The sequence below is a fragment of the Oncorhynchus clarkii genome, chromosome 29 (assembly GCF_045791955.1).
Source record: "Oncorhynchus clarkii lewisi isolate Uvic-CL-2024 chromosome 29, UVic_Ocla_1.0, whole genome shotgun sequence".
Lineage (NCBI taxonomy): Eukaryota > Metazoa > Chordata > Actinopteri > Salmoniformes > Salmonidae > Oncorhynchus > Oncorhynchus clarkii.
The window spans coordinates 38,398,286-38,514,745 of NC_092175.1; the positions used below are offsets into that span (position 1 = coordinate 38,398,286).

Here is a 116,460-nt window from a genome sequence, read left to right on the forward strand (position 1 = left end):
CACAGTAGGTATGGTGTTCTTTGGATGCAACTCAGCATTCTTTGTCCTCCAAACACAACGAGTTGAGTTTTTACCAAAAAGTTATATTTTGGTTTCATCTGACCATATGACATTCTCCCAATCTTCTGCTGGATCATCCAAATGCTCTCTAGCAAACTTCAGATGGGCCTGGACATGTACTGGCTTAAGCAGGGGGACACGTCTGGCACTGCAGGATTTGAGTCCCTGGCGGCGTAGTGTGTTACTGATGGTAGGCTTTGTTACTTTGGTCCCAGCTCTCTGCAGGTCATTCACTAGGTCCCCTCGTGTGGTTCTGCGATTTTTGCTCACCATTCTTGTGATCATTTTGACCCCACGGGGTGAGATCTTGCGTGGAGCCCCAGATCGAGGGCGATTAGCAGTGATCTTGCATGTCTTCCATTTCCTAATGATTGCTCCCACAGTTGATTTCTTAAAACCAAGCTGCTTACCTATTGCAGATTCAGTCTTCCCAGCCTGGTGCAGGTCTACAATTTTGTTTCTGGTGTCCTTTGACAGCTCTTTGGTCTTGGCCATAGTGGAGTTTGGAGTGTGACTGTTTGAGGTTGTGGACAGGTGTCTTTTATACTGATAACAAGTTCAAACAGGTGCCATTAATACAGGTAACGAGTGGAGGACAGATTCATAAAAAATCCTACAATGTGATTTTCTGGATTTTGTCTCTCATTTTGTCTGTCATAGTTGAAGTGTACCTATGATGAACATTACAGGCATCTCCCATCTTTTTAAGTGGGAGAACTTGCACAATTGGTGGCTGACTAAATACTTTTTTGCCCCACTGTACTTTTAACAGAACTGGGATTTACTTCAATGTGCGCTCACCCTATTGCTTCCACCTATCAAGTTGTTTCAGAGTGCTTAGTGAGGAGGGGTTAGGGATTCTTCTGGACAGGACCTAAATATACTGGCCTAATAACCACATGCGCTAGAGATATTCCTTATTGGGACAGTGGTTAGAGCGATCATTGGTGCTGGTGGCCTGGGTTTGAGACCCAGGCCAGCCATATTCATTATTTGGCAGCAGTTAAAACACACTTTTCTCAGTTAATTAAATGCAGTTTCCCATTTTACATTTGCAAACTTTACAGTCCAATATCAAACAACCACGAAGAGGTAGGCTCTCTCTCCCTCAGTTGTCTATGTACATCAACAACTAGCCAATGTTAGCCAGACTGAGGTGAGCTCAACTCTAATGAGCAAACAGTAGATAAACACTTTTTCTGCTTTTAGTTGGCCATCAACATACCACTGATGAATGATGAACGATGGGGAATGTCCCAACCCACATTGTCCCAACTGTCCCAACCCACATTTTGACAACTGAATGGGAACTTGCCTGCCTGCTAATTTGATCAATGCCAAATCCGTTTGATTGATAACTAGAGATATGCTAACTGTTGACAACATAGCTAGCATAGCTAGCTAGCAAAGTGATTCACATTTCTTGCTAGTTTACCAAATGACACCTGCATCTGTAGCTGTAGCCACCGAAAAACGAAATGGGGGGGAAAGTCATGCACCCACTTGTCCAAGGACATGACATCCTCCCTAGCTAACATTAGGCCTTGTGTGTTTAGCTTGCTAAATAAATAGCTACATAAATAGATAAGCTAGCCTATTAGCCACATTACTCAGTCATGGAATTTTGAGTCAAATGTAACCTAATTTTAAAACTTCATATAAAGTTGGCTTGGTAGCATAAACTGAGAATTTTATATTTTTACTGATATTATGATTGTCTGTTGGATTCCAATCGGCAACATAGATACAATGCTGTCCATTCAACTTTAAATTGTTGAAATAAGTAAGTTCCCATGAAATGTGTCTGGAACATTGATATATTATATTAACCATTAACCATGTAACCAGCAACCATGTCCTGTATATGTTCAGTAAACATGGTAACCATGTTCACACACACAACAGTCAGGTATTATCAGTACTGTAATGGCTTACAGATTGCAGTGACACTGATGACGCTATGACACTTACAATGGCTTGTTTTTATTGTTACTAAGCTTCAATAAAATAAATATAGCTATTTCATTAACAGCAATGCACAGTGACATAGTGGTCTTCTCTCATATAAACATTACCCATATTTTATATTTCTTTGTTTCTGTAACTTTAAATGTATTTTGTAAAATAATCCTTTAAATGAGACCAAACTCTTTGGTCCTGTGTGGCTCAGACAGACCTCCCAGGATGCATCCCAAATGGTACCCTATTCCCTACATAGTGCACTACCTTCGGGTCCTGGCCTAAAGTAGTGCACTATAAAGGGAATAGGGTGCCATTTGGGACAGAGGCCCAGTCTCCTCTTGTCTTCCAGCTTCTCCACTGCATCTCCGTAGGCCTCAATAACCAGGTCCTGATTCAATGAATGCAACCAATCATTATTAATGGTTCTTATGGGCGATGATGATGACACAGTGGGAATAGACATGAACTACTACGCTGGTGGGGATTGTGACCTACTAAAGCTGTGTAGCATATTATAGCTATAATTTCTTGACTTCATTATTATATCACTTTATGCAGAGGGCCTGTGGATTCATTGATAAAGAGTCAGGTTACAATCAAGCTCCTTTCTATAGATGAATCCTTCCAAACTAGCAGCAGCACCAACTTTAGTTGCACAACAAAATGTTATCTCCATCACTTCACTTCTCTGTCATTCACACATCTCTCACGTGAAACTCTTCTCACTCACAGATGAGTATGGGAAGGGTACTTTCAGAATAAAACCCAGACATAAATTCTATATGACAATGACATAATGAAAGTCTTGATAGACCTTACATACAGCAGTTCTGATGACTAAACTATCGCTGAATACCATGGCTACACTAGTACTATTGACAATCTCTTCATGGTGTGCTTGGGGCTATGGTCCTAGCCTAGTAGGCATAAGAAAGAACAAGATCCAGATCAATCTTTGCCGTGAAATAAGGAAAAGTTAAATGTATTCCGAGAGGGCTTCATCCTTGTCCAATTTGCATCTTCGTCTAATCTTTATCTGTGTTTAGATAATTGGGTGTTTGTTCAATTGTCTGTTTGTTGTTGGTGTGTATTGTTGTTGTGGTGTGTATCGGTTGGTTGTGGTGTGTTTCAGGTGGTTGTGGTGCGTATCAGCGTTGTGGTGTGTATCAGCGTTGTGGTTTGTTTCAGGTGGTTGTGGTGCGTATCAGCGTTGTGGTGTGTATCAGCGTTGTGGTGTGTTTCAGGTGGTTGTGGTGCGTATCAGCGTTGTGGTGTGAGTCGGGTGGTTGTATCTATACACAGACAGAAAGTTTGATATTCGGTCAGTAGTAAGGAGCTGCCTGGAAGAGAGTCAACACTATTCATATTGTTCATCACAATATAAGGTCAAGTGGCACAGCGCTCTAAGGCACTGCATCTCACTGCAAGAGGCGTCACTACAGTCCCTGGTTCGATTCCAGGCTGTATCACATCCGGACGTGATTGGAAGTCCCATAGGGTGGCGCACAATTGCCCCAGCGTTGTCCGGGTTTGTCCGATGTAGGCCGTCATAGTAAAAAAATTATCTGTTCTTAACTGACTTTTCAAGTTAAATAAATATATATAAATAGGGGTTATATAATCAAATCAAGTTTATTTGTGATTTTCACAGGACATACGTTATGTACACTATAACGTACATTGAAATTCTAACTTGCATGTATATCTCTCGACATTGCAACAACAATAAAAAAAAGTACGTTGAATATTCAGTGTAATAAAATAAAACCATTTAGATATTTTCAGGTGTAATGTAACGTGCTGACAGAAGAAGCTGGAAATATTTAAACCTTGGATTGTGGTTATTCAACAGAAATTCAATCTGATCTTTCTTGAAGACAAAGCAACTCTTAAAGGCAAAGTAAATGCTGCTGATGTGAGCTGAATTGGAAATTATCTTTAAAACCTTTAAACACACTGATTTGAAGTCACAAAATAATACTTTTCTCAACCTCATTTCATCACTGCAGTTCTTTTTCTATACATTATCTGAACCAATCTCTTTCTAATCTCCTTGGTCTTCAGACAGTAGACTGTAGGATTGATCAGAGAAGGTAACAGCGTGGCTATAATCAGTAAAGCATTACGCTCCGTCAGATTCAGCCTCACCCCTATCCTCGTCAACAACACAGAAACTAACTTGGGAGCGTAGTAACAGAACACCACAATGATGTGACAAATACAGGTATTAAACACCTGCACTCTGCTCTCGTTGTTTGGCAGTCTCAGTACTGTGTAGATCAGATTCACGTATGACAGCAGAATGAATGTGAGCTGTGCCCCAACCAACCACAGACCCAGGATGGTGGGAAGCATCCAATAGGGTTCAGGGTTGACACAGGCAGCTCTGACCATAGCAGGATAGTCACAGAACATATATCTAATGATGGGCTGGCAGTATGGAAGGCTGTCTGCCTGAGCTGCTACTACCCCCATGACCCCTAACCCTATCAGCCAGGTAGCTGTGATCAACAGGAAGAGCCTTGGGTTAGTCAGTATGCTGTGGTACCTAAGAGGAGTGCTGATAGCGATGGTTCGGTCCAAAGCCATCAGGGACAAGGCCAGACACTCTTCGATGTCACCCAGGTGGTAGATGTACATGCTTGATATGCAGGAGTAGTAAGAGATGGTTTTGACCTCGCCCAGCAGGACAGAGATCATGGTGGTGCTGGTGCTGGAGGTGAACATGATGTCCACCACGGCCAGGTTACAGATGAGGAGGTACATGGGCGTGTGCAGCCGTCTGTCCGTCAAAATGATGCAGATGTTGGTGCTGCTTCCCAGAAGCACAAGGAAATAGGTGATGAAGATGAGGAAGCCCAGGAGCTTCTGGTGAGAGAGGTGGTCGAAGCCTGTGATGGTAAACTCCTCCACATTCTTCCCAGTGAAATTCACTGAAGACATCCTACACAAGCATCAGCCTACACAGACATAAAGATGATATATAAACACAACAACTCTATAGTTAAACTAAGACACTAACAAGTGGTGACAAGTCGTACGATCAAATCCCTCTATTGAAACTAGCTGAGTAGACAGAACTCTACAACCCCTAGGCTGTGTACTGCGACACTGTGAAGCTGTCGGCACTTATACATTAGGTGACCAACCCACGTGGTGAAAAGGAGGGGGGGTTGTTTCCCCAATTATAGGTCAGGACCCACTGGGAGGAGCCAATTGGTTTTGAATCATGGCCTAAGTTTTGGTCTTAGATATCATTATTTGGAAACCTATATAGTTTGCCATAAGAATACTTGAACAAAACCATCACACTTTATAGTCAATGCCAGATCAAAAAGTCATCAACCAATAATACCACTGTCATGTTCTGATCTTAGTTCATTTGTGATGTCTTTGTTTTAGTATGGTCAGGGTGTGAGTTGGGTGGGTTGTCTACGTCCCCTTTTCTATGATTTGGGATTTCTGAGTTTGGCCTGGTATGGTTCTCAATCAGAGGGAGCTGTCAATCGTTGTCCCTGATTGAGAACCATACTTAGGTAGCCTGGTTTCACTTTTGAGTTGTGGGTGATTGTTTCCTGTGTCTGTGTTAGGCCTGGTATGGTTCTCAATCAGAGACAGCTGTCATTCGTTGTCCCTGATTGAGAACCATACTTAGGTAGCCTGGTTTCACTTTTGAGTTGTGGGTGATTGTTTCCTGTGTCTGTTTCGATTTTCGTTTGTTCATTCAAATTGTTATTTTGTATTTTTGTAGTGTTCAGTTTAATATATTAAAATGGACACTTAGCACGCTGCGCATTGGTCCTCCAATCCTTCCTACTACTCCTCTTCGTCAGAAGAGGATTACAATTGTGACAACCACAGATTGCAACACTACTGGCTTTCATCTCTCCCCTCTAATCAGGGAATGACTGTTGAATACCCATCAGTGAATTACCACTAAGAAAAAAGGCCAACAGTACTGTGGATCTAGACTCCTAGATCTGAATACCCCTCAGGATATAACATCTCCTTTAGTGAGTGGTATCGTATCTCTGGGGAGTAAACACCTGCAGACAACATGTGGATCTAGACTCCTAGATCTGAATACATCTCAGGATATAACATCTCCTTTAGTGAGTGGTATCGTATCTCTGGGGAGTAAACACCTACAGACAACATGTGGATCTAGACTCCTAGATCTGAATACATCTCCTTAAGTGAGTGGTATCGTATCTCTAAACACCTTCAGACCACAGGTTTAATCATTAGACGCTGTGCTATGCTATGCTATGCTACACTTTCTCTGGGGATCAACACCTACAGTCCCCAGGTCCAGAGGTCTAATCATTAGACTAATGGTTTCCCTGTCTTATTAAGGTTAATAAACATCATCAAGGAGCAGTATTACCACTTCCTCATTGAATTGATAGTCCCACTGATCCATCCAACTGGCTCCATGTGGACAAAGATACAGTAGATGATATGCAATGTATACGCTATCTCTAGATATACCCAGGCAATTCACACAAGGAGTGTGGGAGAAATTGGTTATGTGGGAGAAATTATATACACGATTTTGGTAAACACAAGATAAAGATACACTTATGGGTTCATTTCCTGTTCTGGTAAAATGCATTGTCTATTGTATATGGCAGGAAGCAGATAAAGGAAAAAAAATGCAGACACAGACGCCTAGACCAGCTGGACATGCAGTGATCGGGGGGATGGACAGGAGAGGGGGTCAGCCAGGGGACCGGCTGATGGATTGCAGATATCAATCACATCACAGGGGAGACACAAGTCTGTTTGATCTTAGACAACCATATGAAGAGAAGGCGACCAGGGCAGCTGAACACACTAAAAACTAGAGAAAAGGGACACATGGAGTTAATTACAGGGTATAAAACACAGGCCACAGGAAGAGGGACGTATATTATCTTTAGGTCAAAGCAAGGGTCTTGTCATCATTATAAGCTGACGGACAGCAGATGTGGGCGTTATTGGGCTGAACAAGCAGGATGCACAGATTGGGATGTAACTTAATTTGCATATGGGAGGGACTTATGTAGTCAAATCAAATCAAATCAAATCAAATTTTATTTGTCACATACACATGGTTAGCAGATGTTAATGCGAGTGTAGCGAAATGCTTGTGCTTCTAGTTCCGACAATGCAGTAATAACAAGTAATCTAACTAACTATGTAGTGTGTGTATAACTCAGGGCGAGTGCTCTGAAAAAGGGTGTGGGTCCCGCGGGGCACTCCGGCTTGTTATACTGTTGTATTAAAGCCTGATTGATTTCACAAAGTTCTGGTATGCGTTATATTTGAACCGATTTGCCACTACAGGAGGTACAACTTCGATGGCCCCACCTGCTTCGTACTGCAAGAAAAAACTATGACTATCAGATTGTAATGTATTTCAAGGTAGTGGTAAAAGTGAAAACATACAGTTGAAGTCAGAAAGTTTAAATACACCTTAGCTAAATACATTTACCTCAGTTTTTCACAATTACTGACATTTAATCCTAGTAAAGATTTCCTGTCGTAGGTCAGTTAGGATCACATCTTTTATATTCTTCTGAAATGTCAGAAGAATATTAGAGAGAATGATTTATTTTAGCTTTTATTTCTTTCATCACATTCCCAGTGGCTCAGAAGTTTACATACGCTCAATTAGTAATTGGTAGCATTGCCTTTAAATTGTTTAACTTGGGTCAAACGATTTGGGTAGCCTTCCACAAGCTTCCCAAAATAAGTTGGGTGAATTTTGGCCCATTCCACCTGACAGAAGTGGTGTAACTGAGTCAGGTTTGTAGGTCTCCTTGCTCGCACACGCTTTTCCAGTTCTGCCCACAAATTTTCCATTTGGAAGACCCATTTGCGACCAAGCTTTAACTTCTTGACCGATGTCTTGAGATGTTGCTTCAATATATCCACACAATTTTCCTACCTCATATTGCCATCTATTTTGTGACATTGACCAGACCCATCCTGCAGAACAGCACCCGCACAACATGATGCTGACTCCCCTGTTCTTCACAGTTGGTGTTCTTCGGCTTGCAAGCCTCCCACTTTTTCCTAGAAACATAACGATGGTCATTATGGCCAAACAGTTGTATTTTTGTTTCATCAGACCAGAGGACATTTCTACAAAAAGTATGATCTTTGTACCCATGTGCAGTTGCAAACAGTAGTCTGTCTTAATTATGGAGGTTTTGGATCAGTGGCGTCTTCCTTGCTGAGTGACCTTTCAGGTTATGTTGATATAGGACTCAATTTACTGTGGATATAGATACTTTTGCAACTCTTTCCTCCAGCATCTTCACAAGGTCCTTTGATGTTGTTCTGCGATTGATTTGCAATTTTCGCAGCAAAGTACGTTCATCTCTAGGAGACAGAACGCATCTCATTCCGGAGCGGTATGATGGCTACGTGTTCCCATGGTGTTTATACTTGCGTACTATTGTTTGTACAGATAATCATGGTACCTTCAGGCGTTTGGAAATTGCTCCCAAGGATGAACGACACTTGTGGAGGTCTACAATTGTTTTTCTGAGGTCTTGGCTGATTTCTTTAGATTTTTTCATGATGTCAAGCAAAGAGGCACTGAGTTTGAAGGTAGGCCTTGAAATACATCCACAGGTACACCTCCAATTAACTCAAATTATATAAATTAGCCTGTAAGAAGCTTCTAAAGCCATTACATCATTTTCTGGAATTTTCCAAGCTGTTTAAAGGCACAGTCAACTTAGTGTATGTTAACTTGTGACCAACTGGAATTGTGATACAGTGAATTATCAGTGAAATAGTCTGTATGTAAACAATTGTTGGAAAAAATACTTGTGTCATGCATAAAGTTGATGTCCTAACCGACTTGCCAAAACTATAGTTTGTTTAACAAGAAAATTGTGGAGTGGTTGAAAATTAGTTTTAATGAAGAAAACCTAAGTGTATGTGAACTTCCGACTTCAACTGTACATTTTGGCCTAACATTGTGGCCTAAAGACATAGGCCCCCACTTCATCTGAAGCATGGTGTAGCTAACAACAGTTCCATCATCACCTGCATGGCTACCTGTAAACAGGTGAGGTGATGACTCAGGGTCCCAGGTCTACCAACACTCTAATTAGGTCTCTGATGACCACCTGTTTGTTGAGCCTGAGTCTGAGGAGAGTGACAGGGACACTAGACCTGGTGGGATTACTGCTTTGCTGTCATACAGCTTGTTACTGTACACTTATTAGGAGAGAGAGAGCCAGAGAGAGCGAGAGAGAGAGAGAGAGAGCGAGTGAGAGAGAGAGAGACTAACTCATGTGTAAGCAACAGGCCAAAGCAATGGGTTTAGGCAAGCTAAGTAAATATTACTGCTAAATGTAAATTTGCTGAATCTTGCCAAAAGACTGTTTATCCATCTCTCTACATTGTCCCTAAAACACCCAACAGTTAGTGGGTTGGTAATATGTTCAACACTGTGACATCAACCTTCTCATAGGATCTGATGTCACTCTGTACAGAGTTAACAAATAGGCAGTCATCAGAGAGACAATTATAATGTTGATACACCTGAGAAGAGTGTTTACAGGTAGACAACTTAGGCTGGGGAGAGTTAGGACGTTTAGGGTCAAAGTGCTACAGAACAAGGTAAATTCAAGTCAGCACTTTTGTTACTACCTTGCATGCTGTCTACTGCAAATCACTTGAAAATAAACTACTGAAAATGTAGAACTAGACAAGGTTATCCCTTCTCCCCCCTTTTATTCACTATTGTGAAAAGCCACTGGTCATCTCAGTCCAGGTCAATGATAAGATAAGGGGACTGAAACGGAAGGACATCCAGGCCAATGACAACATAAGGGAAGTGAAACAGAAGGACATTCAGGTCATTGAGAACATATCAGGAGCTGTTCCAGAAGGCTCAGGCAGTGGTCAGACAACATTCCCATTTCAGAGTAATGAGTGACTGATCCCATCCAGTCAGTGCCATGCTGGCACATGTCCATTGGCGGATTTAGGCACAGGCGACATGGGCATCCTGCCGGGGGGCAGCATGTGATGCCTGCTAAAATAAATTAAATAATGAGATATTTATATATATACAAATATTATCCCGAATGGTGACATATGCGCGATCGGTTTTCTATCGCTCATTTGCACGTCACGTCAATGATATCATGTCACCGTGTGGGACTGTGGGTCAATTAAACTTGTCGGAGTGGGCGTCCTCATTCTAGTTTGTGAGCTAAGCCGGCTACTGCCTGGGAAGGTCTCCCACTCAGAAGTATGAGATATGGAGTGGGCGGGGTTAGGTTGACCTCAGGTCACTGGAAGCCCGAGGTAGGGGAATCTATCAAATAGAGCACCTCAAACTTTGCTCAGTACTAATGCAATTAGTTGTGTAATTTAGTTTGTGTGTTTCTTGTTTGAAGTGCGATAGTGTAATACTCTTCTTTATAAGTGTGTTATCTATTTGTGTATTTGTGTGATACAGGATTTTTGCAATTTAGTTATATTTGTGTGTTTTTTGTTAGCAATAGGGTAATAGTGTAATAATTCGATACTCTTTAACATTTGTATTTATATAATACAATTAGTTTCTATTTGTCTTTGTTACTTCTTTTGTATATATATGAGTCTTATTTTTGTATATATATTTATATTTACATACTTTTAAATGTTATGATTATTTATTTGTGTTGTTCCAAATGTCAACAGATGGAGGACTGAAGAGATGCTTTTGAAATGGAGTCCTCTGCTGTCTGAACTAGGAGGGACGTTTCCCTCAGTATTAAGTTGATACAAGACATATCTGTTACTTTTGATCATCTTTGGTTGTGGATGGGTGTGTGTTGTTTCCTATCCTATCACTTCCTATTTGGGGCGGCAGGTAGCCTGGTGGTTAGAGAGTTGGTCTAGTAACCGAGAGGTTGCAAGATTGAATCCCTGAGCTGACAAGGTAAAAATCTATTGTTCTGCCCCTGAACAAGCTGTGTTCATTTTATAGACTCCAATAATTCCTCTGTCTTCCTCTGTCTTTAGTGAGTATATGAATATTACATATAATCTCATTGGCCAATTGCTTTTAGGAACACCACCCTGCACTAAAACACCATCCCGTTCGCTAAAATTGTTGGCTCCTAAACAAGTGAGTCGTGGCCGTGGCTTGCTATATAAAGCAGGCAGACAGGCATTGAGACATTCAGTTTCCATTCGATTGAACGTTAGAATGGGCGGAACGAGTAACCTAAGCATCTTTGAGCGTGGTATGATCTTCTGTGCCAGGCGTGCAGGTTCCAGTACCTCCGAAACCAGGGGCGAAACTTTTGCTTTAGAGGTGGGGGGACATAACCTGGTGGGGGCTCTGGGGCTTCCTCCCTCAGTATTCTTTGGCATCTAAAGCTAATTTCCTGCATTTCTACACAATCTAATACGACCCTTTTTTTGGGGACACTTTTATTGTAAATAAGAATAGAATATGTTTCTCAACACGTCTACATGAATGGATGCTTCCATGATTATGTAAAGTACTGAATTAACCGTGAATTATGATGACTGAAAAGGTTATAGGCTCACTGATTGTAAGGGTGAGAGGTTAGCATATCTTGTGGGTGTGATGTTGTGTAGAGACAGACTGGAGAGTCTTGAAGAAATAGACAAAGAACATGCTACTGAGACAGACCTGGTTGGAGATGTACTGCTTCTCAAACAGAAAGGTCTCTATGAGATTAGGGATGAGACACACAGGTCTGTCAGGTTGAAGACTACGACGTCCCTAAATTGAAGATAGCAGAGTTTATAACAACGTCGGTGAGAAAACTGTTGAAAGTGAACAGATTCATAGGACCAGCGCTTTAACTAAAATAACATATCCAGGCTGCTTGTTAAGAAATTATACCACATTTATGCAAAGAGTTATGTGATATTAGAATACTTGTCTTACTGGAGCTAACAACATACTTGGCCGTGTGGAGGTTCCTGGCCAGGTAGATAACAGCCATGATGGAGTTAGCCATGACCGTCACGGCAAAGACCAGACACCAAAGCACATGATAGTATTTGATGGAAACTGTTGATGTAGAAATATCACTGGCGTTTTGAGTAGCACTGTAAGAGATTAGGACTGACTGCTCGTAAGCCATGTTCCAGGAATCTAGGGGGGCCCTGGTTATAGGATGTCAATGGTGAGGTCATCATGCAGGGGTTGGCTGACATACAGGTATCTATCTATATGGTAGCTTCTCTAGCCAACAGGGATGGACACTCACCTGGGCCAAACACTCCCCTGGGTGTCAACAGGTCACACAGGTCAACCCTTATACTGTAAGAGATATTATAGTAGAATGCATCCCCCTAATAACTACCCAAGGCTTCCCATCCGAGCCTGGTTTCTCTCTAGGGTGTTTTTCCTTCTGGGGTGTTTTTCCTTCTAGGGTGTTTTTCCTTCTGGGGTGTTTTTCCTTCTGGGATGTTTTTCCTTCTAGGGTGTTCTAGGGTGTTCATCTTTTTCATCCTCTAGGGTGTTCATCTTTCTAGGGTGTTTTTCCTTCTAGGGTGTTTTTCCTTCTAGGGTGTTTTTCCTTCTAGGGTGTTAATCCTTCTAGGGTGTTAATCCTTCTAGGGTGTTTTTCCTTCTGGGGTGTTTTTCCTTCTAGGGTGTTAATCCTTATAGGGTGTTTTTCCTTCTAGGGTGTTCATCCTTCTATGGTGTTTTTCCTTATAGGGTGTTAATCCTTCTAGGGTGTTTTTACTGGTTCTAATGTATTGCTTCTAATTCTGCTTGCTGAGCACTTTGTAAAACTGAGATGTAGAAAGGGTTTTATAAATAGATTTGATTTGTATTAGGGTTCTATCCAGATTTTTTATTGTGTAATTTTCTATATGGCTTTAAAGGAATATTGCCAAAATAATATAAATATTTAATTTAGAAGAAAAACAATTTTACATTTAATTGAAACAATTATTCACTATGGCAGATACAGTATATCTTACACAGCATATCAATCAAAAACAAGTCAAATAGAGATATAAATAAATAGTAACACTTCATGTTGATTGGATCGGCACCACAGCTCTCTGTGCTCTTCTTTTACGAAGCAGCTTCTTGGCCGATTCCTTAAACTCCTCTGTCTTTAGAACATATACGAAGGGGTTGAGCATGGGCGGCAGCACCAAAGTCAGGGAGAGGTTGAATATCCGAGCGTTGGTTGGTATGATTGGGTGAAGGAGGTAGGTTATATTAATAGGCAGGTAGAATATGGCTACGAGTATCAGGTGTGAGGTACACGTCTTCAAGCCTCTGACTCTGAGAGAAGGAGAGAGAGAGGGAGAGAGAATGACAGATGGAGAGAGGGAGAGAGAGAGAAGGAGAGGAGAAGTGTCAGTACAGTGAGTCATAACCTATCCAGTTCAATGGCATTCTCAATCTTTACCAGCCTTTCTCACCATAACAAGTCCATCACTCTAACATACACACACTGTACAGTCTATACAAAAGAATGTGGACACCCATTCAAATGAGTGGATTCAGCTATTTCAGCCTCACCCGTTGCTGACAGGTGTATAAAATGGAGCACACAGCCATGCAATCTCCATTAACATGCAGTGGCAGCAGTAGAATGGCCTTACTGAGGAGATCAGTGACTTCCAACATAGTACTGCCATAGGATGCCACTTCCCCAACAAGTCAGTTCATTACATGTCTGACCTGCTTAAGCCACCCAGCTGAACTGTAAGTGCTGTTAATGTGAAGTGGAAACGTCTAGGTGTCACGATCGTCGTATGAGTGAGACCAAGGCCCAGCGTAGTAATGAATGAATGAATGAATGAATGAAACACTTAACAAAACCAACAAACGACATGTGAAGCTATACAACTTAGTGCAGACAGGCAACTAAACATAGTCAAGATCCCACAACACAAATTAGGAAAATGGCTACCTAAATATGATCCCCAATCAGAGACAACGATTAACAGCTGTCTTTGATTGGGAACCATATCAGGCCAACATAGACATACAAAAACCCCTAGACATACAAAAACCCTAGACATACAAAAACTAGAGTACCCACCCTAGTCACACCCTGACCTAACCAACATATATAGAAAAACAGAGATATCTAAGGTCAGGACGTGACACTAGGAGCAACAATGACTCAGCCGCGAAGTGGTAGGCCACACAATGTCACAGAATGGGACCGACGAATGCTGAAGCATGTAGAGCGTAAAAATTGTCTGTCCTCAGTTGCACACGCTACCTAGTTTCAAACTGCCTCTGGAAGCAACGTCAGTGCAATAACTGTCTGTCAGGAGCTTCATGAAATGGATTTCAACACAATGGAGTATCCGCACACAAGCCAAAGATCACCATGCGCAATGCCACGCGTCAGCTAGAGTGGTGTAAAGCTTTCCGCCATTGGACTCATTGGAACAATGGAAACCGGCAGTCCGACGGATTAATCTGGGTTTAGCAGATGCCAGGAGAACGCTACCTGCCCCAATGCATAGTGCCAACTGTAAAGTTTGGTGAAGGAGGAATAGTGGCCTGGAGCTGTTTTTTAATGGTTCGGGCTAGGCCCCTTAGATCCAGTAAAGGGACATCTTAACTCTACAGCATTCAATGACTAACCGCCCCACATCAGTCCCCGACCTCACTAATGCTCTTGTGGCTGAATGGAAGCAAGTCCCTGCAGCAATGTTCCAACATCTAGCGGAAAGCCTTCACATAAGAGTGGATGGAGAGTGTTATAACAGCAACGGGGGGACCAACTCCAAATTAATGGCCATGATTTTGGAATGAGATGTCTGACGAGCAGTATGTGTGTCCACATACTTTTGGTCATAAGGTGTAGGTCTGAGGCAGCACAACAAGAGCTATATATTTATATTTATAATCAAAATATATATTTATATTTATAATCAAAATATATTTATATTTATAATCAAAATATATATTTATATTTATATTTATAATCAAAATATATCTTTATATTTAGAATCAAAATATATAATTATATTTATATTTATAATCAAAATATATATTTATATTTATTATCAAAATATATATTTATATTTATTATCAAAATATATATTTATATTTATAATCAAAACATATTTATAATCAAAATATATATTTATATTTATATTTATAATCAAAATATATATTTATATTTATATTTATAATCAAAATATATCTTTATATTTATAATCAAAATATATAATTATATTTATATTTATAATCAAAATATATATTTATGTTTATTATCAAAATATATATTTATATTTATTATCAAAATATATATTTATATTTATATTTATAATCAAAATATATATTTATATTTATATTTATAATCAAAATATATATTTATATTTATATTTATAATCAAAATATATATTTATATTTATAATCAAAATATATATTTATATTTATATTTATAATCAAAATATATATTTATATTTATAATCAAAATGTATATTTATATTTATCTAGTGGAAAGCCTTACGAGAATAGTGGAGGCTGTTATAGCAGCAAATGGGGGACCAACTCCATATTAATGCCCATGATTTTGGAATGAGATGTCTGATGAGCAGGTGTCCACATGCTTTTGGTCCTGTAGTGTATATCTGAGACAGCACAACAATCAGTATCAGAGCTATATGTTTAGGTATATAAACTAAATCTCTGGCTAAATCTCTGACTCTGATCAGTATGACTTCTCACCTGTCCTGGGGCAGTGTGATGGTGACCAGGGCGTGTGTGATACAGATGTATGATGATATGATGAAGACCATGGGGAAATAGAGCATTAAACAGGGGTTGAGATAAGATATTACTATGTTAGGGACCACATCAGAACAGGGGGCCGCCAGACGGAACAGGGGACCGTGGTCACAGAAGTAGCTGTTGATCACCAGAGACCTACAATACAATACATCTTCATTGTCCACATGTTACTGTGATCAACTGATCATTTATTTTTACAGCACCCGGCCCGGGATTCAAACCGGTAACCTTTTGGCAACAGGTTCACCTCCTCAGCCACCTACCGGCAGAAGGAGAGTCGGGTGATGAGGCACACAGCCAGCAACACCAGGAACACAGCAAACGCCCAGGCAGCACCCGTCAGCTGGAACATGGACCTGTGAGTCACCATCATATGGTACCTGTGTGGACAGTGGAAAGAAGCTGTTATCAGGGATTTTAGATGCAGTGTATTCATATATCAGGTTGAATTGTCAGTGAAAGCAGAAACATTATTATCACACAAGGGGCAATTATGAAGGCCTTTTGAATTGTATTTTTTGAATTATTTGTTTTGATGTATTATCTGAGACCTGAGTGGGCAGCAGATGGCCACCAGTCTGTCGTAAGAGAGGATGGTGAGGTTGAAGGACTGCATGTTGAGGAAGAGGAAGATGAAGAAGAGGCTAATGAGGCACTGGTTGTAGGAGATGAGCTGTCTGCTGAACAGGAACGTATCCAGTAGCTTGGGGACCATGGCAGTGCTCCCACACACGTCTGTGAAGGCCAGGTTGAACACAGCAATGTACTTGGGGCTGTAAGGGTAAGATCCTGACTTGATTATCTCCATGGGGAAAGGTTGTTTATGTAACAAACACAGGACAGACAATTACAGAGAAGGTAAATACAATCAATCAGTGAAGAAGTAGACAAAAAGTGGAGATCCTAAACATCTTTATCCTGTCATCTGTAATGTGTAAGTTATCAACTATAGACCATCCAGCTGAACCTAATGATGGTTTTCATTCAGAATCAACTATAGACCATCCAGCTGAACCTAATGGTGGTTTTCATTCAGAATCAACTATAGACCATCCAGCTGAACCTAATGGTGGTTTTCATTCAGAATCACTATAGACCATCCAGCTGACTTAATGGAGGTTTTCGTTTAGATGCCTTATTGAGAGGCAGGCCGGTAACCAGGGATACAGTTGAAATCCTGAGCTGATGGGGGGAATCTAAAAGGAGTGAACTAGCAGCCAGAGCCCCTGTGCTGCTTCAGCTTGTGTTGTGTGTGTTGTGGTTCATCTGGTTGGGTTCTGGAACTGCAAAAATACAGTCCAATAAAGGTAGAATTATGCTGTATTATTACCACTGAGATAAAAGAGGACTGATTACCTGTGGAGACTGTTGTCCATGTAGATAACCATCATGACGAAGGTGTTGCCCACCTAGACCCAATACACACACACACACACACGCACACAGGAGAAAACATGAACCACAATGTAAATAGAGGTAAATTCATTTTTCACTTTTCATTTTTCACCTGTTGACTATGGGTGACCCCCAGCTGAATTGTTACTGCACCATATCAGGTTTTCTTAAGTAAATCAAAATGTGTGCTTTCAATTGGAAAGTGAAATAGTTAATTTGTTAATTTCAAAGTTAATTTGTCACATTCCTTGAATACAACATGTGTAGACCTTACAATGAAATGTTTACTTACAGGCTCAACTAGCTGGCCCTGGCCGTACGTAACACCCTGGACCAGAGCTAGTTAGTAACAGACTGTAACAGAGCTATTTAGTAACAGCCTGGACCAGAGCTAGTTTTTAACAGCGTAGACCCGAGCTATTTTGTAACAGCGTAGACCTGAGCTATGGACTAACCAGAGAGATGATGTATACGAAGCAGAGGAAGATGTAATAGTACTTCATGTGGGGGATGTCGATGAAACCACTGATGAAGAAGTAAGGGGGTCGGATAATGGGGTCAATGTTCTCTGTCTGGTTAGGGTCAGAGGTCAGGTAACTCATCCTGACTGGTGGTGTTATCAGTGATTCCTCCTGGCTCGTAATAATCTGTGGAAATATAAAATAAATACATTACTGTTTTTTAATTTGCCTGTTGAGACATTGCAATGGGTGAAACATCATCAATAGAAAGGCAAATATCCAAGTTCATTTGTCTATTTTTTTTTGTTATCATATTTAAAACCAAAAAAAGAAGAATACAATTATTTTATCTGACAACAAAGTACAAAATAGAATCCATTTGACTTTTACCTCAGATACAGTTAAACAATTCTAATGAATAATCCAGGGAATAGCACTGGAAAGGTGATATTGGTTTCACGTTCCCTCCATTAGAATAACTCTTACCTGTTGAACCCTCATACTGTATAGTCTAACATGGTACAACTACATACTGCAGAAACTAAGTCTTACCTCGTCTTACCACAGACTGGATCCAACTGTCTCTCTTCAGTAGTCTGGTGATGTGTGTTGGACTGAAGACCAATTTGTGGTGCTGGCTCTGAGTCCACCTCCACTGTTATACCTGCAGCCCCATGGTGAATCTGTAGTAGGATGTCCCCTGTGGACCACCGTACTTGTGTATGACATGCCTAGACTGAGTGAAGTAGATGTGTCAAAGATGAATACCCTTGCTGTTGTTGTTGTTGCTGTTGTGTGGTTGTCATAGGACACATCTCAATACCTTTCTGGAACTACCAACCACACAGGCTGAGAAGAGAGAGGAGGGAGCTGATAGAAAGATGAGGAAAGAGAGGGGAATGAGGAGAGAGAAATAGGAGAAAGTAGAGAGAAAGAGAGGAGAAATGAGAGTGAAAGAGAAGAGAGTTGACCAAATAGGTACCATAATTGTAGAAATTTGAATAATTTAGCAGACACTCTCATCCAGTTGAGCTAATGAATTGACTTTATGACAGTGGTGTACTTAACTTTACGGTGCTCCTGTCACGTTCTGACCTTAGTTATTTTGTTATGTCTTTGTTTTAGTATGGTCAGGGTGTGAGTTGGGTGGGTTGTCTATGTTCTTTTTTCTATGATTTGGGATTTCTGTGTTTGGCCTGGTATGGTTCTCAATCAGAGGGAGCTGTCAATCGTTGTTCCTGATTGAGAACCATACTTAGGTAGCCTGGTTTTCAACTTTGAGTTGTGGGTGATTATTTTCTGTTATGTGTATGTCACCTCTCAGAACTGTTTCGTTTCTCCTTTGTTATTTTGTTTAGTGTTCTCGGTTTAATAAATATATGATGAACACTTATCACGCTGCGCTTTGGTCCTCACCTCATTCCAACGACGATCGTTACAGCTCCCTAAGTCGTTTTTGAGGATATTTGTACTTTACTTTATTATTTATATTTTTAACTACTTTTATTTCTACTTCACTGCATTCCAAACTTCTTCTGGATTGGTTTGTCCCCTGCGGAACGGTTGAGCTAACGTAGGCTAATGCGATTAGCATGATTAAGTAAAAACAGAATTTCCCAGGACAAAGACATATCTGATATTGGCAGAAAACTTAAATTCTTGAAAGCTGGGATTTACTTCAATGTGCGTTCACCCTATTGCATCCACCTATCAAGTTGTTTCAGAGTGCCTAGTGAGGAGGGGTTAGGGATTCTTCTGGACAGGACCTAAATATATTGGCCTAATAACCACATGCCCTAGAGATATGCCTTATTGGAACAGTGGTTTGAATGATCATTGGTGCTGGTGGCCTGGGTTCGCGACGCTCTAGGGGAGTCACCCTACTGTCACATATGTAAAAGGTCGGACCCTTTTTTTTTTAAAATGTTTGCCTAAAATTACATACCCCAATCTAACTGCCTATAGCTCAGGACCTGAAGCAAGGATATGCATATTCTTTATACCATTTGAAAGGAAAATCATGGAAGTTTGTGGAAATGTGAAATTAATGTAGGAAAATGTAAAGCATTAGATCTGGTAAAAGATAATACAAACAAAAAAACATGCATTTCCTATATATTCTTTGATCCATCATCTTTGTAAGGCAAGAGAAAGGCCATGAAGTCACAAAGGAGTTTAGGCACAATTTAGATTTTGGCCAACAGATAGAAGTAGTGTGTGTGCAACGTTTTTGACTGTAGATCCCAGTTCCTACATTTTAATATAAATGTATAAAACATAACTATGCTAGATTTTATCTATGGGACACTCAGGATGACAAATCAGAGCAAGATTACTGAATGTAAGTACATTATTTTCTTTCAGAGGTGAATGTATCAAACCAGTTGCCGTGATAAACGTTTTTGTTGCTGTGCACTCTCCTCAAACAATAGCATGGTCTTTTTTGGTATTTTTTGCACTGTAATAGCTACTGTAAATTGGACAGTGCAGATTAACAAGAATTAATGCTTTATGCCCATATCAGACATGTCTATGTCCTGGAAAGTGGGCTGTTACTTACAACGTCATTCTAGTCACATTAGAGCATGTTCAAAACAACCGTCCTGGCATAGGGACACCGATCCCATAGAGGTTAACATTATAATATGGCAACAGTTACACCACACTTATCTGTGCTAATTAAAATGTGTTTCTCTTTGTACATTTGGGAACTTTACCGTGTTTGAGAGATGAGTGATATTGCTGCACCCAAATCAATTAGCGCATGACTTAAGCAGTCCTCCAGGACCGTTTCCAGGTATGGTCGTTTCGCTTCGTGTTTAGTAGACATATTCCCCACAAAGTGGAGTGGTCATTCGCAACGACGTGATGTGTCAATTCTGTTCAAGGTGAAAGCAGATCGACTTTTCAGATTTTGAGTGGACTTGGCTTTAACGAAGCCTTTCACCTTTTTCTTCGCAACCTTTGTATCAGAGTCTATAAAAGCCCTGGGCTTTTTATTATCTGTTCGATAATATATCAACCGGATCAGTTGGCTTCTTAGTGGAGCGAGAGAAACAATGGCCTCATTTGTCTATTATGCACACATCACTCTGAGAGCCACCAGGTGACCACTGATGCAATGTTGTCGCTCACGCTCATTTTTCAAAATAAAAGCCTGAAACTATGTCCTGTGACACTAGACACATTAGGGAAGCCATAGAAAAAGGAATCTGGTTGATATCCCTTTCACTGCTCAATAGGGACGCATAGGAATGCAGAGGTTTCTAAATAAGAGTCACTTCCTGATTGGATTTTTCTCAGGCTTTCGCCTGCAATATCAGTTCTGTTATACTCACAGACAATATTTTAGTGTTTTCTATCCTAAGCTGTCAATTATTTGCAATTCTATGCATATTCTATTATCTGGTCCTGAAAAATAGCCTGTTTACTTTGGGAACGTTATTTTTCCAAAAATGAAAATAGTGCCCCCTAGTTTCAAGAGGTTAAATTGAATGAGACGATAATCCATACAATCTTCATTGATTGGATATCATAAGTGTAAACAGTAGATCAAATGTTGGGAACATTCAACACTGTGGTGCACTTCTCCCTAAGACCGAAGCCACGTGGGATTCCCGCTGGGGCTGAGCTTCAGTCAGTACTGGATTACTGAATGGTTTTGCAAAAACTAAATTTTACTGATTGATCAATTTATTGATAAATCAGACTTGTATAGGCTATTTGGGAATTAAACTTGAATTAACCTGAGAAGTTGCTTCATCTAGGTTAGTTTGGAAAAAGTTTACAATGTCTAATTTAGAAAACTCATCAATTTGGATATTATTTAAAATATCTATTTCAGAATGTAAATTGACAGATTTACACTTATTAGTTCAATTGGATAAGACATTGATATCCGTCTGGATATCATAAGTAATGACTTGAGTGTGACCTGAATAATTCTTCATGAACGGATATTCTGGGCACACGTCATCGGTTAATAATTTCACACGCTGAAATCAAACGGAACTATCTGGAGCGGGACATCCGTTCCGCAAGGCGGAGGAATTTCAACGTAGCACAAGAAAACAAAATGGCTATTTTCCTTTGTTAGCTTTAGCATGCAAGCTAAACCCTCCTTTGTGCCTGAAAATGAATGAAAATCCTTTTACTTTATTAAAACACCGTCTCAAGTACTGCTGTGTCTGCCTCATCTTCTGGGTTCTGCCGACTATTCGTGGCTCAGTTTGCTAAGGGACTGTTTCTCACACCGGAGACCCTTGTCCGTACCCGGGTGCTGACAATAACTTGGTATATTATGTAATCTGTTTTTCAATTTTATACAGGCTGAATCAAACTGAAAGCGTAATTCTATTTTAGATTCCTCACAGGGGGCACCAATTATGTTGGGTCTTTGGCTATGCCGGATTAAGTGATATGACATGCTATTCTAAAAAATTATTTCTCCATAATTAATATCACCTGATTGAGGTAATCATGTAAATGTAATTAACTAGATAGTCGGGCACCACAAAATAATATTTATAGAGCTGTTATCTTCCGAATAAACTCTTAAAGACCTAGTTTAATATTTTACATCAATAGCAGTCAATATTAATCGTCATCTTAATTCAGTCTCATCTGAAAGTTGTAAATTCTTGGTTATCTGCACGAACCCTGGCTAACAATTTGAATCATCAATACAAAATTGGGTTTAATTATTTATTTACTAAATGCCTAACTAATCACACAGAATTACAAATACACATAATTAAATCATAACTTGATTACAAATTACGTCATAAAGGAAAACGTCCCTAGCGGGCAGACCAGATATGACAGCTTATTACCAAAAGTGAAAGAGCGGGAAGACTGAGGAACAAAGGGAAGAAGCTGTGCTATCGTAAATACAGTATATTATGCATTCTAAATTACCGCCCATTTGGAAAAGGAAAATGAAATAAATATTTACTCTGAGCTGCGCTTCGGTAGGTTGGTGGTAGATGGAAGGCCATGTTGCTCAACTGAGTCCTTTGAAGAATATCTCTGGTTGTCAATTGGATACGTTGTAGTAACGTTGTTGTGCGATAGACGGGATACTCTGTCTGCTCCTTCCTAACCTGCGTTTGCAGCTGCTGTTGCTAACGCAACGGCTAGGAGGTATCACTTCTGTAGTGAATAAGAGTTCAAAGTTCATACCATTCGCAACCAAAGCTCACGCTGATGTTGACTTCATTCTGTAGTTATTATCTGAACCATTCTGACATAGGACCGTCATCCTCGGAACAGGAGGTTACATTGTCGTCAAGGCTTTATATAGGAAGGGAGAGGAGGGCGTGTTTGAAAAGTTGTATAGTCCATGTCCCTTCACAGGGGCGGGCCACTGATTGAGCAGAGATCTCATGAAAACCCAAATCTCACATTTTAGAAGCTAAAATCACATTTCATCCCATCACAAATAATTTCATATTCAATAATTTAAATTGAACAACAATTCCATTTGAATCCGATAACTCTGATGTGTAGACTTTCCACTGTAGAGTTTGTCATCTTATCATTGATGACAATGCCTCAGATGACAACCGAACTGACATCATATTCATTAAGTACCACCGCATATGTTCAGTTGGTCGGATTACCAGAATATACTTAATTTCCCCTCACCTTCTGATGTTCCCAGAATCTATGTTAACCAAGGGTTTTGCAAATGTAACATCAGTAGGGTAGAGAGAGGAAAAAGGGGGAAAGAGGTATTTATGACTGTCATAAACCTATCCCCCAGGCCAAAGTCATGACAACGATGACACAATGGGAATAAACATGAACTACTACGCTGGTGGGGATAGACCTACTAAAACTGTGTAGCATATTATAGCTATAATTTCTTGACTTCATTATTATATCACTTTATGCAGAGGGCCTGTGGATTCATTGATAAAGAGTCAGGTTACAATCAAGCTCCTTTCTATAGATGAATCCTTCCCAACTAGCAGCAGCACCAACTTTAGTTGCACAACAACATGTTATCTCCATCAGTTCCCTTTCTGTCATTCACACATCTCTCACGTGAAACTCTTCTCACTCGCAGATGAGTATGGGAAGGGTACTTTCAGAATAAAACCGAGACATAAATTCTATATGGTGATGCCATAATAAAAGTCTTGATAGACCTTACATACAGCAGTTCTGATGACTAAACTGAATACCATGGCTACACTAGTACTATTGACAATCTCTTCATGGTGTGCTTGGGGCTATGATCCTGGCCTAGTAGGCATAAGAAAGAACAAGATCCAGATCAATCTTTGCCGTGAAATAAGGAAAAGTCAAATGTACTCCGAGAGGGCTTCATCGTTGTCCAATTTTCATCCTCGTCCAATCTTAATCAGTGTTTAGACAATTAGGTGTTTGTTCAATTGGGTGTTTGTTGTGGTGTGTATCGGGGTGGTTGTGGTGTGTATCGGTGTTGTGGTGTGTATCGGTGTTATGTTGTTTATCGTTGTTGTGGTGTGTATCGTTGTTGTGGTGTGTATCATTGTTGAGGTGCGTATTGTTGTTGTGTTTTGTATCTGTATCGTGGTGTGTATCAGGTGGCTGTATTTATACATAAAAATATCAGACAGAAAAACAAATGTGTGTTTGTTATTGGGTCCTGAGTTTGCAGTCTAGGAGAAAGGCAACGCTTTATCCCCCTATGTTTATCACAATATATAGGGGTTATTGCCTAGTTAAATAAAGCGTTCTAAGGCACTGCATCTCACTGCAAGAGGCATCACTACAGTCCCTGGTTTGATTCCAGGCTGTATCACATCCGGACATGATTGGAAGTCCCATAGGGTGGCGCACAATTGGCCCAGCGTTGTCCGGGTTTGTGCGTTGTAGGCCGGCAAAGTAAATAAGAATTTGTTCTTAACTGACTTGCTTAGTTAATTGGGACTTCCAATCATGTCCTTTATTTAACTAGGCAATAACCCCTATATATTGTGATAAACATAGGGGGATAAAGCGTTGCCTTTCTCCTAGACTGCAAACTCAGGACCCAATAACAAACACACATTTGTTTTTCTGTCTGATATTTTTATGTATAAATACAGCCACCTGATACACACCACGATACATATACAGTGCCTTGCGAAAGTATTCGGCCCCCTTGAACTTTGCGACCTTTTGCCACATTTCAGGCTTCAAACATAAAGATATAAAACTGTATTTTTTTGTGAAGAATCAACAACAAGTGGGACACAATCATGAACTGGAACGACATTTATTGGATATTTCAAACTTTTTTAACAAATCAAAAACTGAAAAATTGGGCGTGCAAAATTATTCAGCCCCTTTACTTTCAGTGCAGCAAACTCTCTCCAGAAGTTCAGTGAGGATCTCTGAATGATCCAATGTTGACCTAAATGACTAATGATGATAAATACAATCCACCTGTGTGTAATCAAGTCTCCGTATAAATGCACCTGCACTGTGATAGTCTCAGAGGTCCGTTAAAAGCGCAGAGAGCATCATGAAGAACAAGGAACACACCAGGCAGGTCCGAGATACTGTTGTGAAGAAGTTTAAAGCCGGATTTGGATACAAAAAGATTTCCCAAGCTTTAAACATCCCAAGGAGCACTGTGCAAGCGATAATATTGAAATGGAAGGAGTATCAGACCACTGCAAATCTACCAAGACCTGGCCGTCCCTCTAAACTTTCAGCTCATACAAGGATAAGACTGATCAGAGATGCAGCCAAGAGGCCCATGATCACTCTGGATGAACTGCAGAGATCTACAGCTGAGGTGGGAGACTCTGTCCATAGGACAACAATCAGTCGTATATTGCACAAATCTGGCCTTTATGGAAGAGTGGCAAGAAGAAAGCCATTTCTTAAAGATATCCATAAAAAGTGTTGTTTAAAGTTTGCCACAAGCCACCTGGGAGACACACCAAACATGTGGAAGAAGGTGCTCTGGTCAGATGAAACAAAAATTGAACTTTTTGGCAACAATGCAAAACGTTATGTTTGGCGTAAAAGCAACACAGCTCATCACCCTGATCACACCATCCCCACTGTCAAACATGGTGGTGGCAGCATCATGGTTTGGGCCTGCTTTTCTTCAGCAGGGACAGGGAAGATGGTTAAAATTGATGGGAAGATGGATGGAGCCAAATACAGGACCATTCTGGAAGAAAACCTGATGGAGTCTGCAAAAGACCTGAGACTGGGACGGAGATTTGTCTTCCAACAAGACAATGATCCAAAACATAAAGCAAAATCTAGAATGGAATGGTTCAAAAATAAACATATCCAGGTGTTAGAATGGCCAAGTCAAAGTCCAGACCTGAATCCAATCGAGAATCTGTGGAAAGAACTGAAAACTGCTGTTCACAAATGCTCTCCATCCAACCTCACTGAGCTCGAGCTGTTTTGCAAGGAGGAATGGGAAAACATTTCACTCTCTCGATGTGCAAAACTGATAGAGACATACCCCAAGCGACTTACAGCTGTAATCGCAGCAAAAGGTGGCGCTACAAAGTATTAACTTAAGGGGGCTGAATAATTTTGCACGCCCAATTTTTCAGTTTTTGATTTGTTAAAAAAGTTTGAAATATTCAATAAATGTCGTTCCACTTCATGATTGTGTCCCACTTGTTGTTGATTCTTCACAAAAAAATACAGTTTTATATCTTTATGTTTGAAGCCTGAAATGTGGCAAAAGGTCGCAAAGTTCAAGGGGGCCGAATACTTTCGCAAGGCACTGTATATATATATAGTGGTCATATAATCAAATCTAGTTTATTTTTCATTTGCAAAGGTACACCGCACAAATTAAATCTAACTTGCAGGTATAACTCTCAACATTGCAACAACAATAGTAACCATTTAGATACAATAGATACAGGACAATATACAGGTGTAATAATGTAAAGTGCTAACAGAAGAAGCTGAAACTATTGGACTGTGGTTATTCAACAGAAATCCAAAATTATCTTTCTTGAAGACAAAGCAACTCTTAAAGGCAACGTAAACGCTGCTGATGTGAGCTGAATTGGAAATTATCTTTAAAATCTTTAACCACACATCAGTTCAGTTTCTGAATGAATCCAAGTCACAAAAATTAAACTTTTCTCAACCTCATTTCATCACTGCAGTTCTTTTTCTATACATTATCTGAACCAATCTCTTTCTAATCTCTTTGGTCTTCAGACAGTAGACTGTAGGATTGATCAGAGAAGGTAACAGCGTGGCCATAATCAGTAAAGCATTACGCTCCGTCAGATTCAGCATCACCCCTATCCTCGTCAACAACACAGAAACTAACTTGGGGGCAAAGTAACAGGACACCACAATGATGTGACAAATACAGGTATTAAACACCTGCACTCTGCTCTCGTTGTTAGGCAGTCTCAGTACTGTGTAGATCAGATTCACGTATGACAGCAGAATGAATATGAACTGTGCACCAATCAACCACAGACCCAGGATGGTGGGAAACATCCAATAGGGTTCAGGGTTGACACAGGCGGCTCTGACCATAGCAGGATAGTCACAGAACACATATCTAATAATGGGCTGGCAGTATGGAAGGCTGTCTGCCTGAGCTGTTAATACCCCCATGACCCCTAACCCTAACAGCCAGGTAGCTGTGATCAATAGAAAGAGCCGTGGGTTAGTCAGTATGCTGTGGTACCTAAGAGGGGCTCTGATAGCGATGGTTCGGTCCAAAGCCATCAGGGACAGCGCCAGACACTCTGTGATGTCACCCAGGTGGTAGATGTACATGCGTGATATGCAGGAGTAGTAGGAGATGGTTTTGACCTCGCCCAGCAGGACAGAGATCATGGTGGTGCTGGTGCTGGAGGTGAACATGATGTCCACCACGGCCAGGTTACAGATGAGGAGGTACATGGGCGTGTGCAGCCGTCTGTCCGTCAAAATGATGCAGATGTTGGTGCTGCTTCCCAGAAGCACAAGGAAATAGGTGATGAAGATGAGGAAGCCCAGGAGCTTCTGGTGAGAGAGGTGGTCGAAGCCTGTGATGGTAAACTCCTCCACATTTTTCCCCGTGAAATTCACTAGAAGTTCACTAAAAAACATCTTCAAGCATCAACCCTTGTGAGTTATAAAAATTAAATCACTATATTCCTATAGCTACAAATACAAATTAGTTCATTTGAAAACAGTACAACAGTACAAAAATCCAAATGTATTTGATTCTTCAAACAAAGCAGTCTCCACAATGCAATCCGTCCATAACTTGTTAAGTTGTGGACCCAATCCAAGCCCTGCAGTAGAATTTAGTGGAGCAGATTTTAAAGAGGATCAATCCACCCAGGGAGTGGCAAAAACACACATGGAGGACACAGGGGAGAGGAATCCAAAGTCATTATGCTTTGGAAAGCTTTCAAAGTTTTCTAATGAAGTAAACATGACACTACTCAAAAGTTTAAACATGAAGATATACAGTGCCGTGCAAAAGTATTCATCCCTCTTGGCATTTTTCCTATTTTGTTGCATTACAACCTGCAATTTAAATCGATTTTGGATTTGGATTTCATGTAATGTACATACACATAATAGTCCAAATTGGTGAAGTGAAATGAAAAAAAAGAATGTTTAAAAAAATTAAATAAACGTAAAAGTGGTGCGTGCATATGTATTCACCCCGCCTCAGCCCCAACCAATTACCTTCAGAAGTCACATAATTAGTTAAAGTCCACCTGTGTGCAATTTAAGTGTCACATGATATGTCACCTGATCTCAGTATATATACATACACCTGTTCTGAAAGGCCCCAGAGTCTGCAACACCACTAAGCAAGGGGCACCACCAAGCAAGCGGCACCATGAAGACCAAGGAGCTCTCCAAACAGGTCAGGGACAAAGTTGTAAAGAAGTACAGATCAGGGTTGGGTTATAAAAAAATATCAGAAACTTTGAACATCCCACAGAGAACCATATAATCCATTATTAAAAAATTGAAAGAATATGGCACCAAAACAAACCTCCCACGAGAGGGCCGCCCACCAAAACTCACAGACCAGACAAGGAGGGCATTAATCAGAGAGGAAACAAAGAGACCAAAGATAACCCTGAAGGAGCTGCCAAGCTCCACAGCAGAGATTGGCCAATCTGTTCATAGGACCACTTGTTGTACAAGAGCTAGGCTTTACGGAAAAGTGGCCAGAAAAAAAGCAATTTCTTCAAGAGAAAAATAAGAAAACACGTTTGGTGCTCACCAAGTGGCTCATGGGAGACTCCCTAAACATGTGGAAGGAGGTACTCTGGTCAGATGAGATTAAAATGTAGCTTTTTGGCCATCAAGGAAAATGCTACAGTGGGGCAAAAAAGTATTTAGTCAGCCATCAATTGTGCAAGTTCTCCCACTTAAAAACATGAGAGAGGCCTGTAATTTTCCTCAAAGGTACACTTCAACTATGACAGACAAAATGAGAAAAAAAATCCAGAAAATCACATTGTAGGATTTTTAATTAATTTATTTGCAAATTATGGTGGAATTAATTATTTGGATATAAAACACTCTGAAGTTTCTAAAACTGTTTGAATCATGTCTGTGAGTATAACAGAACTTGTGTAGCAGGCAAAACCCAGAGGACTAACTAGATTCCCCCCCCCCCTCTCAGTTCCCTATATTGTCTTTGCAATTGGATGTTTAATAGGAACCTATTTTCAGTTCCTACCGCTTCCACTGGATGTCGCCAGTCTTTGGAATACGTTTGAGGTTATTCCTTTGCGCTATGAAGAAGTAGGCCAACTCGGAACTGGGGACACTTTTGTGAGTTGCTCAAGATGTGAAAAGCAGCGCAGGTTTCTTTTCTTTCCTGTATTGAATACAGATTGCCCCGTCTACAATTTGATCGATTATTATTAACGTTTAAAAATACCTAACGTTGTATTACAAAAGTAGTTTGAAATATTTTGGCAAAGTTTATAGGCAACTTTTGAAATAGTTTGTAGTGAGGTTGTGTTTTTGTAAGCTGTCGATATATATGGACAGAATTAATCGAACAAAAGGACCAATTGTGATGTTTATGGGACCTATTGGAGTGCCAACAAAAGAAGCTCGTCAAAGGTAATGCATGTTTTATATTTTATTTCAGCGTTTTGTGTAGCGCCTGCTATGCTAGCTTCTTTGTTTACTGCTGGTGCAGATGGTGCAGGCTATCAGATAATAGCTCCTTATGCTTTCGCCGAAAAGCATTTTAAAAATCTGACATGTTGGCTGGATTCACAACAAGTGTAGCTTTAATTGATTATCTTACATGTGTGATTTAATGAAAGTTTGAATTTTATAGCATTTTATTTGAATCTGGCGCTCTGCATTTCCTCCAGCAATTGGCCAATTGAGACGTTAGCGTCTCGCCTATCCATAAGAGGTTTTAAGGGGAAACATTTAAATGTCTTGGAATGGCCTAGTCAAAGCCCAGACCTCAATCCAATTGAGAATCTGTGGTTTCATGACGTGGCCCTTTTTGGGTGGCTTCCCCCTCTCTCCCTCCAACACCCAGGTTCTGTTATCTCAGGTCATAAATTCCTGAAGGAGACTCTCCTCCTGGCCATGCAGAAAGATACACATAGAAAGAACAAAGGAACGTATTCTATATCACAGAACTTGAGAACGGAACAATATCCATGTGTAAACGGTGGGTGGAGAAGCCAGCAACGACCCGGTCCGTTTGGTTTCATGTTTGTGACCTCATGAAAGACAATACGGCCACGGCTTAGCCCACTAGGGAACCTCCCCTATCATTTCCTTGTAACCATATCTACTGTTTGTTTGTTTGTGCATTTCTCTGATTATATAGTTAGTAAATAAATGATTAAGACAATTGGTGTATGGATGATTCATCGTAAAGTCTAGGTTCATGCAGATAACCAACAATTTATGACGTTTGGAATGAGACTAACGTGAGGTAAAGAATAATTCATAAATTAGAAGACTAATTGATCAGAAACTAAAATATCTGAAGAGTTATATTAGGAAAATGATAACTTTGTAATCTGAAAATGTTCCTTGGTGCCCCAACTTCCTAGTTAATTACATTTACATAATTTGTTTAATCACGTAATAATAATTACAGAGAATTGATTTGATAAAATAAGTCTTCAATTTAATGATGACACGACAGTGGAATGACTTAAAGATTGCTGTACACCCAGTGGCTAGATGTGCCAAGCTTATAGCGACATACCCCAAGAGACTTGCGGCTGTAATTGCTGCAAAAGTATTGACTTTGGGGGGGTGAATAGTTATGCACGCTCAAGTTTTCTGTTTTCTATTTCTTGTTTGTATCTTCAAAGTGGTAGGCATGTTGTTTATTAAATCAAATGATACAACCCCCCCCAAAAAAATCTATTTTAATTCCAGGTTGTAAGGCAACAAATTAGGAAAAATTCCAAGGTGGGTGAATACTTTCGCAAGCCACTGTAAAGTCTTCTCTTCCCTGCTCTCTGTAAAGTCCACAGATAAAGTGCATGTGTGGTGCTATGCACACATTTCTATCCTTGTTTTGGCAGACACAACATAGCTGTGTTCTTCCGTACCGGAGAAGGAGAGCAAGGACCCAAGACACAGACGTCTTGCTCCAATTGGAGAGACACGCTGGTGGGCTAAAGACAGTGCCTTAAAGAAGGTCTTTGGAGCTTATAGAAATCCAGATGAGGGTCTGTATGTTGATGTCCTTCTCACTCTTTCAACCATAGAAGATCAGAAAAACATCAACACTACTGTACAGGTCAAGGCACAAAGATACATTGAGGGGTTGCTGATGTACGAAACAATACTTACAGCTCTGAATATTTTCAGGTAACCTCAGCAGTCACAAAATATCTTCAAACAAGTGGAATGGACATTCTGTCTGCACATCGTATGGTTGTGTCTACAGAGGAGAAGCTGAACTGAATGGCAAGAGATTTTGAAAAGTCAAGGCAGCTGTAGACACATTTGATCAGTGGGCCACCAGGAAGTTACAGGAACAGGTAGAGGAAACAGAGCTGGAGCTAGAGACCACTCTGCCAACAAAAAGGGCTCAAAAGTAGAAAACCATGCCTGGAGAGATGGCACAATACAAGACATTTACTGGGGCAGAGAGTGCATACAGGATTGGTGTCCATAATCATATTCTGGATACAGGTATAGATAGCATCCAATGGCGATTTCTAAGTAATGGCAATGCCCTCCGACGAACCATCAAACAGGCAAAGCGTAAATACTGGACTAAAATTTAAGCACACCCGAGAGCTTCCCAGTGACATGAGCCTACAATACTAGCTAAATAACTTCTATGCTCTATTCGAGGCAGGTAACACTGAAACATGCATGAGAGCATCAGCTGTTCCGGACGACTGTGTGATCACACTCTCCGCAGCAACAGTGAGTAAGAACTTTAACCTCTCTGATCTCCCCATCCCGGATCCGGTATCGTGAATACAGACTCAAGCTCATTACCATAACGCAACGTTAACTATTCATGAAAATCGCAAATGAAATGAAATAAATATGCCATCTCGCAAGCTTAGCCTTTTGTAAACAACACTGTCATCTCAGATTTTCAAAATATGCTTCTCAACCATAGGAAAACAATAATTTGTGTAAAAGTAGCTAGCTAGCGTAGCATTTAGCATTAGCATTAGCGTTAGCATCCAGCACGCAACATTTCAACAAAAACATAAAAGCCTTCAAATAAAATAATTTACCTTTGAAGAACTTCTGATGTTTTCAATGAGGATACTCTCAGTTAGATAGCAGATGCTCAGTTTTTCCAAAAAGATTCTTTGTGTATTAGAAATAGCTCCGTTTTATACATCACATTTGGCTACCAAAAAAAAACGAAAATTCAGTCCTCAAAACGCGAACTTTTTTCCAAAGTAACTCCATAATATCGACTGAAAACATGGCAAACGTTGTTTAGAATCAATCATCAAGGTGTTTTTCACATATCTCTTCATTGATATATCGTTCTTGGACACATGGTTTCTCCCCTATATCAAATGGAAAAGTACAAGCAGCTGGCAATTGCGCACCGAATTCCACGCAGGACACCAGGCGGACACTTGGAAAATGTAGTCTCTTATGGTCAATCTTCCAATGATTTGCCTACAAATACGTCACAATGCTGCTAAGACCTTGGGCGAACGACAGAAAGTGTAGGCTCATTCCTTGCGCAATCACAGCCATATAAGGAGACAATGGAAAACAGAGCTTCAGAAATTCTGCTAATTTCCTGGTTGATGCATCATCTTGGTTTCGCCTGTAGAATGAGTTCTGAGCACTTACAGACAAAATCTTTGCAGATTCTGAAACTTCAGAGTGTTTTCCTTCCAAAACTGTCAAGAATATGCATAGTCGAGCATCTTTTCGTGACAAAATATCGCGCTTAAAACGGGAACATTTTTTATCCAAAAATGAAATCGCGCCCCTAGAGATCTAACAGGTCAACATTCACAAGGCCACAGGGCCAGACGGATTACCAGGACGTGTACTCCGAGCATGCACTGACCAACTGGCAAGTGTCTTCACTGACATTTTCAATCTCTCATTGTCTGAGTCTGTAATACCAACATGTTTCAAGCAGACCACCATAGTCGCTATACCAAAGACTAACCTGCCTAAATGACTACCTACATTTAGCACTCATGTCTATAACCATGAAATGCTTTGGAAGGCTGGTCATGGCTCAGATCAACACCATTATCCCAGAAACTCTAGACCCACTCCAATTTACATACCGCACCAACAGATCTACAGATGATACATTCTCTATTGCACTCCACACTGCCCTTTCACACCTGGACAAAAGGAACACCTATGTGAGAATGCTATTCATTAACTACAGCTCAGCGTTCAACACCATAGCTCCAAGCTCATCACAAAGCTAAGGATCCTGGGATTAAACGCCTCCCCCTGCAACTGGATCCTGGACTTCTTGACGGGCTGCCCCTAGGTGGTAAGGGTAGGTAACAACACATCCGCCATGCTGATCCTCAACACGGGGGCCCCTCAGGGGTGGTGCTCAGCCCCCTCCTGTACCCCCTGTTCACTTATGACTGAGCCCCCTTAAGTTAATACTTTGTAGCGCCACCTTTTGCTGCGATTACAGCTGTAAGTCGCTTGGGGTATGTCTCTATCAGTTTTGCACATCGAGAGACTGACATTTTTTCCCATTCCTCCTTGCAAAACAGCTCGAGCTCAGTGAGGTTGGATGGAGAGCATTTGTGAACAGCAGTTTTCAGTTCTTTCCACAGATTCTCGATTGGATTCAGGTCTGGACTTTGACTTGGCCATTCTAACACCTGGATATGTTTATTTTTGAACCATTCCATTGTAGATTTTTCTTTATGTTTTGGATCATTGTCTTGTTGGAAGACAAATCTCCGTCCCAGTCTCAGGTCTTTTGCAGACTCCATCAGGTTTTCTTCCAGAATGGTCCTGTATTTGGCTCCATCCATCTTCCCATCAATTTTAACCATCTTCCCTGTCCCTGCTGAAGAAAAGCAGGCCCAAACCATGATGCTGCCACCACCATGTTTGACAGTGGGGATGGTGTGTTCAGGGTGATGAGCTGTGTTGCTTTTACGCCAAACATAACGTTTTGCATTGTTGCCAAAAAGTTCAATTTTGGTTTCATCTGACCAGAGCACCTTCTTCCACGTTTGGTGGCTTGTGGCAAACTTTAAACGACACTTTTTATGGATATCTTTAAGAAATGGCTTTCTTCTTGCCACTCTTCCATAAAGGACAGATTTGTGCAATATACGACTGATTGTTGTCCTATGGACAGAGTCTCCCACCTCAGCTGTAGATCTCTGCAGTTCATCCAGAGTGATCATGGGCCTCTTGGCTGCATCTCTGATCAGTCTTATCCTTGTATGAGCTGAAAGTTTAGAGGGACGGCCAGGTCTTGGTAGATTTGCAGTGGTCTGATACTCCTTCCATTTCAATATTATCGCTTGCACAGTGCTCCTTGGGATGTTTAAAGCTTGGGAAATCTTTTTGTATCCAAATCCGGCTTTAAACTTCTTCACAACAGTATCTCGGACCTGCCTGGTGTGTTCCTTGTTCTTCATGATGCTCTCTGCGCTTTTAACGGACCTCTGAGACTATCACAGTGCAGGTGCATTTATACGGAGACTTGATTACACACAGGTGGATTGTATTTATCATCATTAGTCATTTAGGTCAACATTGGCTCATTCAGAGATCCTCACTGAACTTCTGGAGAGAGTTTGCTGCACTGAAAGTAAAGGGGTTGAATAATTTTGCATGCCCAATTTTTCAGTTTTTGATTTGTTAAAAAAGTTTGAAATATCCAATAAATGTCGTTCCACTTCATGATTGTGTCCCACTTGTTGTTGATTCTTCACAAAAAAATACAGTTTTATATCTTTATGTTTGAAGCCTGAAATGTGGCAAAAGGTCGCAAAGTTCAAGGGGGCCGAATACTTTCGCAAGGCACTGTATTCGGCTATTGTGACAAATTTGATTTGATTGTTTGTATTCGGCTATTGTGACAAATACAATTTGATTTGATTGTTTGTATTCGGCTATTGTGACAAATACAATTTGATTTGATAACTTTCAGGTGTAACAGTTTCATGTAGAATAAACCGTCCTTCACATAATACTGTATAAGCAGTGTTCTGATAATATAACAATGTAGAAATATTATACCTCCCTGCATTGTGCCCATATAAGACAGGAGCTCCCTGGCATGTTTGAAGAATACACAGACTCCTCCCTCTATTGAAGACTCCATTTCAAAAGCATATCTTCAGTCCTCAATGTTTTGAAATTTGGAACAACACAAAAATAATCATAACATTTAAAACTATAGACATTTAAATATATATACAAAAATAAGACTCAAAAAAATAAAATAAAAAATAACAAAAACAAATAGAAACAAATTGTAGCATATAAATACAAATGATAAAGGGAATCAAATTATTACACTATTACCCTATTGCTAACAAAAAACACACAAATAAAACTAAATTGCACAAATCCTATATCACACAAATACACAAATAGATAACACACTTATAAAGAAGAGAACTTGATTATTACACTATTGCAATTCAAACAAGAAATACACAAAATAAATTCCACAACTAATTGCATTAGTACTGTACAAAGTTAGAGGTGTGCTATTTGATAGATTCCCCCGCTCCCCCTACCTCGGGCTTCCAGTATGGAGACCTGAGGTCAACCTACCCCCGCCCCCTCCCCATCTCATACTTCTGAGTGGGAAACCTTGCCTGCTTAGCTCACAAACTAGAATCAGGAAGCCTTCTCCGACAAGTTTCTTTGACCCACAGTCCCACACGGTGACATGATATCATTGACGTGACATGCAAATGAGCGATAGAACACCTATTGCGCAAATGTCACCATTCGGAATATTATTTTCATATATATATGTGAATACCTGTATATACAGTATATATAATATTTTGTGCAGGTACCCCATGCCTCCCCTGGCAAGATGCCGCCCTGGGCGGATGCTCATGTCGTCTATGCCTAAATCCGCCACTGGACATGTGCCAGCATGGCACTTACTGGTTGGCATCACTCACTCGGGCTAGGAGTAGTCCATTGGCATAGTAGAAAAGGGCACCTCCTTACAACGTACACTATAATCATATAGACACAGCACTGATTACATTATCAATGGTGGTTCGGTGAATTCCAGGAAAGTATTTTGACTCTTGACCAGATCCAATGTGACCAACCAAATTCCAGTGTCCTCCATTACTCTGAAGTGGGACTGTTGTTTGACCACTGCCTCAGTCTTCTGGCACAGCTCCTGATATGTTCTCATTGACCTGGATGTCCTTCTGTTTCACTTCCCTTATGTTCTCATTGACCTGGATGTCCTTCTGTTTCACTTCCCTTATGTTCTCATTGACCTGGATGTCCTTCTGTTTCACTTCCCTTATGTTCTCATTGACCTGGATGTCCTTCTGTTTCAGTCCCCTTATCTTCTCATTGACCTGGACTGAGATGACCAGTGGCTTTTCACAATAGTGAATAACAGTTGGGAGAAGGGACAGCCTTGTCTAGTTCTACATTTTCAGTAGTTTATTTTCAAGTTCTTTGCAGTAGACAGCATGCAAGTTAGTAACAAAAGTGCTGACTTGAATTGACCTTGTTCTTTAGCCCTTTGACCCTAAAACGTCCTAACTCTCCCCAGCCAGGGTTGTCTACCTGTAAACACTCTTCTCAGGTGTATCAACATTATAATTGGCTCTCTGATGACTGCCTATTTGTTAACTCTGTACAGAGTGACATCAGATCCTATGAGAAGATTAATGTCACAGTGTTGAAAATATTTTCAACCCACTAACTGTTGGGTTTTGATGGGACAATGTAGATAGAGAGAGTCGTCTTTTGGCAAGACATGAGTTAGTCTCTCTCTCTCTCTCTCTCTCTCACTCACTCACTCACTCACTCACTCACTCACTCACTCACTCACTCACTCACTCACTCACTCACTCACTCTCTCTCTGGCTCTCACTCACTCACTCACTTTCTCACTCACTCACTCACTCACTCACTCACACTCTCTCTCTCTCTCTCTCTCGCTCTCTCTCTGGCTCTCTCTCTCCTAATGAGTGTACAGTAACAAGCTGTATGACAGCAAAGCAGTAATCCCACCAGGTCTAGTGTCACTGTCACTCTTTTCAGGCCCAACAAACAGGTGTTCATCAGAGACCTAATTAGAGTGTTGGTAGACCTGGGGTGGCTGAGTCATCACCTCACCTGTTTGCAGGTAGCTATGCAGGTGACGATGGAACTGTTGTTAGCTACATCATGCTTCAGAAGAAGTGGGGGCCTATGTCTTTAGGCCACGATGTTAGGCCAAAATGTATGTTTTCACTATTACCACTACCTTGAGATGCATTACAATCTGAAAGTCATAGTTTCTTCTTGCAGGACGAAGCAGGTGAGGCCATCGAAGTTGTACCTCCTTGTGTGAATTGCCTGTGTATATCTAGAGATAGAGTATACATAGCATATCATCTACTGTATCTTTGTCCACATGGAGCCAGTTGGGATGGATCAGTGGGACTATCAATTCAATGAGGAAGTGATAATACTGCTCCCTGATGATGTTTATTAACCTTAATAAGAGAGGGAAACCATTAGTCTAATGATTAGACCTCTGGACCTGGGGACTGTAGGTGTTGAGCCCCAGAGAAAGCGTAGCATAGCAGAGCATAGCGTCTAATGATTAAACCTGTGGTCTGCAGGTGTTTACATCCCAGAGAAAACATAGCTCCACAGCATAGCGTAACGTTGCATAACATAGCGTCTAATGATTAAGACAGCCATGGTGGACATCATGTTCACCACCAGCACCAGCACCACCATGATCTCTGTCCTGCTGGCCGAGGTCAAAACCATCTCCTACTACTCCTGCATATCAAGCATGTACATCTACCACCTGGGTGACATCACAGGGTGTCTGGCCCTGTCCCTGATGGGTTTGGACCGAACCATCGCTATCAGCACTTCTCTTAGGTACTCCAGCATCCTGACTAACCCAAGGCTCTTCCTGTTGATCACAGCTACCTGGCTGATAGGGTTAGGGGTCATGGGGGTAGTAGCAGCTCAGGCAGACAGCCTTCCATACTGCCAGCCCATTATTAGATATGTGTTCTGTGACTATCCTACTATGGTCAGAGCTGCCTGTGTCAACCCTGAACCCTATTGGATGCTTCTCACCATCCTGGGTCTGTGGTTGATTGGTGCACAGTTCACATTCATTCTGCTGTCATACGTGAATCTGATCTACACAGTACTGAGACTGCCTAACAACGAGAGCAGAGTGCAGGTGTTTAATACCTGTATTTGTCACATCATTGTGGTGTCCTGTTACTTTGCCCCCAAGTTGGTCTCTGTGTTGTTGACGAGGATAGGGGTGAGGCTGAATCTGACGGAGCGTAATGCTTTACTGATTATGGCCACGCTGTTATCTTCTCTGATCAACCCAGTAGTCTTCTCTTTGAAGACCAAGGAGATTAGAAATTGGTTAGAGATTGGTTCAGATACTGTCCACAAAAAATAACTGCAGTGATGAAATGAGGTAGTGAAAAGTATTATTTTTGTGACTTTAAATCACTAATGGGTTTGAAAGATAATTTCCAATTCAGCTCACATCAGCAGCGTTTACATTGCCTTTAAGAGTTGCTTCGTCTTCAAGCAAGATCAGATTGGATTTATGTTGAATAACCACAGTCCAAGGTTTAAATAGTTCCGGCTTCTTCTGTTAGCACTTCACGATACTACACCTGTATATTATCCTGTATCTATTGTATCTAAATGGTTTTATTTTAATACACTGAATATTCAACTTACTTATTTTTTTGTTGATGCAATGTCGAGAGTTATACATGCAAGTTAGAATTTCATTTTATGGTGTACACAACATGTGTCTTGTGAAAATGACAAGTTAACTTGATTTGATTATATAACCCTTAGATATATATATATATATATATATATATATATATATATATATATATATATATATATATATATATATATATATATATATATATATATATATATATATATAAAATACAAATATATATATATTTATATACGTATTTTTTATTTTATTTGTTAACCTTTATTTAGCTAGGCAAGTCAGTTAAGAACAAATTCTTATTTACAATGATGGCCTACCCCGGACCAACGCTGGGCCGATTGTCCTACGTCCGGATGTGATACAGCCTGGAATCGAACCAGGGACTGTAGTGACGCCTCTTGCAGTGAGATGCAGTGCCTTGGAACGCTGTCCTACTTGAGAGCCCTTATATTGTGATGAACAATATGAATAAAGTGCTGACTCTCTCCCAGGCAGCTCCTTACTCCAGACCCAACAAATCACTTTCTGTCTGATATTTTTTTATGTATAAATACAACCACATCACAACACTGATACACACCACAACCACCCCGATACTCACCACAACACTGATACACACCACAACACTGATACACACTACAACACTGATACACACCACAACCACCCAATACACACCACAACCACCCCGATACACACCACAACAAACACCCAATTGAACAAACACCTAATTGTCTAAACACTGATAAAGATTGGACGAGGATGAAAATTGGACAAGGATGAAGCCCTCTCGGAGTACATTTGACTTTTCCTTATTTCACGGCAAAGATTGATCTGGATCTTGTTCTTTCTTATGCCTACTAGGCCAGGATCATAGCCCCAAGCACACCATGAAGAGATTGTCAATAGTACTAGTGTAGCCATGGTATTCAGTTTAGTCATCAGAACTGCTGTATGTAAGGTCTATCAAGACTTTTATTATGGCATCACCATATAGAATGTCTGGGTTTTATTCTGAAAGTACCCTTCCCATACTCATCTGTGAGTGAGAAGAGTTTCACATGAGAGATGTGTGAATGACAGAGAAGTGAAGTGATGGAGATAACATGTTGTTGTGCAACTAAAGTTGGTGCTGCTGCTAGTTTGGAAGGATTCATCTATAGAAAGGAGCTTGATTGTAACCTGACTCTTTATCAATGAATCCACAGGCCCTCTGAATAAAGTGATATAAAAATGAAGTCAAGAAATTATAGCTATAATATGCTACACAGCTTTAGTAGGTCACAATCCCCACCAGCGTAGTAGTTCATGTCTATTCCCACTGTGTCATCAGCATCACCCATAAGAACCATTAATAATGATTGGTTGCATTCATTGAATCAGGACCTGGTTATTGAGGACTACAGGGATGCAGTGGAGAAGCTGGAAGACAAGAGGAGACTGGGCCTCTGTCCCAAATGGCACCCTATTCCCTTTATAGTGCCAGGTGACCAGGAACCAAAAGTAGTGCACTATATAGGGAATAGGGTGCCATTTGGCATGATCATGGGATGTCTGTCTGAGCCACACAGGACCAAAGAGTTTGGTCTCATTTAAAGTTACAGAAACAAATAAATATAAAATATGGGTAATGTTTATATGAGAGAAGACCACTATGTCACTGTGCATTGTTGTTAATGAAATAGCTATATTTATTTTATTGAATCTTAGTAACAAAAAAAAACAAGCCATTGTCAATGTCATAACATCATCAGTGTCACTGCAATCTGTAAGCCATTACAGTACTGATAATACCTGACTGTTGTGTGTGTGAACATGGTTACCATGTTTACCGAACATATACAGGACATGGTTGCCATGTCCTCATAATATAAGATATTAATGTTCTAGACGCGTTTCATGGGAACTTTGAAAGAACGTTTCTATGTATGTACTCACACATAGTGCTTTTAAGATAGTGTTTTCAACTTACAACTTATATCATTTGACTATTCTCTCGTCATTGATTTGATTTACTTATCTCAACAATTTAAAGTCGAACGGACAGCGTTTTCACTACTTTGCAGATATGAAAAACAGATTCCCAGGTTAAACTACAAAACTAACCTCCATATGAGGTTTTAATAGTTGGTTAAATTTGACTCAAAATTCCATGACTGAGTAATGTGGCTAATAGGCTAGCTTATCTATGTAGATATTTATTTAGCAAGGTAAACACACACGGCCTAATGTTAGCTAGGGAGGATGTCATGTCCTTGAACAAGTGGGTGAATGACTTTTTCCCCCCATATCGTTTTTCGGTGGCTACAGCTACAGATGCAGGTGTCATTTGGTTAACTAGCAAGAAATGTGAATCACTTTGCTAGCTAGCTATGCTAGCTATGTTGTCAACAGTTACCATATCTCTAGTTATCAATCAAATGGATTTAGCATTGATCAAATGAGCAGGCAGGCAAGTTCCCATTCAGTTGTCAAAACGTTGGTTGGGACAAGCATGCATTGGCAGGCAAGCTGCAGAGGGCGAGCAGGATACTATTCCCCATCGTTCATCATTCATCAGTGGTATGTTGACTGCCAACTAGCTAAAGAAGTTTGAGAGTGTTTATCTATTGAGATCACCTCGCTCTGGCTAACATTAACTAGTTGCTGATGTACATCGACAACTGAGGGAGAGAGAGTCTATCTCTTCATGGTTGTTTGATGTAGGACCGTAAAGTTCCCAAATGTACAAAGAGAAACTCATTTTTATTAGCTCAGATAAGTGTGGTGTAACTGCTGCCATATTATAACGTTAACCTCTACCTCTGAAGGTAGTAAATAATTTACTTACATTTAGTAATCTTGCTCGGATTTGTCATCCTGAGTGTCACAGAGATATAATGTAGCATAGTTTTGTTTAGTAAAATCCATTTTTATATTCAAATGTAGGAACTGGGTTCTACGGTCTGAATCTTTGCATACAAACTGCTGCCAACTGGTGGCCAAAATCTAAATTGTACCTAAACTCCTATGTGACTTTATGGCCTTTCTCTTGCATTTCAAAGATGATGGAACATGAAAAGGCATGTTTTTTTGTATTGTTTATCTTTTACCAGATCTAATGTGTTACATTCTCCTACATTCATTTCAAATTGTTACATACTTCAAAGTGTTTCCTTTCAAATGGTATCAAGAATATGCATTTCCTTGCTTCAGGTCCTGAGCTACAGGCAGTTAAATTGGGGTATGTGACAGTAGGGTGACTCCCCTAGCGTGTTGCGAACCCAGGCCACCAGCACCAATGATCGCTCTAACCATTGTCCCAATAAGGCATATCTCTAGCGCATGTGGTTATTAGGCCCGTATATTTAGGTCCTGTCCAGAATAATCCCTAACCCCTCCTCACTAGGCACTCTGAAACAACTTGATAGGTGTAAGCAATAGGGTGAACGCACATTGAAGTAAATCCCAGCTCTGTTAAAAGTATAATCAAGAAAATATTTTATTGATCATAGAGATTCGGGAGTATCATTAAAACAGGTTCAGGTGCCCCACCAACATTTGCTGAAATAGTATTTTAAAAGACACATCTGAGCGATCTTTGTTGCAGGTACATGGTAACAGTTGAATAAGATGAGAAAAAAGAAGAACGCCAAATTAAAATGCACTTTCTGACGAAGGCCTTGCCGATACGTAAAGCTGAATGAAGAGCAGTGATACTATCAAGAGCAGTGATACTATCAAGAGCAGTGATACTATCAAGAGCAGTGATACTATCAAGAGCAGTGATACTATCAAGAGCAGTGATACTATCAAGAGCAGTGATACTATCAAGAGCCGTGATACTATCAAGAGCAGTGTGGGGGTTTCTTCTTCATTCTGAAATAAGTCAATAAAATCAATAATGAGAGAATAGTCCGAATAATTGATACCTTAAACAGATATGGTGGAGTATCAGAAAGGTCGGAGTAACGTAAACCAAGAGATTGTGTGGACATGTTGAATAATAATGACTGATTAATTGAACACGCACAATGTAATCATGTATGTCAAAGTGTGTCAAATATGTCATCTGAAAACACTATCTTAAAAGCCCTGTGTGTGAGAATCCATAACCTTGTCAACAGAAAAAAGAGTAGTGAATGGATCAGTTGTTCAACAATCAGAGCCTTGATTGGCTCAGCAACAGTAACGAGACGTGTACAACAAGATGTGTATTCTGTTATTTATTTATTTTTTAATTACGAACGTTTTTTGCAACATTCTCATGAGACTTTTCTAAAATATTCATATCATGTTCTGGGTTTAGTTCTATTTGACATTAAGGGATTGGTCTCTTGATAAAATTCCTTGCCATCACGGGAACATTCCTATGAAAATGTTACTTAATGACGTAATGAGACACGTAAGGGAACGTTCTCTAAAGTTGTGGGAACGTCTGATTTTAGCTGGGTTTGGCCTGTTGCTTACACATGAGTTGCTGATCTCCTTCTCTCATCTGCAGAGAGTATTTCTAAGCTATGTGGACAAGCCGGTCCTCATTAGTATCTCACTGACACTGACAGTGTACTCATAAGGATACTCATGTGTTCACAGATAGATAGAGGTCTGGTAATCATCCTCTATAATACTACAGATAGATAGAGGTCTGGTAATCATCCTCTATGATACTACAGATAGATAGAGGTCTGGTAATCATCCTCTATAACACTACAGATAGAGGTCTGGTAATCATCCTCTATAATACTACAGATAGATAGAGGTCTGGTAATCATCCTCTATAATATTACAGATAGAGGTCTAGTAATCATCCTCTATGATACTACAGATAGATAGAGGTCTAGTAATCATCCTCTATGATACTACAGATAGATAGAGGTCTAGTAATCATCCTCTATGATACTACAGATAGATAGAGGTTTAGTAATCATCCTCTATGATACTACAGATAGATAGAGGTCTGGTAATCATCCTCTATAATACTACAGATAGATAGAGGTCTGGTTATCATCCTCTATAATACTACAGACAGATAGAGGTTTAGAAATCATCCTGGTGTAAAATGTATGGAGTAAAAAGTACAATATTTTCTTAAGGAATGTAGTGAAGTCAAAGTAAAAGTAGACAAAAATATAAATATTAAAGGAAAGTACAGATTCACACAAAAAACGACTTAATTAGCACCTTAAAGTAGTTTCACTTAAGTACTTTACACCACTGTCATTAGCTCAACTGGAAGAGAGTGTCTGCTAAATTATTAAAATTACCACAGTAACCAAAACATTAAAAAAAATGAAATCTGATTAGATCTGAATGGTCAACTCTCCTATTTCTCTCTCCTTTCTACTTTCTTTTTCTCTCCTTTCTCATCTTTCTCTCTCCTCCTTCCTCATCTTTTTACCGCCTCCCTCCTCTCTCTTCTCAGCCTGTGTGGTTGGTAGTTCCAGAAGGGCAATGAGATGTGTCCTATGACAACAACAACAACAGCAAGGGTATTAATCTCTGACACGTCTACTTCACTCAATCTAGGCATGTCATACACAAGTACGGTATCCCACAGGGGACACCCTACTACAGATTCACCATGGGGCTGCAGGTATAACAGTGGAGGTGGACTCAGAGCCAGCACCACAAATTGGTCTTCAGTCCAACACACATCACCAGACTACTGAAGAGAGACATTTGGATCAAGTCTGTGGTAAGACCAGATAAGACTTAGTTTCTGCAGTATGTAGTTGTACCATGTTACACTATACAGTATGAGGGTTCAACAGGTAAGAGTTATTCTAATGGAGGGAACGTGAAACCAATATCACCTGTCCAGTGCTATTCCTTGGATTATTCATTAGAATTGTTTAACTGTATCTGAGTTAAAAGTCAAATGGATTCTATTTTGTACTTTGTTGTCAGTTAAATTAATTGTATTCTTAGTTTTTTAAATATAATTACATAAAAAATAGACAATTGAACTTGGATATTTGCCCTTGTATTGATGATGTTTCACCCATTGCAATGTCTCAACAGGTGAATTAAAAAACAGTAATGTATTTATTTTATATTTCCACAGATTATTACGAGCCAGGAGGAATCACCGATAACACCACCAGTCAGGATGAGTTACCTGACCTCTGACCCTAACCAGACAGATAACATTGACACCATTATCCGACCCCCTTACTTCTTCATCAGTGGTTTCATCGACATCCCCCACATGGAGTACTATTACGTCTTCCTCTGCTTCGTATACATCATCTCTCTGGTTAGTCCATATTGCTGGTCTACGCTGTTACAAACTAGCTCTGGTCTACGCTGTTACAAACTAGCTCTGGTCCAGTCTTTTATTAACTATCTCTGGTCCAGTCTGTTACAAACTAGATGTAGTCCAGGATGTTACTAACTAGCTCTGGTCCAGTCTGTTACAAACTAGCTCTGGTCCAGTCTTTTATTAACTATCTCTGGTCCAGTCTGTTACAAACTAGATGTAGTCCAGGTTGTTACTAACTAGCTCTGGTCCAGTCTGTTACAAACTAGCTCTGGTCCAGTCTTTTATTAACTATCTCTGGTCCAGTCTGTTACAAACTAGATGTAGTCCAGGATGTTACTAACTAGCTCTGGTCCAGTCTTTTACTATCTAGCTCTGGTCCAGTCTGTTACAAACTAGATGTAGTCCAGGATGTTACTAACTAGCTCTGGTCCAGTCTTTTACTAACTAGCTCTGGTCCAGTCTTTTACTAACTAGCTCTGGTCCAGTCTGTTACAAACTAGATGTAGTCCAGGATGTTACTAACTAGCTCTGGTCCAGTCTTTTATTATCTAGCTCTGGTCCAGTCTGTTACAAACTAGATGTAGTCCAGGATGTTACTAACTAACTATGGTCCAGGGAGTTGCGTATCGCCATCGTCAGCATGTTGATCCACTTGATAAGCTAGAAAAGGTTTCACTTTCCTATCGAAATCACGCTTGTATATGTTTTTTGAACTTATGAAAACCTGGTATGGTGCAGTATCATTTCAGCTGGGGGCCTATTGCGCCCATAGTCAACAGGTGAGAAATGAAAAGTGAAAAAATAAATTTACCTGTATTTACATTTTGGGTCATGTGTGTGTGTATGTGTGTGTGTGTGTGTGTGTATTGGGTCTAGGTGGGCAACACCTTCGTCATGATGGTTATCTACATGGACAACAGTCTCCACAGGTAATCAGTCCTCTTTTATCTCAGTGGTAATAATACAGCATAATTCTACCTTTATTGGACTGTATTTTTGCAGTTCCAGAACCCAACCAGATGAACCACAACACACACAACACAAGCTGAAGCAGCACAGGGGCTCTGGCTGCTAGTTCACTCCTTTTAGATTCCCCCCATCAGCTCGGGATTTCAACTGTATCCCTGGTTACCGGCCTGCCTCTCAATAAGGCATCTGAATGAAAACCTCCATTAAGTCAGCTGGATGGTCTATGGTGATTCTGAATGAAAACCACCATTAGGTTCAGCTGGATGGTCTATAGTTGATTCTGAATGAACACCACCATTAGGTTCAGCTGGATGGTCTATAGTTGATTCTGAATGAAAACCATCATTAGGTTCAGCTGGATGGTCTATAGTTGATTCTGAATGAAAACCACCATTAGGTTCAGCTGGATGGTCTATAGTTGATTCTGAATGAAAACCACCATTAGGTTCAGCTGGATGGTCTATAGTTGATTCTGAATGAAAACCACCATTAGGTTCAGCTGGAACCAAACTATGGTCTATAGTTGATAACTTACACATTACAGATGACAGTGTAAAGATGTTTAGGATCTCCACTTTTTGTCTACTTCTTTACTGATTGATTGTATTTACCTTCTCTGTAATTGTCTATGTCCTGTGTTTGTTACATAAACAACCTTTCCCCATGGAGATAATCAAGTCAGGATCTTACCCTTACAGCCCCAAGTACGTTGCTGTGTTCAACCTGGCCTTCACAGATGTGTGTGGGAGCACTGCCATGGTCCCCAAGCTACTGGATACGTTCCTGTTCAGCAGACAGCTCATCTCCTACAACCAGTGCCTCGCTAGCCTCTTCTTCATCTTCCTCTTCCTCAACATGCAGTCATTCAACCTCACCATCCTCTCTTACGACAGACTGGTGGCCATCTGCTGCCCTCTCAGGTCTCAGATAATACATCAAATCTAATAATTCAAAAAATACAATTCAAAAGGCCTTCATAATTGCCCCTTGTGTGATAATAATGTTTCTGCTTTCACTGACAATTCAACCTGATATATGAATACACTGCATCTAAAATCCCTGATAACAGCTTCTTTCCACTGTCCACACAGGTACCATATGATGGTGACTCACAGGTCCATGTTCCAGCTGACGGGTGCTGCCTGGGCGTTTGCTGTGTTCCTGATGTTTCTGGCTGTGTTCTTCATCACCCGACTCTCCTTCTGCCGGTAGGTGGCTGAGGAGGTGAACCTGTTGCCGAAAGGTTACCGGTTTGAATCCCGGGCCGGGTGCTGTAAAAATAAATGATCAGTTGATCACAGTAACATGTGGACAATGAAGATGTATTGTATTGTAGGTCTCTGGTGATCAACAGCTACTTCTGTGACCACGGTCCCCTGTTCCGTCTGGCGGCCCCCTGTTCTGATGTGGTCCCTAACAAAGTGATGGGATATCTCATCGCTACAGTCCTCTTTCTCCCCATGGTCTTCATCATATCATCATACATCTGTATCACACACGCCCTGTTCACCATCACACTGCCCCAGGACAGGTGAGAAGTCATACTGATCAGAGTCAGAGATTTAGCCAGATATTTTGTTTATATACCTAAACATATAGCTCTGATACTGATTGTTGTGCTGTCTCAGATATACACTACAGGACCAAAAGTATGTGGACACCTGCTCATCAGACATCTCATTCTAAAATTATGGGCATTAATATGGAGTTGGTCCCCCCTTTGCTGCTGAAACAGCCGGCACTCGTTTGTGAGTGCTTTTCACTAGATGTTGGAGCATCGCTGCGGGGACTTGCTTCTATTCAGGCACAAGAGCATGAGTGAGGTCGGACGCTGATGTTGGGCGAATAGGCCTGGCTCACAGTCAGTGTTTCAATTCATCCCAAAGGTGTTCGATGGGGTTGAGGTTAGGGCTCTGTGCAAGCTAGTCAAGTTCTCCCACACTGATTTCGACAATCCATTTCTGTTTGGACCTCGCTTGGTGCACTTGGGTATTGCCATGCTGAAACAGGAAAGGGCCTTCCCCAAAGTGTTATCACAAAGTTGGAAGCACAGAATCCAGAATGTCATTGTATGCTGTAGTGTAAAGGTTTCCCTTCACTGGAACTAAGAGGCCTAGCACGCACTATAAAAAACAGCCCTGGACCATTATTCATCATCCACCAAACTTTACAGTTCCCACTATACATTGGGGTAGATAGCGTACTCCTGGCATCTGCCAAACCCAGATTCTTGGCATTGCGCACAGTGATGTTAGGCTGTTTGCAGTTGATCAGCCATGGAAACCAATTTCATGAAGCTCCAGAAGAAAAGTTAATTGCTTCCAAAGGCAGATTGAAACTCAGTAGTGAGGACAGAAGATTTTTACACACTACACACTTCAGCACTCAGCGGTCCCGTTCTGTAAGCTTGTGTTGCCACCATTTCCAATTTCCAATAAAAACACCTACAGTTGACTGGGGCAGCTCAAGCAGGGCATACATTTTATGAACTGACTTGTTGGAAGGAAGCATCCTATGACAGTACCACATTGAAAGTCACTGATCTCTTAATTAAGGCCGTTCTATAGCCAATGCTTGTGTATGGAGATTGCATGGCTGTGGGCTCGATTTTATACAGTTTTATACAACTAGGTGTGGCTAAAATAACCAAATCCACTAATTTGAAGGGGTGTCTACATACCGTTGTATATATAGTGTATATTGTTCTAGTGATAAATGTTGTAAATACTGAGAATGTCATTGACCTGGATAGATGATGACTCACTGTACTGACTCTTTTGTCCTTTTCTCTCTGTCTCTCTCTTTCTCTCTCTTTCGCTCTCTTTCTCTCTCTCTGTCTCTCTTTGTCTCTCTGTCTCTCTCTCTCTCTCTCCCTCTCTCTCCCTCTCTCTCCCTCTCTCTCCCTCCCTCTCCCTCCCTCTCTCTCCCTCTCTCTCATTCTCTCTCCCTCTCTCTACTTCTCTCTCTCTACTTCTCTCCCTCTCTCTCCTTCTCTCTTCCTCTCTCTCCCTCTCTCTCCTTCTCTAATTTTCTCTCTCTCTCATTCTCTCTCTCCTTTTCTTTCTCATTCTCTCTCTCTCCTTTTCTCTCTCTCTTTCTCTCTCTCTCTCTCTCTCTCTCTCTCTCTCTCTCTCTCTCTCTCTCTCTCTCTCTCTCTCTCTCTCTCTCTCTCAGAGTCAGAGCCTTGAAGACGTGTACCTCACACCTGATACTCGTAGCCATATTCTACCTGCCTGTTAATTTCACATACTTCCTTCACTCAATCATACCAACCAACGCCCGGATCATCAACCTCTCCCTGACCTCGGTGCTGCCGCCCATGCTCAACCCCATCATATATGTTCTGAAGACAGAGGAGTTTAAGGAATCGGCCAAGAAGCTGCTTAGTAAAAGCAGAGCACAGAGAGCTGAGGTGCTGCACCAATCAACATGAAGTGTTACTATTTATTTATATCTCTATTTGACTTGTTTTTGATTGATATGCTGTGTAAGATATACTGCTAATTGTTGTTTCAATTAAATTAAAAATAATGTTTTTCTTAAAATAAACATGTATATTATTGTCTATATGCTTTTAAAGCCATACAGAAAATGTCATAATAAAAAGTCTGGATAAAACCCTAATACAAATCAAATATACTTATAAAGCCCCTTCTACATCTCAGTTTCACAAAGTGCTTAGCAAGCAGAAGTAGAAGCAGTACATCAGAACCAGTAAAAACACCCTAGAAGGATTAACACCCTAGAAGGATTAACACCCTAGAAGGAAAAACACCCCAGAAGGAAAAACACCCTAGAGAGGAACCAGGCTCAGATGGGAGGCCCGGGGTAGTTGTTTGGGGGATGCATTCTACTATAATCTGCTATGGCCTATTTATTGCCTACCTCCTCATGCCTTTTGCACACACTGTATGTAGACTTTATTTTTTCTACTGTGTCATTCACTTGTTTATTGTGTTATTGGCTTGTTTATTGTAGTAGTTGTTTTTTATTGTTGTGAAATGTTTGGACCAAGTTTAGAGGTAACTTATTAGATACTTTGTAGTCATGTTGGGTGAGTTGGAACCGGTGTATTTCTGAATCAAATGCGCCAAATAAATTGACATTTTGGGGATATAAAGAAGGAATTTATCGAACAAAAGGACAATTAAAGGACATTTAATGTTTCTGGGACATTTTGGAATGCAAACAGAAGAAGATCTTCAAAGGTAAGGCATCAATTATATCGTTATTTCTGACTTTTGTGTCGCACCTGGATGGTTGAAATATGATTTCCTCAGATAATCACATGATTTTGCCGTAAATCCTTTTTGAAATCTGACACTACGGATGGATTAACAAGGAGTTAAGCTTTGTTTTGATGCATTAGCCATGTATGTTTTGTGAATTTTCATTATGAGTATTTCTGTTGTTGAATTTGGCGCGCTGTAATTTCACTGGATATTGTCAAATCAATCTAAAGGGATTGGCGCGCGACGGGATCCATAAGAGTTTAACTTGGCTTTTTAAGACCTTAAAAAGGCAGGGTAGGATAGATATAGGTCTGTAGCAGTTTGGGTCTAGAGTGTCTCCCCTTTGAAGATGGGGATGACCGTGGCAGCTTTCCAATCTCAGATGATACGAAAGGGAGGTTGAACAGGCTAGTAATAGGGGTTGCAACAATCTCAGCAGATAATATTAGAAAGAGAGGGTCAAGATTGTCTAGCCTGGGTGATTTGTAGGGGCCCAGATTTTGCAGTTCTTTCAGAACTTCATCTACCTGGATTTGGGTGAAGGAGAAATGGGGGAGGTTTGGGCGTGTTGCTGTTTGGCGTGCAGGGCTGTTGACCGGGGTAGGGGTAGCCAGGTGGAAAGCATGGCCAGCCGTAGAAAAATGCTTTATAGTGGATTTATCGGTGGTGACAGAGTTTCCTAGCTTCAGTGCAGTGGGCAGCTGGGAGGAGGTGCTCTTACTCTCCATGGACTTTACACTGTCCCAGAACTTTTTTGAGTTTGTGCTACAGGATGCAAATGTCTGTTTGAAAAAGCTAGCCTTTACTTTCCTAACTGCCTGTGTAAATTGGTTCCTAACTTCCCTGAAAAGTTGCATATCACGGGAGCTATTCAATGCTAATGCAGTATCCCACAGAATGTTCTTGTGCTGGTCAAGGGCAGTCAGGTCTGGTGTGAACCAAGGGCTATATCTGTTCCTGGTTCTACATTTTTTCAACGGGGCATGCTTATTTAAGATGGTGAGGAAGGCACTTTTAAAGAATAAGCAGGCATCCTCTACTGACGGGATGAGGTCGATATCCTTCCAGGATACCCGGGCCAGGTTGATTAGAAAGGCCTGCTCGCTGAAGTGATTTAGGGAGCTTTTGACAGTGATGAGGGGTGGTTGTTTGACCGCAGACCCATTACGGATGCAGGCAATGAGACAGTGATCGATGAGATCTTGGTTGAAGACAGCAGAGGTGTATTTGGAGGGCAAGTTGATTAGAATGATATCTATGAGGGTGCCTGTGTTTACGGATTTGGGGTTGTACCTGGTAGGTTCATTGATAATTTGTGTGAGATTGAGGGCATCAAGCTTAGATTGTATGATGGCCAGGGTGTTAAGTATGTCCCAGTTTATGTCACCTAGCAGCACGAGCTCTGAAGATAGATGGGGGGCAATCAATTCACATATGGTGTCCAGGGCACAGCTGGGGAAGAGGGTGGTCTATAGCAAGCGGCAACAGTGAGAGACTTGTTTCTGGAAAGGTGGATTTTTAAAAGTAGAAATTGTCAAATTGTTTGGGTACAGACCTGGATAGAAAGACAGAACTCTGCAGGCTATCTCTGCAGTAGATTGCAACTCTGCCCACTTTGGCAGTTCTATCTTGTTGGAAAATGTTATAGTTAGGGATGGACATTTCAGGGTTTTTGGTGGTCTTCCTAAGCCAGGATTCAGATACGGCTAGGACATCCGGGTTGGCAGAGTGTGGTAAAGAAGTGAATAAAGCAAACTTAGGGAGGAGGCTTCTAATGTTAACATGCATGAAACAAAGGCTTTTACAGTTACAGAAGTCAACAAATGAGAGCCTCTGGGGAATGGGAGTGGAGCTAGGCACTGCAGGGCCTGGATTAACCTCTACATCACCAGGGGAACAGAGGAGGAGTAGGATAAGGGTACGGCTAAAGGCTATAAGAACTGGTCGTCTAGTACGTTCGGAACAGAGAGTAAAAGGAGCAGGATTATTGGCGCGATTGAATAGATCCAAGGGTTAATGTACAGACAAAGGTATGGTAGGATGTGAATACAGTGGAGGTAAGACTAGGCATTGAGTGATGATGAGAGAGATATTGACTCTAGAAATATAATTTAATCCAGGTGATGTCACCACATGTGTGGGAGGTGGAACTAAAGGGTTAGCTAAGGCATATTGAGCAGGGCTTGAGGCTCTATAGTGAAATAAGACAATAATCACTAACCAGAACAGCAATGGACAAGGCATATTGACATTAGGGAGAGGCATGCGCAGCAGAGTGATCATAAGGGTCCAGTGAGTAGTTAGGCTGGCTAGAGACACGGCGATTTAGACAGCTAGCGGGCCGGTGCTGGCAAGCTAGCAGAAGGGCCTTAGAGGGACGTCGCGACGAAATAAGTCTGTTATAGCCTCCTCGTGCGGAGCCTCCTCGTGCTGTTACGTTGGCAGACCAGTTGTGATGGATTAGTAGGGTTCCGTTTAGTGAAGGGGGTCCAGTCCAAATGGCAAAATAGGTATAGTGGCCCAAGAAATTGGCCGATGGGTCTCTTCCGCTAACAGTCCAATATGCTCTAGACAGCTAGCGGGCCGTGGCTATCAGCTGGCAGATGAGCATTCAGGAGACATCACGACGGAGGGGCCTGTTGGTAAAAAGAAACCTTGGGCAGATTACGTCGGTAGTCCAGTCATGATGGATAGTAAAAGGGGTCCAGGCCAATTGCCAAAATAGGTATAGTGGCACAAGAAATTGGCCTGTGACAAGAGATGAAAAGAATCTGCCCACTCCATCAAGCAATGGGTACAACAACACAGGGCATTCACGGGACCTCAGGGAACCACGGACCGCACCTGCAGAAACTGGACAACAGGGAGAAGCAGAGGAGATACCTATCATAGACTTCTCCCAGCTGACGCTCGACATACCACCTACGCCACCTCCAGTGGTAGAAACAACCAGCTGGTATGATTGAGTGGAATCAGCCAACAGTAACACGGAAGCAGCAATGTGAGAGTCAGTAGTGCATGACCTTAAAGGGTAATAATAGGAAGCTTCCGTTTAACACACAGGCCTAAGATTACGTAGGTCTACAGCCCCAGTGGGAACTTCCCCTTTAAAAAGATATATAAAGAGAACAGAGATCATAAGACAGTATGATCCTCACTAACATATAAAACAGACTTCATATGGAGAATCATCATAGGTAAATTTACTATTGCACTATACGCTTTTTGATAGAGTAAAACAATATTTTGGGAACCGGATAATTGTGCTTAAGTACTTATTGGGTCATACTCTGAAGAAGCTGGTTGAATCTTGTGAACCCGACTGAGTCTCCGAAAAACAGAGGTCTAACCACCTCTTGATCACATAGACAAAGCGGGCGTTCGCATTTTTGACACCAGAAACCAGAGGTGATTAGCAATTCAAGGAAAAATAGCCAAGTAACAGTTACAATATATTGAGTCCATACACAGAGTTGGAAGTGTATAGAGATACTGGAATTCGGAATCTAGCGTCATAGCTGCGAGAATACCGATTACGGAAAAGTGACCAAGGGGCTGAGCATTTAAGGTAATTGAACTATTTTAGCTATTTAGTCAATATTGTTAGAAGTGTTAACGCATTTAAAGTTTTGCAATAATATCTGGCATAGCTTAAAGCATTAATTAAGGATTGATTGAGCATTATTGTTGTATTGAGAAACTGTATAACCATTGAATTGTAATGATGTGTATAAGACAAAAAACAGAGTGACTTAATAAAAGCTTGAAACTTTGACAACTAGGCCAGATTAACGATCTGGAGAGCAAACGCCTTTGACACTCTCACTGAACAGAAAGTGACCCTGGTTATAGGTTAAAGTGATTGCACTAAAGAATATTTAATTGTGTGGACAATAATGTATTTTTAAGAAAGTCAAAACATATACCAATACTAGCTTCCGAGTGACTACTAGCTGACGAGCATAATAACTACTAGGAGTTGTTATTAGGTATTGATATATACATAGGTAAAGATAACTTGAGGGTAAGGAAATATAGGAGGAATCCCATAACGCTTAAGAATATTTAAATAGGAGTATATCTATCCAAGGCCCCATACTAACCGGAAAATAAGGGAGTGACAACGTGAACGAAGGAACAAACCCAACTCACGCGAAGGGCCATTACGAATAAATAGAAGGGTTGGTAGGGCCGCACGGCAAGGCCCTTGTTACACCGAAGTAACTAAAGTCCCAAAGTACTCTGCCCAGCTTTTGCTGCAGGCATTGGGCAAAAGTCAGCACTGTGACAGGTCGATGTACATATTTAGCTAACAGTCCAATATGCTCTAGACAGCTAGAGGGCTGTGGCTAGCAGGCTAGCAGATGGGCATTCAGGGGGCGTCGCAACGTTTTAGCCAGTTGAAGAACCCATCGGTAGTCCAGTCGTGAAGGATTGGTGGGGCTCCGAACCGGCAGTAAAAGCGGTCCAGGCCAATTGGCAAAATAGGTATTGTAGCCCAGGAGTGGCTGATGGACCTCTTCAGCTAGCCGGGAAGATGAGCCTAGCATGGGCTAGCTCCAGGCTAATTGGTGCTTGCTTCAGGACAGAGACGTTAATCAAATGGCTACCCAGACTATTTGCATTGCCCGCCCCCTACCTCTCTTCTACGCTGCTGCTACTCTCTGTTATTATCTATTATCTACATAGCCATTTTAATAACTCTAACTATATCTACATGTACATATTACCTCAACTACCTCGACTCCGGTGCCCCCGCACATTGATTCTGTTCCACCCCTGTATATAGCCCCGCTATTGTTATTTACTGCTGCTCTTTAAGTATTTGTTACTTACTTCTTAATGTTTTTATTTTCTTAAAGCTGCAGTGTTGGTTAATGGCTTGTAAGTAAGCATTTCACTGTAAGGTCTACCTGTTGTATTCAGCGCATGTGAAAAATACAAATACATTTGATTCGATAACTTTCAGGTGTAACAGTTTCATGTAGAATAAACCATCCTTCACATAATACTGTAGAAGCAGTGTTCTGCTAATATAACAATGTACAAATATTATACCTCCCTGTATGGTGCCCCGTATAAGACAGGAGTTCCCTGGCATGTTTGAAGAATACACAGACTCCTGCCTCTAATGATAATACCATTGGATTCAATAATAACAAAGACGATTAAAAGTAACTGATGTGTCTTGAATCAATTTAATACTGAGGGAAACGTCCCTCCCAGTTCAGACAGCAGAGGACTCCAAAGCATTTCTTCAGTCCTCCATCTGTTGACATTTGGAACAACACAAATAAATAATCAAAACATTAAAAACTATATAAATATAATTATATATACAAAAATAAGACTCATAAATATCAAAAAGAACAAAGACAAATATTAACCAATTGTAGTATATGAATACAAATGTTAAAGAGTATCGAATTAATACACTATTACCCTATTGCTAACAAAAAACACACAAATAAAACTAAATTGCACAAATCCTATACCACACAAATATACAAATAGATAACACACTTATAAAGAAGATTATTACACTATTGCACTTCAAACAAGAAACACACAAACTAAATTACACAACTAATTGCATAAGTACTGAAGAAAGTTTGAGGTTCTCTATTTGATAGATTCAACCTGCTCTCCCTACCTCGGGCTTCCAGTGACCTGAGGTCAACCTAACCCGGCCCACTCCATATCTCATACTTCTGAGTGAGGGACCTTCCCAGGCAGTAGCCGGCTTAGCTCACAAACTAGAATCAGGACGCCCACTCCGACAAATTTAATTGACCCACAGTCCCACACGGTGACATGATATCATTGACGTGACGTGCAAATGAGCGATATAAAACCGATCGCGCATATGTCATCATTGGGGATAATATTTGTATATATATAAATATCTCATTATTTAATTTATTTTAGCAGGCATCACATGCTGCCCCCCGGCAGGATGACCATGTCGCCTGTGCCTAAATCCACCAATGGACATGTGCCAGCATGGCACTGACTGGATGGCATCACTCACTCATTACTCTGAAATGGGAATGTTGTCTGACCACTGCCTGAGCCCTCTGAAACAGCACCTGATATGTTGTCATTGACCTGGACTGAGATGACCAGTGGCTTTTCACAATAGTGAACAAAAGGGGGGAAAAGGGACAACCTTGTCTAGTTCTACATTTTCAGTAGTTTATTTTCAAGTGCTTTGCAATTGACAGCATGCACGGTAGTAACAAAAGTGCTGACCTGCATTGAGCTTGTTCTGTAGCCCTTTGACCCTAAAAGGTCCTAACTCTCCCCAGCCTAAGTTGTCGACCAGTAAACACTCTTCTCAGGTGTATCAACATTATAATTGGCTCTCTGATGACTGCATATTTGTTAACTCTGTACAGAGTGACATGAGATCCTATGAGAAGGTTGATGTTACAGTGTTGAACATATTACCAACCCACTAACTGTTGTGTGTTTTAGGGACAATGTAGAGAGATGGATTAACAGTCTTTTGGCATGATTCAGCAAATTTACATTTAGCAGTAATATTTAATTAGCTTGCCATTGCTTTGGCCTGTTGCTTAATCGAGTCTCTCTCTCTCTCTCGTGATGAGTGTACAGTAACAAGTTGTATGATGGCAGAGCAGTATTCCCACCAGGTCTAGTGTCCCTGTCACTCTCCTCAGACTCAGGATCAACAAACAGGTGGTCATCAGAGACCTAATTAGAGTGTTGGTAGACCTGAGATCCTGAGTCATCATCTCACCTGTTTACAGGTAGCCATTCAGGTGATGATGGAACTGTTGTTAGCTACATTATGCTTCAGATGAAGTTGGGGCCTGCCTTTAGGCCACAATGTCAGGCCCAAATGTACAGTTGAAGTCGGAAGTTTACATACACTTAGTTTGGCGTCATTAAAACTAATTTTCAACCACTCCACACATTTCTTGTTAATAACAAACTATACTTTTGGAAAGTCGGTTAGGACATCTACTTCGTGCATGACACAATTCATTTTTTCAACAATTCTTTACAGACAGATGATTTCACTTATAGTTCACTGTTTCACAATTTCAGTTGGTCAGAAGTTGACATACACTAATCTGACTGTGCCTTTAAACAGCTTGGAATATTCCAGAAAAGGATGTCATGGCTTTAGAAGCTTCTGATAGGCTAATTGACATCATTTGAGTCAATTGGTGGTGTACCTGTGGATGTATTTCAATGCCTATCTTCAAACTCAGTGCCTCTTTGCTTGACATCATAGGAAAATCAACGGAACATCAGCCAAAAAAACAATTGTAGACCTCCACAAGTCTGGTTCATCCTTTTGGAGCAATTTCCAAACACCTGAAGGTACCTTGTTCATCTGTACAAACAATAGTATGCAAGTATGAACACCATGGGACCACACAGCCATCAGAAGCCACTGCTCCAAAACTTCCATAAAAAAGCCAGACTACGGTTTGCAACTGCACATGGGAACAAAGATCGTACTTTTTGGAGAAATGTCCTCTGGTCTGATGAAACAAAAATACAACTGTTTGGCCATAATGACCATCATCATGTTTGTTTGAAAAAGGGGGAGGCTTGCAAGCCAAAGAACACCATCCCAACCGTGAAGCACCGGGGTGGCAGCATCATGTTGTGGTGGTGCTTTGCTGCAGGAGGGACTGATGCACATCACAAAATAGATGGCACTATGAAGAAGGAAAATTATGTGGATGTATTGAAGCAACATCTCAAGACCTCAGTCGCAAACAGGTCTTCCAAATGGAAAATATGTTGGCAGAACTGAAAAAGTGTGTGTGAGCAGGGAGGCCTACAAACATGACTCAGTTACACCACCTCTGTCAGGTGGAATGGGCCAAATTTCACCCAACTTTTTGCGGGAAGCTTGTGGAAGGCTACCTGAAACTCTTGACCCAAGTTAAACAATTTAAAGGCAATGCTACCAAATACTAATTGAGCATATTCAAACTTCTGACCCACTGAGGATTTGATGAAATAAAGCTGAAATAGCTGGAATAAATAATTCTCTCTACTATTATTCTGACGTTTCACACTCTTAAAATAAAGTGATGATCCTAATTTACCTACGACAGGGAATGTTTACTAGGATTAAACGTCAGTAATTGTGAAAGACAGTTTAAATGTATTTGGCGTAGGTGTATGTTTTCCCTTTTACCACTACCTTGAGATACATTACAATCTGAAAGTTTTCGTTTAGTCTTGCAGTACGAAGCAGGTGAGGCCATCGAAGTTGTACCTCCTTGTGTGAATTGCCTGGGTATATCTAGAGATAGTGTATACATTGCAAATCATCTACTGTATCTTTGTCCACATGGAGCCAGTTGGATGGACAGTGGGACTATCAATTCAATGAGGAAGTGGTAATACTGCTCCCTGATGATGTTTATTAACCTTAATAAGAGAGGGAAACCATTAGTCTAATGACTAGACCTCTGGACCTGGGGACTGTAGGTGTTGAGCCCCAGAGAAAGCGTATCATAGCATAGTATAGCGTCTAATGATTACATCTGTTGTCTGTATGTGTTTACACCCCAGAGAAAACATAGCTCCATAGCGTAGCATAGCATAGCATCTAATGATTAAACATGTTGTCTGTAGGTGTTTACTCCCCAGAGATACGATACCACTCACTAAAGGAGATGTTATATCCTGAGGGGTATTCAGATCTAGGAGTCTAGATCCACAGTACTGTTGGCCTTTTTTCTTAGTGGTAATTCACTGATGGGTATTCGACAGTCATTCCCTGATTAGAGAGGAGAGATGAAAGCCAGCCGTGTTGCAGTCTGTGGTCTTATTGGCTGATGACTTTTGGATCTATAAATTGTGATGGTTTTGTTAAAATGTTCTTATGTCAAACTATATAGGTGAATTTCACTGGGAAGAATGTGGAGGAGTTTACCATCACTGGCTTCGACCACCTCTCTCACCAGAAGCTCCTGGGCTTCCTCATCTTCATCACCTATTTCCTTGTGATTCTGGGAAGCGACACCAACATCTGCATCATTTTGACGGACAGACGGCTGCACACGCCCATGTACCTCCTCATCTGTAACCTGGCCGTGGTGGACATCATGTTCACCACCAGCACCAGCATCACCATGATCTCTGTCCTGCTGGCCGAGGTCAAAACCATCTCTTACTACTCCTGCATATCAAGCATGTCCATCTACCACCTGGGTGACATCAAAGAGTGTCTGGCCCTGTCCCTGATGGCTTTGGACCGAACCATCGCTATCAGCACCCCTCTTAGGTACCACAGCATCCTGACTAACCCACGGCTCTTCCTGTTGATCACAGCTACCTGGCTGATAGGGTTAGGGGTCATGGGGGTAGTAGCAGCTCAGGTAGACAGCCTTCCATACTGCCAGCCCATCATTAGATATGTGTTCTGTGACTATCCTGCTATGGTCAGAGCTGCCTGTGTCAACCCTGAACCCTATTGGATGCTTCCCATCATCCTGCGTCTGTGGTTGATTGGTGCACAGTTCATATTCATTCTGCTGTCATACGTGAATCTGATCTACACAGTACTGAGACTGCCTAACAACGAGAGCAGAGTGCAGGTGTTTAATGCCTGTATTTGTCACATCATTGTGGTGTCCTGTTACTACGCTCCCAAGTTAGTCTCTGTGTTGTTGACGAGGATAGGAGTGAGACTGAATCTGACGGAGCGTAATGCTTTACTGATTATGGCTTCAAACATAAATATATAAAACTGTATTTTTTGTGAAGAATCAACAACAAGTGGGACACAATCATGAAGTGGAACGACATTTATTGGATATTTCAAACTTTTTTAACAAATCAAAAACTGAAAAATTGGGGGTGCAAAATTATTCAGCCCCCTTAAGTTAATACTTTGTAGCGCCACCTTTTGCTGCGATTACAGCTGTAAGTCGCTTGGGGTATGTCTCTATCAGTTTTGCACATCGAGAGACTGACATTTTTTCACATTCCTCCTTGCAAAACAGCTCGAGCTCAGTGAGGTTGGATGGAGAGCATTTGTGAACAGCAGTTTTCAGATCTTCACACAGATTCTCGATTGGATTCAGGTCTGGACTTTGACTTGGCCATTCTAACACCTGGATATGTTTATTTTTGAACCATTCCATTGTAGATTTTTCTTTATGTTTTGGATCATTGTCTTGTTGGAAGACAAATCTCCGTCCCAGTCTCAGGTCTTTTGCAGACTCCATCAGGTTTTCTTCCAGAATGGTCCTGTATTTGGCTCCATCCATCTTCCCATCAATTTTAACCATCTTCCCTGTCCCTGCTGAAGAAAAGCAGGCCCAAACCATGATGCTGCCACCACCATGTTTGACAGTGGGGATGGTGTGTTCAGGGTGATGAGCTGTGTTGATTTTACGCCAAACATAACATTTTGCATTGTTGCCAAAAAGTTCAATTTTGGTTTCATCTGACCAGAGCACCTTCTTCCACATGTTTGGTGTGTCTCCCGGGTGGCTTGTGGCAAACTTTAAACAACACTTTTTATGGATATCTTTAAGAAATGGCTTTCTTTCCACTCTTCCATAAAGGCCAGATTTGTGCAATATACGACTGATTGTTGTGCTATGGACATAGTCTCCCACCTCAGCTGTAGATCTCTGCAGTTCATCCAGAGTGATCATGGGCCTCTTGGCTGCATCTCTGATCAGTCTTCTCCTTGTATGAGCTGAAAGTTTAGAGGGACGGCCAGGTCTTGGTAGATTTGCAGTGGTCTGATACTCCTTCCATTTCAATATTATCGCTTGCACAGTGCTCCTTGGGATGTTTAAAGCTTGGGAAATCTTTTTGTATCCAAATCCGGCTTTAAACTTCTTCACAACAGTATCTCGGACCTGCCTGGTGTGTTCCTTGTTCTTCATGATGCTCTCTGCGCTTTTAACGGACCTCTGAGACTATCACAGTGCAGGTGCATTTATACGGAGACTTGATTACACACAGGTGGATTGTATTTATCATCATTAGTCATTTAGGTCAACATTGGATCATTCAGAGATCCTCACTGAACTTCTGGAGAGAGTTTGCTGCACTGAAAGTAAAGGGGCTGAATAATTTTGCACGCCCAATTTTTCAGTTTTTGATTTGTTAAAAAAGTTTGAAATATCCAATAAATGTCGTTCCACTTCATGATTGTGTCCCACTTGTTGTTGATTCTTCACAAAAAAATACAGTTTTATATATTTATGTTTGAAGCCTGAAATGTGGCAAAAGGTCGCAAAGTTCAAGGGGGCCGAATACTTTCGCAAGGCACTGTATATATATGTATTAGTACCCCTTTATATATATTTTTCTAATTTAACCTTTACTTAACTAGGTAAGTCTGTTAAGAACAAATTATTATTTACAATGTCGGCCTACCCCAGCCAATCCCGGACAACGCTGGGCAAATTGTGTTGGGCCCTATGGCCGACACACACCGCAACAACGATGCACACCACAACCACACACAATTGAACAAACACCCAATTGTCTAAACACTGATAAAGATTGGACGAGGATGAAATTGGACAAGGATGAAGCCCTCTCGGAGTACATTTGACTTTTCCTTATTTCACGGCAAAGATTGATCTGGAACTTGTTCTTTCTTATGCCTACTAGGCCAGGACCATAGCCCCAAGCACACCATGAAGAGATTGTCAATAGTACTAGTGGAGCCATGGTATTCAGCGATAATTTAGTCATCAGAACGGCAGTATGTAAGGTATATCAAGACTTTTATTATGGCATCGCCATCTAGAATTTATTTTGGGGTTTTATTCTGAAAGTACCCTCCCATACTCATCTGCGAGTGAGAAGAGTTTCACGTGAGAGATGTGTGAATGACAGAGAAGTGAAGTGATGGAGATAACATGTTGTTGTGCAACTAAAGTTGGTGCTGCTGCTAGTTGGGAAGGATTCATCTATAGAAAGGAGCTTGATTGTAACCTGACTATTTATCAATGAATCCACAGGCCCTCTGCATAAAGTGATATAATAATGAAGTCAAGAAATTATAGCTATAATATGCTACACAGCTTTACTAGGTCACAATCCCCACCAGTGTAGTAGTTAATGTCTATTCCCATTGTGTCATCATCATCACCCATAAGAACCATTAATAATGATTGGTTGCATTCATTCAATCAGGACCTGGTTATTGAGGCCTACAGCGATGCAATGGAGAAGCTGGAAGACAATTTGTCCCAAATGGCACCCTATTCCCTTTATAGTGCCAGGTGACCAGGAACCAAAAGTAGTGCACTATATCGTACATTCATCTTCTGCACATCTATCATTCCAGTGTTGAATTGCGAAATTGTAATTACTTTGCCATCATGGCCTATTTATTGCCTTAACTCCCTTATCTTAATTAATTTACACTCACAGTTTATAGACTTTTTGTTTTCCTTTTTTCTACTGTATTATTGACTGTATGTTTGTTTATTCCATGTGTAACTCTGTGTTGTTGTATGTGTTGAACTGCTATGCTTTATCTTGAACTGGTAGCAGTTGCAAATGAGAACTTGTTCTCAACTAGCCTACCCGGTTAAATAAAATAAAGCTGAAATAAAAATTTATAAAAATGTAATAATATAGGGAATAGGGTACCATTTGGGATGCATCCTGGGAGGTCTGTCTGAGCCACACAGGACCAAAGAGTTTGGTCTCATTTAAAGGATTATTTTACAAAATACATTTAAAGTTACAGAAACAAAGAAATATAAAATATGGGTAATGTTTATATGAGAGAAGACCACTATGTCACTGTGCATTGCTGTTAATGAAATAGCTATATTTATTTTATTGAAGCTTAGTAACAATAAAAACAAGCCATTGTCAACGTCATAACATCATCAGTGTCACTGCAATCTGTAAGCCATTACATTACTGATAATACCTGACTGTTGTGTGTGTTAACATGGTTACCATGTTTACTGAACATATACAGGACATGGTTGCCATGTCCTCAAAATATAAGATATCAATGTTCCAGACACATTTCATGGGAACTTACTTATTTAAAATGTTTAAAGTTGAATGGATAGCATTTGAACTACTTTGGTGATTGGAATCCAACAGACAATCATAATATCAGTAAAAATATAAAATTCCCAGTTTATACTTCAAAGCCAACTTTATATGAAGTTTTAAAATAGGTTAAATTTGACTCAAAATTCCATGACTGAGTAATGTGGCTAATAGGCTAGCTTATCTATTTATGTAGCTATTTATTTAGCAAGCTAAACACACAAGGCCTAATGTTAGCTAGGGAGGATGTCATGTCCTTGGACAAGTGGGTGAATTACTTTCCCCCCCCCCCATATCGTTTTTTGGTGGCTACAGCTACAGATGCAGGTGTCATTTGGTTAACTAGCAAGAAATGTGAATCACTTTGCTAGCTAGCTATGCTAGCTATGTTGTCAACAGTTAGCATATCTCTAAATATCAATCAAATGGATTTGGCATTGATCAAATTAGCAGGCAGGCAAGTTCACATTCAGTTGTCAAAATGTGGGTTGGGACATGCACACATTGGCAGGAAAGCTGCAGAGGGCGAGCAGGATACTATTCCCCATCGTTCATCATTCATCAGTGGTGTGTTGACGGCATTGTTTATCTACTGTTTGCTCGATAGAGTTGAGCTCACCTCACTCTGGCTAACATTAGCTAGTTGTTGATGTACATAGACAACTGAGGGAGAGAGAGCCTACCTCTTCGTGGTTGTTTGATATTGGACTGTAAAGTTTTCAAATGTAAAATGAGAAACTGCATTTAATTAAAAAGTGAAAAGTGTGTTGTAACTGCTGCCAAATAATGAATGACATATATTGCTGGCCTGGGTCTCGAACCCACCAGCACCAATGATCGCTCTAACCATTGTCCCAATAAGGCATATCTCTAGCGCATTTGGTTATTAGGCCAGTATATTTAGGTCCTGTCCAGAAGAATCCCTAACCCCTCCTCACTAGGCACTCTGAAACAACTTGATAGGGTGAACGCACATTGAAGTAAATCCCAGTTCTGTTAAAAGTATAATCAAGAAAATATTTTATTGATCATAGAGATTCGGGAGTATCATTAAAACAGGTTCAGGTGCCCCACCAACATTTGCTGAAATAGTATTTTAAAAGACACATCTGAGCGATCTTTGTTGCAGGTACATGGTAACAGTTGAATAAGATGAGAAAAAAGAAGAACGCCAAATTAAAATGCACTTTCTGACGAAGGCCTTGCCGATACGTAAAGCTGAATGAAGAGCAGTGATACTATCAAGAGCAGTGATACTATCAAGAGCAGTGATACTATCAAGAGCAGTGATACTATCAAGAGCAGTGATACTATCAAGAGCAGTGTGGGGGTTTCTTCTTCATTCTGAAATAAGTCAATAAAATCAATAATGAGAGAATAGTCTGAATAATTGATACCTTAAATGGATGTGGTGGCGTAGCAGGAAGATCGGAGTAACGTAAACCAAGAGATTGTGAGTTCATAATCGCACGTGAGGATTGGTTGAATAACAACGACTGATTAATTGAACACGCACAATGTAATCATGTGTGTCAAATATGTAAGTTGAAAACACTATCTTAAAAGCATTGTGTGGCTATCCCTAACTTTGTCAACAGACGAAGAGAAGTGAATGGATCAGTAGATCAACAATCAGGGCCTTAATTGGCTCAGCAACAGTAACGAGATATGATGTGTAATGTTATTTTTATATTTTTTACAAAGTATTTGAAACGTTCTCCTGAGACTTTTCCAGAATATTCATATCATGTTCTGGGTAAGTTCTATTTGACATTAAGGGATTGGATTCTTGAAAAAATTCCTTGCACATCACGGGAACATTCCTATGAAAATGTTAGTTAATGACGTAATGAGACTCCTAAGGGAACATTCTCTAAAGATGTGGGAACATTTGTTGTTAGCTGGGTTTGACCTGTTGCTTACACATGAGTTGCTTTCTCTCTCCTTCTATCTATCTCTCTCTCTCATCTGTAGAGAGCGTTTCTAAGCTATGTGGACAAGCCGGTCCTCATTGACAGTGTACTCATAAGGATACTCATGTAATCATCCTCTATGATACTACAGATAGATAGAGGTCTGGTAATCATCCTCTATAATACTACAGATAGATAGAGGTCTGGTAATCATCCTCTATGATACTACAGATAGATAGAGGTCTGGTAATCATCCTCTATGATACTACAGATAGATAGAGGTCTGGTAATCATCCTCTATGATACTACAGATAGATAGAGGTCTAGTAATCATCCTCTATGAAACTACAGATAGATAGAGGTCTAGTAATCATCCTATATGAAACTACAGATAGATAGAGGTCTAGTAATCATCCTATATGAAACTACAGATAGATAGAGGTCTAGTAATCATCCTATATGAAACTACAGATAGATAGAGGTCTAGTAATCATCCTCTATAACACTACAGATAGATAGATGTTTAGAAATCATCCTATATGAAACTACAGATAGATAGATGTTTAGAAATCATCCTCTATGAAACTACAGATAGATAGATGTTTAGAAATCATCCTATATGAAACTACAGATAGATAGAGGTCTAGTAATAATCCTGGAGTAAAATGTACAATATTTTCTTAAGGAATGTAGTGAAGTCAAAGTAAAAGTAGACAAAAATATAAATATTAAAGGAAAGTACAGATTCACCCCAAAAAACGACTTAATTAGCACCTTAAAGTAGTTTTACTTCAGTACTTTACACTACTGTCATTAGCTCAACTGGATGAGAGTGTCTGCTAAATTATTAAAATTACCACAGTAACCAAAACATAACAAATATAACTTTGATGGGATCTGAATAGTCAACTCTCCTCTCTTTCTCTCTACTTTCTACTCTCACTCTCTCTGCTTTCTACTCTCTTTCTCTCTCCTCCTTCCTCTCTCTTTCCTCTCTCTTTCTACCAGCTCCCTCCTCTCTCTTCTCAGCCTGTGTGGTTGGTAGATCCAGAAATGTATAGAGATGTGTCCTATGACAACCACACAACAACAACAACAACAACAACAACAACAACAGCAAGGGTTTTCATCTCCGACATGTCTTCTTCACTCAATCAAGGTGTGTCATACACAAGTACGGTGGTCCACAAGGGACATCCTACTACAGATTCACCATGGGGCTGCAGGTATAACAGAGCCAGCACCGCAAATTGGTCTTCAGTCCAACACACATCACCAGACTACTGAAGAGAGACATTTGGATCAAGTCTGTGGTAAGACCAGATAAGACTTAGTTTCTGCAGTATGTAGTTGTACCATGTTAGACTATACAGTATGAGGGTTCAACAGGTAAGAGTTATTCTAATGGAGGGAACGTGAAACCAATATCACCTTTCCAGTGCTATTCCTTGGATTATTCATTAGAATTGTTTAACTGTATCTGAGTAAAAGTCAAATGGATTCTATTTTGTACTTTGTTGTCAGATAAAATAATTGTATTCTTCTTTTTTAAATATGATAACATAAACAATAGACAATTGAACTTGGATATTTATTTATTTTCGAATTTTACCCCTTTTTTCTAGGCTAGTTTAGATGTTCAGAATACAACACAGTTTTTTTTTTTAGTTTTTTTTATTTTTTTTTATTTTTATTTTTTATGTTTTACCCCCTTTTTCTCCCCAATTTCGTGGTATCCTACTGTTTAGTAGCTACTATCTTGTCTCATTACTACAACTCCCGTACGGGCTCGGGAGAGACGAAGGTTGAAAGTCATGCGTCCTCCGATACACAACCCAACCAGCCGCACTGCTTCTTAACACAGCGCGCATCCAACCCGGAAGCCAGCCACACCAATGTGTCAGAGGAAACACTGTGCACCTGGCAACCTTGGTTAGCGCGCACTGCGCACGGCCTGCCACAGGAGTCGCTGGTGCGCGATGAGACAAGGATATCCCTACCGGCCAAACCCTCCCTAACCCGGAGGATGCTAGGCCAATTGTGCGTCGCCCCACGGACCTCCCGGTCAATGCCGGTTACGACAGAGCCTGGGCGCAAACCCAGAGTCTCTGGAGGCACAGCTGGCGCTGCAGTACAGCGCCCTTAACCACTGCGCCACCCGGGAGGCCCATTTGCCCTTGTATTGATGATGTTTCACTCATTGCAATGTCTCAACAGGTGAATTAAAAAACAGTAATGTATTTATTTTATATTTCCACAGATTGTTACGAGCCAGGAGGAATCACTGATAACACCACCAGTCAGGATGAGTTACCTGACCTCTGACCCTAACCAGACAGATAACATTGACACCATTATCCGACCCCCTTACTTCTTCATCAGTGGTTTCATCGGCATCCCCCACATGGAGTACTATTACGTCTTCCTCTGCTTCGTATACATCATCTCTCTGGTTAGTCCATAGCTCAGGTCTATGCTGTTACAAACTATATCTGGTCTACGCTGTTACAAACTATGTGTGATCCAGGCTGTTACTAACTAGCTCTGGTCCAGTCTGTTACAAACTAGCTGTAGTCCAGGCTGTTACAAACTAGCTCTGGTCCAGGCTGTTACAAACTAGCTCTGGTCCAGGCTGTTACAAACTAGCTTTGGTCCATGCTGTTGCAAACTAGCTTAGGTCCAGGTTGTTACAAACTAGCTCTGGTCCAGGGCGCTAATAACTAGCTGACGTCCACAATGATTTGATTTTATCCACTTGATTAACTAGAAAAGGTTTCACTTACCTATCGAAAGCACATCTTTTTTGAACTTAAGAAACCCTGATATGGTGCAGATTCATTTCAGCTGGGGTCCTATAGCACCACATATAGTCAACGGCCAAATTATTTTACCTGTATATACATTGTGGGTCATGGTTCCTCCTGTGTGTGTGTGTGTGTGTGTGTGTGTGTGTGTGTGTGTGTGTGTGTGTGTGTGTGTGTGTGTGTGTGTGTGTGTGTGTGTGTGTGTGTGTGTGTGTGTGTGTGTGTGTGTGTGTGTGTGTGTGTGTGTGTGTATTGGGTCTAGGTGGGAAACACCTTCGTCATGATGGTTATCTACATGGACAACAGTCTCCACAGGTAATCAGTCCTCTTTTATCTCAGTGGTAATAATACAGCATAATTCTACCTTTATTGGACTGTATTTTTGCAGTTCCAAAACCCAACCAGATGAACCACAACACACACACAACACAAGCTGAAGCAGCACAGGGGCTCTGGCTGCTAGTTCACTCCTTTTAGATTCCCCCCATCAGCTCGGGATTTCAACTGTATCCCTGGTTACCGGCCTGCCTCTCAAGAAGGCTGAATGAAAACCACCATTAGGTTCAGCTGGATGGTCTATAGTTGATTCTGAATGAAAACCACCATTGGGTCCAGCTGGATGGTCTATAGTTGATTCTGAATGAAAACCACCATTGGGTCAGAAAGATGGTCTATAGTTGATTCTGAATGAAAACCACCATTAGGTTCAGCTGGATGGTCTATAGTTGATTCTGAATGAAAACCAAAATTAGGTCAGCTGGATGGTCTATAGTTGATAACTTACACATTACAGATGTCAGTGTAAAGATGTTTAGGATCTGCACTTTTTGTTTACTTCTTCACTGATTGATTGTATTTACCTTCTCTGTAATTGTCTATGTCCTGTGTCTAGTGTACATACAAACATTTTCCTATGGAGATAATCAAGTCAGGATTTTACCCTTACAGCCCCAAGTACATTGCTGTGTTCAACCTGGCCTTCACAGACGTGTGTGGGAGCACTGCCATGGTCCCCAAGCTCCTGGATATGTTCCTCTTCAGCAGACATCTCATCTCCTACGACCATTGCCTCACTAGCCTCTTCTTCATCTTCCTCTTCCTCAACATGCAGTCCTTCAACCTCACCATCCTCTCTTACGACAGACTGGTGGCCATCTGCTGCCCACTCAGGTCTCAGATAATACATCAAATCTAATAATTCAAAAAATACAATTCAAAAGGCCTTCATAATTGCCCCTTGTGTGATAATAATGTTTCTGCTTTCACTGACAATTCAACCTGATATATGAATACACTGCATCTAAAATCCCTGATAACAGCTTCTTTCCACTGTCCACACAGGTACCATATGATAGTGACTCACAGGTCCATGTTCCAGCTGACGGGTGCTGCCTGGGCGATTGCTGTGTTCCTGGTGTTGCTGGCTGTGTGCCTCATCACCCGACTCTCCTTCTGCCGGTAGGTGGCTGAGGAGGTGAACCTGTTGCCGAAAGGTTCCCGGTTTGAATCCCGGGCCGGGTGCTGTAAAAATAAATGATCAGTTGATCACAGTAACATGTGGACAATGAAGATGTATTGTATTGTAGGTCTCTGGTGATCAACAGCTACTTCTGTGACCACGGTCCCCTGTTCCGTCTGGCGGCCCCCTGTTCTGATGTGGTCCCTAACATAGTAATATCTTATCTCAACCCCAGTATAATCCTATTGTTCCCCATGGTCTTCATCATATCATCATACATCTGCATCACACACGCCCTGTTCACCATCACACTGCCCCAGGACAGGTGAGAAGTCATACTGATCAGAGTCAGAGATTTAGCCAGAGATTTAGTTTATATACCTAAACAGATAGCTCTGATACTGATTGTTGTGCTGTCTCAGATATACACTACAGGACCAAAAGTATGTGGACACCTGCTCATCAGACATCTCATTCAAAATCATGGGCATTAAAATGGAGTTGGTCCCCCATTTGCTGCTATAACAGCCTCCACTATTCTGGGAAGGCTTTCCACTAGATGTTGGAAAAATGCTGTTATAACAGCCTCCACTATTCTGGGAAGGCTTTCCACTAGATGTTGGAACATTGCTGTTATAACAGCCTCTACTATTCTGGGAAGGCTTTCCACTAGATGTTGGAACATTGCTGCTATAACAGCCTCCACTATTCTGGGAAGGCTTTCCACTAGATGTTGGAACATTGCTGTTATAACAGCCTCTACTATTCTGGGAAGGCTTTCCACTAGATGTTGGAACGTTGCTGCTATAACAGCCTCCACTCTTCTGGGAAGGTGTTTCACTAGATGTTGGAACATTGCTGTTATAACAGCCTCCACTCTTCTGGGAAGGCTTTCCACTAGATGTTGGAACATTGCTGTTATAACAGCCTCGACTCTTCTGGGAAGGCTTTCCACTAGATGTTGGAACATTGCTGTTATAACAGCCTCCACTATTCTGGGAAGGCTTTCCACTAGATGTTGGAACATTGCTGTTATAACAGCCTCCACTCTTCTGGGAAGGCTTTCCACTAGATGTTGAAACATTGCTGCTATAACATCCTCCACTCTTCTGGGAAGGCTTTCCACTAGATGTTGGAACATTGCTGCAGGGACTTGCTTCCATTCAGCCACAAGAGCTTCAGTGATGTCGGACGCTGATGTTGGGCGATTTGGTCTGGCTTGCAGTCGGCGTTCCAATTCATCCCAAAGGTGTTCGATGGGGTTGAGGTTAGGGCTCTGTGCAAGCTAGTCAAGTTCTTCCACACTGATTTCGACAAACCACTTCTGTATGGACCTCGCTTTGTGCACTGGGGTATTGTCATGCTGAAATATGAAATTTGGAAGCACAGAATCCAGAATGTCATTGTATGCTGTAGCGTTAAGATATCCCTTCACTGCAACTAAGAGGCCTAGCCCGAACCATGAACAACAGCCCCAGACCATTATTCGTCCTCCACTAAACTTTACAGTTGGAACTATGCATTGGGGCAGGTAGTGTTCTCCTGCAGTCTGCCACACCCAGAATCGTCCATCGGACTGCCAGATGATGAAGCGTGATTCATCACTCCAGAGAACGTGTTTTCACTCCTCTAGAGTCCAATATCTGCGAGTTTTACAGCACTCCAGGAGACACTTGGTCTTGATCACAGTGAGCATAGGCTTGTTTGCGGTTGATTAGCCATGGAAACCCATTTCATGAACCTCCCGAAGAACAGTTAATTACTTCCAGAGGCAGTTTGAAACTCAGTAGTGAGGACAGATGATTTTTATGTGCTTCATTACTCGCCGGTCCCGTTCTGTGAGCTTGTGTTGCCTACCACTTTGTGGCTGAGCCGTTCTTGCTCCTAGACATTGGCAATCTCCAATAATAACACTTACTTGACCGGGGCAGCTGACTGGCTGGTTGGAAAGGTAGCATCCTATAACATTTTATACAGTTTTATAATCCTGGCTGTGGCTGAAATAGCCGCATCCACTAATTTGAAGGGGTGTCCACATACCTTTGTATATATAATGTATGTTGTTCTAGTGATAAATACTGTAAATACTGAGAATGTCATTGAACTGGATAGATGATGACTTACTGTACTGACACTTTTGTCATTTTCTCTCTCTCTCTCTCTCTCTCTCTCTCTCTCTCTCTCTCTCTCTCTCTCTCTCTCTCTCTCTCTCTCTCTCTCTATCTATCTCTCTCTCTCTCTCTCTCTCTCTCTCTCTCTCTCTCTCTATGTCTCTGTCTGTTTCTCTCTGTCTCTCCCCCTCTCTCTCTCACTCTCTCTCTCTCCCTCTCTCTCCCTCTCTCTCTCTCTCTCTCTCTCTCTCTCTCTCTCTCTATGTCTCTGTCTGTTTCTCTCTGTCTCTCCCCCTCTCTCTCTCACTCTCTCTCTCTCCCTCTCTCTCTCCCTCTTTCTCTCCTTCACTCTCCTTCTCTCGCTTTCCCTCTCTCTACTTCTCTCTTCCTCTCTCTCCCTCTCTCTCCTCTAATTTTCTCTCTCTCTCATTCTCTCTCTCCTTCTCTTTTTCTCTCTCTCTCTCAGAGTCAGAGCCTTGAAGACGTGTACCTCACACCTGATACTCGTAGCGATATTCTACCTGCCTATTAATTTTACATACTTCCTTCACTCAATCATACCAACCAACGCCCGGATCATCAACCTCTCCCTGACCTCGGTGCTGCCGCCCATGCTCAACCCCATCATATATGTTCTGAAGACAGAGGAGTTTAAGGAATCGGCCAAGAAGCTGCTTAGTAAAAGAAGAGCACAGAGAGCTGAGGTGCTGCACCAATCAACATGAAGTGTTACTATTTATTTATATCTCTATTTGACTTGTTTTTGATTGATATGCTGTGTAAGATATACTGTATCTGCCATAGTGAATTATGTTTTTCTTAAATGAAATATTGATATTATTTTGGCGATATGCTTTTAAAGCTATACAGAAAATGTCATAATAAAAAGGCTGGATAAAACCCTAATACAAATCAAATCTATTTATAAAGCCCCTTCTACAGCTCAGTTTCACAAAGTGCTTAGCAAGCAGAAGTTACCATATAGATAGATACCTGTATGTCAGCCAACCCCTGCATGATAACCTCACCATAGACGTCCTATAACCAGGGCTTGAATTCAGGGTGTATGTGGAGGTATGCCAGACCCTTGTTAAAGAAAATGGCAAAAACATACCTCTTGTTAGCTTAAGATTTTGAAGGGGAAAACATTTACCTGATTATATTAAGTGATATATGACGATGATCTTGGACTTCAAATCAAGTAGTCAAGTTAATTCAATGTTCAAAGCATCCTCATTACACCTGACTTGAGACTGGTATTTTATTGTAATTCCATCTTGGTCACAGACCTAAACCTCCCAGGATTCCAATGACCAATTAACAGCTGTTTTTACAAAAGAAAACTACCCAGGGGCTCTTGCCCACGGACTCTCCTAGTTTCCTGGAACATGGCTTACGTGCAGTCAGTCCTAATCTCTTACAGTGCTACATTCAAAACGCCAGTGATATTTCCACATCAACAGTTTCCATCAAATACTATCATGTGTTTTGGTGTCTGGTCTTTGCCGTGACGGTCATGGCTAACTCCATCATGGCTGTTATCTACCTGGCCAGGAACCTCCACACGGCCAAGTACGTTGTTAGCTCCAGTAACACAAGTATTCTAATGTCACATAAATCTAACAACAAACGGCCTGGATATGTTATTTTAGCAATAGAGCTGGTCCTATGAATCTGTTCACTTTCAACAGTTTTCTCACCAACGTTGTTATAACCTCTGTTATCTTCAACTTTTATTTTTTTTATTTCACCTTTATTTCATTTCATTTACAACTGCAACCTGGCCAAAATAGAGCAAAGCAGTTTGACACATACAACAACACAGAGTTACACATGGAATAAACAAACATACAGTCAATAATACAGTAGAGAAAAGAAAAGTGTATATACAGTGACTGCAAATGAGGTAAGATAAGGGAGGTAAGGCAGTAAATAGGCCATGGTGGCGAAGTAATTACAATATAGAAATTAACACTGGAATGGTAGATGGGCAGAAGATGATGTGCAAGTAGAGATACTGGGGTGCAAAGGAGCAAGATAAATTAATACATACAGTATGGGGATGAGGTAGTTTGATGGCCTGTTAACAGATAGGCTATGTCCAGGTGCAGTGATCTGTGAACTGCTCTGACAGCTGGTGCTTAAAGCTAGTGAGGGAGATATGGGTCTCCATCTTCAGTGGAAGAGTTTGCAAACTATTACAGACTAAAAAGGGAAGCACAGCCGAGAGCTGCCTAGTGACATGAACCTACCAGACGAGCTAAATAACTTCTATGCTCGGTTCAAGGCAAGAAACACTGTAACATCCATGAGAGCATCAACTGTTCCGGACGACTGTGTGATCACACTCTCCGCAGTATTCCCCAAGGTGTCTACAGCCTTTTGATGTAGTTTCATGCCTTTATGTTGAAGAATGAGCGTAAACGACTACATTGCGTAAGTGGCCGGCTGAATGCTCTCAGAGTAATTCTTGCGTAATAGACAGAGGTAGCTATTTTTCCTCCCGGTCTTACTGAAAATACAGCTGTCCCAGTTGATATATTATCGAATAGATATTTGAAAAACACATTGAGGATTGATTATAAACAACGTTTGCCATGTTTCTGTCGATATTATGGAGCTAATTTTTAATATTTTTCGGCGTTGTCGTGACCGCATTCTCAGCCAAACTGAGCTATCTCGGCTACAAAAGTACTCTTTATGGAAAAAGGAACATTTGCTATCTAACTGTGAGTCTCGTGAGTGAAAACACCCGAAGCTCATCAAAGGTAAACAATTTCATTTGATTGCTTGTCTGATTTTTGTGACCAGGTTGCCTGCTGCTAGCTAGGCATAATGCTATACTAGGCTATTGATAAACTTACACAAATGCTTGTCTTGCTTTGGCTGTAAAGCATAATTTCAAAATCTGAGATGACAGGGTGATTAACAAAAGGCTAAGCTGTGTGTCAATATATTTCACTTGTGATTTCATGAATATGAATATTTTCTAGTAATATTTTTTGTCCGTTGCGTTATGCTAATTAGTGTCAGTTGATGACAATTCTCCCAGATCCGGGATGGGTAATTTCCTTTTCAGCGGAATGTTGTTGAGGGGTTCCGCTGCGCTAGAATGGTTAATAACTCTATCTAAATGTACATATTACCTCAATTACATCGACTCCAGTGCCCCCGCACATTGATTCTGTTCCAGTAATCCCTGTATATAGCCCCGCTATTGTTATTTACTGCTGCTCTTTAATTATTTGTTTTTCTTATCTCTTACTTTTTTTGTTGTATTTTCTAAAAGCTGCGTTGTTGGTTAAGGGCTTGTAAGTAAGCATTTTACTGTATTCAGCGCATGTGACAAATACAAATACATTTGATTCGCTAACTTTCAGGTGTAACAGTTTCATGTAGAATAAACCATCCTTCACATAATACTGTAGAAGCAGTGTTCTGCTAAAACAACAATGTACAAATATTATACCTTCCTGTATGGTGCCCTGTATAAGACAGGAGTTCCCTGACATGTTTGAAGAATACACACACTCCTCCCTCTATTGATGTACCATTGGATTTAATAATAACAAAGATGATAAAAATTAACAGATGTGTCTTGTATCAATTCAATACTGAGGGAAACGTCCCTCCTAGTTCAGACAGCAGAGGACTCTTCAGTCTCTTCAGTCCTCCATCTGTTGACATTTGGAACAACACAAAACTATATAAATATATATACAAAAATAAGACTTATAAATATCAAAAAGTAGTAACAAAGACAAATAGAAACAAATTTTATTATATAAATACAAATGTTAAAGAGTATCGAATTATTACACTATTGCAATATTGCTAACAAAAAACACACAAATTCAACTAAATTCCACAAGGTCCTATACCACACAAATACACAAATAGATAACACACTTATAAAGAAGATTATTACACTATTGCACTTCAAACAAGAAACACACAAACTAAATTGCACAACTAGTTGCATTAGTACTGTACAACGTTTTAGGTGCTCTATTTGATAGTGTCACGTTCTGACCTTTATTTCCTTTGTTTTGTATTCATTATTTAGTATGGTCAGGGCGTGAGTTGGGGTGGGCAGTATATGTTTGATTTTCTATGATTTGGGGATTTCTATGTTTCGGCCTAGTATGGTTCTCAATCAGAGGCAGGTGTCATTAGTTGTCTCTGATTGAGAATCATACTTAGGTAGCCTGGGTTGCACTGTTTGTTTGTGGGTGATTGTCTATGTTGATTGCTTGTGTCAGCACAGTTCTCATTAGCTTCACGGTGGTTATATCGTTTATTGTTTTTGTATAGTGTGTTTCAGTGTTTTCTTTATTAAAATTCATGATGAACATCTACCACGCCGCATTTTGGTCCTCCGATCCTTCTCGCCTCTCCTCTTCAGATGAAGAGGAGGATCACCGTGACAGAATCACCCACCAACCAAGGACCAAGCGGCGTGGTAAAAGACAGCGACGACAGCAGCAGCAGCAACAACAGCGGCCAGCATCACATGACTACACAACTTGGGAGGAGATAGACAGATGGGCGATCGACCCAGGGAGAGTGCCGGAGCCCGCCTGGGATTTGATGGAGCAGTGTGAGGAAGGTTACAGGAGAATGAGGTTGGCGAAGCCAGCACGGCAGCGCAACAGGTACGAGAGGCAGCCCCCCAAACAATTTTTTGGGGGGGGCAGACGAGGTGTGGGGCTAAGCCAGGTAGCAGACCTGAGCTCACTCCTCGTGCTTATTATAAGCAGCGAGTTACTGGTCAGGCACCGTGTTATGCGGTTAAGCGCACGGTGTCGCCAGTACGTGTCCATAGCCCGGTGCGCTATAGGGCAGCCCCCCGAGAGTGTCATGTGAGTGTGGGCATCCAGCCAGGGCGTGCTGCTCAGCGTGTCTGGTCGCCGGTACGCTGTTTCGGGCCAGGGTATCCTGCGCCGGCTCTGCATGCTGTGTCTCCGGGGCGCTGGCTCCGCTCGTGCCGGGCAAATGTGGGAGTGGAGCCTAAGGGAGAGGTACGCATAGTAGGCACTAGATCTTTCGTGCTTACCCACAGCCCGGTTCAACATGTGCCTGCACTCTGGAGGGTCCGGGCTAGAGCAGTGATCCAGCCTGGGGGAGTGGTGCAAAGGCTGCACACCAGAGCTCCAGTGCTCCCCCACAGCCCGGTCCTTCAGGTGCCTCCTCCTAACACCAGGCCTCCTGGAGGTCTCCCCAGCCTGGTGGGTCCTGTGGCAGCCCCACACACCAGGCTGTCTCTCTGTCTCCTCCCTACAGGTGGTCCTGTCTGTCCGGTGCTGCCGGAGCCTCCCGCCTGTCCGGCGCTGCCGGAGCCTCCCGCCTGTCCGGCGCTGTCGGAGCCACCCGCCAGCCCAGCGCTGCCGGAGTCTCCCGTCAGCCCAGAGGCGCCGCCGGAGTCTCCCGTCAGCCCAGAGGCGCCGCCGGAGTCTCCCGTCAGCCCAGAGGCGCCAGAGCCCGTCAGCCCAGAGGCGCCCGAGCCCCTCAGCCCAGAGGCGCCAGAGCCCCTCAACCCAGAGGCGCCAGAGCTTCCGCTCCTCTGTCCCGAGCTGCCGCCCCTCTGTCCCGAGCTGCCGCCCCTCTGTCCCGAGCTGCCCCTCTGTCCAGTAGGGTCATTGAGAAGGGTTGCCACGGATAGGAAGCCACGGAGGCGGACTAAGACGATGGTGAAGTGGGGTCCGCGTCCCGCGCCAGAGCCGCCACCGCAGACAGACGCCCACCCAGACCCTCCCCTATAGGTTAAGGTTTTGCGGCCGGAGTCCGCACCTTTGGGGGGGGGGTACTGTCACGTTCTGACCTTTATTTCCTTTGTTTTGTATTCATCATTTTGTATGGTCAGGGCGTGAGTTGGGGTGAGCAGTCTATGTTTGATTTTCTATGATTTGGGGATTTCTATGTTTCGGCCTAGTATGGTTGTCAATCAGAGGCAGGTGTCATTAGTTGTCTCTGATTGAGAATCATACTTAGGTAGCCTGGGTTGCACTGTTTGTTTGTGGGTGATTGTCTATGTTGATTGCTTTTTTCAGCACAGTTCGCATTAGCTTCATGGTTGTTATTTCGTTTATTGTTTTTGTATAGTGGACATCTATAAGTACCTAGGTGTCTGGCTAGACTGTAAACTCTCCTTCCAGACTCATATCAAACATCTCCAATCGAAAATCAAATCAAGAGTCAGCTTTCTATTCCGCAACAAAGCCTCCTTCACTCACGCCGCCAAACTTACCCTAGTAAAACTGACTATCCTACCGATCCTCGACTTCGGCAATGTCATCTACAAAATTGCTTCCAACACTCTACTCAGCAAACTGGATGCAGTTTATCACAGTGCCATCCGTTTTGTCACTAAAGCACCTTATACCTCCCACCACTGCGACTTGTATGCTCTAGTCGGCTGGCCCTCGCTACATATTCGTCGCCAGACCCACTGGCTCCAGGTCATCTACAAGTCCATGCTAGGTAAAGCTCCGCCTTATCTCAGTTCACTGGTCACGATGGCAACACCCATCCGTGGCACGCACTCCAGCAGGTGTATCTCACTGATCATCCCTAAAGCCAACACCTCATTTGGCCGCCATTCGTTCCAGTTCTCTGCTGCCTGTTACTGGAACGAATTGCAAACATAGCTGAAGTTGGAGACTTTTATCTCCCTCACCAACTTCAAACATTTGCTATCTGAGCAGCTAACCGATCGCTGCAGCTGTACATAGTCTATCGGTAAACAGCCCACCCATTTTTACCTACCTCATCCCCATACTGTTTTTATTTACTTTTCTGCTCTTTTGCACACCAATATGTACATGACCATCTGATAATTTATCACTCCAGTGTTAATCTGCAAAATTGTAATTATTCGCCTACCTCCTCATGCCTTTTGCACACAATGTATATAGACTCCTCTTTTTTTTCTACTGTTAATTGTTTACTCCATGTGTAACTCTGTGTTGTCTGTTCACACTGCTATGCTTTATCTTGGCCAGGTCGCAGTTGCAAATGAGAACTTGTTCTCAACTAGCCTACCTGGTTAAATAAAGGTGAAATAAAAAAAATAAAAAATTAATAGTATTTCAGTGTTCAGTGTTTTTTATTAAAATTAATGATGAACACCTACCACGCCGTATTTTGGTCCTCCGATCCTTCTCGCCTCTCCTCTTCAGATGAAGAGGAGGATCACCGTGATGGATTCCTGCACTCCCCCTACCTCGGGCTTCCAGTGGGGAGACCTGAGCTCAACCTACCCCCGCCCACTCCCCATCTCATACTTCTGAGTGGGAGACCTTAGCTCACGAACTAGAATCAGGACGCCGAAGTTGAATTGACCCATAGTCCCCACATGGTGACATGATATCAATGATGTGACGTGCAAATGAGTGATATAAAACTGATCGCGCATATGTCACCTTTCGGAATACTATTTCTATATATATATATATAATATATTTTTTTCAATTGCACAGTCTTCCAAGCATGCAAGCTAGGGACAAAAGTGTTGACCTGCACTGACCTTGTTCTTTAGCCCGTTAACCCTAAAACGTCCTAAGTCTCCCCAGCCTAAGTTGTCTACCTGTAAACACTCTTCTCAGGTGTATCAACATTATAATTGGCTCTCTGATGACTGCCTATTTGTTAACTCTGTACAGAGTGACATCAGATCCTGTGAGAGGATTAATGTCACAGTGTTGAACAGATTACCAACCCACTAACTGTTGGGTATTTTAGGGACAATGTAGAGAGATGGTTAAACAGTCTTTTGGCAAGATTCAGCAAATTTACATTTAGCTGCAATATTTCATTAGCTTGCCTAAACCCATGGCTTTGGCCTGTTGTTTACACACGTCTCTCTCTCTCTCTCTCTCTCTCTCTCTCTCTCTCTCTCTCTCTCTCTCTCTCTCTCTCGTAATGAGTGTACAGTAACAAGTTGTATGATGACAGGGCAGTATTCCCACCAGGTCTAGTGTCCCTGTCACTCTCCTCAGACTCAGGATCAACAAACAGGTGGTCATCAGAGACCTAATTAGAGTGTTGGTAGACCTGGGATTCTGAGTCATCACCTCACCTGTTTACAGGTAGCCATGCAGGTGATGATGGAACTGTTGTTAGCTACACCATGCTTCAGATGAAGTGGGGACTGTCTTTAGGCTGCGATTTTAGGCCAAAATGAACAGTTGAAGTCAGATTACCTACACTTAGGTTGACGTCATTAAAACTAGTTTTTCAACCTCTCCAACGTTCCTCTCTAACGTTTCTTGTTAACAAACTATAGTTTTGCCAAAATGTGCATGACACAAGTCATTTTTACAGACATATCATTTCGCTTATAATTCACTGTATTACAATTCCAGTGGGTCAGAAGTTATCCTACACTAAGTTGACTGTGCCTTTAAACTGCTTGGAAAATTCCAGAAAATCATGTCATGGCTAATAAACAAGCTTCTGATAGGCTAATTGACATAATTTGGGTCAATTGGAGGTTTACCTGTGCATGTGTTTCGAGTTCTACCTTCAAACTCAGTGCCTATTGGATTTTAATTCAGGGGAAAAATCTAAGGAAAATTAGCCAAGACCTCAGAAAAAAATTGTAGATCTCCACAAGTCTGGTTCATCTTGGGAGCAAATTCCAAATGCCTGAAGGTACCATGTTCATCTGTACAAACAATAGTACGCAAGTATAAACACCATGGGACCATGCAGTCGTCATAACGCTCAGGAATGAGACGCGTTCTGTCTCCTAGAGATGAATGTACTTTGGTGTGAAAATTGCAAATCAATCCCAGATCAAGGCCGCTCAGCAAGGAAGAATCCACTGCTCCAAAACCTCCATACAAAATCCAGACTACGGTTTTCAACTGCACATGGGAACAAAGATCGTACTTTTTGGAGAAATGTTCTCTGTTCTGATGAAACCAAAATACAACTGTTTGGCCATAATGACCATCATTATGTTTGTAGGAAAAAGAGGGAGGCTTGCAAGCCGAAGAACACCATCCCAACCGTGAAGCACGGGGGTGGCAGCATCAAGTTGTGGGGGTGCTTTGCTGCAGGAGGGACTGGTGCATGTCACAAAATAGATGGCATCATGAAGTAGGAAAATTATGTTGATATATTGAGGCAACATCTCAAGACAGAAGTTAAATCTTGGTCGCAAACGGGTCTTCAAAATGGAAGATTTGTGGGCAGAACTGAAAAGCGTCGGCGAGCAAGGAGGCCTACTAACCTGACTCTGTTACACTAGCTCTGTCAAGAGAAATGGGTCGAAATTTACCAAACTTATTGTGGGAAGCTTGTAGAAGGCTACCCGAAACGTATGACAGAAGTTAAACAATGTAAAGGCAATGCTACCAAGTACTAATTGAGTGTATGTAAACTTCTGACCCACTGGGAATGTGAGAAAATAAATAAAAGCTGAAATAAATCATATCTCTACTATTATTCTGACATTTCACACTCTTAAAATAAAGATGTGATCCTAACTGACCTACGACAGGGAATTTTAACTAAGGTTATATGTCAGGAATTGTGACAAACTGAGTTTAAATGTATTTGGCTAAGGTGTATGTAAACTTCCTTCTTCAACTGTATGTTTTGACTTTTATCACTACCTTGAGATACATTATAATCTCATAGTTGTAGATTAGTCTTGCAGTATGAAGCAGGTGGGGCCATCGAAATTGTACCTTCTTGTGTGAATTGCCTAGGTATATCTAGAGATAGAGTATACATTGCATATCATCTACTGTATCATTGTCCACATGGAGCCAGTTGGAAGGATCAGTGGGACTATCAATTCAATGAGGAACTGATGATGTTTATTAACCTTAATAAGAGAGGGAAACCATAAGTCTAATGATTAGACCTCTGGACCTGGGGACTGTCCAACTTTCTGTCCAAAAATGATGCTGAAACATGTATCCATGCTTTTGTCACTTCTTGGATAGACTACTGCAATGCTCTACTTTCCGGCTAAATAAAGCACTGAATTAACTTCATTTAGTGCTAAACACGGCTGCTAGAATCTTGACTAGAACCAAAAAATTTGATCAAGTTACTCCAGTGCTAGCCTCTCTACACTGGCTTCCTGTTAAGGAAAGGGCTGATTTCAAGGTTTTACTGCTAACCTACAAAGCATTACATGGGCTTGCTACTACCCAACTTTCCGATTTGGTCCTGCCGTACATACCTACACGTACGCTACGGTCACAAGACGTAGGCCTCCTTTCTCTCTCTATAATTTCTAAGCAAACAGCTGTAGGCAGGGCTTTCTCCTATAGAGCTCCATTTTTATGGAATGGTCTGCCTAACCATGTGAGAGACGCAGACTCGGTCTCAACCTTTAAGTCTTTACTGAAGACTCATCTCTTCAGTAGGTCCTATGATTGAGTGTAGTCTGGCCCAGGAGTGTGATGGTGAATGGAAAGGCACTGGAGCAACGAACCACCCTTGCTGTCTCTGCATGGCCGGTTCCCCTCTCTCCTCTGGAATTCTCTGCTTCTAACCCTATTACAGCGGCTGAGTCACTGGTTTACTGGTGCTCTTCCATGCTATCCCTAGGAGGGGTGCGTCACTTGAGTGGGTTGAGTCAATGACGTGATCTTTCTGTCCGGGTTGGCGCCCCCCCTTGGGTTGTGCCATGGCGGAGATCTTTGTGTGCTATACTCGGCCTTGTCTCAGGATGGTAAATTGGTGGTTGAAGATATCCCTCTAGTGGTGTGGGGGCTGTGCTTTGGCAAAGTGGGTTGGATTATATCCTGTCTGTTTGGCCCTGTCCGGGAGTATCGTCGGATGGGGCCATAGCGTTTCCCGACCAATCCTGTCTCAGCCTCCAGTATTTATGCTGCGGTGTGTCGGGGGGTGGGGTCTGTATGTTATGTCTGTTATATATTTCTCCTGTCTTATCCGGTGTCCTGTGTGATTTTAAGTATGCTCTCTCCAATTCTCTCTCGCGCTTCCTTTCTTATTCTCCCTTTCTTTCTCTCTTTCTCTCTTCTTTATTTCTCTCTCTCGGAGGACCTGAGCCCTAGGACCATGCCTCAGGACTACCTGGCCTCATGACTCCTTGCTGTCCCCAGTCCACCTGGCCGTGCTGCTGCTCCAGTTTCAACTGTTCTGCCTGCGGCTATGGAATCCTGACCTGTTCACCAGACGTGCTACCTGTCCCAGACCTGCTGTTTTCTCTCTAGAGACTCTCTAGAGACAGCAGGAGCTTTAGAGATACTCTGAATGATCGGCTATGAAAAGCCAACTGACATTTACTCCTGAGGTGCTGAACTGTTGCACCCTCGACAACCACTGTGATTATTATTATTTGACCCTGCTGGTCATCTATGAACATTTGAACATCTTGGCCATGTTCTGTTATAATCGCCACCCGGCACAGCCAGAAGAGGACTGGCCACCCCTCATAGCCTGGTTCCTCTCTAGGTTTCTTCCTAGGTTCTGGCCTTTCTAGGGAGTTTTTCCTAGCCACCGTGCTTCTACACCTGCGTTGCTTGCTGTTTGGGGTTTTAGGCTGAGTTTCTGTACAGCACTTTGTGACATCAGCTGATGTAAGAAGGGCTTTATAAATACATTTGATTGATCGACTGTAGGTGTTGAGCCCCAGAGAAAGCGTAGCGTAGCATAGCATAGCATCTAATGATTACACCTGTGGTCGTAGGTGTTTACACCCCAGAGAAAACATAGCTCCATTGCGTAGCGTAGCATAGTATATGTAACGGATGTGAAACGCTAGCTTAGTTAGCGGTGGTGCGCGCTAAATAGTGTTTCAATCGGTGACAACACTTGCTCTGAGACCTTGAAGAAGTAGTTCCGCTTGCTCTGCAAGGGCCGCGGCTTTTGTGGAGCGATGGGTAACGATGCTTCGTGGGTGACTGTTGTTGATGTGTGCGAGAGGGTCCCTGGTTCGGGCGAGGGGATGGTCTAAAGTTATACTGTTACACATAGCAAAGCATCTATAGATTAAACCTGCGGTCTGAAGGTGTTTACAACCCAGAGAAGACATAGCTCCATAGCGTAGCGTAGCATAGCCTAAATAGATTAAACCTGTGGTCTGAAGGTGTTTAAACCACGGAGAAAACATAGCTCCATAGCATGGCGTAGCATAGCATATCTGGGTTTGTGTACAGCACTTTGAGATATCAGCTGATGTAAGGAGGGCTTTATGAATAAATTTGATTTGATATCGTCTAATGATTAAACCTGTGGTCTGTAGGTGTTCACTCCCCAGAGATACGATACCACTCACTAAAGGAGATGTTATATCCTGAGGGGTTTTCAGATCTAGGAGTCTAGATCCACAGTACTGCTGGCCTTTTGTCTTAGTGGTAATTCACTGATGGGTATTCAACAGTCATTCCCTGATTAGAGAGGAGAGATGAAAGCCAGCCGTGTTGCAGTCTGTGGTCTTATTGGCTGATGACTTTTGGATCTATAAATTGTGATGGTTTTGTTAAAATGTTCTTATTGTCAAACTATATAGGTTTCCAAATAATGATATCCAAGACCAAAACTTAGGCCATGATTCAAAACCAATAGGCTGTCACCTCCCAGTGGGTCCTGACCTATTATTTGGGAAACACCTCCCCCTCCTTTTCACCACGTGGGTTGGTCACCTAATGTATAAGTGCCGACAGCTTCACAGTGTCGCAGTACACAGCCTAGGGGTTGTAGAGTTCTGTCTACTCAGCTAGTTTCAATAGAGGGATTTGATCGTACGACTTGTGACTTAGTTTAACTATAGAGTTGTTGTGTTTATATATCGTCTTTATGTCTGTGTAGGCTGATGCTTGTGTAGGATGTCTTCAGTGAATTTCACTGGGAAGAATGTGGAGGAGTTTACCATCACAGGCTTCGACCACCTCTCTCACCAGAAGCTCCTGGGCTTCCTCATCTTCATCACCTATTTCCTTGTGCTTCTGGGAAGCGGCACCAACATCTGCATCATTTTGACGGACAGACGGCTGCACACGCCCATGTACCTCCTCATCTGTAACCTGGCCGTGGTGGACATCATGTTTACCTCCAGCACCAGCACCACCATGATCTCTGTCCTGCTGGGCGAGGTCAAAACCATCTCCTACTACTCCTGCATATCACGCATGTACATCTACCACCTGGGTGACATCACAGGGTGTCTGGCCCTGTCCGTGATGGCTTTGGACCGAACCATCGCTATCAGCAACCCTCTTAGGTACCACAGCATCCTGACTAACGCACGAATATTTGTGTTAATCATAGCTTCCTGGTTCATAGGTATAATATGCTTAGGAATTGCTCTTGCTTGGGCAGACTTTGACAACCTTCCATACTGCCAACCAATCATTAGGTACGTCTTTTGTGATTACCCAGCGTTAATCAGGGCTGCCTGTGTCAACCCTGAACCTTACTTCCTGATTCCCACCATTCTGGCTCTATGGCTCCTCGCGGGCCAGTTTCCCTTAATTATACTGTCATACGTTAAAATCATCTACACACTCCTGAGACTGCCAAACAGTGAGAGCAGAGCACAGGGGTTTAATACCTGTATTTGTCACATTATTGTGGTGTCCTGTTACTACGCTCCCAAGTTAGTCTCTGTGTTGTTGACGAGGATAGGAGTGAGACTGAATCTGACGGAGCGTAATGCTTTAATGATTATAGCTACGCTGTTACCTTCTCTGATCAATCCTACAATCTACTGTCTGAAGACCAAGGAGATTAGAAAGAGATTGGTTCAGATACTGTCTAGAAGAAAAAGAACTGTATCAATAAAATGTCAAAAAGGGTGAGTTATTTATTTGTTATTATATATTTTGGGATACACATAATCAAATACAGATGTGACTTGAATGACATGTTTTATCAAATCTCAAATGTAAAATTAATGTATAGAGTCGGGAATGAAGAGGTATGAACCCTCACTAACATATATGAAAGCGCACTCTTCTTTTAAATATCAACACATTTTTTAAAAAACAACGGTTAAAATGTTGACACACAATACTAGTTATCGCATGGTTTGATAATTGTGCGTGAAATCAATTGCAACAATATTGTCAAATTCATTGTAAGGGATATTAATTATCAAAAGGTAAATTAGGGAGTGTTTACATTAGTCCTGTTTCACACATGTACACGTGTGTAACTTGTACAGTGTTGGGTGAAATAGAAATGTGCTTTAAGCATATCCCACTCCCCCCTGGGACAGATTGGGGTCACGGCATGGGATCATTATGGTCGGTCAAACATATCAAATCAGTGTTTATTGGTCGTGTTTAGCAGACGCTACTGTTTAGCAGACGCTACAGTTTAGCAGATGAACAATGCCTGCCCTTCAGGACATCTACAGTACCCGGTGTCACAGGATGGCCAAGAAGATCATCAAAGACCTCAGCCACCCGAGTCACGGCCTGTTCACCCTGTTACCATCTAGCAGGCGGAGACAATGCAGGTGTATCAAAGCTGGAACAGAGAGAATGAAAAACAGCTTCCATCTCCATTCCATCAGACTGTTAAACAGTCATCACAAGCCTACCGCCTCTCAGTACCCTGCCCAGCACCTTAGACACTGTCCCTAGCTGGCCTCCGCCCAGTACCCTGCCCTGCACCTTAGACACTGTCACTAGCAGGCTAACACCAGTACCCTGCACCTTAGACACTGTCACTAGCAGGCTAACACCAGTACCCTGCACCTTAGACACTGTCACTAGCAGGCTAACACCAGTACCCTTCACCTTAGACACTGTCACTAGCAGGCAAACACCAGTACCCTGCACCTTAGACACTGTCACTAGCAGGCTAACACCAGTACCCTGCATCTTAGACACTGTCACTTGCAGGCTAACACCAGTACCCTGCACCTTAGACACTGTCACTAGCAGGCTAAAACCAGTACCCTGCACCTTAGACACTGTCTCTAGCAGGCTAACACCAGTACCCTGCACCTTAGACACTGTCACTAGCAGGCTAACACCAGTACCCTGCACCTTAGACACTGTCACTAGCATGCTAACACCAGTACCCTGCACCTTAGACACTGTCACTGGCAGGCTAACACCAGTACCCTGCATCTTAGACATTGTCACTAGCAGGCTAACACCAGTACCCTGCACCTTAGACACTGTCACTAGCAGGCTAACACCAGTGCCCTGCACCTTAGACACTGTCACTAGCAGGCTAACACCAGTGCCCTGCACCTTAGACACTGTCACTAGCAGGCTAACACCAGTGCCCTGCATCTTAGACACTGTCACTAGCAGGCTAACACCAGTACCCTGCTCTGAACTTTTATCTGTAAATACATTTAAAAAACAAGAAAATTGTGCTGTCTAGTGTGCTCAATATAAGGAATGTGCAATGATTTATACTTTTACTTTAAATACTTAAGTGTATTTAAAACCAAATACTTTTAGACTTTTACTCAAGTAGTATTTTACGGGATGACTTTCACTTTTACTTGGGGTAATTGTTATTAATTGTTATACATTTACTCACGTATAACAATTGAGTACTTTTCCACCATACAGTCTATGTACACCATTATATATTCATAAAGTACTAGTCAAAAGTTTGGACACACCTGTTAATTGAAATGAATTCCTCATGAAGCTGGTTGAGTGAATGCCAAGACTGTGCAAAGCTGTCATAAAGGCAAAGGGTGGCTACTTTGAAGAATCTAAAAAATGAAATATATTTTGATTTGTTTAACCATTTTGGTTACTACAAGATTTCATATGTGTTATTTCATAGTTTGAAATGTCTTCACTATTATTCTACAATGTAGAAAATAGTAAAAATAAAGAAAACCCCTTGAATGAGTAGGTGTGTCCAATTTATTTTACTGGCACTGTAGCTAGATGTAGCATGCTAATGGCCTGACGCATCGTTGCCCATGAAAGGAAGTTAGGCTTGCGAGCAAGTTTTTTAGCCAGGTATCCCAGAAAAACATAAATTGAAAGTGTGTACTCTATGATAGAGTCATAGACCGTTTAGGCAAAGGCAACATGAAAGAGGAGGATGGTATTAGCTTTTCTCTACAAGCCACATCATATTTAGCTTAACGTTGATTGGAATAAATCGTTTTTGGTATCTTTTAGTTGTCACTGTATTAGACTAAGGATAGGTGATTAGGTTATGTTGAAGTTGAAATGTTGCTGGAATAGTGGAGGCAGCTCCTATTTCCTTTGTGACTTGTGGTAACTCTCCGTGGTTCTAAATCAATAGTTGTTTTGTAATCCGAAAATGTCAGAAACATTAACTTGATTGCCCATGCTGTAGGTCATGTTTGTTACATGCAATATGTTTTGTGGACTACACCGGACCGAGGTTGCTCAATAATATGTACTATTTGAAATAACTTTATTAGACTACATTTGATTAAAAAATATATATAGATTATATACAGTGAATGCAGAAACTATTCAGACCCCTTAACTTTTTCCACATTCTGTTACATCACAGCATTATTCTAAAATTGATAAAATTGTTTTTGTTCCCCCACTCATCAATCTACACACAATAGCCCATAATGATAAAGCAAAAACAGGATTGTACACTTTTTTTGCACATTTATAAAGAATAAAAACTGAAATATCACATTTACATATGTATTCAGGCCGATTACGCAGTACTTTGTTGAAGCACTTTTGGCAGCGATTACAGCCTCGAGTTTCCTTGTATATGAAGCGACAATCTTGGCACACCTATATTTGGGGAGTTTCTCCCTTTCTTCTCTGCGGAATCTCTCAAGATCTGTCATGTTGGATGGGGAGCGTCGCTGTACAGCTATTTTCAAGTCTCTCCAGAGATGTTCTATCGGGTTCAAGTCCGAGCTCTGGCTGGGCCACTCAAGGACATTCAGAGGATTGTCCCGAAGCCACTCCTGCGTTGTCTTGGCTGTGTACTTAGGGTCATTGTCATGTTGGAAGGTGAACCTTCGCCCCAGTCTTGTCCTGAGCACTCTGGAGCAGGTTTCTATCAAGGATCTCTCTGTACTTTGCTCCATTCATCTTTCCCTCGATCCTGACTAGTCTACCAGTCCCTGCCGCTGAAAAACATCCAAACAACATGATGCCCCCACCATCATGCATCACGCCCCCACCATCATGCATCACCATAGGGATGGTGCCAGGTTTCCTCCAAACGTGACGGTTGGCATTCAGGAAAATCTTGGTTTCGTCAGACCAGAGAATCTTATTTGTTCATAGTCAGAGTCCTTTAGGTGCCTTTTGACAAAATCCAAGCGGGCTGTCATGTGCCTTTTAAGGAGTGGCATCCGACTGGCAACTCTACCATAAAGGCTTGATTGGTGGAGTGCTGCAGAGATGGATGTCCTTCTAGGAGCTTCTCCCATCTCCACAGAGGAACTCTGGAGTTCTGTCAGAGTGACCATAGAGTTTTTGGAAACCTCCCTGACCAAGGCCCTTCACCAATTGCTCAGTTTGGCCGGGTGGCCAGCTCTAGGAAGAATCTTAGTGGTTCCAAACTTCTTCCATTTAAACATGATGGAAGCCATTGTGTTCTTGGGGACCTTCAATGCTGCAGAACTGTTTTGGTACCCTCCCCCAGATCTGTGTCTCTACACAATCCTGTCTCGGTGCTCTACAAACAATTCCTTCGACCTCTTGGCTTGGTTTTTGCTCTGACATGCACTGTCAACTGTGGAACCTTGTATTGACAGGTGTGTGACTTTCCAAATCATGTCCAATCAATTGAATTTACCATAGGTGGACTCAAAGATGATAAATGGAAACAGGATGCACCTGAGTTCATTTCGAGTCTCAAATGGTCTGAATAATGTAACAAATTGTGGAAAGGGGAATGGGTCTGAATACTTTTCTGTAACTCAATCCCGATGGACTTGATTTAGTTACACTTTTCAAATATGCGCAGTCCAGGGATATTTCCCCATTTCTTGATAACAAATTACCATACTTTTTAAATACAACTTTATTTATAATGTCAAGTTGTAGTAAATAGACAGAAGTGTAAAGTAACTCATTAAAACTACTCGCATTGCTGTAATTGAGAAGCTTTTCCAAGTACTTGTCCTTTCAGTATTTATCAAAGTCAGTCATTATTCTTCTACTTGAGTAAAACAGTATTTTTAGTGCTGGTATTACAAAAGGAAATAGCATTATACTGGGAAAGATGGGTTCATTTGTGGACATCGGAGGGTTCGGGTTAAGATCAGAATGAATGGTGGATTCATTCTGTGGTTGAAAATCCAGCCCTTGAAGAATTAGGAAATTATGAATATATGTATAATTATTTAACTACAGGTACCAGTAGCAGTAGAAGTATTGATGTGGGGGTGCTTTTCTGCAGGAGGGACTGGTGCACTTCACAAAATAGTTGGCATCATGATGAATTGAAAATTGTGGATATATTGAAGCAACATCTCAGGACATCAGTCAGGGAGTTAATGCTTGGTTGAAAATGGGTCTTCCAAATGGACAATGACCCCAAGTATACTTCCAAAGTTGTGGCAAAATGGCTTAAGGACAATAAAGTCAAGGTATTGGAGTGGTCATCACAAAGCCCTGGCATCAATCCTATAGAAAATGTGTGGGCAGAACTATAAAGTGTGTGCGAGCAAGGAGGCCTACAATCCTGACTCAGTTACTCCAGCTCTATCAGGAGGATTGAGCTCACTTATTGTGAGAAGCTTGTGGAAGGCTACCCGAAACGTTTGACCCAAGTTAAACAATTTAAGGGCAATGCTACCAAATACTAATTGAGTGTATGTAAACTTCTGACCCACTGGAAATGTGATGAAAGAAATAAAGTCTGAAATAAATAATTCTCTCTACTATTATTCTGACATTTCACATTCTTAAAATAAAGTGATGATCCTAACTGACCTACGACAGGGTATTTTTACTTGGATTAAATGTCAGGAATTGTGAAAAACTAAGTTTAAATATATTTGTCTATGGTGTATGTAAACTTGCGACTTCAACTGTATCTAGAGGAAGTCACAGTGATGCCGAAACGTGGGTAAGCACCCATTAAATTGCTCTGTTTATACATGGAGTGTGCATGTCACGGCTGTTGAAGGATGAGGACCAAGGTGCAGCGTGGTGAGCGTACATTTTCTTTATTTTAAGCAAAATGACGCCAAACAAAACAATAAACACTACAAAAACAAACCGTGAAGCTCACAAGCAAAGTGCTCTAAACAGAGACAACCTCCCACACACACAGGTGGGAAAAGGGTACCTAAGTATGGTTCCCAATCAGAGACAACGATAGACAGCTGTCCCTGATTGAGAACCATACCCGGCCAAACAAAGAAATAGAGAACATAGAACACAAAACATAGAATGCCCACCCCAACTCACGCCCTGACCAAACCAAAACAGAGACATAAAAAGGATCTCTAAGGTCAGGGCGTGACAGTGCAACGTTCTTTATTTTGATAGTATATAGTTTTCGACATTAGTCAGTACCTCCACACAAACAATTTTTTCTGGGTGTCACGTTCGTTATAAGGATCGGACCAAGGCGCAACGTGGTATGCGTACATTCTTATTTATTAAAAGAATGAACACTGAACAAACTAACAAAATAACAAAATGAAACGTGAAGCTATACAAACGAGTGCTGACAGGCAACTGCACATAGACAAGATCCCACCAACATCAAAGGGAAATGGCTACCTAAATATGATCCCCAATCAGAGACAGCGATAAACAGCTGCCTCTTATTGGGAACCATATCAGGCCATCATAGACATACAAATCACCTAGACCTAGAAAAACCCTAGACATACAAAAAAAACTAAACCAATACAAAAACTAGCATACCCACCCTAGTCACACCCTGACCTAACCAAAATATAAAGAAAACAGAGATATCTTAGGTCAGGGCGTGACAGTACCACCCCCAAATGTGCGGACTCCCGGCCATAAACCTGAACCTATAGGGGAGGGTCCGGGTGGACATCTACGCTTGGTGGCGGCTCCGGTTCTGGACGCAGCCCCCCCTCCCCCTTTACGCTGATCCCTCCGCCTTTGTAGAACCGGACTGTGGATCATCGCCGGAGGCTCTGGACTGCGGATCATCGCCGGAGACCCCGGACTGGGAACCGTCGCTGGAGACCCCAGACTGGGGACCGTCGCTGGAGACTCCGGACTGGGGACCGTCGCTGGAGGTTCCGGACTGTGGACAGTCGGTGGAGGTTCCGGACTGTGGACTGTCGGTGGAGGTTCCGGACTGTGGACCATCGGTGGAGGTTCCGGACTGGGAAATGTCGCCGGAAGCTCTGGACTGGGAACTGTCGCCGGAAGCTCTGGACTGGGAACTGTCGCCGGAAGCTCTGGACTGGGAACTGTCGCCGGAAGCTCTGGACTGGGAACTGTCGCCGGAAGCTCTGGACTGGGAACTGTCGCCGGAAGCTCTGGACTGGGAACTGTCGCCGGAAGCTCTGGACTGGGAACTGTCGCCGGAAGCTCAGGACTGGGAACTGTCGCCGGAAGCTCAGGACTGGGAACTGTCGCTGGAAGCTCTGGAGTGTGGAGGCGCACTGGAGGTCTGGTGCGTGGTGCCGGCACTGGTGGTACCGGGCTGGTGACACGCACCTCAGGGCGAGTGCGGGGCTGTGCAGACGCACCGGAGACACAGTACACTGAACCGGTGCAGGATATCCTGGTCCAAGGTGGTGTACTGGAGACCAGGAGCGCTGAGCCGGCACCATACGTCCTGGCTGGATATCCATTCTAGCCCGGCAAATGCGAGGAGCTGGAATAGAGCGCACCGGGCTATGAATGCGAACTGGAGACACCGTGCGCATCACTGAGTAACACGGTGTCTGAACAGTCACACACTCCTCACGGTAAGCACGAGGAGTTGGCTCAGTTCTCCAACCTGACTCAGCCAATCTACCTGTGCCCCCCCCCTAAAAAAATTATGGGGCTGCCTCTTGTGCTTGTCTCATTGGTACAGCTCCTCGTAATATCGCCGTTCCGCTTTCGCTGCCTCTATCTCCTCCTTAGGATTGCGATACTCCCCAGTCTGCGTCCAGGGTCCTGCTCCATCCAAAATCTCCTCCCAGGTCCATTCATCCTGAACACGCTGCTTGGTTCATTTTTGTTGGGATCTTCTGTCACGTTCGTTATAAGGATCGGACCAAGGTACAGCGTTGTATGCGTACATTCTTATTTATTAAAATAATGAACACTTAACAAAATAACAAAATGAACCGTGAAGCTATACAAACGACTGCTGACAGGCAACTACACATAGACAAGATCCCACCAACACCAAAGGGAAATGGCTACCTAAATATGATCCCCAATCAGAGACAACGATAAACAGCTGCCTCTGATTGGGAACCATATCAGGCCACCATAGACATACAAATCACCTAGACCTACAAAAATCCTAGACATACCAAAAACCCTAGACAATACAAAAACTAGCGTACCCACCCTAGTCACACCCTCACCTAACCAAAATTTAAAGAAAACAGAGATATCTTAGGTCAGAGCGTGACACTGGGTGTGCGCCAGCTCATGTTTTTTAATAGTATATTTTTTGACAAATCCTTAACAAGTACATACATTGAACTTTTTTTTTTTTCCTACTGTACATTAATTTCCCTCTCTATGGAAATGAGCCCTGGTCAAAGGCAGTGAGCCCTGGTCAAAGGCATTGAGCCCTGGTCAAAGGCAGTGAGCCCTGGTCCAAGGCAGTGAGCCCTGGTCCAAGGCATTGAGCCCTGGTCAAAGGCAGTGAGCCCTCGTCCAAGGCAGTGAGCCCTGGTCCAAGGCAGTGAGCCCTGGTCCAAGGCAGTGAGCCCTGGTCCAAGGCAGTGAGCCCTGGTCCAAGGCAGTGAGCCCGGGTCCAAGGCAGTGAGCCCTGGTCCAAGACAGTGAGCCCTGGTCCAAGGCAGTGAGCCCTGGTCCAAGGCAGTGAGCCCTGGTCCAAGGCAGTGAGCCCGGGTCCAAGGCAGTGAGCCCGGGTCCAAGGCAGTGAGACCTGGTTAAAGGCAGTGAGACCTGGTCAAAGGCAGTGCGCTATAAAAGGAACAGGGTGCCTTTTGGGAGACACCAGATTTTCATCCTCATTCGCTACACTGGCGGCAATTGTTTTACTGTCTCTTAGGCCTTTGTCAGAAATATCCCCTTATTGCATAAGGATTATTGCTGAGACTGTCCCACAACTGTATATAGCCTCAGTGTCTGTAAACTCATTGGGCTGGTTGCCTGGACACAGATTAAGTCTAGCCCTGGATTAAAAAGCACTTTCAACTGAGAATCTCCATCGGGTATACATTTTAGCCCATGACTACGCTTAATCTGTGTCCAGGAAACTGCCCCATTGTGTTCTCTGAAAAGTGATCTGGAGCTTTATGGCACAGACTGTCGGCACAGTTCTTGCCCTGTATCCACAAAGTTGTTGGTTAAAGTGGGCTCATTTACTAAATGTATTATGCTATTGTCTATTTCAGAGCAAGCAATATCCATTGCATTTAAAACAAATATTTAAAAAAAAACTGCAGAAAGCAATTCATCTACAAAACTAATGTATAATCATTTCACAATTGTCTGTTGAGTAACCTGGATGGCAGTATGAGCCCACCTCTTTAAACCTCAAACCTGTTGAGTAACCTGGATGGCAGTATGAGCCCACCTCTTTAAACCTCAAACCTGTTGAGTAACCTGGATGGCAGTATGAGTCCACCTCTTTAAACCTTAAACTTACAAGAACCAATGGATAACAAATAATAATGGATACCTGTTACTCTTCTGTTTTGTAATGCAAAAATACTAACAAAATGTATAGCTCATATCATAAAAAGAGAGGGGGAAGAATAAGCATATTTTAACTAGAGTGAGATGGTTTGGAGCTATGGTAAGCTGACTTTGCATGGTCCCTGATCTGTTGGTGCTATTTTGCGAACTACTATGGTCATTGTCACAGCATGTGTTGGCAAGACAGCCCAAACAGATCTGGAAACAGGCTAAAGATATGGTGTATCTGGGGAGTGACACCTGTAGTTCCCCAGGAGTAGTGGTCTCCCTGCACCTCCTGGGAGTGACACCTGTAGTTCCCCAGGAGTAGTGGTCTCCTGCACTTCCTGGGAGTGACACCTGTAGTTCCCCAGGAGTAGTGGTCTCCCTGCACCTCCTGGGAGTGACACCTGTAGTTCCCCAGGAGTAGTGGTCTCCTGCACTTCCTGGGAGTGACACCTGTAGTTCCCCAGGAGTAGTGGTCTCCCTGCACCTCCTGGGAGTAACACCTGTAGTTCCCCAGGAGTAGTGGTCTCCTGCACCTCCTGGGAGTAACACTTGTAGTTCCCCAGGAGTAGTGGTCTCCTGCACTTCCTAGGAGTAACACCTGTAGTTCCCCAGGAGTAGTGGTCTCCTGCACTTCCTGGGAGTAACACCTGTAGTTCCCCAGGAGTAGTGGTCTACCTGCACTTCCTGGGAGTAACACCTGTAGTTCCCCAGGAGTAGTGGCCTCCCTGTACCTCCTGGGAGTAACACCTGTAGTACCCCAGGAGTAGTGGTCTCCTGCACTTCCTGGGTGTAACACCTGTAGTTCCCCAGGAGTAGTGGTCTACCTGCACCTCCTGGGAGTGACACCTGTAGTTCCCCAGGAGTAGTGGTCTCCTGCACTTCCTGGGAGTAACACCTGTAGTTTCCCAGGAATAGTGGTCTACCTGCACCTCCCGGGAGTAACACCTGTAGTTCCCCAGGAGTAGTGGTCTCCTGCACTTCCTGGGAGTAACACCTGTAGTTCCCCAGGAGTAGTGGTCTCCTGCACTTCCTGGGAGTAACACCAGTAGTTCCCCAGGAGTAGTGGTCTCCCTGCACCTCCTGGGAGTAACACCTGTAGTTCCCCAGGAGTAGTGGTCTCCTGCACTTCCTGGGAGTAACACCTGTAGTTCCCCAGGAGTAGTGGTCTCCCTGCACCTCCTGGGAGTAACACCTGTAGTTCCCCAGGAGTAGTGGTCTCCTGCACTTCCTGGGAGTAACACCTGTAGTTCCCCAGGAGTAGTGGTCTCCCTGCACCTCCTGGGAGTAACACCTGTAGTTCCCCAGGAGTAGTGGTCTCCTGCACTTCCTGGGAGTAACACCTGTAGTTCCCCAGGAGTAGTGGTCTCCCTGCACCTCCTGGGAGTAACACCTGCAGTTCCCCAGGAGTAGTGGTCTCCTGCACTTCCTGGGAGTAACACCTGTAGTTCCCCAGGAGTAGTGGTCTCCCTGCACCTCCTGGGAGTAACACCTGCAGTTCCCCAGGAGTAGTGGTCTCCTGCACTTCCTGGGAGTAACACCTGTAGTTCCCCAGGAGTAGTGGTCTCCCTGCACCTCCTGGGAGTAACACCTGTAGTTCCCCAGGAGTAGTCTGGCTCACCACTGCTCTAACTAATACACATCATTAGGGAGCAGTATTAGCATTAAGGCAATTTTCATTGAATTAATTACAAGCTACATTTTAGTCACCCACTGGGTCTGTAATACACTGGGCCATTTACAGGGAGTTTGGATTAGTCCCCTTTGACTGATGTAAATTAAACCCAGAGGAGGAGATTCAGCAGGCTAAAGGCACATAGTCACAAAGCAACTCAGTAGGTTTTGCCTTTCAGATCATAATTAATAGGATTAATGGGCAGCAGGGACCTGATCCTAGATCAGCACTCCTACTCTGAGACACTTCATGAATACAGTTCCAGGTAAACAGTGTCCAGTCTGGTACCAGTAATACAGAGCAGCATGTGACTGCCTGGTATGTTTGATCTAAGGGTAACAGTATGGAGCACTGGAGGTGAGAGGTTAAGCATGGTGATGTCATCACCCATTCGTCCATCTGAGTTACAGCACTACAGACACAATGACACCAGGCACAATAACAAATAAAGCATCTCTAGGTAGGAGCGCTGATCTAAGATCAGACCACCCCCCCACCCCACCCCCGTCCACATAATCTTACATTTATTGTGATCTAAAAGCTCATACTGACTTTAGATCAGCACTCTGAGACTCTTTGTGAATACGAGCCCTGAACTCAGCTGAACTTTGGTGTCACCTGCAGCAGCGACACTCACCTGTCTGTCTGTCATCTCAACAACAAGCTGAGTCTGGGGAGGGAGAGCTCACCTGAGGACCTGTTAGTCTAGTTACCCTCCTCCTAATAAACACTGTTCAAACTAACAAGATTCTAAAGCTCCCCATTGTGACATCATCACTTCTTCCTCAACTGTTTCTCTCTCTTACTACCTGCCCTGTATTGTCCACCTGTAGTGTGTTATTCACACACACCTGTACACTCCATTCTTCCTTCTCCCTACGCTCCTCAGATACTCTGGGAATAGAGGCTAATTAGACAACAGGTGCTCATTAGTCACTCAAACCTTACCTTAAAACCTCTTCGGGCTACCCCCCTACTTTGTGCAATTTCGGCCTGAAGACACACCCAATTCTAACAGCCTGTAGCTCAGGCCCAGAAGCAAGGATATGCATATTTTTGTTACCATTTGAAAGAAAACACTCTGAAGTTTGTGTAAATGTGAATTGAATGTAGGAGAATATAACACAATGGATCTGGTAGAAGAAAATACAAGGAAATAAACAGGTGTTTTTCTGTTCTTTTATTGTTGTTGCATCTTTAAAATGAACTAGAAATATTAAGTTATGATACTGTGGATCATTTCAAATGAGAGCATAAGTAGGCAACAGTATTTGCCCAAAGTTTCAGACAGATACCATTAGGGATGAGTGAGGCACATGCCATTGAGCATGAAGTCACCCAGGTGTTCCTCACAAGTTTCCCAAATGTACCCAAGTGGCCGAATTGGTACATTGATACATTGATGAAAATAACTATATACAAAATACAAAACAATTATTCAAACATACCCCAAAAAATATTTTTGGGAAAAATTGAAGAAAAAAATGAATATTTCCCCAAATTAAAAATAACAAGGGTAACTATTTACACGTTCAATGTTCAATAATGTGAAGACCCTCTACACAATATTGCGCTGCTGATGCCATAGCCCATAGCAGTCTCTTTCTGGTGTGAAGCAGAGGGTCACTGAACAGGTGTTGCAGGCGACAGAGGATTTCTTGTGGCAAAGAGCACAACGAAGCCTCCTTACTGAGCCCCTTTTGCACTCATTCCTGCCTGTAATTATGAATTTAAGCATGTGCACACCACTGGTTGATGGAGCAGAAGGGACAGAGGTAGAGGGAGCTGAAGGTGCTGCAGTGGACTTGCTGTAGCTAGCAAGCTCCTGGATGAGCAGCTCCCTGAATGCTAGCTGTGAGATTGGGGGCTGTCCACAGCTCATGGCCATTTCCTTCTGGAGGATGAAGGAATTCACCACAGCAATGTTAATGAAATGGTAAAACAATGTCTTGTACCATTTCATGGTTTTGTGGAGAACATTATAGTTTCCAATAAGCGCATCCGACAGGTCGACACCTCCCATGCTCCTATTGTAGTCCTTTACTGCAGTTGGAATGGGGAAATTTTTTGTGGTCCATGCCCAAGTAGCGTCCTTCACACGCCTGACGACGTGATCGCCACTGAAGGACTTGTGGATAGTGGAGCACATCACCACCTCTCTGGTGTCCATCCACTTCACAAACAGCAGGCCATCTTCACGGATCCATCTCATGGTACCCCGCTCAGCCCGCTTAGGCATGTCGTTCACCCTGGTTTTCGGAAAACCCACTCTGTTGGTCCGAATGGTGCCACAGGCCCACATCTCCAGCTTTCTCAGGTCTGTGAACAGGGTAGGGCTTGTGTAAAAGTTATCCACAAAAAGCCCTTCCCTAGCAGCTGAAAATCGAATAACTGCATAACAGAAGTCCCTTCCCGGTAGCACAACTGTTCTTCCCCTCATAGACAAAAAATTGCACGTGTATGCACACGCAGAATCGGCCAAAACAAACAGTTTGTAACCCCATTTAGTTGGTTTGTTACGCATGTACTGTTTTAGGCCATTTCTGGCCTTTGAGGCTACCATCCTCTCATCTATGGAAAGGTTCTGGGCGGGCTGAAAATAAGTCTGGCAGGCCTCAATGATGTCGAGGTAGAGAGGTTTAATTTTGCATAGCTTATCAAACCTCGTCGTGCCTCGTTTCGTCTCATTGTCCTTATCAACTTCTGGGTCACTGATATGAAGTGCCCGTGAAATTGTCAGAAACCTTTTGCATGACCTGACCGTGGTGGGAAAAGGCAGTTGATAGAGCGGTGCAGATTTCCAGTAGTCCTTCAGGGTTTTTAGCTTTACAAGGCCCATGTAAATGACCATAGACAAGTAACAAAAAAAATCTGACATGGTAATGGGCTTCCATGTCTCTTTCTTGCCTTCCTGCTTCTTAGCTCCGTACCTATTAGTGTTCAACACCAGGTAATCAACAACTCCTGAGGTGAAAAACAACTGAAAAAGTTGTATGGGGCTGTACTTTGAGTTCATGTCCAGCTGAGGACCTGGTGCCTTCTTTGGTCTGAAAATTGGAGGTGGTGGGGCCACATCCTCCTCCAGCACAGAGACCCTCCTCCACTCTGCCAGCAGGTTCCACACTTCCCTTCCTCCGCTTCTTTGTCACCGACTTCACACCTCTTGATGGCCGGGCGGGTGTAGGTATGGTGCCGGAGACAGCAGGGGTCCGGCTGGATGGACCAGCTTCAGTGGTGGATTTGCACCTTGGCAGTATGGGCTCCCAATCAGAATCATTGGGACTGTGAAATAAAGACACAGACAAACAGACACAGATTATATACAGAGTAAGTGAGGTGTTGTTCATTCCATGTTTAGTTAATAAGGTAATAAGGCTTTCATCTCACGATTTCAAAAAGTCAGTTAATAGAAAGAAACACCAAACGCAAGGCAAGACACTGGCCAAGACTCTTTAAGAATTACAGTTACATGTAGTGGAGTTACTTTTAGTCATTTCCATATTAATTCAACATTTATCAATCTTTTTTTTTTTGCAACATCCATATGAACGTCATTTTCATTCATGTTATAATATATTTACATTAAGATTCATGTGTAAACATAGCTTTTCAAAAAATGGATCTACATGCACAAAGAAGAAAAGAGAGAGAGCCCTCCGTGTCATGGAAGCACATCACAAGACTTCGGGCCCTTTTAGGATCTGATAAGAACCATCGTCGTGCAGCACGCCGTCGAAGAAAACAGCGGCGCGATTGATTGTCAGGTACAAAGTTGTGAAAATATTGTTTTCCTCTCTGCCAGTTCACTTAGAAGTAAACTTGGCAGTCAGAGGCAGTTTCAACTGACTCTAGGCCACCATGACGGTTCTATATTGGGAACTGGGGTGCAATATAACAACATTTGGAAATATTTCTCCCAAGGAAAGATTTCTTGCACTTTTGAGTAACACTCACACTCTCACTCACCAACCCCATATTTGAGGGTATTAGTTAATTTAATGTCACACCTGAGACCTGAGCCCCACTCCCCCTCCTCTCGTTCACTCTCTTCTAGCAGGGCTCCTTTAGCTGGACATCGTTTGATTGACAGGGGATTAAAGTTAGAGAAAGAGCGAATAGGGGACAGATTCTTTTAAATACACTTTTCTATCATTCAAATAAGATTTTTAACGAATTTCCATAATAGCCCGGCACAGTGGACGCGTCATAATACCCATAAAACCTAGAGGTAAAACCCAGTAATGGTTCCATCCTTTTTTTCCCCATTCATTTTTGCATCTGGGATTTTAAACTACTACATATAAGGTATGTGTTTCGTGTAGGCTTACCCTGGCATGAAGTTTTGATAACAGTGTAATTCTCTCTAGGACAAGGTGATTTTCTCAATGTATTCGCCTCAATTTACTCCACAATTTTTTTTGTAATGCTAATTAGCAAACAAGAATCTGTGCCCAATCCATGAAGTCCCCTTTCTCTGTCTTAGCTAGCCACTGACTACACTTTAGCTAGCTAGTTAGCAGGGCAGTAGATACAAAAAAAAATAGATAGTTTGAACAATATGTCGACTTTGGTGTCTTTTTCAGACCTTATGGCATTTTTCAAGGATGAGCATTAGACCATTAAAAGGGGAGAAGACCACTAGAAGTCTGGTCATGTGGAGAAGTGCACCTATAGTGAGGGTAAACTTACCGGTTTAGTCAGCGCCAGCATGAGGGATAAAGTTTATCTTGTGTTGGTGAGTGTAGCAATTAAGTTTGAGTATCTTAGCAATACAATGTGTTCTATACAGCTGTCAACGTTCTGCAAGGAAAGAGACAATTATATCATCATTAACCAGATTACCCCGGATACCATATCATCAATCGTATTAAACTTTATTTATATAGCACATTTCTTACATTGAATGCATTTCAAGGTGTTCAAAGTCATGCATTGAAAGTCATGTGGCACTTAACATCCTTCCTGTTAGCAGGTCTGTATAGGTGACCAGGAGATTCTCTCTACCACATGTAGCTCTTAACTTCTTGGTGACAGGGGGCAGTATTTTCACGTCCGGATGAAAAGCATGCCCAAATTCAACTGCCTGCTACTCATCCCCAGAAGATAAGATATGCATATTATTAGTATTTTGATAGTAAACACTCTAAAGTTTCTAAAACTGTTTGAATCATGTCTGTGAGTATAACAGAACTTATTTAGCAGGTGAAACCCCGAGGACAAACCATTCAGATTTTTTTGTTGTTGAGGTCACTTTCTTTCTTTTTTTTTCATTGGGACTCCAGATTTCTAAGGGACCTTCTTGCAGTTCCTATCGCTTCCACTGGGTGTCAACAGTCTTTAGAAATTGGTTGAGGTTTTTTCTTTGTGTAATGAAGAAGTACGGCCATCTTGAAAGAGGGTAACTTGAAGTGTAGTGTTAGATAGAGGTGCGTGACCAGAAAGCATGCTATAGTTTGTTTTCCTCCTGTATTGAACACAGATCATCCCGTCTTCAATTTGATTGATTATTTACGTAAAAAAATACCTAAAGTTGTATTACAAAAGTAGTTTGAAATCCACCACGAACACTCCCTGCAGCGATGATGTAACCCAGGGAGGGGATGGTGGAGCGATGGAATTCTCACTTTTCCGCTTTCACAAAAAGCCGGTTCTCCAGGAAGCGTTGGAGAGCCTGTCGGACATGGAGCACATGTTCTTAGGCTGAGTGGGAGAAGACAAGGATGTTGTCAAGGAATACAAAGCGGAACTGGTTCAACATGTCGCGGAGAACATCATCAACCAGAGCCTAGAACACAGTGTTGGTAAGCAAAATGGCATGACCAGATACTAGTAGTGACCGCTGGATGTGTTGAAGGCAGTCTTCCAATCATCCCCTTCCTGTATCCGCACCAGGTGGCAGGCATTCCGTAGGTCCAGCTTGGAGAACACGGTGGCCCACTGGAGCGGCTCAAAGGCAGAGGAGATGAGTGGTAGCGGGTCTCGGTTCTTCACTGTGATTTTGTCCTTCTTCTCCACAAAGAAGAACCCTGTGCCGGCAGGGGAGGCAGAAGGACGGATGAACCCTGCAGCTAGGGAGTCCTCAATGTAGGTCTCCATAGCCTTGGTCTCCGGACCTGACAGAGAGTACTGTCATCCCTGGGGCGGCGTGGTGCCTGGAAGAAGGTCAATCCCGCAGTCATAGGGTTGATGCGGCGGAAGCGAAGTGGCCCGGGGCTTACTGAACATCTCCCGGAGGTCCTGGTACTCCGCGGGTATGGCGGAAAGGTCCAGGGAAACATCCAAGCCCACAGGAAGATGTCCTGGGGCAGGCTACGCTGATTTTAGACAATGGGCAAGGCAGAATGGGCTCCAGCCCATAAAGGCACCAGCAGTCCAGTCTATGATGGGATTGTGTCGCTGGAGCCAAGAGAATCCCAATACTACGGGAACCTGAGGAGACTTAATCAGCATAAATTAGATTGCCTCGCTGTTGTTCCCTGACACTCTTAGGTTGATGGGAGTGGTATTGTGAGTGACCCGGCCTATAGAGCGCCTGTCCAGCACTCTAACGTCCATGGGAATCGAGGGGGGCTGAGTGGTGATGCCCAGCTCGGACGCCAGGGTATGGTTCAAAAAACTCTCATCGACCCCAGAGTTGAGTACCTGGAAAGATTTCGACTGGTTCCCCGATAGCAGATTGGCATGGAAAGGGGTGTGAGTTAGGGGAGAGGAAAAGTTCTCCATAAGGCCCACCAGAGTGCTCTTCTTGATGAGCCTGCTTTTTTTTAATGGGCAGGTAGCTACGAAATGTCCCGTTGCTCCACAATATAGACAGCTCTCGGTGTAAGTGCTCAGCCGGAGTCAATCTAGCCCTTCCCAGGTGCCTGAACTTCGAAGGAAGTGATTCCAGAGAGAACTCGGGTGACGTCAGGTTTAATCGGACAGCTTACGTACAATGTCTCTCCCGGACAACGGAGTATCAAACACCTTCCGAAATTCCACCACAAACTCCTCTAGACTGAGGCAGACGGAGGACTGTTGCTCCCACACCACCGTAGCCCAGGGCGAGTGCCCTCCCAGACATCAGCGTTATAATGTACTCTATCCTCGAGCGGTCCGAGGGAAACGAAGAAGGCTTCAGATCAAAAATAAGGGAGCACTGGGAGAGAAAATCCCAGCAGGTTCTGGAATCTCCAGCGTAGCGCTCCGGAGGAGGTAAACAGGGTTCTTTGGACACTGGGGTAGGCTGGGAGATTATTGGTGTGACCCGCTGCCCAGTGGGGCATCCACGGAATTGCGTTCTGGTCATGGCGTTCTGCCCAGGTATGGAGTCCCTCCATAAGACATTGCAGTAACTCCTCGTGTCATCCTATGGTACCTTATTGCAGGGAGACAGCATTGTGTAGCTGGTCTGAGTCTGCTGGGTCGGTCAGGGCCAGTTCATACTATCACGTTTTAGGGAAGACCCAGATGCAGACAGTGTCGAAGTAATAAAAGTGTATTACTAGAACTGGGGGCAGGCAAAACAACAGGTCAAGGGCAGGCAGAGGTCAGTAATCCAGATCATAGTCCAAAAGGTACAGAACGGCAGGCAGTGTCAGGGTCAGGGCAGGCAGAGGTCAATAACCCATTGTGGTGGGGCAAGGTACAGGATGGCTGGCAGGCTCAGGGCAGGCAGAATGGTCACAACCGGAAAAACTAGAAAAAAGGAACTATAGAAAAGACAGGAGCAAGGGGGAAAACGTTGATAGGCTTGACAAACAAAACAAACTGGCAACAGACAAACAGAAAACACAGGTATAAGTACACAGAGGATAATGAGGGGAGATGGGAGAAACATGGTGGGGGGTGGAGACAAGCACGAAGACAGGTGAAACAGATCAGGGTGTGACATATTTTTTTTTAAACAAGGGCACCTGGGGCATGCAGGCATCCCGGCTGGCATGGCGCTGTTGCTGGAGAAGCAGGAGGCTATACGACAGGCAACCGTTGGACAGCGCACCAACCCCAACTGGCACATCATGAGGAGAGGGAAGTTGACAGCCAGCAATTATGGAGCAGTTAGAGCCAAGCATGTTACGCCGTCGTTGCTAAAAACGGTCCTCAGATCAGTCGTTGGATGTGGTGTTGTCTGTTAAGTGGGGGACAGATAATGAAGAGGGCTTCAAGGCATTTAAAATGGCTACAGGGATGGATGTGCAGGAGTCAGGACTTTGGGTCATGGTGTCTGGGGATCCTGTGTGCCTCACCGGATGGTCTGGTGGGCACCACAGCAGTGGTGTAGTCGAAGGATTTCTATATCAATGAGGGAGGGTCTTTCAGCCTTGCTGTAATTAACATTGTTACTTCAACACAGTCTGCATTTGGATCTTACCTGAAACATAATAGTACGAACTGACCAAGACTGACCCAGCAGACTTGGACCAGCTCTGCAACACCATCTCCACCCAAGGAGCCCTCATTGGTAGACACGAGGGGTTGCTTCGCGGTCTGATGGAAGGGTTCCAGGACGTGGCCAAACGCCAAGACCTAGCGTTGGACGCTTTGAGGGGAGCAATTCCATGGGTTGCCTACTAGGCAGCCACGATGGTAAACTCCCAGCCCCTCAATAACCCGGCTGGTAGCAGTGCCGTCACCCCGGTTTCCCGGGAACCCCGCTTACCTCCCCTGGAGCGCTACGATGTAGATTCCCACAACCTGCGGTTCCTTTCTCTCCCAGTGCTCCCTCATTTTCGGGGAGCAGCATTCTTTGTTCCCCTCGACCACTCGAAGACAGCGTACATTATTACGCTGATGTCCGGGAGGGGACTCGCCTGGGCCACGGCGGTGTGGGAGCAACAATCTCAGTCTGGAGGTATTCGTGGCGGAGGTGAGAAAAGTTTTTGAGGCTCCGGTGTCCGGGAGAGAGGCTGCCCAGAAGTTACTCGAGCTTCGGCAGGACTCCCTCAGTGTGGCAGACTATGCGGTGGAGCAGCAGCAGAGCGTGCCTGGAACCCGGAAGCACTGTTCGACACGTTCCTGCACAGATTATCGGAGGAAGTAAAGGACGAGCTGTTAGCCTGGGAACTACCAACGGATCTCGACTCACTAATCGCTTCAACCATCCGGATCGATGGTCGATGGACGCAAGGAGGGAGAAGAGTTCTGATTGCAGTCCAAATTGCTCACACAACGATTCTACCTTGCATCTGATGAACTCCGGATGTCCCCAGCATCTTTGTCCCCGAGATGATCCAAGCTTACCCGAGTTCCTCCAATAGCCTCCGAAGACTGCCGATTTGCCTCTTCCCGGGCCGATGCAGCTCGTCAGAGCTAGGCAATACACCCAGAGTTGTCTGTATTGCGATACTGCCGGTCGTTAAGGGACCTAGGTCATTGGTAGGAATGAGTACTCTGGTGGGTCTTAAGGATAATTTAGCTCCTCCCCCTACTCGCACCCCTCTCCATGCCACCCTGCTGTGAGACGACCAGGCCAAGTCTCTCCAGATACTCATCGACTCGGGGGCCGAAATGAGTCTTATGGACGTTACCCTGGCGTCCGAGCTGGGCATCCCCACTCCACCCCTCTCCCTTCCCATGGATGTTAGCGCGCTGGATGGGTGCCATATAGGCCCGGTCACCCACCATACCACCCCCATCAACCTACGAGTGTCGGGGAACCACAGCAAGACCATCCAATTCCTGCTAATTGAGCCTCCACAGGTTCCTGTTGTATTTGGATTCTCTTGGCTCCAGCAACACAATCCCTTAATTGACTGGTCTACTGGTGCCATTGTGGAATGGAGTCCATTCTGCCACGCTCATTGCCTGAAATCAACTCTGCCTGCCCCGGAACATTTTCCTGGGGACTTGGAAATTGCCCCGAACCTCGCTGCCATTCTCGCGGAGTACCAGTACCAGTGCCCTCTTCCATCATTTTGAGTAATAAAGTGAAAAAACGTTGAAAAGTCAAATTACAGCATGCCCAGTTTCTGGTTGATGACAACAGTCAGGTTCTTAGAAAGTTCATTTGACATAGATATTATTGTTATGAAAACAAGGTCGTTCACAGCCGCTATAGTAATTTAACTAACTAAACAACCACAGAAGTGCACACACAAACAAACAAAGTAAATATGGTTACAAGAAATTATAGGGGAATGTGCCCTAGTGGGCTAAACCAGCATGGTGGCTTGTTAGACAAAAGGGAAGTGGGGGTCACCTGAGAAGTCACTACAGAGTTGATAATTATAACATTTGAAATGGTAATCTTTTGCACATGAACGCTCACTCATTCGGGAACAATTGCAATCAATATATATATACGCTCAGTGTGTCGTCGGGATCTCTGTTGAAAAGTTTGTTTCTGTTGGAGAGTGTCCGTCCTCTCTTTCTCTCTCTCTCTCTCTCTCTCTCTCTCTCTCTCTCTCTCTCTCTCTCTATGTGTTGTGGTTAGAATGGATAGTTCAGGGTGACATTCATTCATGTCGTTATAGAATAGATGTTTCGGCGGTTGTCGGTCTTCGCGTTCATACCGAATTCCTAGCTACAGACTAATAATTAATATCAAATACTTGTTCTTATTCTGTCAGTATCGATAGTATAAATATAATCACATTTATTTATATAGCCCTTCGTACATCAGCTGATATCTCAAAGTGCTGTACAGAAACCCAGCCTAAAACCCCAAACAGCAAGCAATACAGGTGTAGAAGAGTTTAACCACGTGAGATGGTTAAAAGATTCAGCAGTCTGGTCTCAAACTTTGGCCCTCTCATTATTGAGGTAAGCTGGTCTTGCAACCTTTGTCCTCTCGTAATTGAGAGCAACATGGTCTCTTGAGAAATTCTCAAAGTGGGGTTTTTATTCGGGAGAGCAGAAAAAGGCTGTCTCATGACATCAGGTCCTAACTGTGCTCATGGGCGGTACTCTGATTTAGTTAAACTCAAAAGGGAATTGGAGTTTCCTTCATTAAACAGTCCAAAATCACATTACACAATTTTACAAATAGCATTATCTTCAGTCATTTATCTTATACAACAATCAGATGTAAACCTCATATCTGAGGCTATTATATAAACAGCGTTATGGAAATGTGCCCGTATTGTCTCCCATGAGTTTCACAAAATTGTACCAGACGGACCAGTTCGTAGCTGGATTCTTCACCAATATTTTATACCTTCTCCAGAACATAAATGTTGTTCAGACCTCAAGTTCTGTGGAATAAATTCCTTTGTTCTCTTCTATGAAAACTCTACTCACTCTCTATACTGTGGCCATGAGGAGATAATCTCCTCCAGGAATTTACGACCTCTCTCTGACCACAGCAGCTTGGATGTAGGAGACAGGCAGAGGGGGATGGGGCTTGCTGTACCCAAAGAGGGCAACGTCATGATACAGTCTAACGTTAGCTAGCAAGTCTGACGAGACAAATTGATAATTAGCTGGCTAAATATTAACTAGCTAGCTAAATATCCATTCCCTGTTGGGCTAACGGTAGCTAGCATGTCACCATGTGAAAAAGTAGCTGGCTAGCTCACTAAATACTAAAAGGTCACAACAGTCATTATGCTAGTCTATGCTGGTTTTCTTTTTAAGGAAGGTAATGTGCATTGTACACATAACTACAGTATCTAACTAATTTTCATAAGCACCTAGTTAACCACAGATATTTGACCTGCTTGTTAGCAGTGGTAATTACAAGCTAATGTATTGATAAAAGTTACCTTGTTCAAGAGGGATTTGCGGGTTATCTAAACGTCCCCCCAGGGTAAGCTTACATGAAACACAGACCTTATATGAAATAGTTCTAAAATCCCAGACGCAAAAATTAATGATGAAATAACGATTGGAACCATCTCTGGGTTTTACCGCTAGGTTTATGGGTATTATGACTCATACTGTGGTACTCAATTAGGGGTTCACAGTGAAACCTTCTCTGAGTTGTTTTTTTTTTACATGGACAAAAAATTAAAGCATAGATTTGTAACTTTTTTCTAATTTGACACACAGAAACCTGAGGCCATGTGTAACTTGGTCAAAACGAATGGCACTGATTGGCCTATACGTGGTGCTGTTGTAAGCCGTTACGTTACAATTACGTCCGTCTGGATCAATTTTCCTCCATTTTAATTTTTTTTTTTTTTTTTTTGAAAAACATATTCTCATTAACCATTTCATCTTTTGTAAATCCACTCCACAATGGCTGATTCACTTTCAACTTTCTACGGTCATCATGATGAAACATGTTAAGTTTGAAATTGATATCTTCAAAAATAAAGAAACTATTAACAAATTAGCTTTTTTGACTATAACGCCAATGCTTAAAATAATCATAAAAAATCTTCTTCTCATGGACTAAAAGTCAGATTCACTCCAAATTTGGTCTTTGGTTAGTCATTCAAAAAAAATGTCAAACCTTATTATTTCACACAGACTGAGTCCATGTAACATATTATGTGATTTGTTAAGCTAAATTTTACTCATGAACTAATTTAGGCTTGCCTAAACAAAGGGGCTGAATGCTTATAAACCTCTTACGTATTGTGGTTCCTGTACAGGAACCAAAGTCAGCGGAAATTTCAGAGCGCCACTCGTAGTACTCGATAAAACTCAAACTTTCATTAAAACACACATGCAAGGTACTCAATTAAAGCTACACTCGTTGTGAATCTAGCCAACATGTCAGATTTGTAAAATGCTTTTCGGTGAAAGCATGAGAAGCTATTATCTGATAGCATGCACCCCCCAAAATACCTGAACGAGACCTAAACAAAAGATTTTGCGGTAGCCGGCGCTACACAAAACGCAGAAATAAAATATAAAACATTCATTACCTTTGACGAGCTTCTTTGTTGGCACTCCTATATGTCCCATAAACATCACAATTGGGTCTTTTTCCCGATTAAATCCGTCAAAGTATGCCCAAAATGTCCATTTATGAAGGCCGTCTGATCCAAGGAAAATTCAACTTTACAAGACGCAACGGCACTTTTTAAAATTAAAAAAGTTGCCTATAAACTTTTACAAATCACTTCAAACTACTTTTGTAAACCAACTTTAGGTATTAATAAATGTTAATAATCGATCAAATTGATCACGGGGCGATCTGTATTCGATAGCAGCAAGTCTAGAAATCATCATCCATTTTTTTCACTTTCCTAATTTCCTGGGTGCACCCCAAGACAGGAAGTGCCTATACGTCATCCCACCAAGGATAAACTTGCAACAAAATGCCAGTATTGGCCACATTGTGTGGAAGCTGTAAGCGTTGTAAACGGAACCTCATCTATTTCCTATCGCCTTAGACAATTTAAAAGACTATTTTTCTTTGTGTTTTTGGTGAACAGTTTTCCCTGGGATTTTTACTCCTGAACACGTTCTGTTATAGCCACAGACATGATTTAACCAGTTTTAGAAACTTCAGAGTGTTTTCTATACACACATACTTATCATATGCATATACTATATTCCTGGCATGAGTAGCAGGACGTTGAAATGTTGCGCGATTTTTAACAAAAAGTTGCGAAAAGCTGCGAGAATTCGCATGATCCGTAACAGGTTGCAACCACTATATTTTAGTTATTCATTTTTATTTTTCAAAAAAATATTTAAAAAATCACTTTTACATTACAGAGTATTTTGTGTAAATTGTTGACGAACATTACAGTTAAATCAATTTATGTCACACTTTGTAACACATTAAAATGTGAAGAAATCCAAGGTGTCTGAATACTTTGGAATACAAATGTGGAGTCTGCCAACTGAGATTTAAATCATTTACACAAACAGATTTCAACAAAAAAAAGTCCCAGAATTCAACATGTTCAACATGTTTTAATGAAAGACGAAAACGTGAACACTACACAAAATACAAAATAACAAACGTGGCAAAACCGAAACAGTCCTATCTGGTGCAGAGAACACAGAGACAGGAAACAATCACCCACAAAGTACCCACAGAATATGGCTGCCTAAATATGGTTCCCAATCAGAGACAGCGATAGACAGCTGCCTCTAATTGAGAACCAATCTAGGCAAACATAGACATACAAAATACCTAGAAAGGTGACAGCCCCATAAACATACAAAAAACCCTAGACAAGACAAAAATACATACATCACCCATGTCACACCCTGACCTAACCAAAATAACAAGAAAAACAAAGAATACTAAGGTCAGGGTGTGACAGTACTCCCCCCCAAAGGTGCGGACTCCCGGCCGCACACCTAATACTATAGGGGAGGGTTTGGGTGGGCGTCTGTCCATGGTGGCGGCTCTGGCGCTGGACGTGGACCCCATAACACCATAGTCTTTGTCCTCTTAAATCTCCTCCTAGGAACGGCGACCCTCGCTGTCAACCTAGGATTAGCAACGCTACAAAATGGCCCCACTGGACTGAGGACCAGCTCCGGACTGAGGGGCAGCTCGGGACTGAGGGGCAGCTCGGGACTGAGGGGCAGCTCAGGACTAAAGGGCAGCTCAGGACTAAAGGGCAGCTCAGGACTAAAGGGCAGCTCAGGACTGAGGGGCAGCTCAGGACTGAAGGGCAACTCAGGACTGAGTGGTAGCTCAGGACTGAAGGGCAGCTCCGGATTGAAGGGCAGCTCCGGACTGGCTGACGACTCTGGAAGATCCTGGCTGACAGGCGGCTCTGGCAGATCCTGGCTGACTGGCGGCTCTGGCGGATCCTGGCTGACTGGCGGCTCTGGCGGATCCTGGCTGACTGGCGGATCCTGGCTGACTGGCGGCTCTGGCGGATCCTGGCTGACTGGTGGCTCTGGCAGATCCTGGCTGACTGGCGACTCTGGAGGATCCTGGCTGACTGGCGGCTCTGGCAGATCCTGGCTGACTGGCGGCTCTAGCGGATCCTGGCTGACTGGCGACTCTGGAGGATCCTGGCTGACTGCCGGCTCTGGAGGATCCTGGCTGACTGGCGGCTCTAGCGGATCCTTGCAGACTGGCGGCTCTGGCGGCTCCTTGCAGACTGGCGGCTCTGGCGGCTCTTGCAGCTCTGGACAGGCGGGAGACTCTAGCAGCTCTGGACAGGCGGGAGACTCTAGCAGCTCTGGACAGGCGGGAGACTCTAGCAGCTCTGGACAGGCGGGAGACTCTAGCAACTCTGGACAGGCGGGAGACTCTAGCAGCTCTGGACTGGCGGGAGACACTAGCAGCTCTGGACAGGTGGGAGACTCTAGCAGCTCTGGACAGGCGGGAGACTCTAGCAGCTCTGGAAAGGCGGGAGACTCTAGCAGCTCTGAACATGCGGGAGACTCTAGCAGCTCTGGACAGGCGGGAGACACTAGCAGCTCTGGACAGGCGGGAAGCTCTAGCAGCTCTGGACAGGCGGGAGACTCTAGCAGCTCTGGACAGGCGGGAGACTCTAGCAGCTCTGGACAGGCGGTAGACTCTAGCAGCTCTGGACAGAAGGGAGACTCTAGCGGCACTGGAGAGGAGGAAGGCTCTAGCAGCGCTGGACAGGTGAGGCGCACTGTAGGCCTGGTGCGTGGTGCCGGCGCTGGTGGTGAGGACACGCACCTCCGGGCGAGTGCGGGGAGGAGGAACAGGGAGTACTGGGCTCTGGACATGCACAGGAAGCCTGGTGCGGGGGGCTGCCACTGGAGGGCTGGTGCGTGGAGGTGGCACTGGATAGACCGGACCGTGCAGGCGCACTGGAGCTCTTGAGCACCGAGCCTGCCCAGCCTTACCTGGTTGAATGCTCCCGGTCGCCCTGCCAGTGCGGCGAGGTGGAATAGCCCGCACTGGGCTGTGCAGGCGAACCGGGGACACCATGCGTAAGGCTGGTGCCATGTACGCCAGCCCAAGGAGACGCACTGGAGACCAGATATATCGAGCTGGCTACATGACACCTGGCTGGATGCCCACTCTAGCCCGGCGGATACGAGGAGCTGGTATGTACCGCACTGGGCTATGCACCCGCACTGGGGACACCGTGCGCTCCACAGCATAACACGGTGCCTGCCCGGTCCCTCTCGCTCTCCGGTAAGCACAGGAAGTTGGCGCAAGTCTCCTACCTGGCTTCGCCATACTTCCTGTGCCCCCCCCAATACATTTTTGGGGCTGACTCTCGGGCTTCAAGCCATGCTTCCGTGCAGCCTCTTCAAACCGCCGCCTCTCCGCTTTGGCTGCCTCCAGCTTTGCCTTGGGGCGACGATATTCCCCCAGCTGCGTCCAGGGTCCATCTCCATCCAGTATCTCCTCCCAAGTCCAACATAGCTGCTCCTCCTGCCGCTGCCTGTCACCACGCTGCTTGGTCCTGTACTGGTGGGTGATTCTGTCACGGCTGATTTCCTCCTCTTCGTCTGAAGATTTTTAACATAGGTACACTTCAACTGTGAGAGACGGGATCTAAAACAAAAATCCAGAAAATCAAAGTGTATGATTTTTAAGTAATTAATTTACATTTTATTGCATGACATAAGTATTTGATACATCAGAAAAGCAGAACTTAATATTTGGTACAGAAACATTTGTTTGCAATTACAGAGATCATACGTTTCCTGTAGTTCTTGACCAGGTTTGGCCCACTCTTCCATACAGACCTTCTCCAGATCCTTCAGGTTTCGGGGCTGTCGCTGGGCAATAAGGACTTTCAGCTCCCTCCAAAGATTTTTTATTGGGTTCAGGTCTTGAGACTGGCTAGGCCACTCTAGGACCTTGAGATGCATCTTACGGAGCCACTCCTTAGTTGCCCTGTCTGTGTGTTTCGGGTCGTTGTCATGCTGGAAGACCCAGCCACGACCCATCTTCAATGCTCTTACTGAGGGAAGGAGGTTGTTGGCCAAGGTCTCGCAACACATGACCCCATCCATCCTCCCCTCAATACGGTGCAGTCGTCCTGTCCCCTTTTGCAGAAAAGGATCCCCAAAGAATGATGTTTAGACCAAAAAGCTCTATTTTTGTCTCATCAGACCACATGACCTTCTCCCATTCCGCCTCTGGATCATCCAGATGGTCATTGGTAAACTTCAGACGGGCCTGGACATGCGCTGGCTTGAGCAGGGGGACCTTGCGTGCGCTGCAGGATTTTAATCCATGGCGGGGTAGTGTGTTACTAATGGTTTTCTTTGAGACTGTGGTCCCAGCTTTCTTCAGGTCATTGACCAGGTCCTGCCGTGTCATTCTGGGCTTATCCCTCACCTTCCTCATGATCATTGATGCCCCACGAGGTGAGATATTGTATGGAGCTCCAGGCCGAGGGTGATTGACCGTCATCTTGAACTTCTTCCATTTTCTAATAATTGAGCCAACAGTTGTTGCCTTCTCACCAAGCTGCTTGCCTATTGTCCTGTAGCCCATCCCATCCTTGTGCAGGTCTACAATTTTATCCCTGATGTCCTTACACAGCTCTCTGGTCTTGGCCATTGTGGAGAGGTTGAAGTCTGTTTGATTGAGTGTGTGGACAGGTGTCTTTTATACAGGTAACGCGTTCAAACAGGTGCAGTTAATACAGGTAATGAGTGGAGAACAGGAGGGCTTCTTAAAGAAAAACTAACAGGTCTGTGAGAGACGGAATTCTTACTGGTTGGAAGGTGATAAAATACTTATGTCATGCAATAAAATGCTAATTAATTACTTAAAAATCATACAATGTGATTTTCTGGATTTTTGTTTTAGATTCCGTCTCTCACAGTTGAAGTGTACCTATGTTAAAAATTACAGACCTCTACATGCTTTGTAAGTAGGAAAACCTGCAAAATCGGCAGTGTATCAAATACTTGTTCTCCCCACTGTATATGTACATCCAGTGCTTTCTGAAAGTATTCAGATCCCTTCCCTTTTTCCACATTTTGTTAGGTTACACCCTTATTCTAAAATTGATAATTTTTAAATCCTCAGCAATCTACACACATCATGACAAAGCGAACACGTTTTTAGACATTTTAGCAAATTTATTACAAATGAAAAACACAAATATCTCATTTTCATAATTATTTAGACTCTTTGCTATGAGACTCGAAATTGAGCTGAGGTGCATCCTGTTTCCATTGATCCTCCTTCATTGGATTCCACCTGTGGTAAATTCAATTGATTGGACATGATTTGTAAAGGCACACACATGTCTACATCAGGTCCCACAGTTGACAGTGCATGTCAGAGCAAAAACCAAGCCAAGAGGTCAAAGGAATTGTCCGTAGAGTTCCGAGACAGGACTATGTCGAGGCACAGATCTGGGGAATGGTACCAAAACATTTATGCTTTAATGGTCCCCAAGAACACAGTGGCCTCCATCATTCTTAAATGGAAGAGGTTTGGAAGCAACAAGACTCTTCCTAGAGCTGGCCGCCTGGCAAACTGAGCAATAGGGGTAGAAGGCTCTTGGTCAGAGAGGTGACCAAGAACCTGATGTTCACTCTGACAGAGCTCCAGAATTACTCTGTAGAGATGGGAGACCCTTTCAGAATGACAACAATCTCTGCAGCACTCCATCAATCAGGCCTTTATGGTAGAGTGGCCAGACGGAAGCCACTCCTCAGTAAAAGGTACATGACAACCAGTTTTGAGTTTGCCAAAAGGCACCTAAAGGACTCTCAGACCATGATAAACAACATTCTCTGGTCTGCTGAAACCAAGATTCAACTCTTTGGCCTGAATGTCAAGCGTCACGTCTGGAGGAAACCTGGCAACATCCCTACGGTGAAGCATGGCGGTGGCGGCATCATGCTGTGGGGATGGTTTTCAACGGCAGGGACTGGGGGACTAGTCAGGATAGAAGGAAAGATGAACAGAGAAAAGTACAGGGAGATCCTTGATAAAAACCTGCTCCACAGCACTCCGGACCACAAACTGGGGGTGAAGGTTCACCTTCCAACAGGACAAATATCCTATGTTCTTGAGTGGCCCAGCTAGAGCCCAGACTTGAACCCGACCGTACATCTCTGGAGAGACCGAAAATAGCTCTGCAGCGACACTCCCCATCCAATCTGACAGAGTTTGAGAGGATCTGCAGGGAAGAATGGGAGAAGCTCCCCAAATACAGGTGTGCCAAGCTTGTAGCGTCATACCCAATAAGACTTGAAAAGTTGCCTATAAACTTTGCCAAAATATTTCAAACTACTTTTGTAATACAACTTTAGGTATTTTTAAACGTTAATAATCAATCAAATTGTAGACAGGGCAATCTGTGTTCAATACAGGAATGAAAACAAACCAGCGCAGCTATTCACGTCTTGCGCAACTCACAAAAGTGTTACCCAGTTCCTAGTTGGCCTACTTCTTCATTGCACAAAGGAATAACCTCAACCAAATTTCATAGACTGGTGACATCCAGTGGAAGCGACAGGAACTGAAAACAGGTTCCTAAGAAATATCCCTTGGCAATGACAAGGCAGGGAACAGAGAGGCAAAAAAATAAAAATGTTAACAGCAAAAAATAATAATAATTCTGAACAGTTAGTCCTCTGGGTTTTGTCTGCTACATAAGTTCTGTTATACTCAGAGACATGATTAAAACAGTTTTAGAAACTTGCGTGTTTTCTATCCAAATCTATGAATAATATGCATATCTTATATTCTTGGCATGAGTAGCAGGAAGTTGAAATTGGGCACGCTCTTTTACCAAAAGTTAAAATTCTGCTCCCTAGCCCCAAGAGGTTTTAAAAAACATTTGGCGTCACAATGAGCCAGAATCTAGTCAAGGTATCTCTATGCATTCAAATTGTCATCGATAAAATGCAATTGTGTTCGTTGTCCGTAGCTTATGCCTGCCCATATCACAACCCCACCGCCACCATGGGGCACTCTCTTCACAACGTTGACATCAGCCAACCGCTCGCCCACACAACACTGTACATGTGATCTGCAGTTGTGATGTCGATTGGACGTACTGTAAAATTCTCTAAAGCGACATTTGAGGCGGCTTATGGTAGAGAAATTAACATTAGATTGTCTGGCATAAGCTCTGGTGGGCATTCCTGCTCCCTCAAAATTTGTGCACAACATTTGAGAGAAATAAGCTTTTTGTGCGTATTGAACATTTCCGTGATCTTTTATTTCAGCTCATGAAACATGGGACCAACACTTTACATGTTGCGTTTATATTTTTGTTCAGTATATTTTGGCAACCCCACTGCAATTTGTATTGCGACCTCGACTTTGAATATGACTGTTTTACAGGGACTATTCATTCTAGCATTATACAATACATGTACATAATCTACACGGTCAAGGAATCAGATATTTACCAAACACACACACACACGCACACGCACGCACACACGCACGCACGCACGCACGCACACACACACACACACACACACACACACACACACACGCACACGCACGTACACACAC

General features: G+C 42.7%; 6 protein-coding genes and 1 pseudogene across 6 annotated transcripts; 4 read left to right on the top strand and 3 right to left on the bottom strand.

The window, feature by feature from the left end:
- Nucleotides 1–4,014: 4,014 nt before the first annotated feature.
- Nucleotides 4,015–4,965, bottom strand: LOC139388621 (olfactory receptor 10G4-like). Its single transcript, XM_071135390.1, has one exon. The coding sequence runs from the start codon at nucleotides 4,963–4,965 to the stop codon at nucleotides 4,015–4,017; it is 951 nt and encodes a 316-aa protein (XP_070991491.1).
- Nucleotides 4,966–13,044: 8,079 nt separating this feature from the next.
- On the bottom strand, nucleotides 13,045–17,778 carry LOC139388112 (olfactory receptor 1F1-like). Its single transcript, XM_071134684.1, has 6 exons — nucleotides 17,632–17,778; nucleotides 17,138–17,190; nucleotides 16,333–16,554; nucleotides 16,045–16,161; nucleotides 15,719–15,916; nucleotides 13,045–13,303 (listed from the first exon to the last, which is right to left on the bottom strand). The coding sequence occupies exons 1-6, from the start codon at nucleotides 17,776–17,778 to the stop codon at nucleotides 13,045–13,047; spliced, it is 996 nt and encodes a 331-aa protein (XP_070990785.1).
- An 8,967-nt stretch (nucleotides 17,779–26,745) lies between these two features.
- LOC139388623 (olfactory receptor 10G4-like) lies at nucleotides 26,746–27,708 on the bottom strand. The gene has a single exon (XM_071135393.1). The coding sequence runs from the start codon at nucleotides 27,706–27,708 to the stop codon at nucleotides 26,746–26,748; it is 963 nt and encodes a 320-aa protein (XP_070991494.1).
- Nucleotides 27,709–37,948: 10,240 nt separating this feature from the next.
- Nucleotides 37,949–38,723, top strand: LOC139388230 (olfactory receptor 10G7-like; annotated as a pseudogene).
- Nucleotides 38,724–45,092: 6,369 nt separating this feature from the next.
- Nucleotides 45,093–49,647, top strand: LOC139388231 (olfactory receptor 52E4-like). Its single transcript, XM_071134779.1, has 6 exons — nucleotides 45,093–45,239; nucleotides 46,122–46,174; nucleotides 46,913–47,134; nucleotides 47,306–47,422; nucleotides 47,551–47,745; nucleotides 49,389–49,647. Exons 1-6 carry the CDS (start codon nucleotides 45,093–45,095, stop codon nucleotides 49,645–49,647), a joined length of 993 nt encoding a protein of 330 aa, XP_070990880.1.
- A 7,428-nt stretch (nucleotides 49,648–57,075) lies between these two features.
- On the top strand, nucleotides 57,076–72,502 carry LOC139388232 (uncharacterized). Its single transcript, XM_071134780.1, has 8 exons — nucleotides 57,076–57,102; nucleotides 59,359–60,174; nucleotides 67,664–67,855; nucleotides 68,470–68,522; nucleotides 69,156–69,377; nucleotides 69,549–69,665; nucleotides 69,794–69,991; nucleotides 72,244–72,502. The coding sequence occupies exons 1-8, from the start codon at nucleotides 57,076–57,078 to the stop codon at nucleotides 72,500–72,502; spliced, it is 1,884 nt and encodes a 627-aa protein (XP_070990881.1).
- A 12,087-nt stretch (nucleotides 72,503–84,589) lies between these two features.
- LOC139388233 (olfactory receptor 10G4-like) lies at nucleotides 84,590–85,561 on the top strand. Its single transcript, XM_071134781.1, has one exon. It carries the CDS (start codon nucleotides 84,590–84,592, stop codon nucleotides 85,559–85,561), a length of 972 nt encoding a protein of 323 aa, XP_070990882.1.
- Nucleotides 85,562–116,460: the final 30,899 nt, after the last annotated feature.

Bases quoted from the DNA above. Each gene is read 5' to 3' on its own strand.
- LOC139388621 (XM_071135390.1), bottom strand. From the start codon at position 4,965: ATGTCTTCAGTGAATTTCACTGGGAAGAATGTGGAGGAGTTTACCATC.
- LOC139388112 (XM_071134684.1), bottom strand. From the start codon at position 17,778: ATGAGTTACCTGACCTCTGACCCTAACCAGACAGAGAACATTGACCCC. The intron at 15,917-16,044 runs GTAGGTGGCTGA...ATTGTATTGTAG, and splicing joins ACCCGACTCTCCTTCTGCCG to GTCTCTGGTGATCAACAGCT. The intron at 13,304-15,718 runs GTGAGAAGTCAT...TCCTTCTCTCAG, and splicing joins ATCACACTGCCCCAGGACAG to AGTCAGAGGCTTGAAGACGT.
- LOC139388623 (XM_071135393.1), bottom strand. From the start codon at position 27,708: ATGTTTTTTAGTGAACTTCTAGTGAATTTCACGGGGAAAAATGTGGAG.
- LOC139388231 (XM_071134779.1), top strand. From the start codon at position 45,093: ATGAGTTACCTGACCTCTGACCCTAACCAGACAGATAACATTGACACC. The intron at 46,175-46,912 runs GTAATCAGTCCT...TTACCCTTACAG, and splicing joins ATGGACAACAGTCTCCACAG to CCCCAAGTACGTTGCTGTGT. The intron at 47,746-49,388 runs GTGAGAAGTCAT...TCTCTCTCTCAG, and splicing joins ATCACACTGCCCCAGGACAG to AGTCAGAGCCTTGAAGACGT.
- LOC139388232 (XM_071134780.1), top strand. From the start codon at position 57,076: ATGATGGCAGAGCAGTATTCCCACCAG. The intron at 57,103-59,358 runs GTCTAGTGTCCC...TTCACTGGGAAG, and splicing joins CAGAGCAGTATTCCCACCAG to AATGTGGAGGAGTTTACCAT. The intron at 60,175-67,663 runs AACATAAATATA...ATATTTCCACAG, and splicing joins CTTTACTGATTATGGCTTCA to ATTGTTACGAGCCAGGAGGA.
- LOC139388233 (XM_071134781.1), top strand. From the start codon at position 84,590: ATGTCTTCAGTGAATTTCACTGGGAAGAATGTGGAGGAGTTTACCATC.